This window comes from Symphalangus syndactylus, chromosome 17 (genome assembly GCF_028878055.3).
Source record: "Symphalangus syndactylus isolate Jambi chromosome 17, NHGRI_mSymSyn1-v2.1_pri, whole genome shotgun sequence".
NCBI lineage: Eukaryota > Metazoa > Chordata > Mammalia > Primates > Hylobatidae > Symphalangus > Symphalangus syndactylus.
In genome coordinates this window covers 82,460,329-82,604,507 of record NC_072439.2, presented here as the reverse complement: position 1 = coordinate 82,604,507, position 144,179 = coordinate 82,460,329, and the positions used below count along the sequence as shown (strand labels likewise).

General features: G+C 38.0%; 3 pseudogenes; 2 read left to right on the top strand and 1 right to left on the bottom strand.

The window, feature by feature from the left end:
* Window positions 1-38,666: 38,666 nt before the first annotated feature.
* On the top strand, window positions 38,667-120,688 carry LOC129469553 (FLYWCH-type zinc finger-containing protein 1-like; annotated as a pseudogene).
* Window positions 47,212-48,314, bottom strand: LOC134733275 (actin, cytoplasmic 1-like; annotated as a pseudogene).
* Window positions 97,282-98,591, top strand: LOC134732845 (E3 ubiquitin-protein ligase RNF13-like; annotated as a pseudogene).
* Window positions 120,689-144,179: the final 23,491 nt, after the last annotated feature.

Sequence of the window (144,179 nt, the reverse complement as noted above, 5' to 3'; positions counted from 1 at the left end):
CTTAGAGGTACTTGAAGCTTTTTTTCTTTTCTAAGCGAGAGGATTCTTTCCTACCTCAGCAGTTTGCTTATGATAGGGAGGCAACAGAGGAGCAACCCCTCCTGGCTGATAACGGCAAATTTGGCAAAGTCCATCTGGGACTTAAATCTAAATGAATCCATGCAGCCTCTGAAATACCTTCTTTTTTGGTCTCACACTTGATTCTAAACTTCAGGTTGAGGCCCTAGAAAGGAAAACCAGATCTGAGGGAACCGAAGCCACGCAACAGTCCCAGTGTAAATAGGCAGAACCGATTCCTGCCAATTAACCCCCCGCTTCATGCAAGGAAGCCATGCTCCATGGCATAAACGAGGCCCAGGGAACTCAAAGGTTGTCGACAGTAGGGGAGGTAGAGGCACAGCTGAGTGTGCGTAATTCCTATTTTCTAGGCCCTCCCTGCTTCCTGGGTGCAAGCCGCATTGGCACCCATGGGTGGCACCTGCCAAGGTTGCCGAGACTCAGACAAAAAGAAGAGAAAGGGAAAATGCCCGTTTTCTTTCTCCCTCACACCTCAAAATTTCACTGAAAGAAGAAAGGGAATGAGAGACGCCAAATTCCCTGTCTTTCAGAATGGGCAACCAACAAACTTGACCACCTCCAGTTTATACTTAGAAATGCACCCTGGGACCATATGGTACTTTAGGGGACCTCCTGAAGTGGCCACCTTGGCCATTTAGACACAAGAAAGAGGCAGAAGCTTTAATGACCACCATGCAAGCCCACAGACCCCAGAATTCCTAAGGTTCACCTGTTAACTGCCACAGATGTGACAAGAGCAGTTATCTCTCTCATGAAGTTTAACTGCTCCCATACGAGGTTTAATTTCTTTCACCAGGGTGAGACAGCTTGGGGTACAATGTTACTAGTATATTTCACTTTTTATTTCTGTAATATTTCACACTAGATTCTTTCCTTGTGTAATACATGTTTGATCCATGCATATTTGGCCTTGTAAAGCTTGTTTTTTCTCTCACCTCGAGGCCATCAAAGCTCCAAACAGGCAGGCAGCCAGAGCCTCGGACTATGGCTCCCTTTCGCTGGGGATCCTTGGGTAGACTTCTGGGAGGAATCCAACTGCCGCTTTCGTTAAACAACGGAAAGACTGGTCGTTGTCCATGTCCTAATGGCAGTTAGATGTGCCTCTTCAGAGGGGGGAAATGATACAGAACGGCTTGGCTCCTGGCTAAACTCCACCCTTAAGCCTGGAACCACAGCCCTGTGTGAAAACAGCTGACCCCATTTTTGTCCTCAAATGTTGCTTTTTGGCCTGCCATGCCCCTATCCTGTGCCCATATAAAAAAGACTTCAGCTGGCAGAGCAACACAAGCGGCTGAGCGTCGGGTATATGCGCAGCAAGCAGAGAAGCAGCAACTGAGTGTCAGAGACTACAGAGAGACGCAGCTAACTTCATACACATACATATAATAGCACAAGATATAAGCATAAATATAAAACGTATGTATATGTATACATATATATAGTACAATCCTAGTGGTTTGAAATACCTAATTGTGGTTTTGATTTACATTTCTCTGATGGCTAATGATGTTGAGCACCTTTTCATGTGCTTCTTGGCCATTTATACTTCTTTGTGGAAATGTCTATTCACTTTGCCCACTTTTAATTTGTTATTTATCTTTTTATCATTGAGTTGTAACAGTTCCTTATACATTCTGGATACTAGACCCTTACCTGACATACGATTTGCAAGTATTTTCTCCAATTCTGTGGGCTGTCTATTCATTTTCTTGGAAGTATCCTTTGATGAACACAAGTTTTTTATTTTGATGGTATGATTTGTTTAATTTCTCTTTGGTTGCTTATGCTTTTGGTGATGCATCCAAGAAACCATCATTTGAACCAAGGTAAAAATATTTACTCATGTTTTCTTCTAACATTTTTTATAGCTTTAGCTTTTATATTTATGCTTATGATATATCTTGTGCTATTTTTTGTGAGGAAGGGTCTAACTTCCTACATTCTTTTGCATGTAGCTATATAGTTGTCTCAGCACCGTTTGTGAATATTCTATCCTTTTATTCATTGTATGGTCTTGGCAACTTCATTAAAAATCAACCGACTGGGCCAGGTGTGGTGGCTCACACCTGTAAACCCAGCACTTTGAGAAGGCGAGGCAGGAGAATAGCTTGAGCCCAGGAGTTTGAGACCAGCCTGGGCAACATAGCAAGACTCTGTCTCTACAAAAAATAAAAAACAACAACAACAAAATAGCGAGGCATGGTGTCGTGTGCCTGTGGTACCACCTGTGGTACTTGGGAGGCTGAGGTGGGAGAATTGCTTAAGCCTGGGAGGTCGAAGCTGCAGCCATGATTGTGCCACTGCACTCCAGGCTGGGCAACACAGTGAGACCCTGTCTTAAAAAGAAAAAAAAAAACAAATAAAAAATTGGCCAGGTGTGGTGACACACACCAGGAGTCCCCGCTACTCAGGAGGTTGAGGCAGGAGGATTGCTTGAGCCTAGGAGATTAAGGCTGCAGTGAGCCATGATTATGCCACTGCACTGTAGCCTGGGCAACAGAGTGAGACCCTGTCTCAAAAAAAAAAAAGAAAAGAAAACCTCACTGTAAACTGAGTGGGATGGCATGTGCCCATAGTCCCAGCTGCTCGGGAGGCTGAGGTGGGAGGATTTCTTGAGCCCAAAAGTGTGGTGTTGCAGTGAACTATGACAGTGCCTCTGCACTCCAGCCTGAGTAACAAGGCAAGACACTGTCTTAACAAAAATATCAACAGACTGTAAATGTAAGGGGTTATTTCTACACTGTTAATTCTATTCCACTGATGTATAGTCTGTTCTGTTTCATGACCATACTGTCTTTATTACAGTAGCTTTGTAGTAAGTTTCAAATCAGGAAGGGTGAGTCCTCCAATTTAGTTCTTTTTTCCTGATTGCTTTGGTTATTCTGAGTTACTTGAATTTCCATATTAATTCTAAGATCAGCTTGTCTATTTCTGCAAAAGCTTCAGTGATGTTTTGATAAGGATTGCGTTGACTCTGTAGATCAGTTAGGGGAATATTATCATCTTAATAATAGTAAGTCTTCTAATCTTTTATGAAGTGTATCTTTGTTTTTTTAGATCTTCTCTAATTTCTTTCAATAATGTTTTGTAATTTCCTGTGTATGTATCTCAGATGTTTTTTGTTGCTGTTGTTAAATTTGATGCTCAGTATTTTATTCTTTTTGGTGTCATTATCAAAAAATTATTGATTTTCTTTCAGATTGTTCATTACTAATGTGTAGATATATAATTGATTTCTGTGTATTGGTCTTGTATCTTGCAAACTTGCTGAAATTGTTTATAGTTCTTGTAGTTTTTTTAAGTAGATTCCTTAAGGTTTTCTTTATACAGGATTATCATCTTCAAATAGAGATAGTTTTGCTTCTTCCTTTCCAATCTGGATGACTTTTATTTGTTTTTCTTACGTAATTTCCCTGGCTAGAACCTCCAGTACAATGTTGAATAAAAGTAATAAAAGCAGACACATTCTCTGTTCTGGATTTTAGGGGAAAGCATCCAGTATTTTCCCATTAAATTGATGTTAGCTGTGGAGTTTTTGCAGATGCCCTTAATCTGGTTGAGGAATTTTCCTTCTGTACCTGATTCGTTGAGTGTTTTTATCATGAAAAGGCATTTGATTTTGTCAAATGCTCTTTCTGCATCTAATGAAACGAACATGTGGGTTTTATCCTTTATTCGGCATATATATATATATATATATATATTTTAAACTTTAACAGATAATGCAAAATTGCTCTCAAAAGCTATAGCAATTTATATTTCCAAAAGAAATCATGAAATTTCCCATTTCCTCATTTTCAGCAATGGTTATTATTATTTTTACCTATCAGTCTAATAGATGAAAAATGCTATCTCATTGTTTTGTTTCTGATAACTAATGAAGTTGAAGATGTTTTAATATTTTTGTTACTTTTTCTTGAAAATTGCTTGTCAATATCCTTTGATCATTTTTTCTACAGCCTCTTTTGTCTTTATTGTAAATTTGTGGAAACTTCTTATATATTATAGTGATTTATTCCATGCCAGTTATGAATATTATAGACAGTTTCTCCAAGGTCATAAAAAGAGACTTCTGGAGAATAGAAGAAATCACTTTGCCTCAAACACATTAAAATTACTTTTTACCTAAGATCTTAGGTTAAAAATATATAAAACTCAGTGACTTCTTTTTTTAGGCCTTAAAAAAAGTCAAGGGTTTTTCATCACATCTTTGACACATTTAAAATTATATTCTCAGATTCTACTGATGCCTTTTTGCTAAAAAAAAAAAAAAAAAAAAGAAAAAAGAAAACTGATCATAAAGAAACTAAAAGTTTCTGGGTGTTAACAACTATCATTATAACTGTGTCTCATAATTTTCCATGCTTCCTTCTGGTCTCTTTCAATTATATACTAACCTGCTCTTGCCTGCTGAGATGAATTGTCATTCCCAAAGAAAATGGTAGTTTGTGTCTTTCAAATAATTTTAACAGTTCATCCAAGTTGCTGAATTTAAAGGCATAACTTTGCTTATAATTATGTTCTTATTATACATTTAATATCTGTAGAATCTTTTTTTTTCTTTTTTTTGAGGTGGAGTCTTGCTCTGTTGCCCAGGCTGGAGTGGTGCGATTTCGGCTCACCGCAACCTCCACCTCCCGAGTTCAAGCCATTTTCCTGTCTCAGCCTCCTGATTAGCTGGGTTTGGAAGCACACGCTACCATGCCCGGCTAATTTTTGTATTTTTAGTAGAGATGAGAGTTCATTATGTTGGCCAGGCTGGTCTCGAACTCCTGACCTCAAGTGATCCACCTGCCTCGGCCTCCCAAAATGCTGGGGTTACAGGTGTGAGCCATGGCGCCCAGCCTGTAGAATCTTTAAGTTAATTTACCTCTCTCATTCCTGATCTTGGTCATTATATCTTTGCTTATTTTTTTCTGATCAGGCTGGCTATAGGTTTGTCAATGTTACTGATCTTCTCAATAACCAGCTTTGTTTTTATGTATTGTTCTCTAATGTTTTTCTGTTTCCTATTTTATTGACTTCAGATGTGGTCCTATTATTTACTTTATTCTGCTTAGTTTGGATTTTATTTTATTTTCTTTCCCAGTTTTTTAAGATAGAAGCTAAGCTCATTGCTTAACAACCTTTCTTTTTTTCTAATATAGGTGTGTAATTCTCTAAATTCCCCTCTAATACTTATGGTATATTCCACATATTTTAACACGTTATATTTATATTACCTCAGTTTCAAAACTCAAATTTCCTTATTGATTAATTTGACCTATTACTTAGAAGTATATTTTTTAAATTTTCAAGTTTTGAGGGATTTTTCAGATATTTTTGTCATGGATACCTGATATATTATATTCAAGAACGTACTTTGTATGATTTCAATTCTTTCAAATGTTTAAGTTTTGTTTTATAACCCAAGACGTATGGCCTCACTTTATCAATGTTCCAGGTGCATTAAAGAGAATGTTTCACTTTTCTTTTGTTTTGGATATTTTAGGTTTTTGTTTTAGCAACGGGGGTCTTGCCCTCTCACCCAGGCTGAAGTACAGTGGCATGATATAGCTCACTGCAGCCCCGAACTCCAGGGCTCAAGCGATGCTCCCACTTCATCCTCCTGAGTAGCTGGAACTAAAGATAGTGTATATGTTTTTTGGAGGGTGGATTGTTTTATAAATGTCAACTAGGTTGAGTTGGTTAATAGTGTTGTTCAAGTCTTTTATACCCTTACGGATTTTCTGTCTACTTGTTCTATCAGTTGTTGAGTCAAGGGAATTGAAATCTCTGACTCTAGCGGTAGGCTTCGCTATTTCTCCTTGAAGTTCATAGACTTTTTTGCTTCATTTACTTTATTTTTAAATTTTTTTCTTCATCTGCTGGTAAGAACAAAGATTCTTCCTGTATTTCAAAGCTTTGTTATTAGGTGTTTAAATATTTGGAATTATTTGGGAGACTGAGTTCAATTTCTTGATGGGTAGCCAAAATAAATCCATAAATGTTTAGGGTTGTTATGTCCTCTGGACAAATTGACTCATTTATTATAAAGTTACCCTCTTTATTCTTGAAAACATTTTTTGCTCTGGAATATACTTTGATATTAATAAAGTCTCTACCATTTTATTTTGATTAGTGTTAACATGGTGTGTTTTTTCTGTTAACATTTAACTTGTTTGTGACTTTGTGTTTAAAATGGATTTGTTGTAAGTAGGATATTGTTGAGTCTTATTTACCTTATCCAATTTGACAATATCTGCCTTAAAATAACTTCTTAAATTTTTATAGATTTAGCAGGTACACATGCAGTTTTGTTAAGTGGATATATTGCATAGTGATAAAGTCTGGGCTTTTAGTGCACCTATTGCCCAAATAGTGAACATTGTACCTAATAGGTAATTTTTCAACCCTCACACCTTCCCACCTTTTGGAGTCTCCAATATTGATTACTCTACTCTTTATGTCCCTGTGTACCCATTATTTAGCTTCCACTTATATGTAAGAACATGCATGTATTTCAGTTAGGGTCTTGGCCTCCAGTTGTTCCATACACATTGTTGTAAAATACATGATTTCATTCTTTTTTTTATCGCTGAGTAGTATTCCATGGTGTATATACCCTACATTTTCTTTTTTTTTTTTTTTTTGAGACGGAGTCTTGCTCTGTCACCCAGGCTGGAGTGCAGTGGCGCGATCTCGGCTCACTGCAAGCTCCGCCTCCCGGGTTCACGCCATTCTCCTGCCTCAGCCTCTCCGAGTAGCTGGGACTACAGGCGCCCGCCACCACGCCCGGCTAATTTTTTGTATTTTTGGTAGAGACGGGGTTTCACCGTGGTCTCGATCTCCTGACCTCGTGATCCGCCCGCCTCGGCCTCCCAAAGTGCTGTATACCCTACATTTTCTTTATTCAATCATCCACTGATGGACATTTAGATTGATTCCATGACTTTGCTATTGTGAATAGTGCTGTGATAAACATTCAAGTGCAGGTGTCTTTTACATAAAGATTTCTTTTTCTTTGGGTAGATACTAGTAGGATTGCTGGATTATAGGATAGTTCTACTTTTAGCTATTTGAGAACTCTCCATACTGTTTTTCTTAGAGGCTGTACTAATTTACATTCTCACCAACAGTGTATAAGCATTTTCTTTTCTCCACCTTCTCACCAACATATATTGTTTTTGACTTTTAGTAATAGCCATTCTGAATGGTATAAGATGGTATCTCATTGTGGTTTAAATTTGCATTTCTATGATGATTAGTAATGGTCAGCATTATTTTGTATGTTTGTTGGCTGCTTGTATGTCTTCTTTTGAGAACTGTCTGTCCACATCCTTTGCTCACTTTTTAATAGGGTTATTTGTTTTTTTCTTGTTGACCTGTTTGAGTTCCTTGTAGATTCTGGATATTAGCCCTTTGTTGGATGCATAGTTTATGAATATTTTTTCCCATTTTGTAGGTTGTCTGTTGACTCTGTTGATTGTTTCTTTTGCTGTGCAGAAGCTTTTTAGTTCGATTAAGTCCCATTTGTCTATTTTTGTTGCATTTGCTTTTGAGAACATAGTCATAAATTATTTGCCTAGGTCAATGTCCAGAAGAGTTTTTCCCAGGTTGTTTTTTTCTAGGATTTTCATAGTTTCAAGTCTTATGTTTAAGCCTATAGTCCATCTTGAGTTAATTTTTGTATATGGTAAGATAAACGGGTTCAATTTTATTCTTCTGTATATGGCTATCCAGTTTCCCAACACCATTTATTAAATAGAGTGTCCTTTCCTCCCGGTGTATGCTTTTGTCAACTTTGTCTAAGATCGGTTGGTTGTAGATATTTGGCTTTATTTCTGGGTTCTCTATTCTGTTCAATTGATCTATGTGTCTATTTTTATACCAGTACAATGCTGTTTTGGTTACTATAGCCTTGTAGTATAATTTGAAGTCAAGTAATGTGATGTTTCCAACTTTGTTCTTTTTACTTAGGATAGCTTTGGCTACTCAGGCTTTTTTTGGGTTGCATGTAAATTTTGGAATTGTTTTTTCTAATTCTGTGAAAAATGACATTGGTAAGTTGATAGAAATTGCATTGAATCTGTAGATTGCTTTGGGCAGTATGGTCATTTTAATGATACTGCTTTTTTCAATCCATGAGCATAAGATATTTTTCCATTTGTTTCTGTCCTCTATGATTTCTTTCATCAATGTTTTGTAGTTCTTCTTGTAGAGATCTTTCATTTCCTTGGTTAAATGTATTCCTAGGGGGGTGTGTGTGTGTGTGTTTTGTAGCTATTGTAAATAGAATTGCCTTCTTGACTTGATTTTCAACTTGATTATTATTGATGTATAAAAATGCTACTCATTTTTGTTCATTGAGTTTTGTATCTTACAACTTTACTAAAGTAATTTATCAAATCTAAGGATTTAAAGACTATAGGAGTCTTTAGGGTTTTCTAGGTATAAGGTCATATCTGCATCAAACAGATAATTTGACTTCCTCTTTTCCAACTTGGGTGTCTTTTCTTTCTTTCTCTTGCCTGATAGCTCTAGCTGAGACTTCCAGTACTATGTTGAATAAAAATAATAAAAATGGGCTTCCTTTTTCTGTTTCAGTTCTTACACGGAATGCTTTAAACTTTTCCTCATTTAGTGTGACGTTGGCTGTTGGTCTGTCATAGATGGCTTTTATTATTTTAAGGTATGTTCTTTCAATGCTTAGTTTGTTGAATTTTTTTTAAACTATGAATAGATGCTAAATGTGTATCCTCTCCTTCCTTCCTCCTCTCCTTCCTTCCTGCCTCCTCTCCTTCCTTCCTTTCTCCTCTCCTTCCCTCCCTCCCTCTCTCCCTCCCTCTTCTTTCCGTTCTGTTCTTTCTTTCCGTTCTATTCTTTCTTTCCGTTCTATTCTTTCTTTCCGTTCTATTCTTTCTTTCCGTTCTATTCTTTCCGTTCTGTTCTTTTTCCTTTCCTGGCTTTGGTATCAGGGCAATCAATATTGGATTCATAGAATGAGCTAGGGAGTATTCTCTCCTCAGTTTTTTGGAACAATTTCAGTAAGACCAGATAATTATTGTATTTTTAATATAGGCGGTATTTCAACATGTTGGTCACGCTGGTCTCTAACTCCTGACCTCAAGCTATCCACCTGCCTTGGCTTCCCAAAATGCTGGGATTACAGGTGTGAGCCACTGCACCTGGCCTTTCTGCTTAATGTAGGCATTTAACCCCATAAACTTCCCTTTCAGCACTGCTTTTGCTGTATCCCACAGGTTCTGGTATGTTGTGTCTCTATTTTCACTCATTAAAAATTTTAAAATATTTTCTGCCTTAATTTAATCATTTAAATATTATTCAGGAATAGGTTGTTTAATTGTTTAGTTTTGAGAGTTCATCTTCATACTGATTTCTATTCTTGCTTCCACTGTTGTCCAAGAAGATACTTGTTATGATTTCAATTTTTAAAAAATTTATTGAGACTTTGTGGGCTAGAATATGGTATATTTTGGAGACTGTTCCATGCACAGATAATATTCTGTGGTTGTTAGGATAGACTGTTCTAGGAATGTCTGTTCAGTGTATTTGATCTCGCTCTGTCCACCAGGCTGGAGTGCAGTGGTGTGATCTCGGCTCACTGCAACCTCCACCTCCTGAGTTCAAGCGATTCTCCTGCTTCAGCCTCTCAAGTAGCTGGGATTACTGGTAGGCGTCACCATGTCTGGCTAATTTTTGTATTTTTAGTAGAGATGGGGTTTTGCCATGTTGGCCAGGCTGGTCTCGAACTCCTGACCTCAGGTGATCCACCCACCTCAACCTCCCAAAGTGCTAGGATTGCAGGCATGAGCCACCATGCCCGACCAGTCTATTTGATCTTGAGTCCAGTTTAAGTCTAGTGTTACTTTATTGAATTTCTGCCTCAGTGATCTGTCTAGTGCTGTCAGTGGGGTGTCGACATCCCCCACTGTTATTGTATTGCTGTCTATTTTCTTACATCTAGTAGTATTTGTTTTATGAACTTGGGTGCTCTGGTGTTGGGTGCATATATATTTGGGATTGTTACATCTTGTTTAATCGGTCCCTTTATCATATAATGACTTTTTTGGTCTTTTTCAATGTTATTGACTGTTTTACCTGTTATAAAGTCTGTTTTATCTGATGTAAGTACAGTTACTCCTGCTTGCTTTTGATTTATGTTTGCATAGAATATATTTCCCACCCCTTTACTTTGAGTCTGTAAATGTTTTTACCCATTAGGTAAGTTTCTTATAAACTGCATAAGCTTGGATTTTTTTAAAAAAAATTCATTCCCCCAGACTTCTATCTCTTAAGAGGAGAATTTAGTCCATTTAAGTTCAAGGTTAGTATTGATATGTAAGGTTTTGTTCCTGTTATATCGTTGTCCTGTAGTCTCAATTGTGTAATTGCTTTATAAGATCTGTAAGTTTTAAACTTTCATGTGCTTTTATGATGGTGAATGTTACCGTTTCATTTCCATCTTTAGGATTCCTTTGAACATTTCTTGTAGAACCAGTCTGGTGGTGATGAATTCTTTTTTTTTTTTTTTTTTTTGAGACGGAGTCTCGCTCTGTCGCCCAGGCCGGAGTGCAGTGGCGCAATCTCGGCTCACTGCAAGCTCCGCCTCCTGGGTTCACGCCATTCTCCTGCCTCAGCCTCTCCGAGTAGCTGGGACTACAGGTGCCCGCCACCACACCCGGCTAATTTTTTGTATTTTTAGTAGAGACAGGGTTTCACCGTGGTCTCGATCTCCTGACCTCGTGATCCGCCCGCCTCGGCCTCCCAAAGTGCTGGGATTACAAGCGTGAGCCACCGTGCCCGGCCGATGAATTCTTTTAGGGTTTGCTTGTCTGGGAAATACTTTATTTCTCCTTCATTTATGAAGCTTAGTTTAGCAGGACATGAAATTATTGGCTGGCAGTGTTTTTCTTAAGAAGACAGAAAATAGGGCTCCTATCTCTTCTGGCTTGTAAGGTTTCTTCTGAGAAGTCCACTGTAAATCGGATGGGATTGTGTGTATGTGTATATATGTTATTAGATGCTTCTGTCTTGTTGCTTTTAGGATTTCTGCTTTTATGAAGAGTTTGGAAAGCCTGATGATTATATGCCTTGATGAAGTTCATCTTGCAAAGTATCTCTCAGGTGTTCTTTCAGTTTCTTTTATCTGGATGTCTGAATCTCTAGCAAGACCAGTGAAGGTTTCCTGAATTACTTTCTCAAATAGATTTTCCAAGCTTTTTACTTTTTCTTCTTCTCCCTCAAGAATACCTATTACTTTTAGATTTGGTCGATTTACATACTCCCATATTTCTTCAAGTCATTTTACATTTTAAAAGTCCTTTGTTCTGGCCGGGCGCGGTGGCTCACGCTTGTAATCCCAGCACTTTGGGAGGCCGAGGCGGGCGGATCACGAGGTCAGGAGATCGAGACCACGGTGAAAACCCGTCTCTACTAAAAATACAAAAAATTAGCCGGGCGTGGTGGCGGGCACCTGTAGTCCCAGCTACTCGGAGAGGCTGAGGCAGGAGAATGGCGTGAACCCGGGAGGCGGAGCTTGCAGTGAGCCGAGATTGCGCCACTGCACTCCAGCCTGGGCGACAGAGCGAGACTCCGTCTCAAAAAAAAAAAAAAAAAAAAAAAAAAAAAAAAAAAAAAAAGTCCTTTGTTCTTTATTTTTGTCTGACAAGGTTAATTTGAAAGAACTATCTTCAAACTCTGAAATTCTGCTTGGTCTAGTCTATTGTTAAAGCTTTTCAACTGTATTTTGTAATTCCTCCAATGAACTTTTCATTTCCAGAAGTTTTGTTTTGTGTTTTTAAAAAAATCTCTTTAGTAAATTTCTCATTTATATCCTGAATTGTTTTTTTGATTTATTTGTATTGCTTTTCACCTTTCTCTTAGATCTCCTTTTCTTTTCTGTCTTTCTTTTTTTTTTTAGACGGAGTCTTGCTCCGTCACCCAGGCTGGAGTGCAGTGGTGCAATCTTGGCTCACTGCAAGCTCTGCCTCCTGGGTTCACGCCATTCTCCTGCCTCAGCCTCCCAAGTAGCTGGGACTACAGGCGCCCGCCACCATGCCCAGCTAATTTTTTGTATTTTTAGTAAAAACTGTTTCACAGTGTTAGCTACGATGGTCCCAATCTCCTGACCTTATGATCTGCCCTCCTTGGTCTCCCAAAGTGCTGGGATTACAGGCATGAGCCACCGCACCTGGCCCTCTCTTGGATCTCATTGAGCTTCCTTACAATCCATATTTTGAATTCTTTATCTGTCATTTCAGAATTTTCATTTTGGTTAGGATTCATTGCTAGAAAGCTAGTGCGATCCTTTGGGTGGTATTGAAGCACTCTGCTTTTTAATATTGCCAGAATACTTATGCTGGTTCCTTCTTATCTGGAGAAGCTGTCACTTCTTATTTTTTAATTTACTTTTGCTTGAATGGGACTTTAAAAAAGCATTTCCCCCACTTGAGGGTGTGACTGTAATGTATATTGTGTGGTTGTTTGGCTTTGATTCTGTATGCTTTCAGGGGCCCAAGTCTTATGAGTTTCTTGGTTATAAACAGCCTTTGTGCAGTGGCTTTCTCAAATCCTGGTTGTAGTAGTGATATACTGAGCATATGAACATGCTTACTGCACATGGTGGGACTAGAATTGCAGAGGTCTCAAGAAGCTTATTTTATTCGCCAGTACTGTACACTTCTGTCAGCACATTTTATTTTTATTTTTTATTCATCTATTCATTTTTTTTGAGACAGGGTCTCCCTCTGTCACTCAGGCTGGAGTGCAGTGGCATTATCTTGGCTCACTCCAGCCTCAACCTCTTGGGCTCAAGCAATCCTCCCACCTCAGCCTCCTAAGTAGCTTGGACTAGAGGTGCATGCCACTACATCTGGCTACTTTTTGTATTTTTAGCAGAGACGGAGGTTTTGCCATGTTGCCTAGGCTGGTCTTGAACTCCTGGGCCCAAGCAGTGCCCCCACCTTAGCCTTCCAAAGTGCTGGGATTACAGGCATGTGCCACAATGCCTGGCCTCTATCAGCACATTTTAAATTAGATTATGCAGTTCAACCTCCATATCAGTAAGTGGCACTTATGGGTAAGAGCCAGTTGTGGCAGAAGCTGATTGGTATGCTCTTGATCTTTGTTTACCAGGAAGGGCACTCTGTTGTCTCAGTGGGTGGGCTGGTCTGTGGAACGCTAGGTGCTCTGAGTTCCCTGCTCAACCCTGAGGTGGGGACAAAGCTGGGCAGCACTGGACTGCTAAATTCACCCACAGATACCTCAATGATCCATTCAAGTACCAGACCTGATGGGATTGATGACAGAAGCTGTGGAGGGGAGGGATTCTGCACCAACTCCACATCCTGAGCAGTCAGGAAAACAAACCACATCCCTATCATACTCCTGTCCAGAGGCCCCTGACTTTCAGTTCAGATAGAATCTGTCATTTATCTCCAGTCTGCAATGTAGCTGAAGGCTGGGGAAGACACCAGTACAAAACCTGTCTGTGTAAATGGCTTCAAGGTGGAACCTCTTCCCTCAGCCCCAAGCTGACAGTTGTGCAGCTTGCCTAATCTCCACTTCAGGAATGCTGATACTCCCTATAGAGAGGAGGAGGGGCCAGCCATTCATGCAAGCCAGGCCTGGTGGGTACATCCCCAGTGGAGGTACAGCTGCTCCTAAGAGCATTGGAATGGTCATCTATAGGCATACCCATGCCAATCTCTTGCCAGAAGAGCTGTGTTTGCATCCAGAGCAACGGGTAAGGGGGAAGAAGTCTCCCTCTACATGTCTGTTTGCAAGCACTGGTACCATCTGGCTGCAACCATGTCTCCAATGGGAGAAGTGCAGTCACCTTCAGCTCACAAGTGAGGAGCTCTTAGGCACAGGAAAACACATGCTTTGGTGTCCTTAGTCCCAAGGGGTGCTTTGGCACACTTCACTCTTTCTTCCTACTGTAGGAAGTTTGCACTGAAGGTTAGACCTCTGGGAATCCTGCAGCTCCTTGGGTCCTGCCAGTCCTTTGTGGTTGCCACAGTCCAAGGTGCTGGGGAATGTTTTGCAGGGGGTCCAGTGATGCAGAGACACAAGGACTCAGATGTCCAGGGCGGGACAGAGGCCCACAATGGGTGCACAACCAGTATGGTGCCCACCATCTCAGCTAAGGTCTGGACTGAGGGCGGTGACCCTGCACGAGCTGGTAGCCTGGTGCTCAGCCCTCAAGAAGTTCCCAAATCACTGCCTACACCAGTGCTAGAGCTTGCAAGTGCAGAGTGGCTGACCAACAATTCAGAAAAGAGTAGTTTGCTGCAGGAGTGAGGGGAGCAAACAACACCCCCACCTACCTTTTCCACAGGACTCCAAGTTCCTCAGGGTTCAATCTCTGCCATAACCTTGCTTCATTCTTTTTCTTTTCTTTCATTTTTTTTCTTTTCTTTTTTGTTTTCGAGACAGGGTCTTCCTTTGTCACCCAGGCTGGAGTGCCATGGAGCAATCACTGCTCACTGCAACCTTGACCTCCTGGGCTCAAGCAATCCTCCCACTTCAGCCTCCTAAGTAGCTGGCATGCACAACCACAGCCAGGTAACTTTTTGACTTTTAGAAGAGATGAGGTCCCTGTATGTTGTCCAGGCTGGTCTCAAACTCCTGAGCTCAAGCACTCTCCTGCCTTCGCCTTCCAAAGGATTGGGATTACAGACATGATCCGCTGCGCCCAGCCTTATTTTTTTTCTGCATCTCAACTTTTTCTTGTGATTTCTCTAATATGCCCTTGCACTCTTCTCTCAGTATTTTACTGGGGCCATGATTATTCCCCTGTAACCTTGGTTTGTTTTTTCTGAGAACTGGCATGCAGTGTCTCTAGTGAGCCATCTTGAAAAACCTCTGCCTTTTAATTGAGGTGTTTAGATCATATACATTTATATGATAGTATGAGTATTGAAATGTTTGGGTTTAAATCTATCATCTTGCAATTTGTTTTGTTCGTACTACTGTTCTTTGTTCACTTTTTTTTTCTTTTTCTGCCTCATTTTAGATTAACTGAATATTTTATTCTATTTCATCTCTGTTACTAGCTGATCAGCTATAATTCTGTGGTTTTTTAGTGGTTGCTTTATGGTTTACAGTATACATCTTTAACTTATCACAGTATATCTTAAAGTGATATTAAATCACTTTTCATATAGTATAACACCTTAAACATTATATTTGCATTTGTTTCCTCCCAGGCTTTGTGTTATTATTGTTACATATTTTACTCTTTCATACGTTATAGACCCCAGAATATATTGTTATTTTTACTTTAAGCAGTCAATTATCTTTTTAAGAGATTTAAACAATAAGAGATAATATCTTTATAATTATTCACATAGTTGCCATTTCTGGTGCTCTTGATTCCTTTGTGTAGATGCAGATTTCCATCTGGTATCATTTTTCTTCTGATTGAAGAACTTCCTTTAACTTTTTTTTTTTTTTTTTTTGAGATGGAGTTTCACTCTTGTTGCCCAGGCTGTCGTGCAATGGCGTGATCTCAGGTCACTGCAACCTCCGCCTCCCAGGTTCAAGTGATTCTCCTGCCTCAGCCTCCTGAGTAGCTAGGATTACAGGCATGAGCCACCAAGCCTGGCTAATTTTGTATTTTTAGTAGACACGGGGTTTCTCTATGTTGGTCAGGCTGGTCTCGAACTCCCGACCTCAGGTGATCCACCCGCCTCAACCCAAAGTGCTGGGATTACAGGTGTGAGAAACCATGCCTGGCCCTTTAACATTTTTTATAGTGAAGTTCTGCTTGCTGGTGATGAATTCTTTTAGGTATGAAAGAGTTTTTGTTTGCCTGCATTTTTAACAGACATTTTTTCTGAGTATAGAATTCTAGGTTAATAGTTTATTTCTTTTAGTATTTTAGATATGTTACTCCACTGTCTTCCAGTTTGGATTGTTTACAATGAGAAGTCTGTGCTCTTTGTTGTCCTATTTCCTATGTACATAGTGTGTTTTTCCCTACTCTGGCTGCTTTTAAGATTTTTCTCTTTATCAATAATTTTAAGCAATTTGTTAATGATGTGACTTGCTATATTTTTCTTCATGTTTTTGGGCTTATGGTTCATTCATATTTTTAAATATATGGGATTATAGCATTTATAAAATTTGGAAAATTCTTAGATGTTATTTCTTCTAATGTTCTTTTTTGCCTTCCCATCTCTCCTCTCCTTTGGAGACCTCAATTATACTTGTATTAGACTACTTGAAGCTCTTCTGCAGCTTAAAAATGTTCTGTTATTTTTTTTCATCTTGTTTCCCCCTCTAGACTTTTCATTTTGTATAATTTCTATTTCTACATTTTTCATTTTCTTCTGCAATATCTTCCTGTAGTTAATTTCGTTCCACGTATTTTTCACCTCAGACATTGTAGTTTTCATGCATGTTCAATCATTTCTTTAACTTATTGAACATATGGAATATAGTTATAATGCTTAAAATTTGTGTTTTAATGTCCTCTATTAATTTTATAATCAGTGTCATTTCTGTATTAGTTTGTATTGCTTCACTTTTATTCTCATTAAGGGTCATTATTCCTCTGCTTATCTGCATGCCTGGTAATTTTTGACTATATGTAAGAGATTATAATTTTACATCATTGGGTAAAATAAATTTTTTTTAAAATTTTATTATCATTATACTTTTAAGTTTTAGGGTACATGTGCACAACGTGCAGGTTTGTTACATATGTATACATGTGCCATGTTGGTGTGAATAAATTACTTTTCAATACCTATGAATATTACTGAATTTTTCCTGGGATATGGTTAAGTTACATGGAAATGATTTGATCTTTCTGGATCACATTTTGTTAGTACCAGAGTAGCATTTACTCTCAGACTTATTTTGTTCTACTTCTGAGGCAAAATGCTTTTATGTAATCTACCTTGTATTGCACAAATTATGAGATTTTTCCGATCTGAGTGAGAACAGGAATGATTTTCAGTCTTGTGTGAGGATTGTACCTCTGAACCATTGAATATTTTTTTCCCTGGTGTCTTGTATTTTCCTTACATGTATACATTGATTAGTACTTGGTTGAATATGCTAAAAGCATCCTCTGCAGACATCTGGAGTTCTCACTCAGTGCAGATTTCTCTCTCTAGCACTCTGCTTTGTGAATTCTACTTGCCTTGGCTGGTCTTGAACTCCTGGCCTCATGTGATCTGCCTGCCTCGGCCTCCTAAAATGCTGGAATTACAGGCGTGAGCCACCACACCCGGCCACTTTATCTGTTTTGTATTTAATTGTAAAGCTCACCTGGTTTGTTTCCTTTCTCTCAGATATGAGTATCCTTTTTTGTCTAACGTCCAGTGTATTTTAAGCTGTCGCATCAAACTAAAAAGTTTCTACACAGTACAGGAAACAATCAACAGAATGAAGAGACCACCTATGAAATAGGATAAAAAAGTTGTAATCCACATATCTTATAAGGGGCTAATATCTTATAAAACATATAAGAAACTCAAAAAAGTCAATAGGAAGAAACCAAATAACCTGATTAAAAAATGGGCAAAGGATCTGAATAGAACTTTGTGGGAAAAAAAAAAAAAAAAAAAAAAAAAAAGACATACAAATGGCCAACAGGTGTGTGAAAAAATGCCCAATATCTCTAATCATCAGGGAAATGCAAATCAAAACTACAGAGATATTCATATCTATTAGAATGACTATTTATCAAAAAGATAAAAGACAACAAGTGTTGGCAAGGATATGGAGAAAAGGAAACACTGTGCACTGTTGGTGGGAATGTAAATTTGTAGAGCCATTTTAGAAAACAGCATGGGGGTTCCTCAAAAAACTAAAAATAAAATTACTATGTGATCCAACAGTACTACTACTGAGTATCTATCTAAAGGAATTGAGGCTGGGCGCAGTGGCTCATGCCTGTAATCCTGGCATTTAGGGAGGCTGAGGCAGGTGGATCACTTGAGCTCAAAACTTTGAGACCACCTTGACCAATATGGTGAAATCCCATCTCTACTAAAAATACAAAAATTAGCCAGGTGTGGTGGTGGGCACCTGTAATCACAGCTACTTGGGAGGCTGAGGCAGGAGAATCTCTTGAGCCCAGGAGGCAGAGGTTGCAGTGAGCCGAGATGTGACATTACACTGTAGCCTGGGTGACAGAGCAAAATGAGACTCTGTCTCAAAAAAAAGAATTGAAATCAATATGTCATCAGAACTTGGCTGGGCTTGGTGGCTCATGCCTGTAATTCCAGCACTTTGGGCGGCTGAGGCAGGTAGATCACAATGTCAGGAGATCGAGACCATCCTGGCTAACATGGTGAAACTCTGTCCCTACTAACAATGCAAAAAATTAACTGGGCGTGGTGGTGGGCGCCTGTAGTCCCCACTACTCAGGAGGCTGAGGCAGGAGAATGGCATGAACCCGGGAGGCAGAGGTTGCAGTGAGTCGAGATCGTGCCATTGCACTCCAGCCTGGGCGACAGAGTGAGACTCCGTCTCAAAAAAAAAAAAAAAAAAAAAAAAAATTGAACTCATGGAAGCAGAAAGTAGGATGGTGATTGCCTGGTCTGGGAGTCAGGGATGGGGGCAGCAGAAATGAGATGTTGATCAAAGGGTACAAAGTTTCAGTTAGACAGGATGAATAAGTTCTGGGAATTTATTGTGCAGCAATTAGTTATAATAATTGCTATAATTAATAATAACTATAATTAATAATAATGTAGGATATGATTGAAAATTGCTAAAAGAGTAGGTTTTAAGTGTTATCACCACAAAAATGGTAAGTATGTCAGGTGATGAATATGTTAATTAACTTGATTTAATTCACAATGTATACATATATCAAAATGTTGTACATTGTAGATATACATAATTTGCCAATTATACCTTAATAAAGCTGGAAGGAAATGAAATCATATTTTAAAACACCATTATTTGATATATTTTGTCTGATTTTTGGTTATTTCAGATGGGGCAGTATATCTGGTCCCTGGTACTTCACATTGGCCAGAAATAGACATCCCTCATACCATTTATTTAACTGCCTATTTGCCCAACTAAGTGTAAAGCCTCAGCTTCCGGAACCTTTGTAAATCAGACTACTCAAAATAACTTCAACTCCAAGAATTTCTGGCATCTTCCTCCCATCACCTTATTCCTGCTTATTATTTCTTTGTGTCATGTATTAATTGACTTGTTAATAAGCCAGGGTTAATGAATGAATGTTTTCTATCCTATGCATTGATTTTTAAAGAAAATTTTTAAAAAATCATTCTTCTGCTTATAATAGTAAAAATCCTCGGTCTAAGGACACTGTGTCAAGAATAATTTAAAAATCACCTGTAATTACACCACTCAGAGATAAATGCTGTAAATATTCTGTTGTTAGTTTACCTCAGGATTGTTTCTATATACAGATGCTCCCGGACTTTTGATGGGGATATGTCCCAGTAAACCCATTGTAAGTTGAAGATATTGTAAGACAAAAATGCACTAGTACACCTAACCTCTTGAACATCACAGCTTATCCTGGCCTACCTTAAATGTGCTCAGAACACTTACACTAGCCTACAGTTGGAGAAAATTAACAAAAAGCTTATTTTATAATAAGCTATTGAATATTTCATGTAATTTATTGAATACTGCATTGAAAGTGAAAAACAGTATGTTGTATCAGTACTTGAAGTATGGTTTCTACTGCATGCATATCGCTTTCACACCATTGTAAAGTCAAAAATTGTAAAGTTGAACCATGGTAAGTCAGAGACCATCTGTATCTATTTTTTAATGGAATCATATAAATATGCAATTCTGCATTCTGCTTTTTTCTCAATATTTTAATAAACTTCTGCTCTATGATTGAAACTTTTTGAGAATTGATTTAAATGGTTACCGAGTATTTCATTTCACTATAATCATATTCAAATAATTTCTAATACTCACTATTATATATAACACTATACAAAAGTATTTTTTGTACCTCTGATTATTTTTAGAATAGAGTCTTAAAATGGAACTACTAGACCAAACAGCATAAGCTTGTGTAAGGCTCTTAGTGAATATCATCACTTTCTTTTTCTCCCGTGATTTCATACCAATTTTTACTCCTGTTAGTTGTATGTGAAAATGTCTATCTCATTATCTTACTTTAATTGAATATCAAAAGATCAGGGGCTTCCTAGAGAGAGGGAAAATGTTTATTCACAAGACATTATTTAAATGATGGAAATCTTAGATGCCATTGTTGATAGTAGCTTCCAATGCTTCTGAAAGTAGTTGTGCAGTTTGTCCACTGAACAGAAGCACCTAACTAAGGTGGCTAGGGGAGGTTAAAATCCAGCTCATGTTCTGCTTTCCAAATTTAGACTATAGTCTAAGTTTAAATTAGATTTGTCTGATTCTAAACCAACTATGTTATATTGCCAATGATAGATTTTTAGTTAAGTGTGCCTCAAGTTTCCCCATTAGGTTTTATAGCCAGGTAAAATAATCATGATTTATCAGTCACTAAGAAAAAATACAAAATATAATTGTTTGAAAACCTTTGTACTCTGACTTGGAATGAAAATCTCTACTTTGATTACCCAATGAAAACTTGTTTGTGTAATAGGAAGAGAAACAAATTTATAAAAAATTTATAAAATTAGATAATCTTGGAAAAGAATATTGCTGTTTTCTGCCTATTGTATTTCATGATGAAACCACCTACAGAATAGTACTTGTTCATACTCCTCACAGAATATTATAACTATATTAATTTTAGTAAAGAGGTATGGGAGAGAGGATTGTGGACAACATAGTGACAAGGTAGGAAAATTATTTAATGTCTTGCTAACCCTTTTTCAAGGATATCTGTACTGGATTATTGCGATAATAATTTTTTTTTTTGACAGAGTATCACTCTATCACCCAGGCTGGAGCACAGTGGTGCAACCTCGGCTCACTGCAAGCTCTGCCTCCTGGGTTCGCGTGATTCGTGTGCCTCAGCCTCCCAAGTAGCTGGAATTACAGGTATGCGCCCCAACGCCTGGCTAATTTTTGTACTTTTAGAAGAGACGAGGGTTTACCATGTTGGTCAGGCTGGTCTTGAGCTCCTAACCTGAAGTGATCTGCCTGCCTCAGCCTCCCAAAGTGCTAGGATTACAGGCGTGAGCCACCACGCCCGGCCTATTGCTATAATCATTAAGAAAACTAGTGACAACAAGAGTTATTCATTACAAGGAGATAATTTGGCAGGGTCTACCACGCCTATCTTGTAATTTCCATTAAATCTTGGTTCTGGCTTTTGTTCCATTCAAGAGGGAATGCCTTCCCTACTTAGAGGGAAGCAAGACCCACAGCAGAATATCATGTTTCCTCATTTGTTATTTCACTTTCATTTGCTCCATTCTACTCAGTGAAGTGTAACTCAGGAGGTCAGGTTGCTTCTGGCTAAATACTATATTCATTGATATTTGACCCTTGGGAAAGAGGGAGGTTATCCATAGAAGTTCCTCCACATCTAACAAGATCTGGTTATATATATTTTTTCTGCTCCCCTCAGCAATAATAATGTCCACCTTTTGGAGTCTCCAAATAATTCTGAAGTAATTATTTTGTGAAAGGTAGAAATCATTGAAATTTTACTTACTAATAGAAAATTAAATATAGAGGAAATACTAGTTATGGTTTGAAAGAAAAAAGCATGGTTATTTTATTTGCTTTAATTAGTTCAGGGAAGATGTTTGTGAATGTGTTGAATTCTGTGTTCGGACTTCTCATGAGTACTATGCTTTGGATAAACATGTTAATCAAAAATGCAGTCAAAAAAAGACAAAAAAAAAGTCCAATTAAGAGTGATATCACCAAGATAGGGGAGTAGAAGATACCAGCTTTAATCCACCAACTCCTCCTAACAAAAACAAATATGGACAGTTATTCCCAAACCAAAAGAGCCCAGGGAGGGCTTGAGAGGCCATTAAATAATCTGCAGCAAAATGGTGGGACCAAAAAACCCCTAGAAAATATCCACATAGGAAGGATCAGTGGTGATTCTGGCATACTGAGATGCCAGAAGATGGCTAGGATCAAAGAACAAAGGTGGAGGCTATCAGCCACGCAGTGGGAGTCACTATGGTCCCTGGGGGCCTGTTCCACAGAAAACATCAGGATCTTTTGCTACTTTGGTAACCAACAGCTATTCCCACTGAGGGTCCCCAAAGAGGGCAATGTGGCTGCACACCTCTCCCTTACCCAAGAAGTTGCTACTGTTGAGGTACTTTGAAAAAAAACCACTACTTCTTCCAATCCTGTGTGTCCCCCAACTGTGGAGCAGTGGCTGCTCTATGAGTGCCCACGCTCTGGATCCAGGCTGTATGGTTTCATTGGGACTATCCATATCTCAGACCCTGAAGCCATCACCAGAGTAAGCGAGTTCACATTCTGGGCCCTGAAGCCAAACCCTCACTGGGCATGCCCATGTTTCAGGTACTAGCTGAGCAGCTACAGAAAGGTAAACTCAACCCTAACCCCAAAGCTGCTTTAACTCTGGGCACACCTATCTTCCCATTCCCAACTTCTCTGACTGCTTCACAAATCTTCATGCCTCACATTCTGTTACCAACATAACAGAAGAGGTGTCTGTGCTTCAGGCACCAGTGCTATTACCACTCCAGATCCTAAAGCTGTAGTCCCTCCATGCGTGCTCATGTTTCTGGGTTCAGCTCTGTGGCCACTCCATGGGCACCACTCATCTGATGCTGGCGCCACTGTCACTCCAAGTAAGCCCATGAGCCAGACCCGGTGCCAAGAATGTCTTCAGACACAGTTTCCCCAGTGGTAAAAAAGAGTGGGAGGATCTTAGTAGCCATTGCCACTGAAGACTTCAATAACCCTCACTACCACTGTGGAAATCCACAGCCTTGACCACTGAGGATACCTGCAATCTTCATCAACACTCTCCCTAGCTGATAGAGCTGCACAGAGACTACACAGCTGGCATGTTCATTGGTACACCCCAGTGAGCAAGTGCCCTCATACCCTTCAAAAATATTTCCAAAGTGAAACTAGCCTGTAATGTCTGCAATAGGTGACTGTTCCACCAAATGCATGGACATCAATGTAAGACAACGAGAAACGTGACAAACCAAGGAGACATAAAACCACCAAAAGAACACAATAATCTCACAGTAGCTGGCCCCAAAGAAACAGAGATATATAAACTGCTTGACAAAGTTGTTTTTGTTTTTGTTTTTTCCCAGATGGAGTTTCATTCTTGTTGCCCAAGCTGGAGTACAATGTCACGATTTTGGCTCATTGCAACCTCCGCCTCCTGGATTCAAGCTATTCTTCTGCCTCAGCCATCCAAGTAGCTGGGATTACAGGTGCCTGCCACTATGCCCGGTTAATTGTTTTTTGTATTTTTAGTAGAGATGGCATTTCATCATGTTGGCCAGGCTGGTCTCAAACTCCTGACCTCAGGTGATCCACCCGCCTCAGCCTCCCAAAGTGCTGGGATTACAGGTGTGAGCCACTGTGCCTGGCCAATAATTTAAAATAAATGTCTTAAGGAAGCTTAATTAACTTCAAGAAAATATAGAAGAACAATGGAATGATATCAGGAAAATAAAAAATGACAAAAGAAGAAATTTAACAGAGATTATAGTTACTTTAAAAAAATACAGAAATTCTGGAGCCTGAAATATACAATAAACGAAGTTTAAAATGCAATAGAGAGCATCAACAGGAAAATTGAACAAGCTGAAGAAATCTGTGAACTCAGAAACATGTTATTTAAAAATTATCAGAGGACAAAAAGAATGAAAAGAAATAAAGCTTACAGGATGTATATAGTACAGCATCAAAAGAGCAAATATTTAGTTAAAGATATTAAAGAAGTCAAAGAGAAAGACAAAGGGGGTAGAAGGCTTATCTAAAAATATAATAGCTGAAAACTTTCAAAATCTGGGGAAAGATAATATCCATGTACCAGAAGATCACAGATTTCCAATCATATTCAATCCAAACAAAATGACACCAAGACACATTATAATCAAACTGTCAAAAATCAAAGATAGAAGATAAGCTAGTCACATATAACAGAATTTCACCAACGCTAGCAGCATATTTCTCAGAAGAAACCTTATAGATCTGGATAAAGTGAAATGATATAGTCAAAGCACTGAAGGATATATTCAAAAACTGCAAACCAAGAACACTGTACCTAGCAAAACTGTCCTTCAAAAATGAAGGAATGACAAAGACTTTCCCAAACAAAAGCTGAAGAAGTTTATCACTGTCAGACCTACCTTAAAACAAATGCTAAAGGGACCTCTTTAAACTGAAAGAAAAAGATGCTAATTAGTAACACAAACACATATGAAGCTATAAAACTTATTGCACAACCTAAGTACACAGAATGTTTACTACTGAAATGATGGTGTGTAAATCAATGATATATTCAGTATGAAGGTTAAAAGACAAAGCTATTAAAAAATAGCTACAATAGGTTGCAGGATATACAATACAAAAAATAAATTGGGACATCAAAAACAAAATATGTGAGATGGAGTAAAAGTATAGGGTTATTTTATGTGATCAAGGTTAAATTGTTATCAGTGCTGAATATCCCAGTATAACTTTAAACTGTTTTATGTAAGCCTCATGGTAACCACAAAAAAATCGATAGCACATATACAAAAGATAAAAAGTAAGGAATCAGGCTGGGCACAGTGGCTCACACTTGTAATCCCAGCACTTTGGAAGGCCTAGGAGGGTAGATCACAAGGTCAGGAGTTCGAGACCAGCCTGTCCAATATGGTGAAACCCTGTCTCTACTTAAAAGTACAGAAGTTAGCTGGACACGGTGGCACACACCTGTAGTCCCAGCTACTCGGAGGCTGAGGCAGGAGAATCACTTGAACCCAGGAGGTGGAGGTTGCAGTGAGCCAAGATCGCATCACTGCACTCCAGCCTGGGCAACAGAGTGAGACTCCGTCTCAAAAAAAAAAAAAAAATAAGGAATCAGCCAGGTGGCCAGGCATGATGGCTCATGCCTGTAATCCCAGCAGCACTTTGGGAGGCCAAGGTGGGTGGATCACCTGAGGTCAGGAGTTTGAGACTAGCCTGTCCAACATGGTGAAATCCCATCTCTACTAAAAAAAAAATACAAAAATTAGCTGGGCATGGTGGTGCATACCTGTAATTCCAGCTACATGGGAGGCTGAGGCAGGAGAATCACTTGAATCTGGGAGGCGGAGTTTGCAGTGAGCCAAAATTGTGCCATTGCACTCCAGCCTGGGTAACAAAAGTGAAACTCCCTCTTAAAGGAATCAAAGCATACCAATAAAGAAAATTAATCCCAAAAGAAGGCAGCAAGAGAGAATGAAAGAAATGATCTACAGAACAACCACAAAATAGTTAACAAAATATCAGTAGTAAGTCCTTACTTATCAATAATTATCTTGAATGTAAATGGATTTTGTTATCCAATCAAAAGACACAGTGGCTGAATGAATAAAAATCAAGACCCAACTGTATCCTGCCTATGAAAGTTTCAGGTCACCTTTAAAACACAGATAAATTGAAAGTGAATGGATAAAAATATTCCATGCAAATGGAAAACAAAGGAAAGCAGAGATAGTGATAGTTATATTAGATAGAGTGTAAGTCAAAACTATAAAATGATAGAAGAAGGGTCATATAATGATAAAGGAGTCAACTTATCAAGATACAATTGTAAATATACATACACCCAACTTCAGAGCACCTAAATATATAAAGCAAATATTAATAGATCTGAAGAGAATAAAAGACTGACACGGTAATGATAGAGGATTTAAATACTCCACTTTCAACAATGAACAGATCGTCCAGATTGAAAATTAATAGGGAAACATTAGACTTGAACTACACTATAGACCAAATGAATGTAACAGACATATGAAGAACATTTCACCCAATAGCAACAGAATACACATTCTTAAGCACATGTGGAACATCGTCCAGGATAAATCACATGTTAAGACATAAAACAAGTCTTAATAAAATTAAGAAGATTGAAATCATATCAAGTATGTTTTCTAGGCACAATGGTATAAAACTAGAAATCCGTATGAGAAAGAATTTTGGAAAATTCACACGTGGAAATTAAACAGCATGTTCCTAAGCAACTAATGGGACAAAGATGAAGTTAAAAGAAAAACTGAAAGATATCTTAAGACAAACAAAAGTTAAAACACAACATATACAAACTTATGGGATGTAGCAAAAGTAGTTCTAAGACGGAAGTTTGTAGTAATAAATGCCTACATCAAAAAAGAAGAAAGATTACAGATAAATAACATAATGTCATACCTCAAGGAATTAGAAAAAGAAGATGGAGTAAGCCCAAAGTTAGTAACAGTAAGGAAATAATAAAGATTAGAGCAGCAGTAAATGTAATGGAGACTAGAAAAATAATAGGAAAGGTCAATGAAACTAATAGTTTTGTAAAAAGACAAATTTGAAAAACCTTTAAACAGTCTAGGAAAAAGGAGAGAAGACTCAAATTGGAAATTAGAGAGAGGACGTGACAACTGATAACATGGAAATACAAAGGATCATAAGAAACTACTATATAATTTTATATCAACACATTGGATAACCGAGAAGATACATTCCTAGACACTTACCACCTACCAAGATTAAATCTGAAGATACAGAAAATGTGAACAGACTGATAACTTATAAAAGACTGAATCAGTAATAAAAGGTCCCCCTTCAAAGAAAAGCCCAGGACCCGATGGTTTTACAGCTGAATTCTAGCAAACATTTAAAGATAATTAATATAAATCTTTCTCACACTTTTCTAGAAAATTGAAGAGGAGGGAATACGTCCAAACTCATTTTGCAAGGATTACACTAGTACCAATGCCAGACAAGGACACTTAAGAAAATAAAATTATAGGCCAGTATCCTTGAAGAACATAGATGCAAAAATCCTTAACCAAATATTAGTAAACTGAATTCAGCAGTGCATTAAAATGATCGTTCACTGTGATCGAATGTGATTTATCCCATGGGATGCAAGGGTAGTTCAACATATGCCAATCTATATATGTGATACACCCCATTAACAGAATGAAGGACAAAAACCACATGATGATCTCAATTGATGCAGAAAAGGCATTTGAAAAAATTTAACATTCTTTTGTGATAAAAACTCTCAAAAAACTAGGTATAGAAGAAATACATCTTAACATAAAGACCATATATGACATACCCATCACTAAGCCTTTGTTACTCCTTTATTTCTGAAGGACAGTTTTGCTGGGTATAGTGTTCTTGGTTTATACTTTCTGAAGATATCCTTCAGTGCTTTGAATATATCATCCCTCTTTATTCTGTAAAGTTTCTTCTGAAAAATATGGTGCCAGCCTTATTGAAGTTCTGTTATATGTGATTTGCTTATCTTGCTGCTCTCAGAATCCTCTCTGTCTTTGATTATAAAGATAAAGAAAAGACAAGGATGTCCCACTTTCTACTTTTATTCAACATACTACTAGAAGTCCTAGCCAGAGCAATTAGGCAAGAGAAAGAAATAAAAGCCTTCAAAATTGGAAAGGAAGATTAGTTAAACTGTCTCAGTTTTCAGACAACATGTTCTTAGAGAGAACCCTAAAGACTCCACGAAAAATGTTGAACTAATAAATAAATTTAATAAAGTTGCAGGCTACAAAATCAACACAAAACTAAAAACTTAAGGTAACAATCCAATTTACAATAGCTACAAAAGTATAATACTGAGGAATAAATGTAAGCAAGGAAGTGAAACATTTGCTTCACTTTCACTTACATTTGAAACAAATATAAGAAAGAGAGTCCAGAAATAAATCCCTGTATTTATGGTCAATTGATTTTTGACAAGGGTGCCAAGAATACACAATGGGGAAAGAACAGTCTCTTCAATAAATAGTATTGGCAAAACTGGATATCCACATGCAGAAGAATGAAACTAGACTCTTATCTCAAACCATATACAAAAATCAACTCAAAATGGATTATAAAGACTTCAGTGTGAGACCAGAAATGGTAAAGCTACTAACAACAACAACAAAAAACATAGGGGAAATGCTCCATGACATTGGTCTGGGCAACGATTTTTTAAATATGATGCCAAAACACAGGCAACAAAACCAAAAATAGACAATTAGGATTACATCAAACTAAAAAGCTTCTGCAAAGTAAAGGAAACAATCAGAGTGAAGAAACAACCTAGAGAATGGAAGAATATATTTGTAAACAGTAATCTCAGAAGCGTTTAATAGCCAAAACATGTAAGGAACTGAAACAACCCAATAGTGAGAAAACAACCCAATTAAAACATGGGCAAAGGGGACCTAAATAGAAATTTCTCAAAAGAAGATACACAAATGGCCAACAGGTCTATGAAAAAGATCCCAACATCTCTAATAATCAGGGAAACACAAATCAAAAGCACAATGAGATATTACTCCACACCTGTCAGAATGGCTATTCAAAAAGACAAAAGATAAATACTGGCAAGAATATGGAGAAAAGGGAACCATTGTATACTGTTGGTGGGAATGTGAATTTGTAGAGCTATTTTGGAAAACAATGTGGAGGTTCCTCACAAAAGTAAAAATAGATAACTATATGATCCCACCATACCACTACTGGGTATGTATCCAAAGGAATTGAAATCACTGTCAATCAGATATCTGCATTCTCATGTTTGCTACAACATTATACACAATAGCAAGATATGGAACCAACTTTAGTGTTCATTGACAGATGAACAAATACAGATAATGTGTTATATATACACAATTAAGTACTATTCAGCTTTTAAAAAAGGAGAAATCCTGTCATTTACAGCAACATGGGTAAACCAAGTGGACATTATGCTAAGTGAAATAAGCCAGGTGCAGAAAGACAAATATTACATGGTCTCACTTATATGTAGAGTGTAAAGGATTGAATTTACAGAAAGAGAGTACAATGGTGGTTACAAGAGGCTGGAGGTTGGGGGACTGGGAAGATGTTAGTGAAAGGACACAAAATTTCAGTTAGGAATAATTTAAACAGATCTATTGTACATTACAGTGACTAGAGTTAGTAATAATATATTGTATATTGAAAATTGCTAAAAGATTTTGTGTTCTCACCACAAAAAAATGTGAAACAATGCATGTTTTCATAGCTTGAATTTATCCATTCCACAGTTGTATACACATATAAAAACATTGTGTTGTACACCATAAATATACATAACTTGTTAACTTAAAAAATCCATTGAACATTTTGTGTGGATCCCTGGTGGAAAGTAGAACTTGGATGCAATATAAACTCAGCAACTTTTTAGTATGTGATATATGTCTTGAGACACTAGATTGATATATTTAAGAATTTGGAGCTTCCAGTTTAGAGTAAATGAAAGTTGGCTTGAAGTACTATACACACACACACACACACACACACACACACATATGCATGCACACACATTAAAAAATTTTCTTAAGACAGAATCTCACTCTGTCACACAGGCAAACACAGCTCACTGCAGCCTCAATCTCTTAAGCTCAAGTTATCCTCCTGCCTCAGCCTCTCAAGTAGCTGGGACTATAGGCATGTGCCAACACGCCTAGCTAGTTTTAAAATTTTTTGTAGTGACAGTCTCGTTATGTTATTCAGGCTGATCTTGAACTCCTGGGCTCATGTGATTCTCCTGCCTTGACCTTTATGGACATGAGCCACCGCACCCATCTCGGCTCACTGCGACCTCCGCCTCCCGAGTTCAAGTGATTCTCCTACCTCAGCCTCTTGAGTAGCTGGGATTACAGGTACCCGCCAACACGCCTGGCTAATTTTTGTATTTTTAGTAGAGGTGAGGATTTACCACGTTGGCCAGGCTGGCCTCGAACGCCTGATCTTAGGTGATCCACTCACCTTGGCCTCCCAAAGTGCTAGGATTACAGGCATGAGCCACCATGCCCAGCCGTAGTGCAATACTTTTAAAGGACATTCATTATTTGGATCTCATGTAACCAGGGCTTATGATTTCATTGATTTATACATAAGTTTTAGACAATTTATAAAACTAAGCAAATTTGGAAATCTTAGTGATTACTCTTTTTTTTAATTTCCATTTTTATTTTAGATTCTGGGCTTACATGGGTAGGTTACGAGGGTATATTGTGTGATGCTGAGGTTTTGGGCTTCTATTCATCCTGTCACCTACATAGTGAACATAGTACCCAATAGGAAGTTTTATATCCCTTGTCTTCCTCCCTCCTTCCTTTCTTCCAGAGTCCCCAGTGTCTATTGTTCCCTTCTGTGTCCATGTGCACTCAATGATTAGCTCCCACTTATAAGTGAGAACATAGGGTATTTGGTTTTTGTTCCTGTGTTAATTTGCTTAAGATAATGGCCACCAGCTGCATTCATGTTCCTGCAAAGGACATGATGTCTTTCTTTTCTATGGCTGCATAATATTCCATGGTGTATATGTACCACATTTTATCTCACCCACTGTTGACGGGTACCTAGGCTGATTACATGCCTTTGTTATTGTGAATAGTGCTGCAATGAACATACAAGTGCATGTGTCTTTTTGGTAGAACAATTTATTTTTTGGGGGGTATATACCTAGTAATGGGATTGCTAGGTGGAATGGTAGTTCTGTTTTTAGTTCTTTGCGAAATCTCCAAACTGCTTTTCACAGTAGCTCAACTATTTTGCCACTTTTAATAGCAAAAACCACAATTACTTTTGCACCAACATAATAGTTTACATTCCTGCCAGTAGTGTATAAGCATTCCCCTTTCTCCATAGCCTTGCCAACATCCGTTATTTTTTGACTTTTTAATAATAGCCATTCTAACTGGTATGAGATGGTATCTTGCTGTGGTTTTGATTTGTCTTTCTTTATTAGTGATGTTGTGCATTTTTTGATATGTTTGTTGGCTGCTTGTATGGTTTTGAGAAGTGCCTGTCCATGTTCTTTGTCTACTTTTTAATGTGGTTGTTTGTTTTTTGCTTGTTGATTTAAGTTTTTTATAGAGTCTGGATATTAGTCCTTTATTGGATGCAGAGTTTGCCAATATTTTCTCCCATTCTTTAGGTTGTCTGTTTACTCTGTTGATAGTTTCCTTTGCTGTGCAGAAGCTCTTTAGTTTAATTAGGCCCCATTTGCCAATTTTTGTTTTTGTTGCAATTGCTTTTGAGGACTTAGTCATAAATTATTTGCCAAGGCCGATGCCCAGAAGGATATTTTTAGATTTTATGCTAAGATTTTTAAGGTTTCAGTCTTACATTTAAGTCTTTTATCTTTTTGTATATGGTAAAAGAAAAGAGTCCAGTTTTATTCTTCTGCATATAGTTAACCAGATTTTTCAGTACCATTTATTGAATAGGGAGTCTTTTCCCCATTGCTTGATATTGTCAACTTTGTCAAAGATCAGTTGGTTGCAGGCATGTGGTTTTATTTCTGGGGTTTCTGTTCTGTTCCGTTGGTCTATGTGTCTATTTTTGTACTAGTACTATGTTGTTTTTGGTTACTATCATCTTCAAACTGTAGTATGAAGTCAGGTAATGTGATGCCTCCGGCTTTGTTATTTTTGCTTAGGATTACTGTGGTTGTTTGGCCTCCTTTTTTTGGTTTCATATGAATTTTAGAATAGTTTTTCAGAATTCTGTGAAAACTGATGTTGATCATTTGATAGGAATAGTGTTGAATTTGTAGATTGCTTTTGACCCTATGGGCATTTTAACAATGTTGATTCTTCCAATCCACAAGTACGGAATATTTTTCTATTTGTGTCATCTATGATTTATTTCATTAGTATTTTGTAGTTCTCCATGTAGAGATCTTTCATCTCCATGGTTAGGTGTGTTCCTAGGTGCTTTTTTGTGGCTACAATAAGTGGGATTACATTCTTGATTTGGTCCTCAGCTTGAATATTATTGGTGTATAGAAGTGCTACTGGGTTTTGAATGTTGATTTTAATATCCTGAAACTTTACTGAAGTTGTTAATCAGTTCTAGGAGTCTTTTGGTGGAGTCTTTAGGATTTTCTATGTATAGAATTATATTGTCAGTGAAGAGAGATAATTTGATTTCCTCTTTTCCTATTTTAATGCCTTTTTTTTTTCTTTCTCTTGCTTGATTGCTCTGGCTAGAACTTCCAGTACTATGTTGAATATGAGCAGTGAGAGTGGGAATCCTTGTTTTATTCCAGTTTTCAAGGGGAATGCTTCCAGCTTTTGCCCATTCAGTATGATGTTGGCTATAGATTTGTCACAGATGCCTTTATTATTTTGAGGTATTGTCCCATGATATCTAGTTTCTTGAGGTTTGTTTTTTTAAACTCATGAAAGGATTTGATTTTATTGAAATATTTCTGCATCTATTGAGATGATCATATGAGTTTGTTTTAATTTTGTTTATGTGGTGAATCACGTTTGTTGATTTGTGTATTGTGAACCAATCTTACATCCCAAGAATAAAGCCCACTTGATCATGGTGAATTAACTTCAATGCACTGCCAGATTTGGTTTGCTAGTATTTTATTGAGGATTTTTGCATCTATGTTCATCTGGCCTTTGGTTTTCTTTTTTTCTTGTGTCCTTGCCAGATTTTGGTATTAAGATGATACTGGTTTTGTAAAATGAGTTAGGGAAGAGTTCCTTCTCCTCAGTTTTGAAATAGTTTCAGTAGGATTGGTACTAGCTCTTTTTACGTCTGCTAGAATTCAGCTGTGAATCCATCTGGTCCACAGCTTTTTTTGGTTTGTGGATTTTTTTTTTTTTTTTTTTTTTTCAAATTACTGATTCAATTTTGGAACTTGTTATTTGACTGTTCAGTATTTCAATTTCTTCCTGTCAATCTTGGGAAGTTATGTGTTTCCAGGAATTTATCCATTTCCTCTAGATTTTCTAATTTGTGTGCATAGACGTGTTTATAGTAGTATCTGAGGATCTTTTGTATTTCTGTTGAATCGGTTATAATGCCACCTTTGTCATTTCTGTGTTTATTTGAATCTTCTCACTTTTTTCTTTGTTAATCTAGTTTGCAGTCTATTGGTCTTGTTTATGCTATCAAAGAATCCACTTCTTGTTTTGTTGATTCTTTCTGTGTTTTTTGGGTCTCAATTCTGTTTAGTTCTACTCTGATTTTAATTATTTCTTTTCTTCTGCTTACTTTGGAATTAGTTTGTTCTTGTTTTTCTAGTCCCTTTAAGTGGTAGAGTGTTAATCTGAGATCTTTCTAACCTTTTGATGTAAGTATTTAGTACAATAAACTTGCTTCTTAACACTGCTTTGTTGCATCCCAGAGATTTTGTCATGCTGTGTCTCCATTATCATTTGTTTCAAATAATGTTTTGATTTCTGCATTAATTTTACTGTTTACCCAAAAGCCTTCAGGAGCAAGTTATTTAGTTTCCATGTCACTGTGTGGTTTTGAGAGTTCCTCTTGGTGTTATTTCTATTTCCATTCCACTGAGGTCTGAGAATATGCTTGGTATGATTTCAATTTTTTTGAATTTGTTGAGACTTGCCTAATGGCTGAGAATGTGATAGATTTTAGAGTATGTACCATGTGCAGATGAGAAGATACATATCCTGTGGTTATTAGGTGGAGTATTCTGTAGATGTCTATTAGAACCAATTGGTCAAGGGCCAAATTTAAGTCCAGAATTTTTTTGTTAGTTTTCTGCCTTGATAATCTAATACCATCAATGGGGTGTTGAAGTCTTCCAGTATTATTGTGTAGCTATGTCAAAAATGGATTATTCTTATCAGTTGACATATCCCGACAATGTTTCTAGCACTTTAAGATTATTATTTATTGACATTATGATATCTTCCAGGGGTTTATTTTAATATTTAGTTTAACGAATAAGATAAAGTGGCTGTGATGAAGCATCTGCCTAAAAGGCAAATATAGTGATTACTCTTTACATATAACCTGAAATCCAGAACAATATAGCATCTGAGGATAAAATAATTTAAATTGTAGGTGCATAATGTTTGCATCCTGATGTATCTGAAACGTGTTTCATATTACCTTGGCTTTCAATTTCTCTAATTTTTCTATTTAATTAGAAGTTATTCATTTTGGGGGCAATGATGAAATTCCAATTTGAACTGCCTCATATCTTTTAATCAGAGTTTTCCCAAAGCACAAAAGTGAAAATGTAGAAGTTGCTGTGTTTCATTAGTTTCATTCTTTTGAATGTTGCTACACTGAAAGCGCTGTGTGAAATTATTAGAAGACAAGTTTTCAAATGGTTGTAAAAGAAGATGCATATATGGGGACTCACTCAAAGGGCATTATTTAAAAAAGAAATTTCCAGCCACCCAGATCTCAGGGTAGCTATGTCCATTCAAGGATAGAGAATCCACCATCTGTATGATTATTTTTATGTCTGAACTTTTTTATACAACAGAGAGACTCAAAACTTTCAGGGTCATTTGCTCAGCATGTAGTGGAATGTCCTGCGCAATAGATTCCAATTAATATGACCATGTTCAATGGCTCTTTACCACCAATGATATATAACTGCTTTCCACTTGGCTTTATATGGCACTTCTTTGTTACTGCTGCAACCAGGTCTATCGCCCCTTTGATAAAAATTTCAGTTACCCCAGGGAGAAGCTTTCAACTTTATTAAGTATTGAAGTCTGTGCATTTGTTCTTCTTTGGAAGAGCAGATCAAAAGCACGCTTTCTAAGTAAGCAATCTGATAAATTAGGATAGCATTTGCAGACTTGGGCAATATGTTTTTCCGTAATTGAAACCTGAGAACCTGTGTCAACTGACTATACTATTATAAACTTCTTAGCATTTAACAAGAGTTTCTTTTATTTTTTGAAAGTAAATAGAATTCCTTGATTCGATTTAACCAATTCTTTAGTATGCTGTTTCCTTTTTGTTGTAGTTAGGAAAACCTCAGTGTAGGTTTAGAGATAGAAAACTGACAATCAAGAAAAAAAAAAAGCAATTAGATGATCAAGTTGTGGTATAGACAAAAGCCCATGTTGTCGTCTTATCTCTGGCATTAATTTACTGTAAAAACTTGAGCAAGCCACTTAATTTTTCTGGGCCACAGTTTCCTCATCTTTGAAAAGGGATGATTGGCTAAATTATGTGTAAGACTTCTGCTGATTCTGAAATTCTCTGATTCTAAGTCTTAGGCAGAATGAGGCTAGACACAGAATACCTTATATTTGCATGTGGCCATTTTTACTTTGCATCTCCTGCCTGCTTCAATTCCAGGTTTGGTTTGGCAATGGAATAATATGGTGCTATTTTATCTTTGGGCAGGAATGAGATATATCTGGATCACTGGTTAAAACCAGAGTAGTAATACCTTCACAAAGGAGACTGTGTATTTCTCCCACAGTCCCAAGCTACTAGAATGTTGAAAAGGCACCAGATTTATCTTGAGAAAATTGGCCCTTTTTCGCATACATTTACAATAAAAATACAAATAAATTCAGATTTCTCCATAGCTGATGGGACAAATTTTGCCTTCTGTGTTAGTCTGAATCTGAGAGTTACCTCTGTTATTAGCATTTTCAAAGATTTAGATTGAGACCTTTGAATTCCAATTCGTGGGATTTGAATACTTAAAAAGGATAACTTGGGCCGGGCATGGTGGCTCACTCTAATACCAGCACTTTGGGAGGCCGAGGCAGGCGGATCTTTTAGGTCAGGAGTTCTTGACCAGCCTGGCCAACGCGGTGAAATCTCGTCTCTACTAAAAATATAAAAACGATCCAGATGTGGTGGCAGGCGCCTGTAATCCCAGCTACTAGGGGAGGCTGATGCAGGAGAATGGCTTGAACTTGGGAGGCAGAGGTTGCAGTGAGCCAAGATCGCGCCACTGTACTCCAGCCTAGGTGACAGAGTGACTCCATCTCAAACAAAAAAAAGAAAGGATAACCTGAATCAAAATGTACATCACATGTTGCCAAAGACTAAATATAATTTCTTACAGTATTTTGTCAATGGATGCTTACAACATAAACACTCCACGTAGACATCCTCAAAGTGTTTTAGCATTAAAAAGTTGGAAACTATTTTGTAGACCAATTCTTTCTAAATTTTAAGTTCTGATGATTGGGGATCAAGTTGGGGCTATGTTCTTCAGGATCTTAAAAGCCTAAATATTAATAATACAGTTGTGATATTAGTAGAAACTTTTCCTGGGAGGTAGGGATTTAAGAGCCAAGTTTCTCATCTCAGATCCTCAGCAATTTATTTCTGATACTGGGCTATTCACTTGTTCTGTCTGTTACTGTTTTCTCATTTTTAACACTATATCAAACCTCTGTAAGAGGTTTGTTTCCTTTCCTGTCCTGTCCTGTCCTGTCCTGTCCTGTCCTGTCTCGTTCTGTCGTCCAGACTGGAATGCAATGGAGCGATCTTGGCTCAGTGCAACCTCTGCCTCCCGGGTTCAAGCGATTCTCCTGCCTCAGCCTACTGAGTAGCTGGGATTACAGGCACCCGCCACCACGCCTGGCTAATTTTTGTATTTTTAGTAGAGACAGGGTTTCACCATGTTGGCCAGGCTGGTCTCGAACTCCTGACCTCGTGATCTGCCTGCCTCAGCCTCCCAAAGTGCTGGGATTATAGGTGAGAGCCACTGCGCCCACCCAAGAGCTAGTTTCTTAAAGGTTAATTGCACTGTAGAACCTGAAACTATATAAATTTTATGTATGTGGTTGTGTTTAAAATCCTCTTGTTTTGAACTTAGAATGGGTTTTTTACTCATGCATGATTTTGTGACATCATTCAATGATAAAAATATTAGTTCACTGACTTATTCAGATTTTCTGAATCTTGACCCATTTCCTTATACAATATCAACAATTATTTTGTTAATATCACCACTAATCTCATCAGAAAAGCTTGTAAGTGTTGAAAAACTATCAAGGTCATAGCAGTAGATTAAATATTTCTAAAATTTTAATTTTCTCTTGAAAGCTCACATTTTGATCATAGGCAATAAATACCATCTGTTGTTTTTCTTGAACAGGCTTACTTTGTCCATTAAAATTAAAGTCTGCCAAATAATCTGAAAATTCATCATTTGTCTGTCAGTCTTTTTTTTCAAGTAAAAATGATGTTTTATGAAAATGTATGCTGGTTCCATTTGTAACTCAGTTGCATGAGTTTCTTTTCCTAGAGACAACTATCATATTTCAATATGTGGCAGAAACGCTTCATATGCATTTCCCGTTTTGTAATATGGAATATTAATAAGATGTATACTCAAGGGTCTAGATTTAATAAAGTTAATCATTTTTATTGCTTTATAAAGGATATGATTAAGTGAAACTGACATTTTATTTTTATTGTGAGTGCGTGATGGTGAAGAATGTGATAACTGCCAGTGTAATTTGGTATCACAGCCTTGATTCTTTCTAAGGAACCTACAGTTTTACCTACCATTGCCTTAGCAACACTGGCAATTATCAGCATAAAGAAGAAAAATCACATCTTAGTTTTAAAAACGATCATAAAAACAGCTTTGGCTTTGCAGACTTCTTGAAATTGTCTTGGAGATCTCAGGAGTATGTGAATTGCATTTTGAAAATCTCTGGACTAAGCCTGGCCAACATGGCATAACGCTGTCTCTACTGAAAATACAAAAATTAGCTGGGTGTGGTGGCGGGTGCCTGTAATCCCAGCTACTCAGGAGGCTGAGGCAGGAGCATTGCTTGAACCTGGGAGGTGGAGGTTGCAGTGAGCCAAGATTGTGCCACTAGACTCCAGCCTGGGAGTCCAGCCTGGGCACAGAGCAAGACTCTGTCAAAAAAAAAAAAAAGAAGCTGACTAGGGTTCAATATTGTTACAGTGTTGAATTTCCCCTTCTGTTTCCAGAAAAATGGGCCAGCTTCTTACTGCTACATTTCCCATGAAGTTAAAACATCAAAAGTAAGAAACTATTAACACTGAGGCCCACTCATTAAAAGCAGGGACCCGCTTCTTAATGACTAGATTGCCTAGTCTTGCTGACTGAGACAAAATTTAATAGCAGTAGGTGGGAACTTGAGCTAATATAGTCAATACCTGGTAAGCAGTACATAGTTGCTTTCTTCTCACTATACTTGCCTCATTTTCCAAAGTGAAATAATAATAAACAGACCTTTAAGAAATTTTTGGATGGGGCTCACTCCCGAGGGGCAGGTCGGGGATGGGGAGTAGGTGCCGGGGTCGGGGTGGCCTGGGCCTCGAGGTCGATGCCTGCTGCTGCAGCAGCAGAGGCTGAGGGACCCGCTGCAGCGCTGTTGCCCGAGAGGGAGGGCGCCACTGCCGTGGTGAAACCAGCCCAGAGAAGTTACAGGATTTTCCCCTGGGTCTCCTGCCTAGCAAGCCAGCGCCATGACCAGGGTGGGGGATGATGGCGGCGGCTCTCACTCACTTGTGAAGGCTGGAACCCAGGGAACCTTCGGTGACCTAGGGATTCTCCAGATACCACCGCAGCCTCACCACGACCAGCCGAGGCAGCAACAGCAACAGCTCGGGCACATGAACAGAACCGCTGGACTCCAGGTTCCTTGCGGGGGCGCTGAGCGTGGCCTGAGGGACAGGCCATGGGTCCCAGAATGCCCCTGCGCAAGCTGAGTGAGGCAGAGGGCGAGAGTGGGAAGGCCGGGCAGGAGCCGTCCCCCGAGCCAGGCACGGACGCCATCCTGGCAGCCTCAGGAAGCCCAGGAAGTTCTCCAAACTGGTCCTGCTCACGGCCTCCAACCAAGATGAGGAGGGGGTGGGCTTCAAGCCCCAGGAAGTGCACTGTGTCTTGTCCCTGGAGATGGCCGGCCCCGCCACCCTCGCCAGCACCTTGCAGATCCTGCTAGCTGAGGAGCAGGGAGGGGCGGTCCAGCCAGCCCCCCAGATGCCTGAACAGAAGAGCAGCAAGCTGGACACAGCCCCCCCATTCCCTGGAGTTCCTGAGGACACCATTTGGGGGTCGCCGCCTGGTGCTGGAGTCCTTCCTGTACAAGCAGGAGAAGGCTGTGGGGGACAAGGTGTACTAGAAGTGCCGCCAGCATGCTGAGCTGGGCTGCCGGGGCCAGGCCATCACCCGAGGTCTGCGGGCCACAGTGATGCGGGGCCGCTGCCAAGCGCCGGATGAGCAAGGCCTGGAGCCCTGGCGCCAGAGGGAGAAGCTGCCCAGCCTGGCCCTGCCAGAGGTCTTGGGACATCCCCAGGGTCCTGAGGGCCCTGGAGCCGAGTGGAGGAGCCGCTGGAGGGGGTGGGCCTGTGGCAGTGCCCCAAGGAGCCGGAGCCAGAGCCCACCCCTGGGATGGTGCTGAGCAAGCCGGCCTGGAGGACGATGACGGACCCCGAAGCCTGTCGCTGCTGAGCCTGACGCCCAAGAAGTGCTCGATCCTGGGTCTGGGACAGGCCCGGCCCCTCGAGTTCCTGAGGGTGTGCTACGGGGACAGCTTCCTGGTGCACGAGTCGTTCCTCTACAAGCAGGAGAAGGCCGTGGTGGAGACGGTGTATTGGACCTGCCGGGACCACGAGCTGCACAGCTGCCGGAGCCGGGCCATTTCCCAGGAACAGTGAGTGACCATGATGCGTGGCCACTGCCACCCGCCTGACGTGGAGGGCCTGGAGGCCCGGCGGCAGCAGGAGAAGGCCATGGAGATGCTGCAGGCTGTGCAGGACGGCCCTGGGAGCCGAGTGGACACTCTCCTCCAAGGCGTGAAGTCTTCTCTGCCTCAGGGGCCCCGGCCCCCTGACTCTTACCAGGCCCCGGCCCAGAAAGGGAGCAAAGGTCGAAGACCAGGAGCTTCCAACCCATCCCCAAGCCCTGGAAGGATTCCTGGACGAGGACCAGGACATGGATGCAGACCCTGGAAGCCCTGAGTTCCTGCGGAACCCTCTGGAGGGCAGCTTCCTGGTGTACGAGCCCTTCCTCTACAGGCGGTGTATTGGACCTGCCGGGACCAGGCCCGCATGGGCTGCCGCAGCCGCGCCATCACTCAGGGCCGGCGGGTCATGGTCATGCGCAGGCACTGCCGTCCACCGGACCTGGGTGGCCTGGAGGCCCTCTGGCAGCGGGAGCACTTCTCCACCCTGGCGCAGTGGGACTGCCCAGAGCCCCTCCGGCCCCTGGAATTCTGAGGACTTCCCTGGGGGGCAAATTCCTGATGCCCGAGTCCTTCCTCTACAGGAAGGAGAAGGCGGCTGGGGAGAAGGTGTACTGGATGTGCCGGGATCAGGCTTGGCTGGGCTGCCGCAGCCGCGCCATCACCCAGGGCCAGCGGGTTATGGTCATGCGCAGCCACTGCCACCAGCCCAACCTGGAGGGCCTAGAGGCCTTGAGGCAGCGGGAGCGGCTCCCCAGCATGGCCCAGCAGGAGGACCCAGAAAAGATTCAAGTTCAGCTGTGCTTCAAGACGTGTTCTCCTGAAAGCCAGCCGATTTATGGGTAATTGTGTTAGTTATCTAATGGTGTGTCACCAATTACAACAAAATGTAATGGGCTGAAAACAACAACAACAAAAACAAAAAGAAATTTTTGGTACAGGGATAAGGCCAGGTTTGCATCTGGCCTGACGCCAAAGTCCATGTACTTGGCCACTACTTTATACTGATCTCTGGGCTGCTACCTAGCTCTGAAAGTCAGTGATTCTGGAAGACAAATATCTTCCTAAAGTGGCAAATAAGGCTGTTGGTGGGATTTGTGGTGGAACTGCAAGGATTTCAGCAAATACAACATATAGTTTTTAACCATATAGAGTGTATACTGTGGCCTGGTAGTTAAAAGAGCAGGCTTTGAACATAAGCTGTTCAAAGCCCAAAACTATCATTTACCAGCTTTGTGGTTTGGGGGAAGTTGCTTAACCTCTTTTGCTTCAGAGTACTCATTTGTAAGATGAAATGATGAGGGATAATGATAATAATGCTACGTATCGAGGCTTCAATTAGTAATGGTTTGGTAGGTGATAGAGCACATGGTAAGCATTGGTAAATCTCGGCTTTTATAATTATCTGCTGTGCTGAACACATGATAGCCATGCAGTACAAATTGGCTATTATTATTTAACACACTTCCTCCTTCTTCTCATTACTGGTGCAAACACAAGCGTCATTTGTTATTCATTTATTTGTTCCTTTGTTCTACAGTGATCTACTGAACCTAGTATATAACAGTCACTGTGCCAGGCGATGACCCTGATCTAGTCCTATAGTTGGCAGCTCCAACATAGCTATTATTTCCATTTTACTCTAGTTACTAGGGAAGAAAATTAGTATATTGGTTTTTCATAGGTTTCCTCAGATCATGTAGTTCGTGTCGAGCATCCCACCATTTTCCTCCATTTATTTCCGATTAAAGACAGGTGCTAATAATTGCATCTAAATCAAACAAACATAGATAGGAAAGTGTCTCCCATTTTCTAATATTGTCATAAAGATTGTAAAAATTCCAGCCAAAAAACACTTCATATGGTATATATAATTTTTTTATAAAAGTTAAAACATAAGCTAATATTACATTGATAATTACAAATATATCCTTTGAGAGGAATATCTCTAATCCATTTTTCACTATGTGTGATGCACTTGGTGCTTGAAGATTTTTTTAAGAACTGCATATATGCAGATGAAAATGAAGTTCTTTACTATTATCCTTAGCACAAATAAATTTCTTGAGAATGTAAAGATTCCCTGTGAGAACCCAAGAACATAAATGCTAAAAATTTATTCACTAAAACCGAAAGTAAGATTTGAAAATTTAAGGAAGATAATCTTTGAGTGGTATGAAAAGCTAATCATTTTCCTTTATTAGCTCTTAAGCTTCATTCTTCCTGAAAATTTAAATTCTTCCTAATCTTAGCAAATACTACAACATGTAAAAATCATGCAGGTGTACACCAAATGTGTCTTTAAAATTTTATGTCCTATAGATTTGAAAATTAAATCGTATTTTAAATGTATTAAGAGAAATGCCCATATAAAAGAATGCTAGGATGAATCATTTCAGTAAGGAATTCTATTGTTAGCCACAGGAAAATTCTCTCTAAATTATATTTTGAATGTCTGGATTTGTGTATTTCATGTATTTTAAGGCAAGATATGTTTATAGTAGAAGCTATTACAAAAGCATTTATTTCTATTTATCAAGTTAGAATCATACCATAAGTCATTCTAGTAAAGTATCCTGAAGGAAAAAAACAAACAAAAAACAAACAAACAAAAAAACTATGAGTCATGAGCTAAGTTTGCTACCAGTCATAGAATTAATTTTAGTATGCATTTTCCTTGACCTCACACCATTCAATACCATTGGTCACTCCCTCTTTCTTGAATGTGCTCTTCTTTTGGCTTATGTTGACATGTGTTTTAACTGTTTCTCTCTTACCTCTGGCTGCTGCTTCTTCAGAGCCCTTTTCTCTCTTCTCCTTTTCTACCATTAGCTATCTCTACCTCTAGATATTAGAGCTATTTAGGTAACAGTCCTGGGCTGTTCTGTTTTTACACAGCTAGACTTCATGGATCCAAATCCTGGTTACAGGGCTTGAACTCACTACAGGCAAGCCTTAAACTCTGTGTGTCTCAGCTTCCTAAAATATAAAAGAGAATAATAATAGTCCCTACTTCATGGGGTTATTGTGAGGATTAAGTAAATACATTTAAAGAATTTAGGCTGGGTGCAATAGCTAACGCCTATAATCCCAGCACTTTGGGAGGCCTAGATGAGTGGATCACTTGAGGTCAGTAGTTCAAGACCAGCCTGGTCAACATGGCGAAACCTGTCTCTACTAAAAATATACAAAAATTAGCTGGGTGTGTGGTGCACGCCTGTAATTTCAGCTACTCGGGAGGCTGAGGCAGGAGAGAATCACTTGAACCTGGGATGCGGAGGTTGCAGTGAGCTGAGATCACGCCACTGCACTCCACCCTGGGCAACAGAACGAGACTCCATTTCAAAAAAAAAAAGGACTTTAAAACACTGCATTTGGGTTGTTTGTTTGTATTTTGAGATGGAGTCTCACTCTGTCGCCCAGGCTGGAGTGCAGTGGCTCGACCTTGGCTTACTACAATCTCTGCCTCCTGGGTTCAAGCGTTTCTCCTGCCTCAGCCCCTTAAGTAGCTGGGATTACAGGTGCCTGCCACCATGCCTGGCTAATTTTTGTATTTTTAGTGGAGACAGGGTTTCACCATGTTGGCCAGGCTGGTCTTGAACTTCTGATCTCAAATGATCCACCCACCCAGGCCTCCCAGAGTGCTGGGATTACAGATGTGAGCCACTGCGCCCGGCTGGTATTTTTAATTGTTTTTATTCTGTAGCATATTCGTTCTCTATGTAATGCATCAATTCCCATCCACATGCTGACAAATCCTAAATTTATATCTCTAGTCCAGGTCTCTCTGCTGAGGCTCAGACTGTGCATATCTGACTACTAGTATCTTCACTTGGATGTCTTTCAGATACATCAAATTATGTTCAGAACTGAAAGTTAAATTATTAATCTTCCTCTTTCTAGATCTCTTCCCCACCTGCAAATTGGTCCTTCTCAAAAGATTACAGAGTTAGTAAATGGCATCTCTATCCCCACAGTTCAAACAGAAACAGGACAGGCATTTAAACTTTTAAAAAAAATTTTTTAATATAAAGAATTTGTAATATATATAAAAATAGAGAGAATGCCTAGCTTCAACAATTAGCATGGCTAATCTTGTTTCATTTATGTTGCCACCCACTCCACCATGCCCCAAACTAGATTATTTGGAAGTGAATTCTAAACACCATACTATTTTATGCATATTTATTTGTGCATGTATCTCTAAAACAATAAAGGCTCTTAAAATATTTATGAAATTATTATAAATTGTCATATAATTTTTTCTTTTTTTCACTGTCAGTTTAAATCAGAATCTACACAAAGTCTGTAAATGGCAAATGTTGATATATGTCTTAAAATTCTTTAATCATTCTCGTTCTTATTCCCCTTATTCCAAATATATTTGTTGAAGAAACATTTGCCTTGTAGTTTTCTTTTGTCCCCCTAATTTCCTGTAAATTGGTAGTTTGAGCTGAAGGCTTAACTTGGTTTTGTTCAGGTTTGCTTTTTAATAGGAATAGTTTATGGGAAGTGTTGGGTACTTTCATCAGGAAGCACAGAAAGTCAGATTGTCTCTCCTTTTGTGATGTGAACCACTGTTGATGGTCATTGTTTAGAATAGATCCATTATATCATTAGTGGTTACAAAATGTTAATATTCCATTTTTTAATCAGTGTTTCATTTATTGGTTGAAATTCTTCTGTAAAGATAAACTTCCCCTTACAACTTTTGGTTATCCAGCAGTACATTTCATATAGGAAAGACAAAATATTCTTTTCCTTTATTCATCAGCTTTCAGTGTGATTAGTTCATTCTGTATCATCTTCCATGAGTGATCAATGAACTTTTTTTTTTTTTTTTTTTTGAGACGGAGTCTTGCTCTGTTGCCCAGGTTGGAGTGCAGTGGCGTGATCTCGGCTCACTGCACTCTCTACCTCCCGGGTTCAAGCAATTCTCCCACCTCAATCCCCTGAGTAGTTGGGACTACAGGCGCACACCACCACACCTGGCTAATTTTTTGTATTTTTAAAGTAGAGACAGGGTTTCACCATGTTGGCCAGGCTGGTCTGAAACTCCTGGTTCAAGTGATCTGCCCTCCTCAGCCTCCCAAAGTGCTGGTATTACAAGAGGCTTCTTCAGTTTGGCTCCTGAGTCCTTTTAACAAATTTCAATTGTACTTAATATCTTAATTTTTTCAATATTATAAATATATCAAGATTATCATAGACATCTCCTGCTCTAGTAGAGAAATCATCCATTTCTCTAAGGTATTTAGTATTGGGAAATGATATTTAGAGACCATGGTCTGGGTTTTAGGAGTGCTCATTGTTGCTTCATTGGTCATTGATTCTACACTTGTCCAGTGAACATAGCTAAGGAATACATAATTTTTGTTTGTTTGTTTGTTTGTTTTGAGACGGAGTCTCGCTCTGTCACCCAGGCTGGAGTAGTGCAGTGGCATGATCTTGGCTCACTGCAAGCTCCGCCTCCTGGGTTCATGCCATTCTCCTGCCTCAGCCTCCAGAGTAGCTGGGACTACAGGTGCCCGCCACCATGCCAGGCTAATTTTTTGTATTTTTAGTAGAGACGGGGTTTCACCGTGTTAGCCAAAATGGTCTTGATCTCCTGACCTCGTGATCTGCCTGCCTCAGCCTCCCAAAGTGCTGGGATTACAGGCTGAGCCACTACACCCAGCTGGATTACATACATTTTTTAAAAGAGAAAATCTGATTTCATAATATTTTAATTTAGTTTAATTGTTATTTAAATTTTTTTCCTACCAATTTTCATTTTAGGTTAAGAGGGTACATATGCAGGTTTGTTATATGGATAAATTGCATGTCATCAGGGTTTTGTGTACAGATTATTTCATCATCTAGGTAATAAGTCATCATTCAGGTAATAACTACTCAATAGGTAGATGAATTATTTCATCATCCAGGTAATAACTATTCAATAGGTAGTTTTTCTGTTCTCACCCCCCTCCCACCCTCCACCTTCAAGGAGGCCCTGGTGTCTATTGTTTACTTTTTTGTGTCCATATGTACTCAGTTGTTAGCTCCCACTTATTTTTTTTTTTTTTTTTTTTTGAGATGGAGTCTCGCTCTGTCACCCAGGCTGGAGTGCAGTGGCGCGATCTCGGCTCACTGCAAGCTCCGCCTCCCGGGTTCACGCCATTCTCCTGCCTCAGCCTCTCCGAGTAGCTGGGACTACAGGCGCCCGCCACCACGCCCGGCTAATTTTTTGTATTTTTAGTAGAGACGGGGTTTCACCGTGGTCTCGATCTCCTGACCTCGCGATCCACCCGCGTCGGCCTCCCAAAGTGCTGGGATTACAAGCGTGAGCCACCGCGCCTGGCCAGCTCCCACTTATAAGTAAGAACATGTGATATTTGGATTTTCTATTTCTGCATTGCTTCAATTAGGATAATGGCCTCATGCTCCATCCGTGTTGCTATAGAGAACGACTTCATTCTTTTTTTATAGCTGTGTAGTATTTCATGGTATATACGTACCACATTTCTTCACCAGTTCACTGTTGATGGGCATCTAGGTTGATTTTATGTCTTTGCTATTGTGACTATTGCTTCGATAAACATACATGTGCCTGCCTTTTGATAGAATGATTTACATTCCCTTGGGTCTCTATCCAGTAATGGGATTGCTGGGACAAATGGTAATTCTGTTTTATGTTCTTTGAGAAATCTCCAAACTGCTTTCCACAGTGGTTGAACTTGTTCACATTCCCATCAGTGGTATATGTGTTCCCTTTTCTCCACAACTTTGCCAGCATCTGTTGTTCTTGACTTCTTAATAATATCCATTCTGACTGGTGTGAGATGGTATCTTATTGTGTTTTTTTTTTCATTTCTCTAGTGATTAGTGGTGTTGAACATTTTTTTCATATGCCTATTATTGACATTGTGTATGTCTTCTTTTGAGAAATGTCTGTTCATATCCTTTGTCCATTTTTTTAATGGGACCTTTTTTTGTAAGGTATGTACTTTTATTGCACTGGTCTCAAGTTAGTGTACAGGGAAGCCCAGGCTGCCTCCACCCTCCACCAACTCCCAGGGAGACCAAAAGCCTTCATACAGCTCAAGTTGGGAGACAGAAAAGGGGGGTCACAATGCCAATCATTCAAAATAAAACAAAATTTAAAAAGTACTAGGGCAAAGATTTAAGAAATTATGCATTACATAATACACATGAAAGCAATGCTGTCACCTCCCTGGACTTGGGAGAGGATTGAGCCATTCTCCCTAGAGAGAAGTGTGGTGGCTTTTTGGAGGGCAAGGGACTTCCTGTAACAATGCATCTCATGATATTTGGAATGACTATTAAAAAAAATAACAATATACAATCAAAGTCCTCGGCCACACTGTAGAACTTTGAGCGATGCTGGCTCCAACCCATTGCTGACACTGTCATGGTCCAGTTTTTAAATCCTGAGTCAAGCTGAAAACAAAAAACAAATTAAGGCATGCCAATGTCATCTCGTTTTCTGTGCCAGTTTGGTTTTTGTCAAGAAAGAGTGTAACAAAACTAAGGAAACTAAGCGACAGTCCTCCTAGAGGCATCTGTGGTGGACAGTGGGTGGGAGGGACTCGTGGTACTCCTGCTTGCTGATCCACATCTGCTGGAAGGCTGGCAGCCAGGCCAGGATGGAGCCACTGGACCCACACAGAGTATTTGCGCTCAGGAGGAGCAATGATCTTTATCTGCATTGTGCTGGGAGCCAGGGTGGTGATCTCCTTCTGCATCCTGTGGGGGATGCCAGGGTACACAGTGGTGCCACTGGACAGTACTGCATTGGCGTACAGGTCTTTGCAAATGTCCACGTCACACTTCATGATGGAGTTGAAGGTAGTTTCGTGGATGCCACAAGATTTCATGCCCAGGAAAGAAGGCTGGAAGAGAGCCTTGAGGCAGAGGACCCACTCGTTGTTGATGGTGCTGAGCTGGCCTTCAGGCAGCTCACAGCTCTTCTCCAGGGAGGAGCTGGAGGCCACAGTGACCATCTCTCACTGGAAGTCCAGGGTGAGGTAGTACAACTTTGCCTTGACGTCTCACGCTGTCTTCAGCGGCAGTGGTGAAGCTGTAGCCGCACTCCCTGGGGCTCTTGATGAGGTAGTCAGCCAGGTCCAGATGCAGGATGGCACCAGGGAGGGCGTGCCCCTTGTAGATGGGCACAGTGTGGGTGACCCCACCAGAGTCCATCACGATGCCAGTGGTATAGCCAGAGGCTTACAGGGAAAGCATGGCCTGAATGGCCACGTACATGGCTGGGGTGTAGAAGGTCTCAAACATGATCTAGGTCATCTTACGGTTGGCTTTGGGGTTTAGGGGGACCCCAGTCAGCAGCACAGGATGCTCCTGAGGAGCAACATGCAGCTCGTTGAAGAAGGTGTGGTGCCAGATCTTCTCCATTGGTGACAATGCCATGCTCGATGGGGTATTTCAAGGTCAGGATGCTTCTCTTGCTCTGGGCCTCATTGCCCACATAAGACTTCTTCTGACCCACACCCATCATCACACCCTGGTGCCATGGGTGCCTCATAATGGAGGGGCATCGTCACCTGCTAAGCTGGCCTTGCACATGCGAGAGCCATTGTCCATGACGAGTGTGGTGATATCATTATCCATGGTGAGCTGGCAGTGGGTGTGGACCTGTGGCAGAGCAGCGAGGGCAAGACTGTGCTTATGGGGGAGATGCGGTTTCAGAGGTTAATGCAATCGTTCTTGGCTTGTTGATTTTTCTAAGTTCCTTATAGATTCTGAATATTAGACCTTTGTCAGAGGCATAGTTTGCAAATATTCTCTCCTATAAGTTGTTTGTTTACTTTATTGATAGTTTTATTTGCTGTGCAGAAGCTCTTTAGGTCCCATTTCTCAATTTTTGTTTTCGTTGCAATTGCTTTTGGAGTCTTCATCATGAAATCTTTGCTAGGGTCTATGACCAGAATGGTATTTCCTACATTTCTCCTAGAGTTTTTATAGCTTTAGGTTTTACATTTAATTCTTTAATCCATCTTCAGTTGATTTTTGTATATGGTGAAAGGAAGGCCAGGTGTGGTGGCTGAGGCAGGGCACAGTGGCTCACGCCTGTAATCCCAGCACTTTGGGAGGCTGAGGTGGGGAGATCATGAGGTCAGGAGATTGAGACCATCCTGGCTAACATGGTGAAACCCCATCTCTACTAAAAATACAAAAACAAAAAAATTAGCTGGGTGTGGTGGTGGGCACCTGTAGTCCCAGCTACTCAGGAGGCTGAGGTGGGAGAATGGCGTGAACCAGGGAGGAGGAGCTTGCAGTGAGCTGAGATTGTGCCATTGCACTCTAGCCTAGCCTTGGCAACAGAGTGAGACTCTGTCTCATAAAAAAAAAAAAAAAAAAAAAGGAAATTTCATTCTTCTGCATATGGCTAGCCAGTTATTCCAGCACCATTGTCATCTTTGTTGCAGATCAGTTAGTTGCAGTGTATGACTTTATTTCTAGGTTCTGTAACCTCTTCTATTGGTCTGTGTCTCTGTTTTTGTACCTGTGTCATGCTGTTTTGGTTACTGTAGCTTTGTCATATAGTTTGAAGTCAAGTAGTATGATGCCTCCAGCTTTAATGTTTTTGCATAGAATTGCCTTGGCTATTTAAGTTCTTTTTTGATTCCATATGAATTTTAGAATAGTTTTTTCTAATTCTGTGAAATACGTCATTGGTAATTTGATAGGAATAGCATTGAGTCTGTACATTGCTTTGGGCGATATGGCCATTTTAACAATATTGATTCTTCCTACCCACGAGCCTGGAATGTTTTTCCATTTGTTTGTGTCATCTCCGATTTCTTTCAGCAGTGTTTTATAATTCTCATTGTTGAGATCTTTCACCTTCCTGGTTAGCTGTATTCCTAGGTATTTTACTCTTTTTGTAGTATTGTGAATGGGATTGCTTCCTTGATTTGGCTCACAGCTTGGATGTTGTTGGTGTATAGAAATCATGATATTTTAATTTTAAATTTAAGATTACAATAGTTTTACTTGACTTCTTTGATTTTAAATTTATATTCTGTCTACTATTATAAAAAAGTTGATTCCTAAATGTGTAAATATAATTACTTATTTTCTTTATCCTTTATCTATTTTTCTTTATCCTACATTGTATTATAATAGTTTCAGAAAATCATAACCGATGTTGTCACTAACAATATGATTGCTGAAAATTATTCAAGATCTTTTTTAAACAACATTTTATTTATTTATTTTGAGCTTCAGGGTATATCCAAATAGACAAATGAAATTATTGTGTTTTCAATTTGTTTGAAATACTTCTTCTATGTATAATTATGCCATCCACTCATTGCTTAGATTGGTTTCATTTTGCTTAGATTTTTAGGGATTTAAAAAATTTAACTTTAATTTAAATTTTAATTATGTAAAATGGTTACAGGACTTAAAGAAATGTACCAAACAAGATCCATTGCAAAAACTCCATCATTTATTTCTGTCTTCCTTATAGTTTCTTTCCTCTCCCTGTAAGTAGCCATTTAAAAACCTTTTTGCTGGCCGGGCGCGGTGGCTCACGCTTGTAATCCCAGCACTTTGGGAGGCCGAGGCGGGCGGATCACGAGGTCAGGAGATCGAGACCATGGTGAAACCCTGTCTCTACTAAATGTATAAAAAAAAAAATAAGCCGGGCGCGGTGGCGGGCGCCTGTAGTCCCAGCTACTCGGAGAGGCTGAGGCAGGAGAATGGCGTGAACCCGGGAGGCGGAGCTTGCAGTGAGCCGAGACTGCGCCACTGCACTCCAGCCTGGGCGACAGAGCAAGACTCCGTCTCAAAAAAAAAAAAAAAAAAACAAAAAAACCTTTTTGCTTTAGCCTTACATTAAAAAAAGTGAAAACATATGTCTTTGTATCCTCCCTCCTTTCATATTCTTCCTTTATATCTCTCCTTTCTACCAATAAATGGTAACATATTATACACACTTTTCTTCAGCTTACTTTTTTCACTTTCCTAGAGATCAGTTTTATATAAAGTATATAAAATAGCTCTGTTTCCCTTCATAGTTACATATTTCTCAATTGAGTGGGTATATCATGGTTTAATCAACCATGGTGGATTGGTGGATATTTGCATTATTTGCAGTTGTATGCTGGTAAACATTCAACAACTAGATCTCTATAGGGAAAAAAGTCCTGATTTGGAGTTTGCAAATTTCTGTAGTGTCAATACTCCTGCCATGGCTGATTTTAAGCTACTAACATAATGTCACTGAATGTGAAGTGGGGAAGTGATGTACAATAGCACATCAATATATTGTATTCCCAGCATTTGGATACAGCACATGTAAATAATCTCAAGAGCATAGTTTTGTTTTGTTTTTGTTTTTTGTTTTTTAAATTTTGAGACAGGGTCATGCTCTGTTCCCTAGGCTGGATGGTAGTGATATAATCATGGCTTGCTGCAGCCTAGACTTCCCCAGCCCAAACGATCCTCCCACCTCAGCCCCCCAAGGAGCCGGGACCACAGGTGTGTGCCACCATGTCTGGCCAGTTTTGTTTATTTTTTTGTAGAGACAAAGTCTCACTATGTTACCTGGGCTAGTTTTGAACTCCTGGGCCCAAGTAACCCTCCCATCTAGGGCTCCCCAAATGCTGAGATTACAGGCATGAGCCACTATGCATGGCTTACCTTTGTTTTTAATATAATTTATTTAATTGTAAGCCTATATAATATCATTTCAGCAGTGGCTATGTTTAAAAACTAGCTTGCAAAATTCTTGGAAATATAACAATCAATTTTTGCAAGTGGATACAAGCAAGTTCTAGTATATTCATTGGTTGCTATTACAAATTTTTCTGTGGTGAATAGCATTGTACATGTGTCAATTTTGTATATTTGCTAGTGTAATTTTGGAACAGATTTTTAGAAGTGAGGTTATTGAGTCAAAGGATACATGTTTGTGTTGCTCAGTTGTCTTTGAAAGAGGCTATACCATTTGGTATTTCTACCAGCATTAAATGAGAGTGTTTCTTTCCCTGAGTCTCATCAACAGAGAATGTTGTCAAGATTTTGGATTTTTTTTTTTCAAAAATAAAGGTGAAAAATGTATCTCACTGTAGATCTCATTTGCATTTATCTTATTATGGGTGAGGTTGACCATCTTTTTGTATCTGTTAGTCATTACTGACAGTTCCTTCCTTCCTTATTCTTCATATCTAACCAATTACCAAGTATGTTTTTCTTTCACAGTGTTCATTGCAACTGTACCAGATAAAACTGCAATCTCTTTATCTGGATTAATTTTTGAGCTTCCTGTCTTGTCTTCCTGCATACATTTTGCCTTCTCTAATTAATTCTCTACAAATCAGCCAGAAGAATCTTTCCAAGAAAAATGGAATTGTATAACTCATCTTCTCCTGATACTTCAGTGGCTTCCCACTATACTTTAGAAACCAAATTGCTTAGTCATACCTATAAGACATTGGAGACAACTTTATCACAAAAGCACACATAGTTATAAAAAAGGCTGGAATTATAGTATGAAAATGAAAGAAGAAAAGATTTTTTTTCTTATATTAGCACAAATTAAATATGTAATTAATTAGATAGTGATTAAGTAAGGTTGGAGTTGATTTGAGAAGCTATCTTAGAGCAAGTGATGAAAATAATCAGGGAAAGAAAGTAGAAGAAGAATGTGTACAGGCTGGGTGTGGTGGCTCATGCCTGTAATCCCAGCACTTTGGGAGGCCGAGGTGTGAGGATTGCTTGAGGCCAGGAGTTCAAGACTACCCTGTCCAACATAGCAAGACCCCCTCTCTATTAAAAAAAAAAAAAAAAAAAGAATGTATGCAAAGGTCATTAGGCAAAAATTAGCAAGAATTTCCTGGTAGTTGGAGGCAAATGGCAGAGGTAAGTAGAGAAGTAACAGCTAAGTAGAGTCTCTGAGAAGTTGAGAAAGACCTAAGCTATTTCCAGTTTTTGAGGCTTCTGACATATTAAAATAGAAATAAATTCTAAAGCAGGCCTGCAAAATTTATGGTACATTTCAAATACATCTATCTGATATTTGAAACACTAGAAAGTATAATGCAATATAATGGTAGCATTCACAAGATGATGACAGGATTTACAAAAAGATTTTAATTCATAATACACAACAGATGATGTTGAATTTTGTGTCTCCTGGGTCTCTCCCACCCCTGTGTTAGGGTTCTCCAGAGAAATGGAACCAGTGGGGGTGGGGAGAGAGAGAGAGAGAGAAATTTATTTATTTATTTAGAGATGGAGTTTCACTCTTGTTGCCCAGGATGGTGTGCAATGGTGCAATCTCAGCTCACTGCAACCTCTGCCTCCCGTTTCAAGCCATTCTCCTGCCTCAGTCTCCCAAGTAGCTGGGATTACATGCCTGGCTAATTTTTTATATTTAGTAGAGACTGGGTTTCACCATGTTAGTCAGGCTGGTCTCAAATTCCTGACTTCAGGTGATCCACCCACCTCAGCCTCCCAAAGTGCTGGGATTACAGGTGTGCCCCACCACAGCAGGCCTGAGAGAAATTTATTATTAGGAATTGGCTCATGCAGTTATGGAGGCTGGCAAGCACAAATTTGCAGTGTGGGGCCAACAGGCTGGAGACCCAGGAGATCTGATGGTGCAAATGAAGTATGAAGACAGTTTGCTGATGAATTCCCTTTTGCTAGGGAAGGCTAGTCTTACTGTTCTATTCAGACCTTCAACTAATTTGGTGAGGCCAACCCTCATAATGGAGGGCAATAAGATTTACACAAAATTTACTGATTTAGATGTTAATCTCATCCAAAACACCCTTCAAGATATACACAACATTAGCCTTCAGATACCCAGAGAGATATGTTGAAGTCCTAGGCCTCAATATCTCAGAATGTAAAGCAACATTGCTGACACTTCAATTTTAGACTTCTAACCTCCCAAACTGTGAAACGATAAGTTTGTATGGCTTAAGCCATGCAGTCTGTGGTACTTTGTGACAGCAGTGCCAGGAAACAAATACAGACTGTATGTATGACCTCAGTTGGAGATAACATCAAAAATCTAAATTTGAAGCCCTTCATTATAAAGTTGACAATTAGATTAAATGTCTTTAAGTCAATTCTAATTCACGATAAGTTCGTTTTCTAAAACCCATCAGGAACAGTTTAATGATAACCATTTCAGCACAGTATCAGGGGAAAGACTAAGTTTTGGAAAAGAGTTTAATAGTTCACCAAACTGGCCTATGTTCACCACTTCAGTCCAACCATCAGTAGATTCTCGGAGCTGCACATGTTAAGGCTCATATCTCACAAAGCAAGTGTGGCCATTTATGGGAGTGGCTGGTATAAGGTAGCTTTGCTCCACACTAGTGAACAGGCCCCCAACCAGCACTACAGTGATTATTGGGTTCAAGAGACCCATCAAATAGTTGAAACAAAGTTTTGGGAAGAAAGATTCTGCTTGATTTAACAAATTAAATATTCCCCTTAAAATGAAGTCATTCTGCTAACAGTATAGTCCTAGTACTTTCTTCAGACCTAGATTCCCATGGTTGGTTTAAGTTGTAAAATTCTGTGTCTTTTCTTCTGTTTCTTGGCTGAAGACATTGTGGCATAGCAGATGTGCTTACCAGAGAGCCTGACACCAAGTTGGTGCTCACTAGATTTGTTGAGAGAACAGTCCGCAAGTCTTGGGGTCAGACTAGTCTCCAATTCTAGCTCTGCCACTTTCTAGCTGATTGACCCAGAGTCAGCCATGGAATCTCTCTGACCTCAAATTTCTTCTTCAGTAAAACCATAGGGAAAATCTCTCAACTTTCTCTCCTGTTATTTTCCACAATACATTTGAAGAAATTTATCTTACTTTGGGAACTAGATAAAAATGGACGTGATTTTTTAAAAAAGTAATAATTATTGCTTTGTTTGCTTCACAGAATTCGTATGAAGATTGAAGTGATAGTAAATATAATAGCACTTGACAAAACATAAAGTAATATATAGATGTAATAGATTATTATCTTGCTAATAACATCACCATTCTCAAATTTCTGATTCAATATTGTCAATGCATATGCTCTTTTGCAAACTTTAGATAAGAAAATTACTTTAATACTAATTGTAGTTTGTACAAGTATATGCATGTGTATATTTTTGTATGTTTAAGATTATTAATTTATTTAAAAATATAACCTATATGCAGTATAAACAAATAAAGCTCCTTTCTGGCATAGTATTACAGGTCCACAAACTGGTACACTGTATCTATAATTTCTACATCCAAAAATATCCTAAAAACAAAAGTTTTTTTGTAAATAATTTGTAGAAAAATTGGACTTGAACTGATTATTTATAGTCTATTTCAATTAATGTGACTCTTCATACATTTTATTGCAGAAGTACATGAATCTTCCCTCTTATAAAAAGCTTAAGAAAGCCAGACCAACAAAGATGGAGTAATTAAAGAATAGTACAAATGAGATGTTCAAGCTGCATATATTCAAGAGCTGAAGAGTATGGTGCAAATAATAAGTCTTGTGTATTGTCAAAAAGGGAATAAAATAATTGTAGACTCTAGATCTACCTTCCAGAGAAGCAAAAACAATTTTATTGAATGATTCCTGGTATATTCATTTAACATAATCTCTTTAAACAGAAAAAGTAGAGTTTCTGAAATAAACCCTAATTTTTCTTGAACAAAGAAAAGTAGCCCGGATTCTTCAGAACTTTTCTTTCATCAGAGTTGAACCATCGAATAATAAAGGCTGTGTGTCCTGGATGCTTACAACACCTTATCACTCCATGAATTGGCCCCAAGAAGTGTAGGATCATTGTAAATCTTAAGAAATAGATAATTCGATTTCCAGGAGTTGGATTGAACTTAGAATAAGACTCATATAGGGTTCTTGACCTCAATATTTGCTCAGCTATCTTCCAAGGCCCTGGCTTGTTCCATCTCATTTTTACAAGGCGAAGCCTTTCCAGCCCTTGGTTTCTACCCTGCCTGGTCAGTTTCACAGCAAGGTCAGAGTGCCCTGCATTAATTCTGGAAGCACAGTCCTTGCTGCCAATCTCCTCCATAATGTTTTGCTTTTCTCTCTCTCTCTCTCTCTGTCTCTCTCTCTCAGCTGTATTTAAGCCTTAGACTACAGATATAAGCTCTTGGGTACTTATTTAATAATCTAAAATACCTTGAATTTTCAATTCATCTGTCCTCCTTCACAAGGTCTGTTTACAATGTGCAATTTATAAAATGAAATAATATTTTTTTCAGTAAATGTTATATAACTACCAGAAGATATGATCAAAAGCATTTCCACTGAGCAAATGATTATTGTAGGATAGTGGTTAGAAGAAGGAAATTTAGAATGCAAGAAGCTGGATTCAAATTTCAGTTCTACCACACTTACTAGCTTTGTGACTTTGGGCTAGTAACTCAATCTCTTTGCCTCAACTTTCCCAACTGTAAAATGGAGGCAATAATACAGCAACAGACTATTCTGAGTAATAAATATAAAACACTTAGCCAAATTCTTGACACTTCAAAAACTCAAGAAATACTAACTTTTTGCCATTATCAGCAGTGAATAACCCTCCATCATTCCAAAGATTTTAGCTTGCAAAATGCTCCTAAAGGGTGTGACCCCATTTCACTATTGTCTGCTTCAGTGGCTGCCACACACCTCATGTTCTAATCCTAATACAGTCACATACCTATGGAATCATGACATTCAAAGTCTGCCAGAACTGTGGGGAAATCTCACGTTTCATTTATTCAAATGCCACTGGCAAGTATGACTGTGACCCAGAGTGTTAGCATGACTCTTTAGCTTATTTTACTTTATTTTTGCAGCTCTCAATTTTAACATTTCTGTTAACTACATTCATGCTGTGTCATTTTACTTGAAAATTTCCTTTTCCACCCCCAAATTAGAGAGCAGAGACAGTCCTGGTACGTTTGGACAGTTTGGACAGACCTGGCAGGTGGCCTAACTAGCCACAACCCTTTATAAACCCTATTTCTATATCTTATTAGTGGACAGTGACAGAAACAAGGCTTATAAGCATCTAAATACTTGTGAGACAGCACATCAGCTTTCAAATAGGAGCATGAATTTAGACACACCCAACTGTACGCACTGGTTCTCACATTCATTCCATTTTTGAGAATATAACACATCATCTAAAGTGAAAACTGATTTTTGAATTTCTCTTGTTGACTACCTTCTGTGTGTGAGGCATTTAAAATATTTTTTATTAAGGTATAATTTATGAACAGTAATATTCACTCTGCAAGTTTTAACAAATGTATATAAATGCACCACAGCTAAATCATGGAACAGTTCCAACACTCCAGAAAAATTTTCCTGGGCCCTTAAAGTCAACTCCTTCCCCCACCTCCAGCCCCTGGCAAACACTAGTCTGCTTTTTCCCTCTATGGTGTAGTAATTTTTCACATGCATTATCTCAGTTAATATTACTTACGATCTTCTGAGATAACAATATTACTCCTGTGGCAGCAACAGAGTTGAATGAATATTTTTATTTGTTGCGTTAAGTGATAAATATTCTACATCTTTTAGCTTTTTTATTAACATAGAGTCTTACAATAAAGTGTTAGAAAAAAATAGCCACTCTCAAGTCAAATGTTTGTTTCCTTTTAATTAAACATGATTACTTTTTTAAAGGGAGGAGAATTTTTTTTATTATATTGCTTTTTTTCTCTCCAAATGTGTGCTTTATTGCTCAGTTTCTGCAAGATGAAATCCTTAACTGTTTACCTATCCTTGGCCCACTGAACTTCAACCAAGGATAGGGAACAGGAAGCAGTAAAACATGAATTTTGTGAAAATGCTTTTTGTGCTCATGCCAGACTCCTGCCTGAAGGAATTGACTGGGGACTCACTCCGTCATGCAAATGAGTTCAGGATTGTGTGTATAGTGATTTGTCCAACTCGGTTTCTTGAAAGCTAAAGTCCTGACCTTTTATTTCCCACCATGAAGAGCTACAATAATGTAGGAAAAAAGAGAACATGGAACTTTCCAAAGTTAGAAAGTTCCTTTGATTCCTTTGCTTTGCCTGGAACTTATCCATGTGGTGTTCCAAGCTAAGGAAGGGCAGGTTTATGTGTGGAAATGGTTGAGCTATGTGCCTATGACTTTAGCAGTCACATTTAAACCAGAGTCACAGATTTAGGAAAAGTCTGTTAATAATCTATACAGCTATTTTATCATTGAAATAATATTTCTCATTTCCAATTATAAAAGTAACTTTTATTATAGAAAGTTTGTTTGGAAATTTTGATTATTTTAACACAACTGCATACTACTCTAAAGAATAAAAAGGGCTATTATACAACTAAAGATATGGCCCTAGTTCCTTTTTATTAAAACTCATTCAGTCTTAAAGGGGCCCTTATTCAGAATCAATTTACTCTTAAATACCAAAATGGTAACCCTAAATCCAAATATGTATCTACGATGATAGTAAGTGTAAATTATCTAAACATACCAGTTAAAAAACAGAGATTGTCAGAATGAGGAAAACCATAATATGCTGTCTATGAGAAACCCACTCTAAATATAACAATACGATGGGTGAAAAATGAAAGAATGGAAAAGAATATACAATGCAGACACTATTTGACAGAAAGCTGAGTAGCTACATTAATATAAGGCAAAGTAGACTTGGGAGAGAGGAAAATTACTAGGGATAATGAAGGACAACACATAATTATAAAATGGTTAATTTACTAAGTAGATTTAGGAAAGATTTATTAAGTAGATAACAATGCTAAATATATATGTGACTTACAACAGAGCTCTAGCAAATACTGATAAAACTGGACAAATAAAAATTATTGTTGGAAACTTCAGCTCGATTTTTCTTCTGTCAACTCAGTAATTGACAAGGCAAGTAGAGAGAATTAGCAAAGATGAACTAAAAAACACCATTAACCAACTGAATTTATTTGACATTCACAGACTGTACCCAACAATAGCAGAATACACATTTTCTTCAGGTTGACCAAGAGCATTAACCAAGGTAGACAATATTAAGTATCATAAAACAAAACTCAGCAAATTAAAACAATGAAAATCATACAAATTATGTTTTCTGAATATAATGGAATTAAGCTAAACAAACTCGGAAATTCTAAATTTTAGCTGGTAAATGGTAGAGTTTAGTAGATAAGAACTTGGGCTCTTGATTCAAATAGAAATGGATTTGATTGTCCTACTTACATATTTTGGAAACGTTGACAATTTAACTCCGGGTTGCTTTATTTTCTCAGTTATAAAATGAGCTTAGTAATTGTATACAGTTTCATCAAGACTAAAGTGATAATACATTTACGTTAAGTGCTTAGGACAGTTTCATCACCTGAATGTATTTAATATGCATTAGCTCTTATGAGGAGGAAGGAGCGTTTGCTTGAGGCTCTTTATTTTAAAATAATGAAAAGTTTGAAAAATGCCTTGCCATTGATCCAACATAACTTATTTTAACATTTTACTTATCTTCACTTATCATTGTAAAAACACATAGATGATACTGGGGACTGATTCACATTCCAGAGGCCAAATTTGGACTAACTGGTAGACTATATTTTTTTGCAATTTATTCACATAGCCACCCCCTTGACAAGCCCCCTTGACTGATGACTATTTTTATAAAGAGTTAGGGTCTTGCTCTGTCACCCAGGCTGGAATGCAGTGGTGCGATCATGGCTCACTGTAGCCTCAAACTCCTGGGCTCAAGGGATCCTCCTACCTCAGCCTCCCAGGTGTTGGGATTATAGGCATTTGCCAACTTGCCTGGCTCTAATTCTGTTAATAAAAATGGAAACCAGGATTGAGAGAGATGATTCACTCATTTAATAAGTTACTATTCAGTACCTAATTTGTAGCAGGCCCTATGTTAGATAATGGGGAGATAGCAGCAAAACTTAGGATCTAAAGGGGAAGCAAATATAGTAAATTATAATTAATCGAGCAATTACAATAAAAGGTACTGAATGCTGTCACTGTTGAAGTATAGTTTAATAGACAAAGAAGAATACTTTCAGTTCAGCTTCCTTTTGCAGTTGCTAATCCATTATCCACCCTGGTAAGCATAAAGGGTAGAGAATAGGAGTCCACCAAAACAGTTGGCTGAACTGGTGGATGACGGGCAGGGTGGGGAAGGGAAACACCCCTCAGATGTGTCCTAGTGTGTTCATAATGGTGTCATAGACCCAAAGAAGATTAGAACACGTAATTGTAGGCTCACTACCCAGGTCATCTTTCAAGTTTAGAGATGCCAGAAGATTTTAAGATTCCCAAATTAGAATCTTCTTGGTTTCTCCAAGTGAATATGCTTACCAGCATTGCCAGTGTGATTTTATGAGTATTTATCAAAAGCTGACCTAAGGGAAGGACTATGCTTGTGAAAAGTAGAAAAGAAAAATTATTGTAAAGAAGAGGTTTTCAATGACTAAAGACTCTAATGTCGTATTACATTATGGTTTTTCAATAATATACAGGAAACAGGTGTCTTAAGCCATAAAAAAAACAGAGCTAGAACTCAACAGGTGAAATGAGGTGAAATCAGATCTCTTAGTCAGCATGTTTAAAAGTGGTTTCTCCAGATTAGGGAGGGCGTGAGGAGCTAGACTGAGAAAAGAATTCCAATGACTGAAATAACTGGCTTTTTGACTATACCAGGGAAAAGAGTGACTTTAGTTTTGGATCTTTGGGCAAATGGCTACAGAAAAACCGAGGAGTTAAAATTAGCATGAGCATTTTCATCGGCTATTATGTTGGGCTTAGGACTATTATAGGGACAATTAAATGCACTAAGAAGCTCGAATCAATTTCACAAAAGGTTTCAAGTAGCAACATGAAATTCTTTCTTTATGGTAGATTGCCAAAGCTGCAAGAGCAGTGGCCAAACCCATTAATAGAAACAGTGCAATTTTCCTGGGTTGGCAGTGTCTCCTGGATTGTGACAGAATAATAAAGAATGACTTTGTCATCTATAAAGCTGTTGGACATTCTTAAAAATTAGAAGATCCCCAGAAGGAGAACTTAAGACCTAATATCTGATCTTAGTTAAAATTGCACTGACCATTCGTATAAAGTTTATAAAGCATGCACAGGTATATTCGTTCAATCCTTATAAGAACTGCTAAGATAGGTTTTTGTTCCTTTTTTATAGATAATCACCCTGAAGCTCAGAGAGGTTAAGTGACTCACCAAAGCTCAAATTACTGATAAGTGGCAGATTGGGAGCTTCTTCCTTTTTAGATTCTTCACCTTTATTGGAAGAGGACATAATTTGGATATGTGAGTAATCTCTATGAAATATTGTTCAAAGATGCAAAAACTTAAAATTTTCAGAGATGCCACTCCTATATAAGTACCAAGTAATTTTATGTTGAGTGTAGCTCATACCTTAAGATCTTGTTTCTTGGCTTGGCAAATGTAAACAAATGATTAAATTATAAATTCTTGCCAATAAGTGGCATTGTAAGATCTCATTTTTGTTTATTTGCTTAAGTAATATGATCTTATTGTAGAAAAATTTGAAAATAGAGATAAACCAAAAGATTATCTAATCCCCAAATTTTTGGCCAAATAAATTACTGATTAGTGTATCTCCTTCCAGTGCTTCATATAAATATATATATATATACATATATAAACTAAACATATATGCAATAAAACACATATCTATAAAGACAGTTACACATTTAAAATATATGTGCACATTTTAAATTTATATACATCTATTTGTATATATACAGTTATAAAGTAAAGTGAGACCATTTTATATATTCTGTTTATATATTGAATATTAACTTGTTATGAACATCTTTATACTAAATAAATATGCTTCTATACCATCTTTTTGTGATATTGTTGGACAATTTCAATTTAGATTGTTATAAAAAATACTGTGATGTGGTAAAAGGAATTTGAGGAGATATGGAAAAAAAGAAAAAATTAAAAAATAAAAATACTGTGATGAACATACTTGTAGTTATAACCTTGCCTAAATTCTCAATTATCTCCTTAAGGCAAATTTCTAGAAGTAAGTTGTGATGCACATTGACACATTGTCCTCAAGGAAGTTATATTTCCATCAGCAGTAGATAAAAGCTCTTGTTTTCATACACATTAACATAGAATATTTTCAGTTAATTTGTTGGCATTTATTAAAGTCCCTATGTGCTGGTAGTTCTGTTCTAAATGGTTGGCTGGTCCTGAGATACATATGGGCAATGGTGTGACAAGCAGACCAGTTGGGCTGTAAGGTTTAAACGAGATAATCCATGTACAGCATATGTCAGAGTGTCTCTATATGCAGTAAATATTAAGGATATGGTAGCTATTTTTTATTGTTGTATTTTAGCTGGGAAACTTCCTCTTCATCTCCATCAAGAAAAGTATTTTTTCAGCATCCAAATAGAATATAATCACCTTTTTGATGCCTTAATTTCTCAAAGGGATGATTTAGATCCTTTTTCTCTGCACTCAGCACACTCTATATATACTTCTGTTGTATGTCATATCACATTGTAACATAATTATTCTTTTATCTCTTTGACTCTCTCAGTACATTGTGAATGCCTGTGAATAAGGACCATGTCTTATCTCTGCCCACAGCACTAAGTACAGGTCCTGACAATTGATAGAAATGCAATAAATGTTTGTTACATGAGTGAACGGATGAAAAAGCAAAAGAATAAAGATTTTGCTCTTCTGATGGGTGACCCGAAACTTCCTCATGACTCCTTATCATAGGATGTAAAGTATGGAGAAAGTGGATAAGGACTATGGTCCCAGTTCTCATGGAAGCTGGCAATAGAATTAAGAAATTATGAGGCAGGTGTGCTGAAAACTATGGTTGAGGGTATCATTGGAGGTATCATCACAATACTTCTGATGTGCAGGTAAAAGTTCCTTCTTTTCTGCCTATGTAGTCAGAGTATGTCATTGAAGAGGAGAAGCTTGTCCAGTTCTCTGTGAAGGAGGTAAAGCTAGCAAGCAGATTTTCATGAGGCTATCTACCCAGACTACATTCTTGTTTCCTAATTCACATGGGTGGGCCATTTCAGTACTGTTATTCCACCACTCCCTGGCCATAATTGATTGAGTTAGGGTGGACACCTAATCCAGGAGGAACTAATCCATTCATTGTACTGAATCAACTAGATTGTATCTCTTAGAAATTAAGACTCAGAGCCTGGCTGGACTCCATGTACTAAATGTTGGGAGATACCCTTAGATTAATTGCAAATTTTTCATTTTTACTTGTTATTTGAGCATGTTTGTTACTTCTAATTCAAGGAATGTTAACCAAGGCAGTAGGATCATTGTATTACATGTATAGTAGTGCTTTGGAAAATATTCTCTCTCATAGTAGTGCCAGGGCTCTGTCTCAAAAAACATGTCAGAAGATGTCCTGCTGGTAGGGTGCACAAGGGGTCAAGATGGGCCTCAAAAATATTCTGTCTTGACTGTGATTTGGATGGGTCTTGGGGTATACCCTGGCCCATGCTGACCCTGGTGCAGCCATGAGAGTCTCAGGATTTCTGGACTAGCCTTGCGTCTTAGCATATTAGTAGAGAGAAGGATTAAGATATTTTGGATTGGAAGCAACCTGCTGATATAAGGACAAAAGTGGCACAACTTGCTAGGGGTAAAAATTTAAAAATATACATGTAGGGTGACTTATTCAGAGTTTTGGAATGAAAGTGGCATTATTCAGTTGTATCAGAACAACAGTTACAAAGTAAAATTGTCTTTGGCAAACAGGGCTATATTGTCACCATATCTCTGGGTGATCTGTAGCAATTTACATATATTTAATTAATAAGGATCATAAGAACTGGTACTTATTTGGGAGTACTCATTTATTTTTCTTATTTTAAAATCAAATTTTTATTCATTGTACACAAAAATTATAAAATGTAGATATATAGGAAGAAGGTAATAAACCTGTCATCCAGCTTTCAAGGATAATGACTATTAATACTTTGGTATATCTCTTTCCAGATTTTTCTACTTATTCATGTAGTACATTTAAATAAAAAAAAATTAGACCATATTGTATGTATTATTGTATGAATTGCTTTTTAATGTCCTTTCCATGTCAACATTATTTTTAATGGTTATTTTCTAATTTGTTTATTATGTGCCATCATTTCTTTAACAATCCCTGTTCTGGGCCATTCAGGCAGTCTCCAGTTTTACTAATTGTACTTTAAAAGGCCACTCATTCTCCTGCAATATTTTTTCTTGTGAAATAAATGTGGGGAAGTAGGAGTGGTTTGTACACAGGATCATGCCCTCAGAGATCTCTTGGTTTAGAAACACGCTGTGAACTGTATACATAAGCCTGTTAAAACATTTTAATTGGTCACCAAATCAAATGTCAGGTTTTTTTTTTCCCTCTTCTTTCCAAGACAAAGGGAAACATTTGGAAGCAAGGCCTGTGCACCCCCTTGTGTCACCAGGGTGGAATTTGCTGCTAGCATTCACATTCCTTCCCTGCATAAGAACAGACAGGCCTTCCGAATGCTAGAGAGGAAGTGAGCTTTGCAAAGGACACTGTGATGGAAATCAAAATACAAAAAAAGACAACGTAATATGTCTTTATATCTGAAGGGATTTCCTGTACCGTGAGGTGATCTTGACTTTTAAGTACATTATTAGATAATTTTGTTTTCTTTTGTAGCCTACCTTTGGTATAATGCCATTTTGTATAATTAAAAAAAATTTTTTAACAGTAACATTCTCATTGTAGAAAATATTGAAAAGTATATAAAATTTTTATAACAAAAGACCTAACAATTATTAATATTTTGATTTATTTTCTTGTATTTTTTATGCATATACACACATATACATATATCCATATATAAACCGTATAGTGGATAGTATGGTGTTATAAGTGCTTGCCTCCTGCTTACTTTAAGTTGATGTTAAATTATCATAGAAGAGTCAGATTCCATGTCTATCTTGTTCAGTGCGGAATCTCTAGTGCATAGCAGAATACATGGGATGTTGTAAACCTTTGATAAATGTTCATTTGATTACTGAATCTTACTGTATTTTGTAATTCACTTAACCATTTCCCTGTTGTACCTCATTTTCAGTTTGTTCACTATTATAAATCACACAGTGATTAATTTCTTTGTGCATAAAGCTTTTTCCACCTTCCTGATTTTTCCCTCAGGTTTAATTTCTTGAATGCAATGGTTAGATAAAGAAAATAAAAAAATTAATGTTCCAATCACATAATGCCAAGCTGCTTTCCAATTCACATAAACATAAGTGGGGCCTATGAGTAAATGGCAGAACTAGAAATCCAACTAAGATCTCCACCCAAAGCCTGCCTCCTTGACACTGTTCTATGCTGCCTTTCCATCTATCTAGTTAAATAATTGATTGGACAATGATAATCTGAAGGCTCTGATTAATAAATTCTTATTAAGCCAATAATTCTAGCACGAGAAGGGAAGTTTTACTTTGGCAGGGCTTTAATTTAGTGAAGCCATTCTGATTCGTGATAACAGTGCCACCATTAGTCCAAATGGCACCTTTGTGTAATTTGGAAAAAGATAACTCTTCTCCAAGATATTTTGATGCACTCTGCAGGAAAATTGTCTTAATAAATACATAAATCTATGAATATAGAGGCATGAATATAGAGCTATAAGGCACAAAACCTGGACAATTCTATTTTCTAAGCTCTTGGGAATTCTGTTTAATCTAGACGAGAGTTTTGTGAGGATATAATGTCAAGCAAAATAAATTATATTTTCTGGAAGTGCCTTTTTGAAAATTATGATAACTTGCATCCTTCTTTTAATCTCTTGGTTCCTCTCTAGGTCTCTTTGTTTTTATAATGTTTCCAGTGTTTCTGCAATCTCATCTGCAAATTCTCTTGGATCATAAATCCTCACAGTTTAAAGTGTGACGGTGGAAAATGTTGTTTTATAATAAAATTATTTCTTTTTAAATGCTTACAAGCTATAATTTTAATATATTTAAAGCCAGTTTCATGTGTATATTTTTATTTGAAATAACTTTAAAAACATGGTTATTAGAGAAATATTAAAGTTTTATTTCTGTAATATATTCACCCAGAGAATTTCTGTTATCCCTTCGATTATTTATCACTTATGTTTCCATCAATTTAAAAAGTGTATTTGATATTCAAACATGAAACCTTAGCCTCCAAGTGTAAATCTGTTAATATAAGCAGTGAGTGAGTCTTTGCGGAAATATTATCATAAAAAATTTCTATAAATATCTTATTAGTGTCCTGACAAGTTGAACAATTATGAAGACGTCTGTACATTGATTTTTAATAATTGAAATACTGTTAAAGTATTTCTATAATGAAAGAAAATTTTTAAGTGGTATATTTTGTTTCAAATAACATTGAGATTTTTTTTTTTTTACATAGTAGACGGGTAATACATCTCATTGAGAGCAGATTTTTCTCCTCTATTTTGTTCTGCTGCTGCCATCTAGAGTAAAAGTGAAGCAAAGGAAGCAGACCTCCACCAAATGGTGCAGATTCTAGATTCAATCAGGAATAGGGAAGAGCTTAAACTATTTTTCTTAATTTTTAATTGAAAAATAATAATTGTATATATTTATGGGGTACAATGTGATGTTTTAATGCATCTATACATTGTGGAGTAAGCAAATTAGGGCAATTAGCATATCCGTCACCTCACATACTTATCACTTTTTTGTGGTGAGAACATTTAAAATCCACCGTTTTAGAAATTTTTGAAATATATAATACGTTATTACTAACTAAAGTCACCCTGCTGTGCAAAACATCACCAGAACTTATTCCTCTTGTCTAACTGGAACTTAATACCCTCTCACCAACATTTCCCCTTTCCCCCTCCACCCTTTTCACCCCGCCCAACTTCCAATAACCACCATTCTACTCTGTGATTTTTTTAGATATCAAATGTAAGTGAGACTACATGATATTTGTCTTTCTGTGCCTGGCTTATTTCACTTAACACAGTGTCCTCTAGATTCACTCATGTTGTTGCAAATTTTTCTGCCTTTTTATGGCTGAGTAGTATTTCACTGTGTGTGTGTGTGTGTGTGTGTGTGTGTGTGTGTGTAAACCTTTAAAAAAATTCATTTAGCCAGGCACGGTGGCTCACATCTGTAATCCCTGCAATTTGGGAGGCCGAGGCGGGCGGATCACAAGGTCAGAAGTTCGAGACCAGCCTGGCGAACATGGTGAAACCCCGTCTCTACTAAAAATACACAAAAATTAACCAGGCATAGTGGTGTGCACCTGTAATCCCAGCTACTTGGTAGGCTGAGGCAGAAGAATCACTTGAAACCGGGAGGCAGAGGTTGCAGTGAGCTGAGATCGTGCCATTGCACTCCAGTCTGGGTGACAGGGCAAGACTCTGTCTCAAAATAAAAAATGTATTCATCTGTTGCTGGACACTTAGATTGGTTTCATATCTTGGCTATTGTGAATAGTGTGGCAATAAACACAGGGGTACAGGTATTTTATTTACATATTAATTTCACTTCCTTTAGATATATACCCAGTAGTAGTAATGCGGAATAATATAGTAATTCTATTGTGAGTTTTTGGAGGAACCTCCATACTGTTTCCAAAATGGCTCCACAAATTAACATTCCCACAAAATGTACAAGGGCTCCCTTTCATCCACATCTGCAGCAACACTTACCTTTTTGATAATGTTTGATAATTTTTGATTTGATAATGTTTGATAATTACTCCTATCGTCTTTTTGATAATGTCCACTCTAACAGGTACGAGGTGCTATCTCATTGTGATTTTGATTTGTATTTCCCTGGTGATTCGAGATGTTAAGCATTTAAAAATTTTTTTTTTTATTTCAATAGGTTTTTGGGGAACAGGTGGTGTTTGATTACATGAATAACTTCTTTAGTGGAGATTTCTGAGATTTTTGTGCACCCATCACCCGAGCAGTGTACACTGTACCCAGTGTGTAATCTTTTATCCCTTACCCCCTTCCTACCCTTTCCCCCAAGGCCCCAAACTCCATTGTATCATTCTTATGGCTCTGCACCCTCATAGCTTAGCTCCCACTTATGAGTGAGAACACACAATGTTTGGTTTTCCATTCCTGAGTCACTTCACTTAGAATAATGGTCTCCTATTACGTCCAGGTTACTGTGAATGCCACTATTTTGTTCCTTTTATGGCAGGGCAGTATTCCATGGTACATATATACCACAATTTCTTTACCCAATCGTTGATTGATGGGCATTTGGGCTGGTTCCATATTTTTGCAATTGCGAATTGTGCTGCTATAAACATGTGTGTGCAAGTATATTTTTTGTATAATGACTTCTTTTCCTCTGGGTAAATATCCAAAATGGGATTGCTGAATCAAATGATAGTTCTACTTTTATTTCTTTAAGGAATCTCCGCACTATTTTCCTTAGTGGTTGTACTAGTTTACATTCCCAGCAGCAGTGTAGAAGTGTTCCCTTTTTACCACATCCACGCCAACATCTATTATATTTTAATTTTTTGAGCATGGCTATTCTTGCAGGAGTAAGGTAGTATTGCATTGTGGTTTTGATTTGCTTTTCCCTGATCATTACCGATGTTGAACATTTTTTCATATGTTTGTTGCTGATTTGTATATTTTCTTTTGAGAATTGTCTATTCATGTCCTTAGCCCACTTTTTGATGGGATTGTTTTTTTTTTTTTTTACTGCTGATTTGTTTGAGTTTTGTAGATTCTGGATATTAGTCCTTTGTCAGATGTATAGATTGTGAAGATTTTCTCCCACTCTGTGGGTTTTTTACTCTCCTGACTGTTCCCTTTGCTGTACAGAAGCTTTTTAATTAAGTCCCATCTATTTAATTTTGTTTTTATTGCATTTGCTTTTGGGTTCTTGGTCATGAAGTCTTTGCCTAAGCCAATGTCTAAAAGGGTTTTTCCAAAGTTATCTTCTAAAATTTTTATGGTTTTAGGTCTTAAATTTAAGTCTTTGATCCATCTTGAGTTGATTTTTGTATAAGGTAAGAGATGAGGATCCGGTTTCATCCTTCTACATGTGGCTTGCCAATTATCCCGGCACCACTGGTTGAATAGGGTGTTCTTTCCCTACTTTATGTTTTTGTTTGCTTTGTTGAAGATCAGTTGGCTGTAAGTATTTGGCTTTATTTCTGGATTATCTATTCTGTTCCATTGGTCTGTGTGCCTATTTTTATACCAGTATCATACTGTTTTGGTGACTGTGGCCTTATAGTATAAAGTCAGGTAATGTGATGCCTCCAGATTTGTTCTTTTTGCTTCTTCTTGCTTTCACTATGCAGGCTCTTTTTTGGTTCCAAATGAATTTTAGGATGTTTTTGCTAGTTCTGTGAAGAATGATGGTGGTATTTTGATGGGCATTGCATTGACTTTGTAGATTGCTTTGGGCAGTGTGGTCATTTTCACAATATAGATTCTACCCATCCATGAGCATGAGATGTGTTTCCATTTGTTTGTGTCATCTGTGATTTCTTTCAGCAGTGTTTTGTAGTTTTCCTTGTAGAGGTCTTTCACCTCTTTGGTTAGGTATTTAATATATTCCTAAGTATTTTAGTTTTTTTTTTTTTTTGGCAGCTATTGTAAAAGGGATTGAGTTCTTGATTCTCAGCTTGTCACTGTTGGTGTATAGCAGAGCTTCTGATTTGTGTGTATTGATTTTGTGTCCTGAAACTTTGCTGAATTCATTTATCAGTTCTAGGAGCTTTTTGCAGAAGTCTTTAGGATTTTCTAGGTATACAGTCATATCATCAGCAAACAGCGACAGTTTGACTTCCTCTTTATCAATTTGGATGCCCTTTCTTTCTTTCTCTTGTCTGTTTGCTCTGGCTAGGAGTTCCAGTACTATGTTAAATATGGTGAGAGTGGGCATCCTTGTCTTGCTCCAGTTCTTAGGGGGAATGCTTTGAACTTTTTTGGTTCCAAATGGATTTTAGGATTTTTTTCTAGCTCTGTGAATAATGATGGTGGTATTTTGATGGAAATTGCATTGAATTTATAGATTGCTTTTGGCAGTATGGTCATTTTCACAATATTGGTTTTACTCATCCATGAGCATGTATGGATGAGTAGAATCAATATTCTGTATTGATTCAGGTGCAGAATCATTCAGTATTAGGTTGACTGTGGGTTTGTCATAGATGGCTTTTATTACATTAAGGTATGTCCTTCTGTGCTGCGTTTGCTGAGGATTTTAATCCTAAAGAGATGCTAGATTTTGTCAAATGCTTTTTCTGTGTCTGTTGAGATGATCATGTAATGTTTGTTTTTAATTCTATTTATGTAGTGTATCATATTTATTGACTTGTGTATGTTAAAACATCCCTGCATCCCTGGTATGAAACCCACTTGATCATGGTGGATTATCTTTTTGATATGCTGTTTGATTCAGTTAGTATGTTGTTAAGTATTTCTGCATCTATATTCATCAGGAATGTTGGTCTGTAGTTTTAGGTGAGGTGGCATTAGGGTGAGACTGACTTCATAGAATCTCTGTCTTGTGGAATAGTGCCAATAAGATTGTTACTAATTCTTCTATGAATATCCGATAGAATTCAGCTGCGAATCCATCTGGTCCCAAACTTTTTTTTCTTGATAATTTTTAAATTACCATTTCAATCTCACTGCTTGTTATTGGTCTGTTCAGAGTTTCTATTTCTTCCTAGTTTAATCTAGGAGGATTGTATATTTCCAGGAACATATATATGTCTTCTAGGTTTTCTAGTTTATGCTCGTTCATAGTAGCCTTGAATGATCTTTTGTATTTTTGTGGCATTGGTTGTAATATCTCCTGTTTTGTTTCTAATTGAGCTCATTTGGATCTTCCCTCTTCCTTGTTAATCTTGCTAATGGTCTATCAATTTTATTTATCTATTCAAAGAAGCAGCTTTTCATTTAATTTATCTTTTGTATTTATCTTTTTTTTAGTTTCAATTTTGTTTAGTTCTGCTCTGATCTTGGTTATTTCTTTTCTACTGCTGGGTTTGGGTTTGGTTTGTTTTTGTTTCTCTAGTTTCTTGAGGTGTATCCTTAGATTGTCTATTTGTGCTCTTTCAGACTTTTTGATGTATGGCTATGAACTTTCCTCTTAGTCCTGCCTTTGTTGTATCCCAGGGGTTTTGATAGGTTGTGTAACTATTATTGTTCAGTTGAAATAATTTTTTTATATTTCCATCTTGATTTCATGTTTGACTCAGTGATTGTTCAGGAGCAGGTTATTTAATTTCCATGTATTTGCATGGTTTTGAGGATTCCTTCTGTAGTTAATTTCCAATTTTATTCCACTGTGGTCTGAGAGAATACTTGATATAATTTTAATTTTCTTAAATTTGTTGAGACTTGTTTTGTGGCCTATCATATGGTCCATCTTGAAGAATGTCCCATGTGCTGATTAATAGAATGTATATTCTGCAGTTGTTGAGTAGAAATGTTCTGAAATACCTGTTAAGTCCATTTGTTCTAGAGTATAGTTTAAATCCATTATTTCTTTGTTGACAGTCTTAATGACCTGTCTAGTGCTGTCAGTGGAGTATTGAAGTCCCCCACTTTATTGTGTTCCTATCTCATTTCTTAGGTCTAGTAGTAATTGTTTTATAAATTTTGGGAGCTCTAGTGTTAGGTGCATGTATATATAGAACTGTGATATTTTCCTGTTGGACTAGTCCTTTTATCATTATATAATGTCCCTCTTTGTCTTTTTTAACTGCTCTTGCTTTAAAGTTAGTTTTGTCTGATGGAAGAATAGCTACTCCTGCTCATTTTTGGTGTCCATTTGCATAGAATATCTTTTCCACCCCTTTACCTTAAGTTTATGTGAGTCATTATATGTTAGGTGAGTCTCTTGAAGGCAGCATATACTTGGTTGGTGAATTCTTATCCATTCTGCCATTCTGCATTTTTTAAGTGGGACACTTAGGCCATTTACATTCAATGTTAGGATTGAGATGTGAGGTACTATTCTATTCTTCACGATATTTCTTGCTTGAATACCTTTTTTTTAAATTGTGGTTTTGTTGTATATGTCCTGTGAGATTTATGCTTTCAGGAGGTTCTATTTTGGCGTAGTTTGAGGATTTGTTTCAAGATTTAGAGCTCCTTTTAACAGTTCTTATAATGCTGACTTGGTAGTGGTGAATTCTCTCAGCATTTGTTTGTCTGAAAAAAACTGTATCTTTCCTTCATTTATGAAGCTTAATTTCACTGGATACAAAATTCTTGGCTGATAATTATTTTGTTTAAGGAGGCTAAAGACAGGGCCCCAATCCTTTCTAGCTTACAGGGTTTCTGCTGAGAAATCTGCTGTTAATGTGATAGGCTTTCCTCTGTGGGTTACCTGGTGCTTTTGCCTCACAGCTCGTAAGATTCTTTCTTTCCTTCATCTTGACTTTAGATAACCTGATGACTATGTGCTTAGGTGACGATCTTTGTGGGATAAATTTCCCAGGTGTTCTTTGAGCTTCTTGTATTTGAATGTCTAGATCTCTAGCAAGGCCAGGGATGTTTTCCTCAATTATTCTCTCAAGTAAGTTTTCCAAACTTTTAGATTTCTCTTCTTCCTCAGGAACACCAATTTTTCTTAGGTTTGGTAATTTGACATAATCCCAGACTCTTGGAGGCTTTGTTCATTTTTTTAAATTCTTTTTTGTCTTTGTTGAATTGGGTTAATTTGAAAACCTTGTCTTTGAGCTCTGAAGTTCTTTGTTTGATTCTATTATGGAGACTTAATAGTGTATTTTGCATTTCTCTAAGTGTGTCTTTCATTTCCAGAAACTGTGATTGTTTTTTATTGATGCCATCTAATTTCACTGAAGGACTTTACCTTCATATCTTGTATCATTTTCTTTTTTTTTATTTCATTAAGTTGGACTTCACCTTTCTCTGGTGCCTCCTTGATTAGCCTAATAATCGACCTTCTGAATTCTTTTTCTGGCAATTCAGGGATTTCTTCTTGGTTTGGATCCATTGCTCATGAGCTAGTGCGATCTTTTGGGGGTGGTAAAGAGTCTTCTTTTGTCATATTACCAGAATTGTTTTTCTAATTCCTTCTCATTTGGGTGGACAATGTCAGAGGGAAGATCTGGGACTCAAGCGCTGCTCTTCAGATTCTTTTGTCCCACGAGTGCTTCTTTGATGTATTGCTTCTCCTCTTCCCCTAGAGATGTGGCTTCCTGAGAGCCAAACTGCAGTGATTGTTCACACAGCAGAGCTACCAAGCTCCAGGCTGGTACAGGGGAGTGTCTGCACAGAGTACTGTGATGAAAGTCCCATCTTCAAATCTATGAAAAATAATGATAGCTATAGCAACCTGTTAAGAAATAGGTAATATAAAAATAATATAAATTGAGGCAACTAAAAGCCAAAATGTAGGGGGATAGAGTTAAAGTATAGAATTTTTTCTTTTTTAAAAATTTGTTTCTATACCTTTTTTTTGATCTAAGATAAGTTGTCATCTCTTTAAAATAACTTGTTATATACATAAGATGTTTTATGTAAGCCTCATGGTAGCCACAATATAAAAACCTATAATAGATTCACTAAAAATAAAAAGCAACAAATTAAAACATACTACTAGAGAAAAATCACTTAACCACAAAAGAAGACAGTTAAAATGGAAAAGAGGAGTTAAAAAATAACCAAAAACCAAGCAAGAAAATAGCAGTAGTAGGTCCTTACTTATCAAGAATAACGTTAAATGTAAATGAATTCAGTTTTCGAATTAAAAGGCATACTATGGTTGAAAAATAAACAAGTTTCAACTATATGCTGCCTACAGAAAACCCACTTCAACTATAAAGACATGAATAGTCTGAAAGCAAAAGGGTGGGAAAAGATATTCTATGCAACTGGAAACCAAAAAGGAGCAGAAGTAGATAGACTAAAAATCAAAGACTATTAAAAGAAACAAGGTCACTATAAGATGATCAAGGGGTAAACTCAGCAAAGGATGTAACAATTACAAGTATCTATCCATCTAACACTGGAGCTGCAACTATATAAAGTGAACATTAATAGATAGATTGCACAATGCTAATTTTAGATTTCAACATCCCACTTTCAGCAATGGACAGATCATCCAGACAGAAAATCAGCAAAGAAACATTGGAGTGAAACCCCACACTAGACCTAATAGGCCTAACTGACATATACAGAACAATTAACCCAACTGCTGTAGAATACACATTTTTCTCATCAATTCATGGAACATTCTGCAGAATAGATCATATATTAGGCTACAAAACATTTCTCAAGGAATTCAAAAAAGTAGAACTCATATTAAATATTTTTTCTCAACAATAATGGAATTAAACTAGAAATCAATAACAAGAGAAATGTTGGAAACGACACAAATTAGGCAAAATGCTCCTGAGCAACCAATGGGACAATGAAGAAATTAAGAAGGAAATTTAAAAATTTATTGAAACAAACTGGAAATACAACATACCGAAATCTATGGGATATGACAAAAGTAGTTCTAAGAGGGAAATCTATAACAATAAATGCTTAAATTTAAAAACTAGGAAGATTTCAAATAAATAACCTAACAATGTACCACAAGGAACCAGAGAAGCAAGAACCAGCCAAACCCAAAATTAGTAGAAGGAATGAAATAATAAAGATCAGAGCAGAAATAAATAAAATTGAGACTAAAAAAAAATACAGATGATCAACAAAATGAAAAGTTGGGCCTTTTTTTTTTTTTAAAAAAAAAGATACACAAAATTAACAGACTTTTAGCTAAACTAGGAAAAAGAGAAGACCCAAATAAATAAAACAGAAAACAACTGAGACCACAGAAATACAAAGAATGTAGTGGGCACGGTCACTCATGCCTATGACAGTACTTTGGGAAGCCAAGGCAGGTGGATCATTTGAGGTCAGGAGTTGAAGACCAGCATGCCCAACGTGGTGAAACCCAGTCTCTACTAAAAGTACAAAACTTAGCCGGGTGTGGTGGCATATGCCTGTAGTCCCAGCTACTTGGGAGGCTGAGGCACGACAATCACTCAAACCCGGGAGATGGAGGTTGCAATGAGCCAAGATTGTGCCACTGCACTCCAGCCTACACAACAGAGCTAGACACTTTCTCCTGTTTCAACAACAACAACAACAAAAAACAACAAAAACAAAGAATGATGAGAGACTATTATTGTATTAGTTTGTTTCCATGATGCTGATAAAGGCATACCCAAGGCCCAGCATGGTGGCTCACACCTGTAATCCCAGCACTTTGGGAGGCCGAGGTGGGCAGATCACCTGAGGTCAGGAGTTCGAGACCAACCTGGTTAACATGGTGAAACCCTGTCTCTCTCTACTGAAACAAAACAAAACAAAACAAAAAAACCATACCCAAGACTGGATAATTTACAAAAGAAAGAGGTTTATTGGACTTACAGCTCCACGTGGCTTGGGAAGCCTCACAATCATGGCAGAAGGTAAAAGGTACGTCTCATATGGTGGCAGACAAGACGAGAGCTTGTGCAGGGAAACTCCCGTTTTTTAAAACCATCAGATCTCATGAGGCTTATTCACTCTCACAAGAACAGCACAAGAAATACCCACCACCATAATTCAATTACCTCCCACCAAGTTCCTCCCATGACATGTGGGAATTGTGGGTGTTACAATTCAAGATGATATTGGGTGGGGAAGCCAAACCAAATCAATTATGAACAACAATACACAAAAAAATTGGAAAATCTAGAAGAAATGAATACAGTTTTGGACACATACCAACTATCACCATTGAACCGTAAATAAATAGAAAACCTCAACAAACCAATAATGAATAATGACATTGAAACCGTAACAAAAAGTCACCCACTAGTGAAAAGCCCATGATCTGATGGCTACACTGCTGAGTTTTATCAAACATTTAAAGAACTAATAACAATCCTTCTCAAAATCTTCCAAAAAATTGAAAAGAACACTTCCAAACTCATTCTATGAGGCCAGCATTATTCAGATTTCAAAACCCAGCACACAACAAAAGAAAACTGTAGGACAGGACAACATCACTGATGCACACAGATGAAAAAATAATCAGCAAAACACTAACAAAGTGAATTCAACAATACATTAAAAAGATCATTCACCATGATAAAGTGGGATTCATCCAAGGGATGTGAGGATGGTTTAAAACATATGCAAATCAATAAATGTGATACATCACATTAACAGAAACAAGAACAAAAAACCATATGATTACTTCAGTAGATGACAGAAAAGCATTTAATAAAATTCAACATCCTGGTATGATACAAACCCTCAACAAACCGTGTGTAGAAGGAACATACCTCAAAATAAGGAAGACCATATTTGATAAACTCATAGCTAACATCATACTAAATAGGGAAAAATGGAAGGCCTTTCCTCTAAGATCTGGAAGAAGACAAGGATGCCCACTTTCATCACTTTTATTTGCCACAATACTGGAAGCCCTGGCTAGAGTAATTAAGGAAGAGAAAGAAAAAAAAATGACATTCCGATTGGAAAGGTAGAGTCAAATTAGCCTTGTTCACAGAAAACATGATCTTATACTTAGAAAAACCTAAAGACTCCACCAAAAAAATGGTTAAAATTTATAAATGAATTCAATAAAGTTGTAGGATACAAAATCAACATACAAAAATCAGTAGCATTTATATATGTCAACAGCAAACAATCTGAAAGAGAAAGCAATCTCATTTACAATAGCTACAAAGAATATTAAAAAACTAGGATTCAATTTAACCAAAATGAAAGATCTATACAAGGAAAACTATTAGTCCATTCTCATATTACCATAATGAACTACCTAGGCCGGGCACAGTGGCTTATGCCTGTAATCCCAGCACTTTGGGAGGCTGACGTGGGTGGATGATGAGGTCAGGAGTTCAAGACCAGCCTGGTCAGTATGGTGAAACCCTGTCTCTACTAAAAATACAAAAAAAATTAGCCAAGCATGGTGGCACATGCCTGTAATAACAGCTACTTGGGAGGCTGAGGCAGGAGAATTGCTTAAACCTGGGAGGCAGAGGTTTCAGTGAGCCGAGATTGTGCCACTGCTCTCCAGGCTGGGTGACAGAGCAAGATTCCATCTCAAAAAACAAACAAACTACCTGAGACCGTGTAATTTATAAAGAAAAGAAGTTTAATTGACTCACACTTCCACAGGCTGTACAAGAAGCATGGCTAGGGAGGCTTCAGGAAATTTACAATCATGGTGGAAGGCAAAGAGGAAGGAGTCATGTCCTACATGGCTGGAGAAGGAGGAAGAGAGAGTGGAGGGGAAAGTGCTAAACACTTTTAAACAACCAGATCTCATGAGAACTCACTCACTATCACAAGAACAGCAAAGGGGAAGTCCACCCCTATGATTAAATCACCTCCCACCAGGCCCCTCCTCCAACACTAGGAATAACAATTCGACGAGATTTAGGTGGGGATACAGAGCCAAACCATATCAACAACTATAAAACAATGATGGAAGAAATTGCAGAGGACATAAAAAATAGATATTCCATGCTCATGGATTGGAAAAATTAATATTATTAAAATGACACTACTGAAATCAATTTATAGATTCAATGCAATCTCTGTCAAACTACCAATGAAATTCTTCAAAGAAATAGAAAATAAATTCCAAAATTTATATGAAACTACAAGAGACCCTGGATTGCCAAAGCAATCCTGAGCAAAAAGAGCAAAGCTGGAGGCATTACACTACCTGACTTCAAAACCTACTACTATAGTAACCAAATCAGCATGGTACTGGCATTAAAACAGACATGTAGACTAGTGGACCAGATATAAATCCATGTATTTACAGCCAATTCATCTTTGACAGAGGTGCCAAAAATATACAATGGGAAAAGGACAGTGTCTCCAATAAACAGGATTTTATAATTTTCTTTCTTTTTTTTTTTTTGAGACGGAGTCTCGCTCTGTCGCCCAGCCTGGAGTGCAGTGGCGCGATCTCGGCTCACTGCAAGCTCCACCTCCCGGGTTCACGCCATTCTCCTGCCTCAGCCTCCCGAGTAGCTGGGACGACAGGTGCCTGCTACCACACCTGGCTAGTTTTTTTGTTTTTTTAGTAGAGATGGGGTTTCACCATGTTAGCCAGGATGGTCTCAATCTCCTGACCTCGTGATTCACCCGCCTCGGCCTCCCAAAGTGCTGGGATTACAGGTGTGAGCCACCGTGCGTGGACCCGAATTTTATAATTTTCAAATAGACTATATATACACATATAAATTTAGTCTGTATGCTGTCTACTTTTCAAATGTTTTGAGATTTTCTAACTGGCCTATATGTGATCACGTATTTTCATTTTTGGCAGTGAAAAGTTTTATATGAAATCATTAGTGCAAACCACTAGTGACATAACCCAAATTTTTAAATATCTTTATTTATTTTCCATCAACTTGATCTGTAGACTTTAAGAGAATCATATTAAGTGCCTCCTTGCATCTCCTTTCTCTTTTTATTACTGAATATTTCAAATATATACGATAGCACAGAGAAAGTATAATGGACACCTGAGTACCCATCATCCTTCCTTTTCATATCTTATCATTTGTCACATATACTCCTGAAAGTATTGTTTTTATTTTAGCTGTTTATTATGAGTTACACTTACCAAGAGAGCAGGTAGTATGAATGTACAGTTTAAATGGTATTAGCTATTGAATAAATATGTATGTAACTACCACTTTGCTGGAGAAATAGAAAATTACCAACAACTATGAAGCCATTTGGGTATCCCTCCTCGATTGTGCCCTCTCTTTTTTCCCTGAGGTACAACTACCCTGGGTTTTGTCTTCATCATTACCTAACATTTTTGAAGGTTTATTGCACATGTATGAATAATAAACATTGTATTGTTAAGTTTTGCCTGTTTTTCCACTTTATATAAATGGAGGGTACTTTTTGCACTCTTCTGACTTGGTTTTTTTTTTTTTTTTGAGACAGAGTCTTGCTCTGTCACCCAGGCTGGAATGCAGTGGTGCAATCTTGGCTCACTACATTCTGGGTTCAAGCGATTCTCCTGCCTTAGCCTCCTGAGTAGCTGGGATTGAAGGTGTGTGTCACTACACCCGGCTAATTTTTGTATTTTTAGTAGAGACAGGGTTTCACCATGTTGGCCAGGCTGGTATCGAACTGCTGACCTCAAGTGATCCACCTGCCTTGGCCTCCCAAAGTGCTGGGGATTACAGGCGTGAGCCACTGCACCTGGCCCTGACTTGCCTTTTTCCTCATATGTTTTTGAGATTCTTCCACATCAGTGTGTGTAGCTGTAATTAATTCATCTTCATTGCTGTATAATATTACAAATATTAACTTACCATGATTTATTTTCCACATAATTGTTGATAAACATTGGAGTTGTTTTCTGATTTTCTTCTTTCAGTTGGAGAATTTAGTCCTTTTAGATTTATTGGAATTATTGATATATTTGATTTTTTTTTAATGGACCAAAGTGTGAGTTGGTAAATATTGGCAGTTTGCACTCCAGAATTTCTCTGCCAGTATACTTTCACCATCAGTGCATGTGGATCGCCATTTTTCCACATCTTTAACAACATTTGATCTTACCTGAATTTCTAATATTTGCCATTATTTTGGGTATAAAGTCATATGTTGTTTTAATTTGCATTTCTAAGATAACTGGGATGATTGCACCAATATTGTGCTTATTTTAAGAAATACAGCTGATATTGTGTGGATGTGTATATGTAATTATTTTCTGAACTACCTGAGAGTAGGGTGCATATATCATACCTCTTTACCATCTTAAACTGTCTGTGATTTTACTGTGAATGACAATATCTATTTATATGACAGCAATATAGCTATCAAATTATGGGAATTTAACATTGACATAATACTTTAATCTACTGTTATATTACAGTTTTGTCAATTCTCAATGTTGTCTTTTATAACATTTTTTTTCCAGGAAAGCATTCAGTCCGGGATTACATATTGCATTTGGTTATCACATCTCCTTGAATTTGAAATAGTTCAGCAGCCTTTCTTTGTCTTTGCTGACATTAATATTTTTGAAGAATATGGGCTAGTTATTTATGATAGAATGCCTCAATTTGAATTTGTGTGAGGCATCCCTTTTTAACTGAGTTTCCTCAGGAGAACTAAGCCCTGAAGCATACATTGTATAGAATGAATTAACCTCTCTCCTATGCATCTAGGATGGAAAATTGAGAAAATAGTCACTCAGGTCATTTTCTGTAAGGCTTACATTTGTCATGAAACACTGGGTGAGAAAGTTTCATTGTTTCTTCATGATTTAGTTCAGGTTATACATCACAGACCAGACTACTAAATAAGTGGCATTGTATCCTTCTCAAAATATCACATCTGGGCCAGGCATGGTGGCTCATGCTTGTAATCCCAGCACTTTGGGAGGCTGAGGCAGGAGAATCACTTGAGCCCAAGAGTTCGAGACAAGCCTGGGCAAGTGAGACCTCATCTCTATGAAAAAGTTAAAAAATAAAGTGGGACGATTGCTTGAGCCTGGGAGGTCAAGGCTGCAATGAGCCGTGGTTACTCCACTGCACTTCTGCCTGGGGGATGGGAGTGAGACCCTGTCTCAAAAAAATCACATCTGGTGGCACATAACGTCGTTTGTTCCTCATTGATGTTAATTTTGATCATGCAATCAAGGTGTTTTCTAGTTTCTCCGCAATATAGTTACTGCTTTCCTCTTTGCGACTAATACGTAGCCTTGAGAGAAACTTTTTGAGATCATGCAATTATTCAGTTTCGCCTCAAACCTTCCTCTTTTCTAGGTATTCATGAAGGATCCACATTCATTGATGATAATTGCTCAAACCAGTGATTACCACGATGGTTGCAAAATGGCAAAATATGAAGAAATTACATGGAATACAGCACAGAAAGACAATGATGTAGAAAATAGAAAATATCTGGAAGGTAGCATGTGATCGATCATGCATCCAGTCAGAATTCCTGAAGGAGAGAATAGGGAGGAGGAAGGAAAAGTAATACTAGGAGAGATAATGGCTAAGAATATTTCTAAATGCATGAAAGACAGTTGTCTCAGATATAGGAAGTCTAAGAATATCAAGCAAGACAAATAAAGAGATATCCACACCCAGACACATCATAGTTAAATTACAAACTTCAAACAAAAAGAGAGCATCTTAACAATAGCCAGATAGGAAAGATACGTGCCAGCACCAATTCCTGGCCTCTGGAGGCTCTAGAGGTAAACGCTATTCTGCTTTTTGAGATAATAAATTCTTTGCTTTCAAAAATTTATTTATAATTTTGTTATATGCATTAGTTTCCCAGGATTGCCTTAACCAATATCAGAAACAAAATAATTTTATTTTCTCATAGTTTTGGGTCTGAAATTTAGGTGTTGGCAGAACCATGATATCTCTGAAGCATCTATGGAAGGACCCTTCTTTGCCTTTTCCACCTTCTGGTAGCCCCAGGCATTTCTTGACTTGTGGCAGCATAACTCCAATCCCTGCTTTCATCATAACCTGGTCGTCTTTCTTATGTGTTTTTCTTTTCCTTTTCTAACAAAGACATCAGTCGTATTGGATTATAGTCCACCCTAATGACCTCGTCTTAACTTGATTACATCTGCAAATGTCCCATTTCCAAATAATGTTGCATTCACAGATGCTGGGAGTGAGGACTTCAACAGATATGTTAGGGGAGCAAAATTCAACTCATAACATCATCCTAAGCACTATAGTCTGGTTTTGCCTATTTTTGAACTTTTGATTTCACATAAATAGAATCATATTTTGGACTTGTTTTATGTCAATATTAGGTTTTGTGATCTATTCACATGGTAGTGTGTGGAGTTTCAGTTGTATTCATTTTCATTGTGTTGTAGTATTCAGTTGTATCACTATGCCACAACTTATTCATCAATATTTGATAAGATTTGGGTGGTTTTACAGTTTTTTACTCTTACAGACACTGTTGCTAAGAATATTCTGTACCACTATGTTGGTGCACATATATAAGAATTTCTTTAAAAGATGTATGTAGAAGAAAAACTGCTAGGGCATAGAGTTTGCACATCTTTGACTTTACTAAAATGCTAAATTAATTTTCAAACTTTTGTAGACAATTCACAGACCATCAGCGATGTATAGAATTTCCTTTGTTTCACATCCTTGCCAACCTTTGATATTGTCAGAATTTTTATTTTTGTCAATTTGATGGGTACCCAAAGCTACTTCATACTGGTTTTAATTTGCATATCCTTGATTAACTACTGACACTTAATATTTTGTCATATGTTTATTGATAATTTGGAGTTTCCATTTTGTGAAGTTCTAGACTTTTTCCCATTTTAAAAATTTGTATTTCATTTTTTTCTTACTAATTTTTAGGAGTTCCTTATATTTTCTGAATAGAAGTACTTTTTAGTTATATGTGTTGCAAATATCTTATCCTACTCTGTAGCTTGTATTTTCACTCTTTTATAGTGGCATATGATGAACTGAAGTTTTTAATTTTAATGTGGTCTCACTTCTTAACACTCAAAAAATACTTGGTTCTCTTTGTGTCTTGGTTATGAAAATTTCCCCATTCCAAAATCATGAAGGCATTCTCCTCACTTCTTAGAGCTTTTTAGTTTGTCATTTATGATTGAGTCTTTATTACTCCTGCAGTTGGTGTTTGTGTTTGGTGTGAGATAGAGATACAATTTTACTTTTTTCCATGTGGCTACTCAGTGGGCTCACCACCAAATATCTGTAGTGTGTCTTCAAATATCTGTAGAGTGTGTTTGGGCTCTATTCTGTTCATCAATCTACTTATCCGTTCCTATGCCAATACTTAACATAGCTTTCATTACAGTCATTTTGTAATAAATAAGTCCTGCTATTGGGTAAAGCAAATCTTTCGTCTTCTTTTATAAAGTGTTTGGCTATTCTTGATCCTATATATTTTTTCATTAATTTTAGAATTAGCTTGTCAAGATTCACAAAAAATAAGTTGGGATCTCATATATATATATATGAGCATATATATATATGGACATATATATATGAACATATATATGGACATATATATATATGGACATATATATATGGACATATATATATATGGACATATATGGACATATATATGGACATATATATGGACATATATATATATGGACATATATATGGACATATATATATGGACATATATATACACGCACATATGTATGTACACACATATATATGTGCGTACATATATGTGTGCGTGTATATATATATATATATATATATATATTTTTTTTTTTTTTTTTTTTTGAGACAGAGTCTCACTCTGTTGCCCAGGCTGGAGTGCAGTGGCATGATCTTGGCTCACTGCAACTCTGCCTCCCAGGTTCAAGCAATTCTCCTGCCTCAGCCTCCCGAGTAGCTGGGATTACAGGCGTGTGCCACCACGCCTGGCTAATTTTTGTATTTTTAGTAGAGATGGGGTCTTGCCATGTTGGCCAGGCTGGTCTTGAACTCCTGACCTCAGGTGATCTGCCCACCTTGGCCTCCCAAAGTGCTGGGATTACAGGTGTGAGCCATTGTGCCCAGCAGAGATTCTATATATTTTTACATTAATCTTAAAATTAACTTGTCAAGATTCACAAAAACAAGTTGAGATTATTGGCTTTTAATTGAATCTAAGTTAAATTAATTGGAGAACATTTACATATTTAAATATTGAGTGTTCTGCTTAATGAGATGATATATCTTTTCATTTATTTAGGACTTATAACCATTAGTAAAATAAATTATATATAATAAATTATTATATCCATTAATAAAATTATATAGTTTTCTCCATTGATGTCTCCAAAATTCTTTGTAAGATTTGTTTTTAGGTATTCTGTGTGCTTAATGTTATTAAAAATAACTATTTGTTAAAGGCATAGAGAAATATAGCAATTTATTTCTGTAAACTGATTTTATTTCCAGCAATTCTACTAAATTCTCCTACTTATTTTAAAATTATCTGTAGATAGTTTTAGAATTTTTATATCACAATTATATCACGTGTGTATCAAGTTTAGTTTCTTCCTTCCAGAACATTAACACTTTTTTGTGCTTTATTATGCTAGCTAAAATCCTCATACAATGTGGAATTGTAGTGGTGACAGTAGGTATCTTAGTCCATTTGTGTTGCTATACAGGAATATCTGAAGCTGGATAATTTATAAATAAGAGAGGTTTATTTGGCTTATGGTTTTTCAGACTGTACAAGAAGCATGGTGTCAGCATTTGTTTCTGGTGAGGGTCTCAGGAAGCTTCCACTCGTGGAAGGCAAAGGGGAGTGGGGATCTCATGGTGAGAGAGGAATAAAGAGAGAGGGAAGGGAGATGCTTGGCTCTTTTTAACAATCAGTTATGGTGGTAATGAATAGTGAAAACTTCCCACTTTGAGAATGACACCAAGCCATTAATAAGGAATCTGCTCCCGGAATCCAAATACCCCCTACAAGGCCTCACCTCTAACACTGGAGGTCAAATTTCAACGTGAGGTCTGATGAGATGTCAAACATCCAAACTACATTAGTAGTCATATTTGTTTTGTTCTTGATTTCAAAGAGAAAGCTTTCAAGAGTTTTATTATGCATAATTTTGCAGCAGCTTTTTGTTTATTTATTTGTAAACATCCATTACTACGTGTATTAGTCAGGGTTCTCTAGAGGGACAGGACTAATAGGATAAGTTCATATATGAAAGGGAGTTAGCCGGGCACGGTGGTGCACGCCTGTAATCGCAGCACTTTGGGAGGCCAAGGTGGGCAGATCACGAGGTCAGAAGATTGAGAGCATCCTGGCTAAAACGGTGAAACCCCATCTCTAACTAAAAATACAAAAAAATTAGCTGGGCTTGGTGGCGGGCACCTATAGTCCCAGTTACTCTGGAGGTTGAGGCAGGAGAATGGCGTGAACCCGGAAGGCAGGGCTTGCAGTGAGCCGAGATCACGCCACTGCATTCCAGCCTGGGCGACAGAGCGAGACTCCGTCTCAAAAAAAAAAAAAAAAAAAGAAAAGAAAGAAAAGGAGTTTATTAAGGAGTATTGACTCACATGATCACAAGGTGAAATACCACAATAGGCTGTCTGCAAGCTGAGAAGCAGTCTTGAGTCCAAAAAACTCAAATGTAGGGAAGCTGACAGTGCAGCCTTCAGTCTGTGACCAAAGGCCTGAGGGCTCCTGGCAAACAACTGGTGTAGGTTCAAGAGTCCAAAAGCTGAAGAACTTAGAGTCCAATGTTTGAGGGCAGAAAGCATCCAGCATGGGAGAAAGATGGAGGCCAGGAGACTTAGCCAGTCTAGTCCTTCCACGTTCCTCTGCCTGCTTTTAGCCTAGCCGTGCTGGCAACTGATTAAATCATGCCCACCCAGATTGAGGGTGGGTCTGCCTCTCCCAGACCACTGATTCAAATGTTAATCTCCTTTGGCAACACCCTCACAGACACTCCCAGAAACAATGCTTTGCATCCTTCAATCCAATCAAGCTGACAGTATTAACTATCACACTAGGTTAAAGAGATTCTCTTTAATTCTTAGTCAGCCATGAATATATATTATCATGCCTAAATGTTAGATTTTCTGAAGAGCCTTTTTTCTTCACTTAGGTAGAAGATCAAATGCTGTTTCTTTTTTAATCTGCTAATATGGTGAATTACATTAATTGATTTCTTAAGTTAAAACAATCTTGCGTTTTTGGAATTAAACCCAACTTAGATATAATATATTTTTCATATATTAATGGATCTAGTTTGCTAATATTTAATTTATGGCTTTTATATCTATTTTATGTTATATAAGATGCCATTATTTCATATGTCACTATGAAAGAAAAAAAATACTATCAATGAAACTATGACACAATACTTTTTCACCTTGATTTTTAATTTTATGGAAATAATTTTTGGCTTATTTCAACATAGGTTTTCTTATATATCACTCTTATACACAGAAAAATATGTAAGTAAGGAAAATTGGTTGAGATATTCCTAAAACATCTTCACAGCACCCATCATAACTATATTACATTAAATTTAAAATTACACCTTAGTCAATGTCAACTACTGTATTTCAACAAATTGAAGACTCTACCGATTGCCTTAGGTGAAGACATACTCCTCTAATGTGAATTTGCTGTAGCATCTGTCATTGTGAAGACTAGAGTTGTTTTCTCAAATTCTTATTTTATTTTGTTTATTTGAGACAGAGTCTTGCCCTGTCTCCCAGGCTGGAGTGCAGTGGTGCAATCTCGGCTCACTGCAACCTCCACCTCCTGAGTTCAAGTGATTCTCCTGCCTCAGCCTCCCGAGTAGCTGGGATTACAGGTGCGCACCACCACGCCCAGCTAATTTTTTGTATCTTTAGTAGAGAGGGAGTTTCATCACGTTGGCAAGGCTGGTCTCAAACTCCTGACCTCGTGATCTGCCTGCCTAAGCCTCCCAAAGTGCTGAGATTACAGGTGTGAGCCAACGTGCCTGGCCCTCAAATTCTTAATGTACATATATTTTAGAATCTTATTTTAGATTCTCTCTTGTTCTATGTATGAATGCTGTGTATTTCTTTTTCAAACTTTAACCTACCTCTAACAATTGTTGGGGAGAGGTGGTATGGGCTGTAGAGTGAGTGAGATATTCTAGGTATGGGGGCTCTTCATACCTTCAGAGAGTTTCCATCTATACTGGGCACTAACCTGCCTCTCAGGACTAAAGATGCTTCACACTCATTGCTTTTGTTTGGGACCTGAGTTCTCTGCTGCTCAGCATTAGATAAATGGGCAGGATAGGAAAAGTTAGACCTAACTGTCTGCACTTTCCATGGATTCCCCAAAATCACCTTGCTGTTTTCTACGGACCTCCTCCAGCTCCCCATGTATGCTACCTTTGACTTGAAGTACCCTTCAAGCTACTTCTGCACATCTATTAATTTGGAGCTCTGATTTCCTCCTTCAGTAACCTCCCTTGCCTCCTATATTTCAGAGATTTTTTTTATATGCTTTTGAGACTGACACAACAATCCCCTATTGTTATTCTAGGCTGTTGTGGATTTATTAATAGTATTTTTCTATTTCTAGGAATCTGGGTGGGATGTGGGGTTAGAATGTACATTCATTTTGTATTTCTAACAGCATTCAACAATGTTTATGTCAGGGTAATTTTAAATTTATATTTGGTGTATTTTTAAACTTTTCTATGACATGTACATTGATTAATTATATTTTTAACTATAAAAGTATTCTTGTATAAAATCAAAAGTGAACCTTTCTCTTTTCACCCTCACCTGCAATCCTACTTCTCAGAGTTAACCACTGTCTAGATGATAATTTCACCATCATGGTACTATTGACATATAAGCCAGATGATTCTTTGTTATGGGGAGCTGTCCTATCCGTTGTGAGATGTTTAGCATCATCCTGGACCCCATACCAACTAGATATTATTAGCAACTGCCAAGTTGTGACAACCAAACATATCTTCAGACATCATCAAGTGTCCCTGGGGGGCAAGATGATCTGTGGTTGGAAACTACTGGTCTGGATTTATTTCCATGAATTTGCAAACAAACATGGATATAGAATAACAGTTAAATGGGAAAATAACTCATTATACTGAAATAGTACCTGATAAAACCTGCTGCCTTATGAGCCTTTAAAGTCAGCATTTCCAAAAGTATAGTCTTTGAACACTAGCTTGATGCTAAAATGTTGTATGAAAAAACAATGTGGTCAAGTAAACTTGGGTAACACCGAGTTAACAAAATTAAACTGTTTTCTTTCTTATATGACTACTCTGAAACTTTAAGACTATGTACAGCAGATTTTAAAACAAGTATAAAGCTGAAACAATAAAAAACAACACAGAACGATTTTATGTTCCCAGTATTCTTCTATCTCCCTACTCTGTCCTAACCCACGCTAAGGAAAATCAAACCATGTGGTTTAGCAGATGAATGAGACAGAAGCAAACAGACTGGCAGGCCCACTTGTCATATAGAAGGTATATGACTCTTTCACTGGTGGGCCAGTTATAATTTAAGGAATGCCACAGGCTGTTGCCAAAGGAATAAAGGATACTAACACCATTTTAGAAGAGGCTTATCTCATGAGAGGCCATAGTAGTTCATATTTCCCCCTCCTCAAGATTCCAGGCCACTATCTTTTTCTCTGTCCTTCTTTGGAAGAGGTGGATAAAGTTACTATTAATATTTTCATCAAAATTATAATGGCACAAATGGCAATTTTATAACCTTCATTGTCTTTCCAGTCATTCAATGGAATTTTTTAAATATTAAAACAAGAATCTTTATTAGAGAAAGACAAATAAATAAAAATCTTTTATAATGTTTCCATCAGATTGGTAGTCACTGTTCATTTGTGGTAGCTCTGAGGCGTTTGTTGTTGCTAGACAAGACTCAGACTGGACTATAGGGAGTGGGGGAGAGGTGCATTGCAAATAGACGCTATGTATTCATATGAGGGTAGCCTGAGGTCAGTGGGTGTTCTGCAGTATGAAAGAAAGTAGGGATATAAATAAGCACATTTATGTCCTCCTGTCCTTTCCTTTCCTCGTGAAGGAAATAAAAAGATGAAAATAGGCTGAAAAAAACCACAAAAGCTGAAGATATAAGATGTACAAGGGAATATTCTTGGTATCACTGCATAATTTCCAAGCTGATTATTCAATGTTTATAATTATGAGAAATAGAAACCAATGGAAAAGAGGAAAATATATAAATTCACATGTTTCATTCAGTGGAAAGAGGCCAGGAAGAGTGAAGTCAGTTTCATTCTTATCTAAATAATCTCAATCTCCATTTTCTAAAGAAAAGCAGCGTTATGAGAAGAGGAGCCTGTGTTACACATATTTATTCTTATGTATATTGTCACCAGAGGGCACTAGTAAATGTTTATGAAAAGCTAAAACTCCAAAATTTATAGGAGATGGAGTACAAAGCTGTAAGTATAAATCCTAGTTGTCTATTAGCCACTCTATACTTTTTATTTTTTTATCTATAAATTGAAATATTTATAACTATCCCTAAATGGAGGTCTATAAACTGAACATTTTGTAACTACTCTAAATGAAGGATTCAATTTTCTAATCAAAACTATGTTTTAAAATCAGAGTAATCAAAAAGAGGAGCCGACTAGACACAGTCAGGAAGAGCTTCTCCCACCGGGAGACCAGACCAGCAAGAAAACTGGCACCCTCCAAGCAGGTTGTTGAAAGGAAGGCATTGAATGTGGACAGAGGGTGATGGAGACAATAGGCTGAAGGGTGAAGAAGCTTGGAACCCTGCATTGGGTTACTGAGCACTAGATCTCGTTTCTGATCCCGAGTAGCTCCTGGGGAAAATGTGAGTTAAATAGGTATGGAGTGGCCCATTCTCACCGAAGACGTCTGGAATCCTAGCTGCAGGAGACTTTATGGCCCCGTGAACATTTATGCTGGCAGGGAGAGCTGCTTGGAGAGTTGGCAGGAACAGGAGTCCAGCCTGCATGGAGCTCATAGTTTGGCTCAGGAATAGCTGCAGTAGAGCATGGACAGGGACACCCATCCCCCAAGGCTTCCCATGGTCCTTCAGGTAGCGTTGGCCTTTGTTGACTGTTCGACCTGGACAGAACACGTCTATCTTGCCACATGGGACAGGGCCAGTCTGATTTGAGTGTCTCTTGTCTGCTAGCCTCTTCCAGGGTTCACATGTGGCTGCACCAATTTGCAACACAGCCTCAGATGCCTAACTGGGGTGCTTCTCAGTGGCTACCACCATAGCTCTTTTGCTGGTAGACACTGCCTAGCCATCAGAGAGCTTTTGCAGATGGACCCCAGCCAGTGCGCATCTGCTTGCAGCCTTCCCCCAGCACTTTGCTGGTGTATGCACATGCGTGTGTGAACTGCACTGCTGCTGTCCTACCACTAGCGCATGCATGTGCACAGTTGACCACCCCGCTGCTGCCCTGCTGTTGTCTGCATGTGTTTTGACCCTATTGCCACCCACCCAGTGAAGTGCTTTTGCAGGCACCTCCTGCATCAGAGTGGTGTTGCCAGCAGGGACATCTCAGATCCTTTAGCACAGCAGGTACTTAACCTCAAGGAGCCAGAGAACAAAGCTGTGGGCCTGGTCTCAGCCCCCAGGGTTAGAGCACACAGCCCACGAATGCTGAGCTGAGCCTTTGCCCACTGAAATTATTAAGAAATAAAGCCAGTGAACTAAACCCAACTTATACCACAATCAAACCCTCAAGGGCATCAAAGAATATAAAAGCAAAAAGCCTCATTGGAAGAATGGCACCTTCAAAGATTAAGGAAACATCAGCTCACACAGATGAGAAGGAACCAGCACAAGATCTCTGGCAACTCAAAAAGCCAGTGTCTTCTTACCTCCAAATGACTGCACTAGCTTCCCAGCAATGGTTCTTAACCAGAATTAAATGGCTGAAATGACAGACATAGAATTCAAAATCTGGATGGCGATGAAGATCATCGAAATTGAGGAGAAAGTTGAAACCCAATCTAAGGAGTCTAAGAAATCTAGTAAAAGGATTCAAGAGCTGAAAGACAAAATAGCCATTTTAGGAAAGAATCAAATTGATTTGATAGAGCTGAAAAGCTCACTACAAGAATTTCTTGGGCCGGGCGCGGTGGCTCACGCTTGTAATCCCAGCACTTTGGGAGGCCGAGGTGGGCGGATCACGAGGTCAAGAGATCGAGACCATGGTGAAACCCCGTCTCTACTACAAATACAAAAAAATTAGCCGGGCGTGGTGGCGAGCGCCTGTAGTCCCAGCTACTCGGAGAGGCTGAGGCAGGAGAATGGCATGAGCCCGGGAGGCGGAGCTTGCAGTGAGCCGAGACTGCGCCACTGCACTCCAGCCTGGGCGACAGAGCGAGACTCCATCTCAAAAAAAAAAAAAAAAAAAGAATTTCTTAATACAATTAGAAGTATTGGTTGGTGCAAAAGTAATTGCAGTTTTTGTCATTACTTTTAAATAGCAAAAACCACAATTACTTTTGCACCAGCCTAATACTAACATCAGAATAGACTAAGCTGAGGAAAGAATCTCAGAGCCTGAATACCAATTCTTTGAATCAACTCAGTCATTTAAACACACAGAAAAAAGAATTTTAAAAAAATGAACAGAATCTCTGAGAAATATGAGATTTTGTGAAGAGACCAAACCTATGACTTATTGGCATCCCTGAAAGAGAAGGAGAGAGAGCAAGCAATTTGGAAAACATACTTAAGAATATTAACCATGAAAATTACCCCAACCTTGCTAGACATGTTGACATTCAAATTCAGGAAATTCAGAGAACCTATCAAGATACTATCCAAGATGACCATCCCCAAGGAAATGGTCATCAGATTCTTCAAGGTCAAAGTAAAAGGAAAAATATTAAGGGCAGCTAGAGAGAGGGGGCAGGTCACCTTCAAAGAGAACCCTATCAGACTAACAGCAGACTTTTAGCAGAAACTCTGTAAGCCAGAAGAGATTAGGGACCTGTATTTAGCATCCTTAAAGACAGTCAATTCCAACCAAGAATTTCCTATCAAGCCAAACTAAGCTTCATAAGTGAAGGAGAAATAAAATCATTTTCAGACAAATGCTAAGGGAATTCATTACCACTAAACTTGCCTTATAAGAGATTCTTAAAGGAATGCTAAACATGGAAACAAAAAGACATTACTGGCCAGCACAAAAACACACTTAAGTACATAGACCATTGATACTATAAAACAACTATAATCAAGTCTACATAGAAACCAAAAACCAATATAATAGGATCAAATCCACATCATATCAATATTAACCTTAATTGTAAACAGGATAAATGTCCCACTTAAAAGGCACAGAGTGGCAAGTTGGATGAAGATGCAAGGACCAACTGTATGCTGTCTTCAAGAGACCCATCTCACATGCAATGACACCCATAAGCTCAAAGTAAAGAGATGGAGAAAGATCTATCAAGCACATGAAAACAGAAAAGATCAGGAGTTGCTATTTTTATTTCAGATGAAATAGACTTTAAACCAATAATAATCAAAAAGGACAAAGAAGGGCATTGCATAATGATAAAGGGCTCAACACAACAAGAAGACTTAACTATCTTAAGTATATATGCACCCAACACTGGAGCATCCAGATTCATAAATCAAGTTCTTAGAGACCTATGAAGAGATTTAGATAACCACACAATAACAGGAGACTTGAATACCCCAGTGACAGTATTAGATCAGTGAGGCAGAAAATTATCAAAGATATGTGAGATCTAAAACAGATATTTGGGACCTAAACTCACCTGTTGTAAACAGGGATAAGAGGAAAGTTTATAGCACTAATCATCCACATCAAAAAAGGAAGATCTTAAATTAACAACCTAGCATCACTTAGAGGAACTAGAAAAACAAGAGCAAATCACTCCCAAAGCTAGTAGGAGAAAAGAAATAACCAAAATCAGAGGTGAACCGAATGAAATGGAGACATAAAAATCCATACAAAAGACCAATGAAACCAGCGGTTGGTTCTTGAAAGAATAAATAAGATTGATAGACTACTAGCTAGATTAATGAAAAAAAGGGAAGACCCAAACAAATGCAATCAGAAATGACAAAGGGGACATTACCACTGACCCTATAGAAGTAAAAAAACCCTCAGAAACTATTAGGAACACCTCTATGCACACAAACTAGAAAACCTAGAAGAAATGAATAAATTCCTGGAAATGTACAGCCTCCTAAGACTGAACCAAGAAGAAATTGAAACCCTGAACAGATCAATAAGGAGTTATGAAATTGAATCAGTAATAAAAATCCTACCAACAAGAAAAGGTCCTAGACTAGATGGATTCACAGCTGAATTCTACCAGACATAAAAAGAAGAGCTGGTACCAATTCAACAGAAACTATTCCAAATAATTGAGAAGGAGGGTCTCCTCCCTAATGCTTTCTATGAGGCCAACATCATGCTGATACCAAAGCCTGGTAGAGACACAGCAAAAAAGAAAACTTTAGGCCAATATTCCTGATAAACATAGATGCAAACATTCTCAACAAAATACTAGCAAACCAAGTCCAGCAGCATGTCAAAAAACTAGTCCACCATGATCAAGCAGGCTTTATTCCTGGAATGCAAGGTTGGTTTAACATACACAAATCAATAAATGTGATTAATCAGATAAACAGAACTAAAACCAAAAACCATATGATCATCTTAGTAAGTGCAGAAAAGGCTTTTGATAAAATTCAACATTCTTTCATGTTAAAAATCCTCAATAAACTAGGCATACCTCAAAATGAGCCATCTATGACCAACCGACAACTGACATAGTACTGAATAGGTGAAATCTAGAAGCATTCCCCTTGAGAACTGGAACAAGACAAAGATGTCCATTTTCATTACTCCTATTCAACATAGTACCAGATTCCTAGCCAGAGCAATCAGGAAAGAGAACGAAATAAAAGGCATCCAAACAGGAAGAGAGAAAGCCAAACTATTTTTGTTTACAGATGATATGATTCTATACCTAGAAAACACCATAGCCTTTGCTCTAAGGCTCCTAGATCTGACAAACAACTTCAGCAAAGTTTCAAGATACAAAGTCACTGTACAAAAATCTGCAGCATTTCTGTACAAGAATAACATCCAAGCTGAGTGCCAAGTGAAGAACACAGTCATATTCACAATAGCCACAAAAAGAATAAAATGCTTAGAAATATAGCTAGCCAGAGAAGTGAAATATCTCTACAATGAGAATTACAAAACACTGCTGAAAGAAATCAGAGACAACACAAATAAAAAAAATTCCATGCTCATGTACAGGAAGATTCAATATTGTTAAAATGTTTATACTGCCTGATATAGTTTGGCTGTGTCCCCACCCAAGTCTCATCTTGAATTGTAGCTTTCTTAATTCCCATGTGTTGTGGGAGGAACCTGGTGGGAGATAATTAAATCATGGGGCCAGTTTCTGTCAGACTGTTCTCATGGTAGTGGATAAGTCTCATGAGGTCTGATGGTTTTATAAGGGATTTCCCCTTTCACATGGCTCTCATTCACTCTTGCCTGCCCCCATGTAAGATGTACCTTTTGCCTTCCACTGTGATTATAAGTCCTTCCCAGCCATGTGGAACTGTGGGTCCACTGAACCTCTTTTTCTTTATAAATTACCCAGTCTCAGGTATGTCTTTATCAGCAGCATGAAAATGAACGAATACAGTAAATTGGTACCAGGAGTGGGGCACTGCTGTAAAGATACCTGAAAATGTGAGAGCAACTTTGGAACTGGGTAACAGGCAGAGGTTGGAACAGTGTGGGGGGCTCAGAAGAAGACAGGAAAATGTGGGAAAGTTTGGAACTCCCTACAGACTTGTTGAATGGCTTTGACCAAAATGCTGATAATGACATGGACAATGAAATCCAGGCTGAGGTAGTCTCAGATGGTGATGAGGAACTTGTTGGGAACTGGAGTAAAGGTGACTCTTGCTATGTTTTAGCAAAGAGACTAGTGACGTTTTGCACCTGCCCTAGAGATTTGTGAAACTTTGAACTTGAGGGAGATGATTTAGGGTATCTGGTGGAAGACATTTCTAAGCAGCAAAGCATTCAAGAGGTGATTTGAGTGCTGTTAAAAGCATTCAGTTTTAAAAGGGAAACAGATCATACAAGTTTGGAAAATTTCTATCCTGATGATGTGGAGGAAAAGAAAAACCCATTTTCTGAGGATAAATTCAAGCCAGCTATAGATATTTGCATAAGTAATAAGGAGCCAAATGTTAATCACCAAGACAATGGGGAAAATGTCTCCAGGGCATGTCATAGGGCATTCATGGTCTACCCTATCATCACAGGCCTGGAGGCCTAGGAGGATAAAATGGTTTCCTTTGCCAAGCCCAGGGCCCCCCCTGGTGTGTGCAGCCTAGGGACTTTGTGCCCTGCATCCCAGCCACTCTAGCCATGGCTAAAAGGGGCCAAGGTACAGCTCGACCTGTGGCTTCAGAGGATGCAAGCCCCAAGTCTTGGCAGCTTCCATGTGGTGTTGAGCCTATGGGTGCACAGAGGTCAAAAATTGAGGTTTAGGAACCTCTGCCTAGATTTCAGAGGATGTGTAGAAATGCTTGGATGTCTAGGCAGAAGTCTGCTGCAGGAGCAGGGCCCTCATGGAGAACTCCAGCTAGGGCAATGCAGAAGGGAAATGTGAGCTTGAAGCCCCCACACAGAGTCCCCACTTGGGCACTGGCTAGCAGAGCTGTGAGAAGAGGGCCACCACCCTCCAGACCCTAGAATGGTAGATCCACTGACAGCTTGCATCATGCACCTGGAAAAGCCACTGACACTCAACATCAGCTCATGAAAGCAGCTGGGAGGGAGACTGTGCCCTGCAAAGCCACAGGGGCGGAGCTGCCCAAGACCATGGGAACCCACCTCTTGCATTAGCATGACCCAGATGTGAGACATGGAGTCAAAGGAGATCATTTTGGACTTTAAGATTTGATTGCCCTACTGGATTTCAGACTGCATGGGTACTTTAGCCCATTTGTTTTGGCCAATTTCTCCCATTTGGAATGAGTGTATTTATTCAATGCCTGTACCCTCATTGTATCTAGGAAGTAACTAAACTTGCTTTTGATTTTATAGGCTTATAGGTGGAAGGGACTTGCCTTGTCTCAGATAAGACTTTGGGCTGTGGACTTTTGAGTTAATGCTGAAATGAGTTAAGGCTTTGGGGGACTGTTTGGAAGGCATGATTGGCTTTGAAATGTGAGGGCATGAGATTTAGGAGGGGCCAGTCTTAGCTGTGTCCCCACCCAAATCTCATCTTGAATTGGAGCTCCCATAATTCCCATGTGTTGTTGGAGGGACTCAGTGGTAGATAATTGAATCATGGGGGCAGTTTTCTCCATACTGTTCTCATGGTAGTGAATAAGTCTCATAAGATCTCACAGTTTTATAACTGGTTTCCCCCTTTGCTTGGCTCTCATTTTCTCTTGCTGCTGCCATGTAAGATTTGCCTTTTGCCTTCTCCCATAATTGTGAGGCCTCTCCAGCCATGTAGAACTCTGAGTCCATTAAACTTCTTTTTCTTTATAAATTACCCAGTCTCAGATATGTCTTTATCAGTAGCATGAAAATGGACTAATACACTGCCCAAAGCTATGTACAGTTCAATGCTATTCCTATTAAACAACCAATGACATTTTTTACAGAATTAGAAAAAACTATTCCAAAATACACATAGAACCAAAAAAGAGCCTGAATAGCCAAAGCAATCCTAAGCAAAAAAAAAAAAAAAAAAAAAAAACCCACCCAAAACCAAAGGCATCACACTACCTGATATCAAAGTATACTATAAAACTATAGTAATCAAAACACATGGTAATGGTACAAAAACAGATGCATAGACCAAAGAAACAAGTGCGAGAACCCAGAAATAAAGCTGTATCCCTACAATGATCTGATCTTTGACAAAGGTGACAACAATAATCAATGGGGAAAGGAATTCCTACTCAGTAAATGCTGGGATAACTGGCTAGCCATATGCAGAAGATTAAAACTGGAACCCTTCCTTATGTTATATATAAAAATTAACTCAAGATGGATTACAAACTTAAATGTAAAACATAAAGCCATAAAAACTCTAGAAGAAAACCTAGGAAATACCATTCTGGACATAGGCCATTGCAAAGATTTCGTGATAAAGACTCCAAAAGCAATTGCAACAAAAACAAAAATTGACAATGGGACCTAATTAAACTAAAGAGCTTCTTCACAACAAAAGAAACTATCAATAAAGTAGACAGACATCCTACAGAATGGGAGAAAATATTTGCAGACTATTCCTCTGACAAAGGTATAATATTCAGAATCCATAAGGAACTTAAATCAACAAGCAAAAAAACAGTCTTATTAAAAAATGGGCAAAGGACATGGACAGACACTTCTCAAAAGAAGACATACATGTGGCCAACCATATGAAAAAATGCTCAACATCACTAATCATCAGAGAAATGAAACTCAAAACCACAATGAGATACCATCTCACACCAGTCAGAATGGCTATTACTAAAAAGTCAAAAAATTAGAGATGTTGGTGAGTTTGCAGTGAAATGGGAAAGTTTATACACTACTAGTGAGAATTAGTTCCTAGCCACTTTGGAAAGCAGTTTGGTGAATTTTCAAAAAGCTCAAAGCAGAATTACCATTTGACCCAACAATCCAATTTTTGGGTATATACCCAAAGGAATATAAACTGTTCTACCAAAAAGACACAGGCACGTGCGTATTGCAGCACTATTCACAAAAGCACAGACATGGAATCCACCCAGATGCCCATCAGTGGGGGACTGGATAAAGAAAATGTGGTACATATGCACCATGGATTTCTACACAGCCATTAAAAAGAACAAAATCATGTCATTTGCAAGATGCAGCTAGAGGCCATCATCCTAACAAATTAACACAAGAGGTGTTGTCATCCCTGTTACTACTCCAGGCTGTGGGGTCAGTGCAGATATTCAATCATGAAGTCAGGGTAGGGACTTCTCCTGTGATGTGGCCAGCAAGACTGTTTGTGTTCCGGGGGCTGGACTTCCAGGTGATTTTACAACAAGATGCTGCTCTCCATAGGAATGCTTATGCTGTCAGCCACACAAGTCTACAGCATCTTGGCTGTCCAGCTCTTTGCATTCTTAAACCTACTGCCTGTAGAAGCAGACATTTTAGCATATAACTTTGAAAATACATCTCAGACATTTGATGACCTCCCTGCAAGGTTTGGTTATAGACTTCCAGCTGAAGGTTTAAAGGGTTTTTTGATTAACTCAAAACCAGAGAATGCCTGTGAACCCATAGTGCCTCCACCAGTAAAAAACAATTCGTCTGGCACTTTCATTGTGTTAATTAGATGACTTGATTGTAATTTTGATATAAAGGTTTTAAATGCACAGAGAGCAGAATACAAAGCAGCCATAGTTCACAATGTTGATTCTGATGACCTCATTAGCATTGGATCCAACGACATTGAGGTACTAAAGAAAACTGACGTTCTATCTGTCTTTATTGGTGAATCATCAGCTAATTCTCTGAAAGATGAATTCACATATGAAAAAGGGGGCCACCTTATTTTAGTTCCAGAATTTAGTCTTCCTTTGGAACGCTGCCTAATTTCCTTCCTTATTATAGTGGGCATCTGTCTCATCTTGATAGTCATTTTCATGTTTTTGGCTATTACAAATAAAGCTGATTTGGACATCTGTTGTATGGAAATATGCTTTCATTTTTATTGGATCAAAAAATTTTTCCAGGATAGACATAGAGCTAGAAGAAACAGACTTTGTAAAGATCAACTTAAGAAACTCCCTATACGTAAATTCAAGAAAGGAGATGAGTGTGATGTATGTGCCATTTGTTCAGATGAGTAGGAAGATGGAGACAAGCTCAGAATCCTTCCCTGTTCCCATCTTATCAATGCAAGTGTGTAGACCCTTGGCTAACTAAAACCAAAAAAAACCAGTCCAGTGTGCAAGCAAAAATTTCCTTCTTAAGGCCATCCAGACTCTGACACAGATGGTAGTCAAGAATAAAATGAAGTGACTCTTTACTTAGACCTTTAGCTTCTGTCAGTGCCCAGTCATTTGGGGCTTTGTCAGAATCCCACTCACATCAGAACATGACCAAATCTTCAGACTATGAGGAAGATGACAATGAAGATACCAACAGTAGTGATGAAGAAAATGAAACTAATGAACATAATGTTGCAGTCCAGTTGCAGCCTAATTGTGAATGGGATTATAACATAGCTGTTGCAGGAAGTCAGGGACCCCGAACGAAGGGACTGGCTGTAGCCACGGCAGAGAAACATAAATTGTGAAGATTTCATTTTAATATGGATATTTATCAGTTCCCAAATAATACTTTTATAATTTATTATGCATGTCTTTATTTTAATCTCTTAATCCTGTTGTCTTCATAAGCTGAGGATGTACATCACCTTAGGACCACCGTGATAATTGTGTTAATGGTACAAATTGATTGTAAAACGTGTGTTTGAACAATATGAAATCAGTGCACCTTGAAAAAGAACAGAAAAACAGTGATTTTGGGGGAACAAGGAAAGACAACCATAAGGTCTGATTGCCTGTGGGGTCAGGCAAAAAGAGCCATATTTTTCTTCTTGCAAAGAGCCTATAAACGGACGTGCAAGTAGGGAAAATATCACTAAATTCTTTTCCTAGCAAGGAATGTTAATATTAATACCCTGGGAAAGGAATACATTCCTAGGGGGAGGTCTATAAACGGCCCCTCTGGGAATGTCTGTTTTATGCAGTTGAGGTAAGGACTGAGATACGCCCTGGTCTCCTGCAGTACCCTCAGGCTTACTAGGGTGAGGAAAAACTCTGCCCTGGTAAATTTGTGGTCAGACTGGTTCTCTGCTCTCAAACCCTGTTTTCTGTTGTTTAAGATGTTTATCAAGACAATATGTGCACCGCTGAACATAGACCCTTATCAGTAGTTCTGCTTTTTGCCCTTTGAAGCATGTGATCTTTGTACCTACTCCCTGTGCTTACACCCACGCCCTTTTTCAAACCCTTAATAAAAACTTGCTGGTTTTGAGGCTCGGGTGGGCATCATGGTCCTACCAATACGTGATGTCAACCCCGGCGGCGCAGCTGTAATTCCTGTCTTTATACTGTCTCTCTTTATTTCTCAGCCGGTCAACACTTATGGAAAATAGAACCTACATTGTAATATTGGGGGTGGGTTCCCCTGATACATAGCCAATACCATTTGACTTTCAGAAGATGATTGATTTCCCTTTAAATTGTTTAAGTATATACTGTAATTTGATTTTTTTTTGCTCCCTTCAAAGATTTCTGTAGAAATAAGTTATTTTTTAGTATTCTAAAATTTAATCAAATTGCTGAAAAAGGAATTTTGATATGGTATTTATCTGCAAGAGTGTACTTCTTCACTAATAATAATAGACTGGTGCTATAACTCAAGCATCAATTCAGCTCTTCTTTTGGAATGAAAGTATAGCCAAAACAACAACAACAAAAAGTCCTCCGTATAGCTTGCAATTAAGACCTAGATCACAGTATTTAAGTGTTTTGCATTTTATGCATGAGGTTAGTGCTACAGCTGCCTAGCATGAAATAACCCAGCTTCCACCTCCACAAAGTTACCTAGAGTTGTTGAGTTGGAATATGTTCTGGCATTTACCCGACCTTCCATCATTGGTGAGAGGCAACAAGGTAATTAATTGCCTTTCCTCCTATCAGCACAAAGAAACTCAAAGCTGTCTTTTCTCTTTCGGTTCCAAAGAGTCTTATCCTGACAGGAGCAGTCTATACTAGTGCAGATTTCAACACTTCTTTTTTTTTTTTAACGTTTTAATTACTATAGTGTTATGTAGAGATTTGACTCAACAGCTAAAGTAATGTCTCTGAACTTTACTTACTAAATTTCAGTATCCTTAAGAGTTTTGTGGTATTGTTATCAAAGCAAAAAGAAAATGCTGCATAAAAATACCAAACCTCAGCAACTGTTAATACTCAGATCATATACCTCTTAATAAATGGCATCTTATGCTAATTAGCCCTGCTAAACTGTGTACAGAGGAAATTATTCAAGTATTGGATTTGAAAGTAAGTGACTTATGTTTAACAGAACTAATGATGTCTTGAAATAATGTATTATGAAGAGCTAAATTATATTATACATCATTGTAACTATGTAGAAAATGTAGACTAATATATAATCAAAATACTAAGAATTTTTATATTGCCTTGTATGAGGGGAGTTTGAATGTTAATAAACATGTTTTCCACTTTAAGATCCAGTTAAAAAAATTAACACAACAACAGAAAACCAAATACTGCATGTTAGCACTTATTAGTGGGAGCTAAACATTGAGTGCACATGGACACAAAGAAAGGAACAATAGACACCAGAGCCTACCTGAGGGTGGAGGGTAGGAGGTAGATGAGAATTGAAAAGCTGCCTATTTGGTACTATGCTCACTACCTGGGTGACAAAGTAATTTGTACACCAGACCAGAGACATACAACTTACTCATATAACAAACCTGCACTTGTACCCTAGAACCTAAAAGTTGGAAAGAAAAAAAAAAATCATGTCATTTAATAATAAGTACACTTAACAAAAATATAAAATAATTTGTTCATGAAGACTGCAATACAGTGGTCAAAGATTTTTCTATCACATGACCAATGGCCCCTGAAATTCAAGAAGGTACATTCAACAAAATGAACTAATAAAAATTCCATGCGAAAACTTTGCTTGAAGAAACTATAAGCCTCAGATTGTTTTTGGTGAAATGTGCTATCTCTTCAATTGCAAATTCCTAGTATCAGCATTCTAAAGTAATTGAGTTATGAAATTAAATTGGATTAAGAAAGAAATAAGTAAAATAATAAATTCAGATGGCTTTTGATATAATTATTTATAACATGTTGTAATTGTTATGGAAATCTTAATTAAAAAAATAAGTCTTATTTTTGAGGGTCAGTGGTGGTACCTGTGTTAATCTTACAGTGCCATGTTTCTGGAACCTCTCATTTATGTTTCTCATCTATCAGCCTTATGCTATATCTAGACTTCTTTGATGTATCCAAAGACAATGTGGCTATTTGGAAAGAAAAAGGTAGAGTGGGGTGAGGCTCAGAGGGTTGAGAATGTAAAGCAATATAATATCCTTTGGAAAATAAATATAAAAAAAAGATTTTCCCTCCATCAAAATAAAAAAGAAAAAGGGTAGATATAGTTGAAATTATATAACACATGTTTCAAAAGAATATATACCTGTGTGTTTTGTAATATACTAGATATATATCTAGTATGTATCTATTATATATATATTATCTAATATATATCTTTGTAATCATTTTGTACAAAATTAGAGTTAATAAAAATGTTTATTTTGAAATATTAAAAGTATAGTTTGCCTAAACAGTAATGCAAATTTACTAAAGTTACTGATATGGTTTGGCTGTGTCCCCACCCAAATCTCATCTTGAATTCCCATCGTGGGAGGGACCTGGTGGGAGGTAATTGAATCATGAGGGCAGGTTTTTCCCATGCTGTTCTCATGATAGTAAGTCTCTCAAGATCTGATGGTTATTATAAGCGGGAGTTTTCCTGCACAAGCTCTCTCTTTGCCCGCTGTCATCCATGTAAGACGTGACTTGCTTCTCCTTGCCTTCTGCCATGATTGTGAAGCTTCCCTAGCCATGTGGAACTGTAAGTCAAATTAAACCTCTTTCTTTTGTAAATTGCCCAGTCTCGGGCGTGTCTTTATCAGCAGCATGAAAACGGACAAATACAGTTACATATAACTTTATGTATTTATTTATGTTTACAAATGAAGCAAGAAGAAAACGTTAGCATTAAAGGTACTAACATTATTTTAATAAAACAGAAGAAAGTAATTCTGTGTTCGAGACTTGCTGTCAAGCAGATTTGGAGAGGACTTGCTTTCCAGAAATGAAGTGAATGTGAGGGGGAAGAAATAAAAATAACTAAAATTGAAAACAAAATCTGTTGCATGCAAACTTTGTCTCAACAGTCTTCGCTGTAGTTAACGCTCTTAGCAATTTCTCCTACCTCTAATTTTTCATTTTTATCATCACAGTAGACATTAGAATACTGTTAAGGCATTCCCTGAAATGAGTAAAACCTCTCCACTTTTATTTCTCTGATAAAATAAACCTGATATAAAAGAGGATAAAAGATTATAGCTTTTCAAAATGGTCATTCTCTTTAGAATTATGCATGCCAAAAATTCCAGGCCAGTTTCAGCAACCTTAGACTTAAAGATCTTTTCGATCTGAGACATTGAAACAAAAGCAGGATGTTGACTAGCCATGTTCGTGTGCATAAACTAACTCTGTTTTAGTCAGGAGCTAACCTTAATGCATCCACAAGAAATCCAATAGAGCCAATGCGAATGAGACGTTTGCTTTTATTCCTGAAGATATTTGGGGACACAAAATAAAGTTTTACCCACAAAAACTCAGAATTTCTCCAGAAAAAGCCTTATGAACTATCTCTTCTCCCAGGAACTTCCTCTCAGCCTCTAGTCATCAGGTATGTCTTCTTTTCCATCCGACCTCCTGCCCTGATCTGCCTCTAAGAAACAATTTGTCTTTTTCTCTCCCCACCTCTGTTTTATTTTTCAAATTTATTCCAACATTACAAAGGTTATTCTAGCCTTTTTCTTTTTAAAAATTTTAACAGATTTTTATCGTTAAAAATTTCCTCATGCCTCTTTGCACAATCCCCTCTCTTTACCCCCAGCTTCCATGGATCTGATTTCTCTCTATATGCTGTTGTCTTTCCAGAATGTCATATAATTGGCCATAAAGTATGTAGTCTTTTGTGTCTGGCTTCTTTCAGTTAACACAATGCTTTGAAATTCATACATGCTACATGTACTCGTGGTTTGTTCCTTTTTACTGGTGAGTAGTGTTTCATTGCATGGTTGTACTACAGTTTGTTTCTCCATTTACCAGTATGTTTATATGTTGCTGTTTTTAGTTTTTGGCTATTATGAATAAAGTTGTCATAAATATTTCCACATAGGTTTTTGTGTGGTCACATATTGTTATTTATTTTGGATAGTTACAAATGAGATTGCTGGTTCGTATAATATATTTAACTTTATAGGTACTGTTAAACTATTTTTCACATGAACTGTATTATTTTGCATTCTCACCAATAATGTTTGAGATATCCAGTTGCTCTACATCCCTGTCTTGACTTGATAATGTCATTCTTTTGAATTGTAGCAATTCTAGTAAATGTGTCGTATGTCTTTGTGGTTTTAATTTACATTTTCTCAATGATTAATGATGTCTAACATCTTGTCATGTACTTATTTGCCCTCTGTATATCTTCTTTATTTTTCGTTTTTAAATTTGCAAATTTAGCACCAAGCCTGGCCAATTTTTGTATTTTTTTGTAGAGACAGAGTTTTGCCGTGTTGCCCAGATTGGTTTTGAACTTCTGGGCTCAAATGATCCACCCGTGTTGGCCTCCCAAAATGCTGGGATTACAGGTGTGAGCTACTGTGCCTGGGCTATATATCTTCTTTAATGAACTGTTATTCAAATGGCTTTTAAAATTAGGTTGTTTGTGTTTTTATTGTTGAGTCGTAAGAGTTCTTATATTCTAAATATTTTTCTAAATTTTTTAAAGTTTTTTTTTTTATTTCTTAGGAATATCTCTATTGCAGTAATGTTGCAAATATTTTTTCCTAGTTTGTCAGTTGTCTTTTTTAAATTAAATTAAATTTTTTTTTTCTGGGAAGAGAAAGTCTCCAGTGTAGACAGAAGGTGCTCTTTCTTCCCCTAGTTTATTGTCTTTTGATGTTACTAATGGTATTTCTTGCAATAAAAAGGTATCTATCTATCTATCTATCTATCTATCTATCTATCTATCTACTTATTTAGAGATGGAGCCTTGCTCTGTCACCCAGGCTGGAGTGCAGTGACATAATCTTAGCTCACTGCAACCTCCACCTCCCAGGCTCAAGCAATTCTCCTTCCTCAGCCTCCTGAGTATTTGGGATTACAGGCACCCACCACCATGCCCAGCTAATTTTTGTATTTTTAGTAGAGATGGGGTTTTACCATGTTGGACCAGGCTGGTCTCAAACTCCTGACCTAAAGTGATCTGGCTGCCTTTGCTGAGACCAGCTCGGTGGAGACCTTAACCCAGCAGCGCTAGAGGAATTAAAGACACACACACAGAAATACAGAGTGTGAAGTTGGAATCGGGGCTGACAGCCTTCAGAGCTGAGAGCCACGAGCAGAGTTTTACCCACATATTATTGATAGCAAGCCAGTGATAAGCATTGTTTCTCTAGATTATAGATTAACTAAAATGAGAAACAAAGGGATGGGTTCTGACTAGTTATCTGCAGCAGGAACATGTCCTTAAGGCACAGATCACTCATGCTATTGTTTGTGGTTCAGGAACGCCTTAAGTGGTTTTCTGTCCTGGGTGGGCCAGGTGTTCCTTGCCCTCATTCCAGTAAACCAACAACCTTCAGCGTGGGCATCATAGCCATCATGAGCATGTCACAGTGCTGCAGAGATTCTGCTTATGGCTAGTTTTGGGGCCTGTTTATGGCCAGATTTGGGGGCCTGTCCCTAATATGCCTTGGCCTGCCAAAGTGCTGGGATTATAGGTGTGAGCCACTGTGCCTGGCAAAAAATGTTTATTTTTAAAACTCTACTCACATTTCTCAATTTAAAAAATTGCCACCGGATTTTGAGTCATAGGAAGCCTCTCTTAACAATGAGGTTTAAAGAGGAATTCACTCATGCTTTCTTCTAGTGAATTGCATTTCTTCTGTCTAATTACATTTTAAAATATTTATATTTGATAATTTGTGAATTTTATTCTTGTATTTGATGTGAAGTCTGCATCTAATTTTATTTTTTTCCATATGATTCATCAATTGACCCAGTAGGAGACAGGACTAGCTGGATTTCCTAGGCCAACTAAGAATTCCTAAGCCTAGCTGGGGAAGGTGACCACACCCACCTTTAAACACAGGGCTTGTAACTCAGCTCACACCTGACCAATCAGGTAGTAAAGAGGGCCCACTAAAATATAAATTAGGCTAAAAGCAGGAGGTAAAGAAATAGTTATATCATATATCGCCTGAGAGCACACAGGGAGGGACAATGATTGGGATATAAACTCCAGGAATTTGAGCCGGGAGTGGGCAACCCCCTTTAGGTCCCCTCCCATTGTAGGGGAGCTCTGTTTTCACTCTGTTAAATCTTGCAACTACACACTCTTCTGTTCCGTGTTTGTTCTGGCTTGAGCTGAAGTTTTGCTCTCTGTCCACCACTGCTGATCGCCACCTTCACAGACCCACCATTGACTTTCACCCCTCTGGATCCGGCAGGGTATCTGCTGCACTTCTGATCCAGCAAGGCGCCCATTGCCATTCCCGTTTGGGCTAGAGGCTCGTCATTCTTCCTGCACAGCTAAGTGCCGGGGTTTGTCCTAATCAAGCTGAACACTAGCTGCTGGGTTCCATGGTTCTCCTCCATGACCTACGGCTTCTAATAGAGCTATAACACTCACTGCATGGCCCAAGGTTCCATTTCTTGGAATCCGTGAGGCCAAGAACCCCAGGTCAGAGAACAAAAGGCTTTCTGCCATCTTGGGAGCGGCTGCCACCATCTTGAGAGCAGCCCATCACCATCTTGGGAGCTCTAAGAACAAAGACCTGCCCGATAACACCAGCACTATTTATTAAACCTTTGTTCCAGTGATTTGAGATGATATTTTTATCATATATTTAATTTCTACATATATTTGTGTCTACTTCTGGGCTTTCTATTTAATTTCTGTTATGCAACAGTACCACATTACTTTAGCTATATATGGTCTATAGTATGTTTTAATGTAGGATTAAATCTAGACAGGATTAGTATCCCTCATAGATTTAGTGTTTTCCTGACAATTTTTGCATATTTGTTTTTTCATATGAACTTTTTAAAGATAAACTTTTTATTTTAGAATAGTTTTAGATATATAAAAAGTAGCAAAAATAGTGCAGAAAATTCCCGATATACTCCACACAGTTTCCCTTTATTATTAACATCTCAAAATAGTATAGTACATTTGTCATGATAATTGAACCAGTAACTACCAATAACAATAATGCCTTGTTATTAACTGAAGTTCATACTTTATTCATATTTCTTTGGTTTTGACCTAATGTTCGTTTTCTGTGCTAGGATTCCATCCTGGATACCACATTATATTTATCTGTCATATCTTCTTAGGCTCCACTTGGCTGTGGTAGTTTTTCAGGGTTTTCTTGTTTTTTTGATGACCTTGATGGTTTTTAAGAATTCTTGGTCAGGCATTTTATAGAAGATCTCACAATTGGGATTTCTTTGATGTTTTCCTCATGATTATATTGGGTTTTGGGTTTGAGAGAGGAAAACCAAAGATGGAAAGTGACATACTTATCATATATTGTCAACGTGACATCGCTGTTGATGTGAACCTTGAACACTTGGCAGAGAGAGTTTTTATCGTTTCTCCACTGTGAAGTTACCCTTTTCATACTACTCTTGATAAGGAAGTCACTATATATAGACCACACTTAAAGATTGGGGAGTTATGCTTCTCTTCCGTGAGGATCGAGTATCTACATAAATTATTTGAAATTCCATCCTAAAGATTTATCTATTCTTCCCCATATATTTATTCAATTATTTATTTATGTCAGGATAGACTCATGCATATTTATTCTATATTTTGGGCTATAATCTGATATTTCTTTATTTTGTTGCTGAAATTGTTTCAACTTTGGCCCCTGAGGACTCTTTCAGTTGGCTCCTGTGTCCAGTTGACATACCCCCATCATTATGATTTTGTTTGAGAATTTCCTTTTATTCCTATACTACATGTATTTTACACCTTTTTAAACTGCCTCACAGTTCTTGAATGTTCTGTTTTTATACTTTTCCTTTCCTCTTTTCTCTTTGCGTTTAAATCTGGGAAGTTTCTATTGACCTATCTGCAAGCTCACTGAGACTTGGTTGTGTCCAGTCTCCTGATGAGCCCATCCAAGATGCTCTTCACTTCTGTTACAGTGCTTTTTCTTTTTTTTTTCTTTTTTTTGAGACAGAGTCTTGCTCTGTTGCCCAGGCTGGAGTACAGTGGCACGATCTTGGCTCACTGCAAGCTCTGCCTCCCAGGTTCACACCATTCTCCTGCCTCAGCCTCCCGAATAGCTGGGATGACAGGCACCCGCCACCATGCCCGGCTAATTTTTTGTATTTTTAGTAAAGATGGGGTTTCACCGTGTTAGCCAGGATGGTCTTGATCTCCTGACCTCGTGATCTGCCCGCCTCAGCCTCCCAAAGTCCTGGGATTACAGGCATGAGCCACCACGCCCGGCCAGTGCTTTTTACTTTTAACGTTTCCCTTTGAGTCTGAGAGTTTCCATCTCTCTGCTTAAATAACCCATCTTTTCTTGAATGTTGTCTCCCTACAGTGCATATTAATCATAATTATTTTAGATTCCCTGTCTGATAATTTCAACATCTGTGTTATATCTGAGTCTGGTTCTTATGCTTGCTTTGTCTCTTCACTGATTATTTTCTTGCCTTTTGCCTTTCTTTGCCTTGTCATACCTTAAAAACTGGACATGTTGTATCAGATAATATGAACTGAGGTAAATGGGCCTTTAATGTGAGGATTTATGTTAACTTGCCTAGGAGTGGGGCTATGTTTAATGTTTCCTATAGCTATAGTTATCAGAGGCTTCAAATATGTCCCTCGTTTTTTTTCTCCCTTCTTGATTTTGGGACTTCCTAAGTACATTTCAGAGTCTGTATCTTGCTGCTCCTTTAGCTGTAATCCAATTGTAATTATACTGTAATCTTGTTTGTGTGGTGGTATGGTGGTAAGGTGTGGAGGGATGGAAGCATTCTATAATATTCCAATTAAATCTCAGTGTTTAGTGGTCTTCTCTTTTGGGGCTATGACCTTCACCTGTGTTTCTCTCCTTTCATCCCTGCTCCCTTCTTTAGCTATGACATTCCCAATTTATTGCTTCTAATTCCTGACACCTTTTAACATTATTTTAAACCCCTTTAGGTGAGACAGAAAAGCTAGAGGCTACTGGAGTGGGAGGAATGATTTACTGATAGGAACCCCACAGGTTATCACAGATTAGATCAAGAAAGATTTCATCATGACTCTGGCAATGTTTTTTCCCTTCAAGTAAACCTTTGTTACAAAGAAAGCTCTGGGCATATTTCTGTATTTCACAATGATTACTCTTCCCTCCCCCTGTCAGAGGCATGAGGGTGTCTTTCTCAGTCTTCTCTTTGAGAACCTGATAAAGTTCCTGAAAGGAAAGCTCACAGAATTATAGACCCTAAGGCTACTGTCCCCAGGAGTTTCTCATTCCAATTCGAGTTCAAACTTACTCTCCTTCAGTTCATCAAAACTACCATTTGAAAGTTCCTACTAGTTTATGGCCCCAGAGACTTCTGTTCCAGGTGAGCGGATCTCAGCTGTGTCTCTCCAGATGAGCTTGCTTCTCCAGATTTGGGGGTAGCAATCTGCCTTATAACCTCAGTTTTCTAATGGGTTAAAGAAAAATAATTGATTTTTCAATTTGTACCGCTTTTTCTTGTAAACACAGTGTGACAACCTCCAAGCTCTTTACAAGTCAGATTTGAAACTGAAAGTATCCCTATGAACCTTTTTGTCAACTTATCTAGCTTCATAAATAAGCTGTTACTATATTTAATGGGATTTCATCAAATTAATAAATTCACTTTGGAAGAACTGACAGCTTTATGCTGCTGCATTGTAGTATCCAACAAGAGGAAATGCCTTTTTGTTCATTTACATCTATTTTTGTGACTTTCAGGATTGATTTAAAGCTTTCTTCACAAGTCTTGCACATTTCTTAAGTTTATTTCTAAATATTTAATTTTCTCCATTGATGTCATTATTGGGATTTTGTCTACTATTATTTTCTCTAACTGGTTATTATTTGTGTAGATGAAGACTACTGATTATTGAATGTTAGTTTTATGTCCTGACTTATTCATTCTTTTATTGTTGGGGCCAGCTGCACCTTTAAATTTCTGGGGGTTTTTATGTGCACTAGCATATCATCTACTTAATAGAGGTAGTTTTACTTGTCTTTAACAATTCTCATTCCTTCAGTTGATTCCTCTTGTTTATGTGCATTGACTAATACCTCTACTACAAAGTTGAATAGTAATGGAGATATTTGGCCTTCTTGCCTGTTCCTGAATCTTAGTGAAAAATGCCTCAGGTGTTTCCTCATTAAGATTTTTTCAGGCTAAGGTGTATGTGTTTTAGGTGGTTAAGAAAATATCCACCAATTTTTATTCTCTGGAGTAACTTTCTTATCAGAAATGAGTGTTGAATTTGTCAAAGTTTTTCTTCAGCATTTATAAAAATAAACACATTTTCCCCTCAGATCTATTAAGATAGTTTATTATATTAGAGGATTTAATAATGTGGAATATACATTGCATTTCTGGGGTAAATCTTACTTGATCATGGTGTGTTGTTTTCTTCCTTAGGTTTGGACACTGCTGGCCAACATTTTACTTAGCACTTTTGCATGGATATTCGCTGGTCTTTAGTTTTCATTTGTTTGTACTTTTAGATATAATTGTCTATGTTTTACTTCCTTCTTTAAAAGAAGTAAGTAGGTTTGCTCATTTTCAATGCTCTGGAATGGTAGTCCCCAACCGTTTTGGCACCAGGGACCAATTTCGTGGAAGACAATTTTTCCACACAAGGGATTGGGGGTTGGGGAGATGGTTTCCGGATGAACCTGTTCCACCTCAGATCATCAGGCATTAGATTCTCATGAGGAAAACAACCTAGATCCCTCACATGTGGAGTTCACAATAGGGTTTGCACTCTTATGAGAAGCGAATGCTGCTGATGATCTGACAGAAGGCGAAGCTCAGGCAGTAATGCTCATTCACTTTCTGCTGTGTGGCCCAGTTCCTAACAGGCCATGGGTCAGACTGGTCCATTGCCTGAAGGCTGGGGACCCCTACTCTGGAACAATATATGGAACACTAGTAGTCTCTGTTCTTTAAAGGTTTGGTAAAAATTCCCTGTGAAACTGTCTTAGCCCAGTGCTTTTGGCGGGATAATTCCTTGATAACATTATTTTGTTTAAAGAAATCATTCTATTCAAGCTTTTACTCTCTCTAATGGGATCAGTTTTGGTTATATTGCTCTAGAAATTATCATTCCTTTCTAGGTTTTAAAATTTATTTGCATAGAGGGCTGCAAATTAACATCTTATGAGTTAATTTTTTTTATTTGAATGGTTATTTCCTCCTTGTAATTTTTTTTTTTGAGATGGAGTCTCACTCTGTCACCTAGGCTGAAGTGCAGTGGCATGATCCCAGCTCACTGCAACCTCTACTTCCCAGGTTCAAGCAATTCTCCTGTCTCAGTCTCCTGAGTAGCTGGGATTACAGACACCCATCACCATGCTTGACTAATTTGTGTATTTTTAGTAGAGACAGGGTTTCACCATGTTGGCCAGGCTGGTCTCGAACTCCTGACCTCAAGTGATCCACCTGCCTCGGCCTCCCAAAGTGCTGGGATTACAGGCATGCGCCACTGTGCCTGGACACTCATTGTAATTTCTTATTCTGTATACTTATATGTGATTTTTCTCTACCAATGGAACTAGCCATTTGTTTTGTTCATTTTTTCTCAAGAGGCAGGATTTGGATATATTAATTAGTTCTACTGTTTTTCTATTCTCCACCTACGAATTTTTGCATACTTTCCTGATTTTCCTGTTTATAAATTCTTTTGGTTTATTTTATTGCTTTTTCTACCTCATTTGTGAGTTGGAAATACAACTTACTTATTTTCATTCTTCTATTTTTATTGATAAGTGTTTAGTGCTATGAATTCCTCTGGTTACTACTGTAAATGTGTTCAAACAAATCATGCTATGAAGTGTTTCCATTTTTATTATTTTTTAAACATTCTGTAATTTTGGATTATATTTTCTCTTTTACCCAAGAGTTGCTAAATAGGTGTTTCTTTTTTTTTTTTTTTTTGAGACGGAGTCTCGCTCTGTCGCCCAGGCTGGAGTGCAGTGGTGCAATCTCGGCTCACTGCAAGCTCCGCCTTCCGGGTTCACTCCATTCTCCTGCCTCAGCCTCTCCGAGTAGCTGGGACTACAGGCACCCGCCACCACACCCAGCTAATTTTTTGTATTTTTAGTAGAGACGGGGTTTCATCGTGGTCTCGATCTCCTGGCCTCGTGATCCGCCCGCCTGGGCCTCCCAAAGTGCTGGGATTACAAGCGTGAGCCACTGCTCCCAGCCAATAGGTGTTTCTTTTTAAAGTTCCAGGTGGAAGGATCTTCCTTTTTTTACCTTATAAGTAATTTCTAATTTGATTTTATGATCATAGATTATTGCTTTAATATCTCTACTTTATGGAAGCTACTGATGTTTTCTTTGAAGCTTAATATTTAATTAATTTTATAGTGTTTAGTAAGCACTTGAAAAAAAGTGCTATTCTCTCTAATCAGTGTACAAATTTTGATTTATAGCTATCAGATCAAACTTACTGACTGTGTTGTTTAGGTCTTCTATATCCATACTGATAGGACAGTACTTGATGTGCTTTATGTTGATAATAGTGTGTTAGTCTTCCATTATTAGTGTTTTAATCTCTGTCTCATTGAATCTCTATAGCTTTTGCTTTATAAAGGTGATTGCTATACTATTTGGTTATAAGAAATACAAATTATAAGAAATTTATAACATATATTCTTGTGAATGTTGGTTTTTAGCATGTGCATGTAAACATTCTCTTCTTTGTTATGTATCCTGCTTTCTTGGCTTGAGTTCTGATATCAGAGTTGCTACTATAGCTTTCTTATTGTTTCCATTTGCCTGGTTCATTTATCCATCCTTTTATTAGTTCCGAATCACTTTGTCTTAATGTGACTTTTATATACAGCACATTGCTGGGTATTGCTTTGTGAGCCAAATTGAAAATGTTTTTCTTTTAGTAGGGGAGTTCAGCCTATTTACATTTATTGATGTGACTGATATGTTTTCTCTCAATTTTGATATAGTATATACATAATTATTTGTGTTGTATAATGTTTGTTTCTCTATGAGGTATGTGTTCTTTGCTCTTTTATATTTACTTTCAGTATTTACAAAGATATTTATTTTTGTTCTGGTGATTACCTTTGTACTTTGTACTATCTTTTATAATACCTATTCATCTCTATTTCCTCATGTAATCTTTTACTATCTGATTTATTAGGTTTTAATAGTCTCCTTTAACTCTTCTACCTATTACCTATACAACAGTGATTCTCAACTGGGGTGATTTTGCCCCATAGGAAGCATTTGGCAATGGAGACATTTTTGGTAGTCACACTAAGGGGTATTACTGGCACCTAGTGGGTAGAGGTTGGAGATGCTCCTAAATATCTTATAATAAACAGGACAGCTCTCAAAACAAAGAATTATCTGACACAAAATGTTAAAACTGCTGAGATCAAAAGACCCTGCTGCATAGAAATTTTTTCTCTTTCTCTTTCTTTTTCTCCCATTTTTGTAATAATTATTTTCACAATATATAGTATTTGTACATTATTCCTCCTTTTTTGTTTGTAATACTCCATAATTATGCATATATGTATACACACACACACACATATACACTCATTTTTTGCTGATATTTTCTCAGTTATCTCTTGGTTGTATGAAACTCATCCTTTAGTACTATGTTGTCTAGTAAGTTAGTCACTAGCTACATGTGACATTGAGAACTGGAAATATGGCTAGAACAAATTAGATGTGGTATGAGTATAAAATACACTGAATTCAAAAATTTAGTACAAGGAAAAAATGTAAAATATCTCATTTTTTATATTGATCTATCTATATATATATATGAACATATATCAAAACTGCAATATTTTATGTATATTGGGTTAAATGATATATATTATTAAAATTAATTTTACCTCGTTTTACTTTTTAACAAATGGTTAAGACAAGACATCAAATATTTTTTGGAAACTATCCGATTGTTTCATTGTGTGTTAAATACAGGAAAGACTGTAGAAAGCTAGGGAAAGATTTCTCCATTGTTGGACTCTTAAGACAAAAAGGGTGACATAGTTGGGTTTTTGAATCATTTTCAAGTTGCCTGTTTTATATAACATGTTGTGTGTGCTGATTATTAAGCTGTTGTCATTCAGCTCCAAACCCTCCCTTTGCTTTGTGATACTAGGGCTGAAGACTCTGCAGTTACATTTCTGCTTGAACAAATGCTTTCCTGTTAGGCTCTCCCAGTAGGCAGTGCTAGTGGGAGATAGGAAAACTGGAAGAGGAAGATGGGACTTGACCTTTCTTGGATTGCTTCCTATTCTGCCTTTGCTTCCTATTCCTGTCAGTTGGTTTCAGCAGCAGTTTAAAAAAAAAAAAAGGCTGTTGGCTCTAGTTCGTTCCTTCCTTCCTTCCTTCCTTCCTTCCTTCTCTCTCTTTCTTTCTTTCTCTTCCTTTCCTTTTCTTCTTTCTTTCCTTCCCCTTCCCTTTCTCTCTCCTTCCTTCCTTCCTTCCTTCCTTCCTTCCTTCCTTCCTCTTTCTTTCTTTTCTTTCTTCCTCTCACTCTGTCACCCAGGCTGGAGTGCAGTGGCATGATCTCGGCTTACTGTAACCTCTGCCTCCCAGATTCAAGCAATTCTCCTGCCTCAGCCTCCTGAGTAGCTGGGTTTACAGGTACTCACCACCACACCCGGCTAATTTTTTGTATTTTTGGAAGAGACAGGGTTTCACCATGTTGGCAAGGCTGGTCTCGAACTTCCTGAGCTCAAGTGATTCACCCGCCTTGGCCTCCCAAAGTGCTGGGATTGCAAGCGTGAGCCACTGCACCAAGCCCTAGTTTGCAGCTTTTCTGGAATCAGCCCTAATGCAGACTCCCAGAGATAACAGCATCTACTGCCCTCTGCGTTCTCCTCACAGGTACAAGACCCAGTTCTCCTGGTCCCTCCTCTAGGCTCTCAAGTTTTAGGAATTGCATCCAATTTTCCATTTACAGTTTTCTGGAAGAGATTCTAAACAGTGTTCGTTCTTTTAGAGGGCAAATTACTGCACAGTGCACTAAATAAAGTTACTTCTTTATTTAAATTACTTTTTTTTTTTTTTTTTTTTTGAGATGGAGTCTCGCTCTGTCGCCCAGGCTGGAGTGCAGTGGCGCAATCTTGGCTCACTGCAAGCTCCATCTCCCGGGTTCATGCCATTCTCCTGCCTCAGCATCCCGAGTAGCTGGGACTACAGGCACCCGCCACGATGCCTGGCTAATTTTGTTTTGTATTTTTAGTAGAGACGGGTAGGTGGGATTATATGCCTGCGCCACCAAGCCTGGCTAATTTTTTTTTTTTTTTTGTATTTTTAGTAGAGATGGGGTTTTGCCATATTGGCTAGGCTAGTCTTGAACTCGTGGCCTCAAGTGATCTGCCCACCTCAGCCTCCCAAAGTGCTAGGATTATAGGCTTGAGCCACCAAGCCTGGCCTAGATAAGGTTACGTCTCTGCTGAACACTTCCTGGTAAATTTTTAAAAATGAAATTTATTTTATATTATGTTTTCTATTTATGAAAGGAATTCACTTTCATGTCAGATGTCTTCAGAAAGTGTTCTGCCAATTTCTAGTCCCATTTGTAATGTATAAGAGTGTCTATCTCAAACTGGTAGAATTTTAAAAGAATAATGCTCAGATTATATTTATATGAGGAGTACACATTTGTAAGAAAGAATTTGGAAAACACATAAGATTGAAGACAAATATTAAAATTACTCCAAATCTTATTCCTTACATATAAGCACTATTAAGTTTTGGTTTTTTTTTTTTTATATTCTTAAGGCTGTTTTTAATCTCACTTTTTAAAAAATTGTCAAAATAATGCACGTTGTTTGTAACAAAAAGTCCTAACAGTTTAAAACTTAAAAGTAAAAGGCGATTTGCCTCCTTTTCTCCTCTCCCTAATTCCTATTCGTGACCACTATCTTTGCTTTTAAAATTAGCATTACAATGTGTTTTTTGTGCTATTATAAATTTTAGTATAAATACCTAATACTACATTATATGAATATACACTAATTTATTTACACACTCTCAGAGGTTTAGGTTCCCTATTAAAAGTTTACAGGCCGGGCGCGGTGGCTCACGCCTGTAATCCCAGCACTTTGGGAGGCTGAGGTGGGCGGATCACGAGGTCAGGAGATTAAGACCATCCTGGCTAACACAGTGAAACCCCGTCTCTACTAAAAATACAAAAAATTAGCTGGGCGTGGTGGCGGGCACCTGTAGTCCCAGCTACTCGGGAGACTGAGGCAGGAGAATGGTGTGAACCCAGGAGGCGAAGCTTGCAGTGAGCTGAGATCACGCCACTGCACTCCAGCCTGGGCGACAGAGCGAGACTCTGTCTCAAAAAAAAAAAAAAAAAAAAAGGTTACAGTTAACTTATTTGTATGAAAAGTTTTTTTCTGAATTTAAGTGTTTTTTCCCAGAAGTAGAATCACTAAGTTAAAGCCATTTTATATTTTCGAGTCTCTTGACATCTAATGTAAAATAGCTTTTGAGAAAAGTTATTTCAATTTATACTTCCAAGAACAATGGAATTTCTGATATTGAAATTCTGACTGCCATGACTGATGACAAGAGATTTTTCAACCAGAGCCCTTTCTGTGTTTCTGTAAAGTCACTTTGCAGAGCACCTTTTGCGTTACACTTACTTGACTATATGTCCTCTACAGAATGATTCCTAGTAAAAGATATTTTTATCTTTAAAAAACGTGTCCATTCTATCCCAGAAAACAGCACCCACCAATTTTACAACCTTGGGATATCCTATTGGATAACAGGTCAGTGGCTGCCATGCTTCATGTCCATAATAATCCCAGGGATGGGGAGAGTGTCAATATGCAGAATGGGCTCTTACTCCTCAGGCTGTGAGTGAGTCTGGGGTTGGGGTCCTGGAATTTGTATTGTTAACAGGGGATTCTGATGCAGTGAATGATCTCTCAGCAGTCAAAGAGAATCTCTACTCTGTAGATTAAATTACTGATTCTTGATGTTTGCTGATTAACAGTGGTTGATTGCAAAAAAAAAAGCCATATAGTAAAAATGAATGTGGGAAATACTGACTTAAACATATTAAACAGGTTTAAATGTATTTCTCAGGATTTTTAATATGCCGATGCTCTCTAACTTTTCAATATGCTGTTGCTCTCTGGCTTTGCAAGGAGGGCTTATTTTTTTGCAGCCAAATTTATATAACGAACGGAATTCATTTTATTGTTTATTGTTTATTCATTTATTTATTTTTTTGAGGTAGGGTCTCACTCTGTCACCCAGGCTTGAGTGCAGTGGTATGATCTCGGCTCATTGCCATCTCTGCCTCCTGGGTTCAGGTGATTCTCCTGCCTCAGCCTCCTGAGTAGCTAGGCTTACAGGTGCATGCCATCCTGGCTGGCCAATTTTTGTTATTTTCAGTAGAGACACAGTTTCGCCATGTTGGCCAGGCTGGTCTCGAACTCCTGACCTCAAGTGATCTGCCCACTTGGCCTTCCAAAGTGCTGGGATTATAGGCGTGAACCGCTGCACCTGGCCTGTTTATTTTCTTTATTTTGTTTTGTTTGGGTGTGGGCCAACTGTTAACATCTGATGTTCCTAGGAACAAAGTTTGAAAATCCTGGATTAAGTGATCTTTTCTATTACAGTATTTCCCATCATTCCCTTAGTACCTTAAAAAATTTAATGAACTTCCCTAGGCACATGGCTTTTATTATATAGTTTAGGCAAAGTAAAAATTTCACATTTTGTAAATCTAAATTTTCAAGGCTAGATTGACTTCCTAGCAGACATGCTTAACTTTTTTTCTTTATATTCAAATGCCTTTTTTGTTCATTCCCTTAATAAAAAGTGTACCAAAGAAACCTGTTTTGAAGCCCTCCATTTCCTATTAGTGCCTATTAACTAAAGTAAGATGTGATCTAGAAGAACTTCATATAATAGAAATAAAACCCACGTGACCAAAAATTTAACCCTCATCCAACAACAACTGCTTTAGAAGTGGCAGGGTCTTTATTGTTTAGAATTTCTAATGTTGGGGTTTATTCAAAGGATTATAAAAAGGTCTTTTGAAACACTTCTGTAGCAAATTATTTTGGCTGAATTACAAATCCTCAAAAGTGGGGCTTTATTATAATGGAAACAGAGTTAGAATAAACTCTAACAACATTTGTAGGCAGCACTGTGTAATGAGGGTTGAGTGCATTGCTATATTATGACTAGAGGCATATCTTTTCACCATCTCAGTAAAGCACTCCTAGTTTTATACACAGTGTTATTGGTCAAGTGTTCTGTAAGCTTCCCTGTTTCTTTTTATCCAATTGTTTCACTCATCTTCTGCATATGAAGCACCGCAATCTCAGGTGACCCTGTCAGGTTTAAATTATTAGCCCTAGATCATTCTCCTGTTAGAAATGTTCTACATATTCATCTATAGAAGTAAATAACAGCTTCAACTTAACATGTCAACAACTCTATAGAACATTCTAGCTAACTTCAATGAGCTTTAATCTTGTTAATAGCACCCTCTGAAGTTTGGTTGGTCAATAATTAGGAAGGAAAATAAAGGTTAACTCACTAATTTTGTACTGGTGTTTTGTAATTTGCAAAGCAAGTAATATACCTGAACAAATGAGAGAAACCTTGAAACGCTCCTGTGAGGCAGATATTGTTATAACCTCTTCCCCACAAAGGTGGGGAAGCTCAGACTCAACTAAATTAAGTAACTCACCCAAAATTTCTTCCTCAGGAAATGATGCAGCTAGGACTCACAGCCAGGTAGTTTGATGTGTAAATCTGTATTTTTTTCTATCACATAAGTTTCATTTCTCCAAGTCTCCTTCCACTTAGACTATATAAACTACAAGATAATTTGATTGTTTACATTCACCCTTTAATGATCTCCAAGGAACCAACCAACTTTCCAGTTACAAATATTTTCCATGTAACTTTGATGAAAGCAGTACAGTGTTGAGAACTGAGTGAATTACAAAGAATTGAGTTTGAGTAAATTCTGTGTTCACTTACTAGTCTTGTGACATTGAGAATGTTACCTCCTTGAGCTAGTTTCTATTTATGAAAATGAGGACTGACTATAGCATGTACTTTATGGGATTGTTATAAAATATTTATGGAATATGCACAACACAATACTGAGGGTACCCAGTAACTAACTTTAACCTTATTTGCAAAATTTCACAATGTTTAATTTCACCTGAGGGTAAGAAATCCCCCCACTCTGTGTTCTGGAAAACGACTTAATAAGACTTACAGAGGCCAGGCATGGTGGCTCACGCCTGTAATCCCAGCACTTTGGGAGGCTGAGGTGGGTGGATCATTTGAGGTCAGGAGTTTGAGACCAGCCTGGCCAACATGGTGAAACCTGGTCTCTACTAAAAATACAAAAGTGAGCTGGGCGTGGTGGTGTGTGCCTGTAATCCCAGCTACATGGGAGGCTGAGGCACGAGAATTGCTTGAACCAGGGAGGTGGAGGATGCAGTAAGCTGAGACTGTGCCACGGCACTCCAGCCTGAGCGACAGAGCAAGACTCTGTTTAAAAGAAAAATAATAATAGGCTGGGCACGGTGGCTCACTCCTGTAATCCCAGCACTTTGAGAGGCCGAGGAGGGCAGATCATGAGGTCAGGAGATGGAGACCATCCTGGTTAACTTGGTGAAACCCCGTCTACTAAAAATAGAAAAAATTAGCTGGGCGTGGTGGCAGGTGCCTGTAGTCCCAGCTACTCCAGAGGCTGAGGCAGGAGAATGGCGTGAACCCGGGAGGTGGAGCTTGCAGTGAGCCAAGATCGTGCCACTGCACTCTAGCCTGGGCAATGGAGTGAGACTCTGTCTCAAAAATAATAATAATAATAATAATATAAAAAGACTTACAGATGCCTCCTTTGTTTACCTATAACAAGGCCCGACATAGATCTCAAAATTTCTTTTTTTAGCCTCATAAATGATTAGCTAAACTGCTTGTCCCATTGATCAACTGGAACAAAAGTCTTGGTATTCAAACTTCGGTTAAGCTTCTTTCCTTCCCCCAGGACGCTGAACTTTGACCCACCCTCAGCCTGGGCTAGCATACAATGCCCCTTTAGAATAAGCTTGTCTCGAGGTCAGACATTCTCTCATATACTATCTGATTGCACCATCTTTTATTCTACTTTCTCACACCTGGCTCTTCCTAGCTTTGTTTATTCCTCTCTGAAAAAGAAAAAAATCTTTTTCTTTTTCTTTTTTTTTTTTTGCCTAACTTTTGAGATGCTTGCAGATCTCATGGTCAGAGCATTCTTCCCGTTACAATAGTCCTCCTCCCCCTATTGCAATAGTTTCCTTACAAAAATCTCCCCTTACAATAATCTTTTTGAATAAAGTCTCTTCTTACTAAGTCCGGATTTGTTTTTATTTGACAAATATGTAGAAGGATATTCTATGAAAGAGATCTGCAACCACTAGCATATTATCAAGAAGATTCATAGAGTTAATGATTTTCTTTTGGTGGCTGCTTATGACATTGTCCTATAGCTCATCACTGGTCACTTGGAGGGAGGGAGATCAGGGTAAGGTCTAGAAAAGTTGCAGGAGGGTGGGAAATAGAACTCTCGTGACCAGCAAATTAATAGTCTCTTCTTTCTATTTAAAATAAGCTATAGTATATCCATCTGTCTTAGTCCATTTTGTGTTGCTATAACAGAATACCTGAGACTGGGTAATCCATAATGAACAGAAATTTAGTGGCTTATGTATTTTTTTCTATCACATAAGTTTCTGGGAGGTCCATGATTGAAGGGCCTGCATTTAGCAAGGGCCTTCTTGCTGCATCATCCCGTGGTGGAAGGGCGAAAAGAGGATGAGAAAGGGCAAGAGACTGAACCCGCAGCCTCAAGCTATTTTATAATTGGCATTAATCCATTCATGAGTGTGGAGCTCTCATGACCTAAATAGTTTCCATTAGGCCTCACCTCTCAATGGCGTTGCACTTGGGGATTAAATTTCCAACACATACTGTTTTGGGGACACATTCAAGCCAAAGCACCATTCTATATGCTTCTCTGTATATAGAACATACAAAAATAATGTTAGACAAGAATATTAAAAGAATGGAAAGTTGTGATAATTTTTTTTTCTTACAGCAAAAGTTAAAATGGTATGAACTGTATGGTCTCATGGTGGTAAAATATATATATATATATATATGTTTGTATGCACAGAGGAAAGACTAGAAGGTTCTGTACCTGTTAACAGTGGCTGATCCTAGAAGAGTGAAATTTAGGGTAAGATTTTTCATTTTTTTCCCCAAAATGTCTACAATGTACAAGGATTGTTTTTAAAAACTAGTTGTTCTTTATTTCTGTATTTCAAAGGAAATATATTGTCTTAGTCTGTTTGAGCTGTTTAACAGAATTATGCAGACTGGGTGGCTTAAACAACAGAAATTGATTTTCTCACAGGTCTGGAAGCTAGACAGTCCAAGATCAAGGTTCTGGCAGGGTTCGATTTCTGATGAGGGCTTTCTTCCTAACTTGTCAACAGCTGCCTTTTCTGTATGTTTTCACAGAACACTTCCTTGGTGTATGCACAAGGAGAGAGGGAGAGGGTGAGTTCTCTGGTCTCTCCTCTTATGAGGTCACTAATCCTATCAAATCAGGACCCCACACTTATGATGTCATTTGAACGTAATTATTTTCTTACTCCAGATATGACCACACTGGGGTTACGGTCTCAACAAATGAATTGTATGGTGGGCACATACATTCAGTTCACAGCACATATACTTACTATAACAGAGACAACCACTGTTCTAGTCTTTTTTTCTATGACCACACAAACTTACATGGGGAGAGGATAATACATGTACACACATACATGCGTGCACATAGCCACATAGTTTCTTTTTGCTTTGTTGGGATCATACACTCCATATTGTTCAGTATTTTGCTTTTTCCACTTCGCTACATATCCTAGACAACTTTACAAGTCACTTCATACAGATTTGTTTTATTATTTTTAATAGCTACTTAGATTCCTTATGAGTACCGTCATTTGTTGAAAGACATTTAGTTTTTCACTGTTTTTGCCTGTATTATCTTTAAAATTTTTAAAGCAAACACAAAAATCAGTTAGTATAGTAAGAGCCTAATTGCAAACAAAGAAAACATTCACATTTTAAAAAGCTGGAAGGAAATAAAATGTAAAGAGTACTTATTTCTGAATGTGTGGATATAGATAATTTTGTGGGTTTTTTTAAACAAAATAATTTGCTTTATTTTCTACCTTACAGTTGGTAAGGTTGCTGAACATTACTTTTCCCCAGTCTCCATGCAGAGTCTGGCTTGAGTTCTGCTCTGTCTCTCTGCCACAGAGGACAAAACTTCAGCTACTCTGGAAGTTACTCTGTTTAGCGATAAATAATAGCCAAAATTGGCCGGGCACGGTGGCTCACGCTTGTAATCCCAGCACTTTGGCAGGCCGAGGCGGGCGGATCACGAGGTCAGGAGATCGAGACCGCGGTGAAACCTCGTCTCTACTAAAAAATACAAAAAATTAGCCGGGCGTGGTGGCGGGCGCCTGTAGTCCCAGCTACTCAGAGAGGCTGAGGCAGGAGAATGCTGTGAACCCGGGAGGCGGAGCTTGCAGTGAGCCGAGATTGCGCCACTGCACTCCAGCCTGGGCGACAGAGCGAGACTCCGTCTCAAGAAAAAAAAAAAAAAAAAAGCCAAAATTACATTTAATTGCATCATCATCATAATTTTCACTTTATTTACATAAATCAGTAGCTTCCTTTTGGAGAAATTGTGTGTGGAGGAGAATGTGTATGGGATTTGTGTTTGACAGACTTTTGTTTTAAACTAGTTGAACTGTATGTGACTTGAAAAAGTTGCTTTTATTTTCTCTTAACAGCTCTCTTAGCTGCTAAACAGAGTTGTGAGAATTAGAGATCAAAGGATTGAAACAAAAATGCTGACACAACTATTTATTTCTCACTTATAAATACCAATGACAAGTGGAACTTATAATCTGTGTAGTGTCCTTTCAGCCCTCCTTTTAATGTGTGTGAAATATATAAGAAATACATTGGAGTTCTCTTCCTGCAACCAGTGCACACAATGTTTAAGCCAGTGCTATGTAATTTCTCCCTTAGCTGGTTTTTATTCTGTGCACACTTGCCTTCTTTCTGTTATGCAAGCATTTTAAAAGTTGTTTTGAAGACAGCGATATTGCTCACTCCAGGCTGTTTGTTAAGAGAAGGTCAGGGCAGCTTTTGGCGGGTTAGGTCAATTCCTCTGGCATCACTGAGTGTCCCTGCAGTGCCTTTTTTGTTCTGCACAGCGGAAGCAGTGGGGTCCCTGTTCCAGGCTCCAGCCAGGTCTGTCCCCAGATTCTAACTCTGGGTTAGGCCTACAGAAGCAGGGAAAGAGGTGGTATCATACCACTTTGGACCAAAAAAATATTAACTGTATACATATAACCAGATAGAGTTAAGGATGTGCGTGCGTACATATAATATAGTTATATATAGAAATATGTGTAGATTTGTGTGTGTATGCATGTGTAAAACCCTATATATAGGATTAAAGATATAGATATAAATATAGATATACCATACAGATCTAGATGTGCACATTGACCTAGTGATGGGGAGAGGAGCAAATATAGAAGACTTCCTAGGGTTTTTATTTTAACATTTTAGCTTGTATTATTAGCCTACAATGTCTATGCTTTACATGTATAAGATAGTGTAGCTGATGCAAGGGTGGCTGAAGCACTTTTGGCTTCCATTCCTTTAACAGTAATTCCACACACCTAAACCTCCTTCCCTCTCCCTGCCCAGTAGGTACCCTAGCAGGTTAGTCTTGGAAAGCCACATTGATATCTTTTCCTTGAGACTTGCCAATAGTTGCATTGGTGACAAAGTTTTGCCTAGAGTATAGTTAGTACAGGAAAACTCTCATACTTGCCTGGATATTATCTTTGTCATTTCCTTTCCTTACTTCCTCCACTCCTTGAGAGACTAGTAAATAAAAGGGAAATTAAAAAAATAAAAGAAATAATTTGTTCAGAAAGTTTTTCATCCTAGCCTGTTGGCTTTGTATCTAATCAAACAATCTGGGGTTCAAGTTGAGAGATGCAGTCCTTGTCACAGTGTTTACTGAGTTCAACCCCTCCCCACAGTCCACTGTAGCCAGGCATCGTAATAATTACATTTTAAAAATATTTCTAAAACAAGTTACTTATGCCACAATTTAATGCTTATGTCTTTTTGTTCTCTGAGGATACACAGAGCAGTTATTTGTGCTCACAGTTCTTCTGATTAAGCTAATAACTGGAAAATAATCACATCCAAATGGGCTTCAGGATCTTAAGTGGTACTTGTGCTTGGGAACTAACAGATATTTCTCCTTTGGAAGCAAGCAGTTGGAAAGAACACAGCACAGAAAGCTTTAGGATGAATTTTCCTAGCAGCCATTCTGTATCGTCAAAGATGAGTTGCAGAGGAGGACTGGCAGGGAGTGCTTTAGTCCCACAGCCTGGAACAAACATAGAAACACAGAAGGGATTCTGGAACTCTGCCAAATTGTTTGACCTCAGGGAAACTTGCCGGGCCTTATAAAAAATACATAGTTCAGTTCTAACTTTTGCCTAGTTCCCATTTGACCCTTTACCCAGATCTGTCTTTCCCAACCAGCCTTCAATCCCTGAGGAGAGAGTTAATGGCACACAGGAGTGGGCTGATTTGGGCAATGAGTGCTTCTTCCTTTCAACCTGTTGCTACCTAACACAAGGACAATTGGTCTTCCACCCTCTTCACAGTTCATTCGGTCATTGTCCCTGTCTCCCAGGTGAGTTGAGGTGAGCAGCAGTGATGAAAGCAAAGCCACACTTTGTAATGATTTTTGCATCTAAATTGGACTTCTTCATAAAGAAGTGACAATGGGTGTGGCATGCTCAATAAGCCACATAATGTTCCTCCGTATATTGTGTTTTAAAGGCCTCTTAATCCTTCTTTAAAACAGTGTTAAAGTTATTATTGCTACTTGTTTCTATGTTTTATAGGCTCAATGAGGGAAGAACTTTGTTTTATTCACTGCTATACCCCCAGCACCTAGAAAAGTTCCTGGCACCCAGTAGACCCTCAATAAATATTTGTAGAATGTTTGTAGAATGACAATAGTTATTGTTACTTCACAGCTTTCAAAGGCCTCAATCATAAGAAAGAGACTTTAATATTATGTGTAGTAAGTGGTAGGTTCTTTTTGAGACAGACTCTTGCTCTGTCACCAGGCTGGAGTGCAGTGGTGTGATCTTAGCTCACTGCAACCTCTGCCTCCTGCGTTCAAGTGATTCTCCTGCCTCAGCTGGGACTACAGGCATGTGCCACCACACCCAGCTAATTTTTGTATTTTTAGTAGAAACAAGGTTTCGCCAAGTTGGCAGGATGGTCTCAATCTCTTGACCTCGTGATCCGCCCGCCTTGGCCTCCCAAAGTGCTGGGCTTATAGGAGTGAGCCACAGCACTCGACCAGTAGGTTCTTTTTAAAATCACCAACAGAGATCCTTAGTTCAGATTTTTTAAAAGTAAGAAACATGTCTCTTGTGTTATTTATGCACTACCCCGAAGTGCCCAGAAAAGGAGCACTCCATAGGTCCAGTGAAGGCTACTGACTACAAATGCCTTTCTAATGACACTTGGCTGAGAAACCATTCAAACTCAGAACCCTCTCCTGAGATGGCTAATAAGAGCAACAACGGTTCATGTGGAACCAGGGAACACAAACTTTGGTTTAACCATTTTCTTGTATTGTTATCAAATGAAATGATCTCTAGTTACCTGCAGTGCAGTCAAAGAACCACACACATGAACAACCAGTATAGAAACATCCCATTGTGACTACCACTATTTGTTGCTCTGTACATCTCCTGCTTTGTACCAGAAAAGGCTTTGAATGCCTGTCTGTGCCATTGTGGCACTTCTGACAAGATGCAGAAGATTAGGAACGAGGAACTGAAATAGGAAAAAAGATGCCAAACAGGAACTGGGATAGGAATTATTATCGTCTTAGGAAAAGTCATGTATAAAGTGTTGGTTGTGTGGAAACTGTAGCATGAAAAGTTTAAGAATGGAATTAAGCTAATAAAATTCATCTAAAAATGGAATGAACGAAAAAGTGGGTAAAGGGACAAATAAATGGTTAATCTAAAACCCATGTGTTTGGTACAGTTTCTAGATCTCAGGAATCATGTTCCTGTTCTTATTTCGGTTTTGGCATCACATGTAAACCACTTGTTTTAAAATGCTGTATACTATGATTTTCTTCCTATATTAATATGCATCTTATAATATTACCGTAGGAAGAACAGCCCATGTTTCATAAATTTCACTGAAAAAGTACTAAGGAAAATGTGATTTGTAAAAATTGCTTTCTCCAATCATTCATTTATTTATCTTTTGTGTTCAATCATTCATTTATCTTATTTCCATAAAGGATGTGAGGCTCTGGAAATACACTGAGGAAGAAAGTGCAATCTTTGAAGATGCAATAGAAAATTTTCCACTAAGAGTATTGTTAAAATAATGCCTTCGTCATGACAGATTTGGGAATTTTGTTTTGTTTTGTTTTAAGACGTAGTCTTGCTCTGTCGCCCAGGCTGGAGTGCAGCGGCACGATCTCAGGATTTGGGAATTCTGATGTCAAAGTCCAGTTAATTTCTTGAAAGGCACAACTGTGTTGTCTACTTTACCAAGGTCACTAAAGCTGGTGTATTCAAATACCATGTCCCGGAAGCCAAATGGATTCTTGTCCTTCTGAGGTGTTTCTGATAAGGCAATATGTCCAGGAGCAGCTAGTTCAGAGTAAATGCCTGTCTACTCCTCTTTTTCCTTCAATAACTTATCTAAATATGATCTGTAGTTTTCTTCAGAAATTACCATTTCCCACCATCAAAAACTGAAAACAGACTTCTGAGAGCAAATTTAATCTACTTTTGAGAAATATGAGAAGGATTCCTTAAAGAGTCCCAGATTTTGTTTCTTTTTCTTAGTGCAATGCTTTTAATTTCTAATGTGTTTTTGTTGTTGTTGTTGTTGTTGTTGTTTGTTTGTTTTGAGACAGAACTCACTCTGTCACCAAGGCTGGAGTGGCAGTGGCTTGATCTTGGCTCACTATAACCTTTGCCACCCTGGTTCAAGCAATTCTCCTGCCTCAGCCTCCCTAGTAGCTGGGATTACAGGCTCATGCCACCATGCCCGGCTAATTTTTGTATTTTTAGTAGAGATGGGGGTTTCACCATCTTGGCCAGGTTGGTCTTGAACTCCTGACCTTGTGATCCACCCCCCTCGGCCTCCCAAAGTGCTGGGATTATAGGTGTGAGCCACCGTGCCCGGCCTAATGTGTGTTTTTAATAAAAAGAAAAGTCGAACCTAGAAGGGAATCCATCATAACATGCCTTAGTCATAGGAAAAGGTAAAAACATCCTGAAGATAAGAGGAAAAATTATATCACAAAGCAAGGAAAAAAAAACCAACACCCAATGCACACTGAATTTAGAACACTTCAACACTCTGTTGCATGCAAATACCTTACTCTTATTCCACATTACTAAAAATACTTGTAGTTGCCCAACTGAGAAGGATTTGTTTAGCACAAATTTCTGGAGATGGCTAATTTCAATAACATTTAAAATATACATTCTTACATATATACATGTATACATATTCATTTAAGATTACTCTTTTTCCTCTAGGAATGACTTATATTGTAAACTACATTGCTGAGTAGCTTGTGTTTCTATATAATGAAGTACCACTGGAGAGAACAGTCACTTGTGGCAGGTAGCAAAGAAATTTCAATAAAGTAAACTCTTAGGATTATTAAAATTATACATTTGGGGCTGTTAGCATGGCCTAGAAAAAGATGAGGACAGGCTCATCTCATTAAAAGAGAAGAAATAGTGGAATTAGCTTGAATCTAATTACAAGCCACACTATCTAATGTAAAAACATGACTGTTTTTTCACTCCCATTCATTTTGACTAGTAATTAGTTTTGGCCTCTAAAATGCCACCCTTTAATCATCCAAACACAGATGTGATTTGCCGTGCAATTTAATCTTGCTTTAATGAAGAACTAATGGACGCATCGCAAATTACTTTCCCTGTTGGAGAAAAATTCTATTTCCTGCTTTTCAAAAGATCAAGAGTATCTTGTGATAATAGCCCAAGCGGCCCTGGCAGCCTCACCGCACAGAGCAAACAAGCTCTTTTACTCAACTCCCAATTCAATGGAGAAAAAGAGGCTACAATTAGCAACAAAGCAGGGGAAACGCAGCATTACAGCCGAATCACTTTCTGTAGCTCAACCCCCAGTAACCACTGGCTTGTTAGAGCCAGGTCTAAAGTGTCAGGCACGAACAATGCGCTGTGATAAATTACTCTCTTCAAACAGCTGCACTGCTAATTTTCAATTATACACACAAATGGCTCTCAGATTGGAAGAAAATGGAGTGCATGGGGAGAACAGTAGTAGATTTCTATGTTTGTTTGGTAGTGAGTGTGGAGGCGGTAGAATGACATCCTGAAAAGAAAGCCGTAGTGAGGAGTCAGTGTTTGAACTTCAGAAGATGAGCCATCCCGAATCTTTAGGAGACCTGTGGTTTCCTCGCTTAGCTCTGGGTTCTAAAAGGACTGAAATTACGAGTTACTTTCCTTCCTGGGTTTGTTTTTTTGGTTTGTTTGTTTTGACCTGTCACCCACTTTATACTGAAAATCCCCGACTGATCTCACTGCTCTGTCTTGGTAAGCCCATTGGGATTCACGAAGGCTCTGTTGCCCTAGGTACCCTCGCCATCTTTGTACCAAATCCCTCCAACCCTTCCACCTCCTTCCTTCCTTCGTTCCTCACCAACCTAACTGTGCTTGAACCTTCTACTCTTTCACTCTCCTTCACCCCATCAACTGCTAGTCCCCATCGCCAGAGTTCAATGCTTTCTGCGTAGACTCTGAAGAGACACCTCCTCCAGCCAAATACAAAACATTCACCCTTATAGACTGAGAGAAAAATTTTAGAAATCTCAGTTGTTTTTTCTGAACTAGATTTTGCCTAAAGGGATATTAAAATTTGGTCGGTCTTTTCTCTCAAATAAGAACGGGTGTCATGAAAAATTCCTTAATGCTTAATGCAGAGATAAACAATAAATCAACACACATTATTATTCTTGTTTCTTTACCTATGTGTTATCCATGTATCCTAAGTGGCAGCTTATTTGGGGGTTGATTTTTAAATTAGAGTTTGGGGAGGTACATCCTGCTGGACCATCTCTGATTCTTTCAGGACGGATTCATGGTGGACTTGAGCTCAAACCCACTCCACCCCAGACTGTTAGCACCTTTGTGGAACATATGTTTCCCCACTTCCTTATTTTTCAATTGTGGCTATTTCCCCCAAAACCAAAGGGAAGAGTTTGCTTTTTCATAAAAAGACACTTGCTAAAGATCTGAAGGGCGGCATGAATTGATTTTCTTGTAGAAAACACGAAGGCAATTCTTGTTGAATCTATTTCTGTCCTGTTCCAAGCAGGAGATTACAGCCACAAGTGTGTGACACAGAATTGTTCCTTTAGCTCACTCTCTTGGAAATCAGTTTGTGACCAGAGTAGCTGCTCTTTTGTCTCTCAGCAGGGGTGGTGTTGATGTTACTGCATTTTTCATCTTGAAGACGCCACAAATCTTTTGCCTCCATCAGTGTTTGTTCATTGTGTTCACTGACAAGGAGGCACTCATCTTTTGGGGAGCAGTCTTGGTAGACGGTCCTTCCCCCCCTTTTTTTAACCATACTAGTTCAAGCAGGGAGCCTTTTTTGACTTCAACAGCGGGGAAGAAGACAATAAGTGGGCCTCATCTGCTTAAGGGCCACACATTAAGTACGACACAATCATTTGGCCAGATGAGGATAATGGCCATTAAAATGTTCTGATTTCTAACCATTTTCTAGACGAGTGAATGTAATGTAAATTAATGTTCAAAAAAGGGGCTTCTAGAAGGGAATTTGTTTTAAAAAGAGCAATCATTTTAGAAGGATGGGGTGGGGAAACCTCTTTTAGAGCAGTTCTCCTTACCAAGGAAAAACTGTGAGCATTATATATTTGAATTAGAAATACTACCATTTAGAAAAGACTATGTAGAAAATTTAAAATGCCAGTCCATTAAAAGTTACTTTTTTTCATGCAGCGGGGGAAGGCTACTGGGAGGTGGGGGAGGGTTGTGATACCGAGAGGAAATGCAGTACTTTTTTTTTTTTTTTTTTTTTTTGCTGAAGTGGGATTTTACTCCTTCTACTTTATAATCGTTACAGAAATTTAAACCTCAAACCATTTCAGCCCAAGCTTATACTAAGCTTGTTAGTGGTTTCTGATGCTGTGGACGATAATGCTGCAGCATTACCATAAATCAGCAGAATTAACTATGATCTTCAGAAGCATGCTTGAAAGTGGGTGACAGAAGTCTGCAATTTGGCGCTCTGAATATTATGATAACATTCTATATTAAATGTTCATAATCTACTTAAAGCTGAGCTTCAAGTACATTTTGTATTTGTGCTTTGCCCAATATTAAAAGCCAGTAACAATTATTATAACCCATGTCAGCTTTCATTATTTGCAAATGCAAAATATAAAAATATATGGTCATGCATGTACCAAGTGACCTTTTTATTAATTTTATAAAAAGTGTTCTTTTTTTATTTAAATATGGTTATTGCTTTGTCCACTTAAGAATTGGCTTTAAATTGTATTTTTATTACATTGTCATCCACAAAACAAATGATCGCAGATGATCTATAGATTCAAATGCAATTCCAATACTATATTGCAAACTTCTGAAATACATATTATTCGCTCTGCCTTTTCCATCTGATGTCAGCTTTCATATAATCTTATGACTCAAAAGACAAGGATCCTTATTGGACATTAAGTCCCAGAAAGTAATACTCTACTTTTAAATACACAATAATTAAGGCACATAGCATGTTTTTTGCACCTCCCTCCCCAAAAGACATATTCTCTGACTGGGTCTCAGAATAACCTAATTATGAGCAAATCAAGGTTTATTATTTTTATTGCCTTTGTTATTCTATGCTAACTTGCATACATACCAGAGCACATTGATCAATGCTCTAGAGGTACAAAGAAAAGATCTAGGCAAGTCATTCTTAGCAAATAGATAGGAAATGAATTTTTTTTACAATGTTAAAAAAAATACAGTTGTTCACTGCTTGAACTGAAAGCATCAGCTGGCCATTTAATCTTACTCCTAAGTGGCACCTACAAAAAAGTTTGCATATCGCAAGCAATTGTCTAATTTAGCAGGTAAGCGAATTAGACACACTGAGGATTTTTTAATCTATAACTTATTGGGCTAAAACGAAGATCAAATAAATGATGCAAAATGTAAATGCATCTTTATTTCCCACTGATTTTGTGCTAATGTAAGGGGGAAGATAGAATTTTGATAGTACTTTTCATTCACAATGGTTATATAGAAAAGCTCATCTAAACCAGATCCTAAATGGGATTAAATATGACCTATTTTAAGTGGATAATCTTATAAAAACTTCATAAATTTCTAGCACTCAAATGCTCTCAAAGAAGCTCTGCCTCTCAGATCTTGACTAGGGGTGCAGAAGGAAGCTGAGTCCTTGAGATTCCTCAGTGTACAGTGCTTTCTCAGGCTCACCCTCTCTTCCTTCAATAGCAATGAACAATTGCCAGCAGCCCTCCCTTTTAGTGTCCCTCTGCCCATATTTCACCTGTAAAAGGAACATGAAGAGAAAAGATCTATGAAAGCACTTTGAAAAAACTGCTATATGCATGCAAGATATACAACAGAGAAACCTATTAGCAATAACAATCACAATTTATTAGGTACCTCCTAAGTGATGCAATATGTAAATGATTTGTACATAATATTTTTAATCCATACAAATGATAAAGTAGGCAATTTAACCTTAGGTAGATGAGGAAATCAAGTCTCTAGAGAAGTTAAATATCACTATTTAGGATTTGAATTCAATTGTCTGATTCTAAAGCCCATAATTTAAATCACTGGACTACTCTGGCTCTAATTACTTAAATATGTCTATTATATATCATTATTTTTAAATAATGTTCCAAATTATATGGCCAGTGTGTTATATTATCTTGTATGAAAAATCAGGATTTTTAATCAGTTTTCTTCCTCTCCAAAGGAACAAGATTTGAGAAACATCTATCTCTTATCATATGATTGGGAAAAGGGGGAAAGATGTAGAGGACTGGAGTTCTCTGGATCACTCAATCAGGGATATAAATGACTTTACCATGATGATGTAATGCTTGAATTTGCTACTTTAGGTAGCTTCAAAAAGAGTCGTGGTTTTTTTTTCTTTTTTCATTTTTGGCATGATACGCATTAATGATGTTCTCATCAAAAGCAGCACAATTTTAAAAATGAATTTGGCAAAGCTCCAAAACTAAATGGGCATGTAGGATGTATATGGGCACCTTGGCATTATTACTTAAAATAGCTAAGAAAATTTAGGAAGAGAACATGTTTAGAGATTTGCCTTACCAGGAGCAAAGAGTATTATGAAGATGTGCTAGTGAAGATATGCTAAAATGCAAAGGGGTATTCATGCAGGAATAAACAAAACAATCAATGGAGCAGAATACAAAGTCTAGAACAAGTTCAATATACAGATCGGAATGTAGTTATGATAAAAACACATTTTAAATCAGTGTAATAGATGTGCTATTGATTGCCCATTTGGGAAAAAAAATGCAATTACGTCTTTACTGTTCACAAAAAAGTCCAGAAGGATTAATGATTTAATGTAACAAATAAACAAACAAAAAACAGTGCTACCAAGTTAATACCAGAAAAATCCTAGAAGAAAATATAAGAGAATTTTTTTTTGTGGTCTATGACTAGGGAAGATGTTTCTAAGCAAAACAAAAAACTGCCAAGTCATAAATGAAAAAGAATTGACAAGTTTACTTGCAAATAAAAATCTTTTCTCTAAAGATCCATTTCTAAAAAGTTAAAATACAGAAAAGAGGCTGGAAGAACGTATCTGCAATTCATACAATATTCAAAGGAGTAATAGCCACAATATGTAAGTTCTCCTACAAATCCAACAATAAAAAGAAAAAATATTTCAATAGAAAATTGAGCAAAGGATATGGAGAGGCAATTCATTCTTGGAAGATGAAATCAAACTAGGCAGTAAACATAAATGCATAATCTCACTAGCACTCAGGGAAACGCAAGTAAGAGCAAGTTACCATTTTCTATCCATCAAACTAGCAGAAATTTAAAAGCCTGCTCATGTCTAGTATCCATGAAGATGTGGAGAAAAGGATACGCCCCTACACTGTGGTGAAATATAGATTGATATGATACCCATCAAAAAATGTTTATGATACTATTATTTATTTATTTAACTTTTTAACCTTTATTTTAGGTTTGGGGGTACATGTGAAGGTTTGTTACATAGGTAAACATGTGTCATGGGGGCTTGTTTTACATTTTATTTAATCACCCAGGTATTAAACCCAGTACCCAATAGTTGTCTTTTCTGCTTCTCTCCCTCCTCTCACTCTCCCCACTCAAGTAGACCCCAGTGTCTGTGTTTCCTTCTTTGTGCTCATAAGTTCTCATCATTTAGCTTCCATTCATAAGTAAGAACATGCAGTACCCATCAAAATTAAAAATGTACAAACCACCTGGCCCAGTAATTCATTTCTAAAAACAATTCTATAGAAATACTTTGCATGTGAACCCAAAGATACAGTCATGCATGACTTAAGGATGCAGATACATTCTGAGAAATGCATTGCTAGGTGATTTGGCATCATGCAAACATCACAGAATACACGTACACAAACCCAGATATATAGCCTACCACATATCTAGGCCATATGTGGTAAATATGACTATTGCTCCTAGGCTACAAACTGATACAGCATGTTACCGTACTGAGTACTGTAGGCATTTCTAACATGATGGTAAGTATTTGTGTATCTAAACATGGAAAAGGAATGGTAAACATATAGTACTATACTCATAATTGCATATGTGGTCTGTTCACTGAAATGTTATGCAGTGCATGACTGTATACGTATGATGGTGCTCATTATAACATCTCTTATAATAACAGTTGGAAACATACTAAGAGTTCCTCAATATTGGGATGATAAATATGATACATCACACTATGCAGCCATTAATATGAATGAGATAGATCTATAAATGGAAAGAGGGCCACTGATGAGTGAAAAACAGGCAAATCTCAGAATAATACATGTAGTGTAATTGTATTTGTGAAAGCCACGCTTTATATGTATATGTGTAGTATGTGGAAAAGCAAAATTGAGATTAGCAGGTTGCAGTGTGTGAGTGTGTTTGTGTGGTGTGTGTGTGTGTGTGTGTGTGTGAGAGAGAGAGAGTTTTTTCTGTTTCTCTCAGATTAAGGTATAATTGACAAACTAAAATCATATATATTTACAATGTACAACAACATGCTTTGATATATGTAGTATACATTGTGAAATAAAACTAACATGTTCATCACCTCACATACTTTTTTTTTGTGATGAGAACATTTAAAATCTATTCTCTGAGAAATTTTCAAGTCTACAATATGTTATTATTAACTGTAGTCACCATATTATATAATAGATCCTCAAAGTTTATTCATCCTGTCTAACTGAAACTTTGTATCCTTTGACCAGCATGTACCCATCTCCCTTCTCTCCTCCTCCCCGGCCCCTGGAAACCACCATTCTACTCTCTGCTTCTACGCATTCAATGAAGTTTTTACTCTTTATGCTTTTGTATTGTTTAATTTTTTTTAACAGTTGTCTTGTTTTTTTCTTCTGCAGTGAAAATAACGGTGACAAGAAGCCCACTGCCTGATTCACATAAGCAAGGCATGCTGCAGGGAAGACAGGGTTCTTATCAATATTTCCTTTCATGTGCTTACACATGAGTTATAGTTGCTAATCCTTTCCCACAGTTTAGCACCTAGTTAAAAGAAAGGGCTTTGCAATCAGGTAAGTGTAGATTAAAGTTATAACGGCAAATTGCTGAACCTTTGGAAGCCTCAGTTTTTCCATCTGGAAAATGGATTTTTATCTTATAGGACTGTCGTGAGGATTGATGAGCTAACATTCCTAAATCAGGGAGTTTGAAGTCTGGCCCAGGGTAAGAATTTGATGAATGATGGCTTTTATTTTGTAGCTTTACGAGAACTCTCCAGTGCAGTAAGACATATTTTAGCACTAATTTTTTTTATAGATGGAGAAGTTCAGGCTCAGAGAGGTTAAATGGCTCCTATGAGATCAGACAGGAATTGGACTAGAGTTTGGATCTAACCACCATTATTCTGACTTCTGGTTCTTTTTCTTAGAAACCGAAGAAATTGAAGGTCACATAATTTTTTCTTCAAACATTGCCAGTTTTTATCTACATTTTGGAGACTATATACTTTCGCCTGTGAAATGAAAAAAAAAAAAAAAAACACCTAATTTGCAGTGGAAATTGGCATTGAGGGAACAAATACAACAATAAAACCTCCATTAGTTCTACATAACCTCCTATCAAGTGCCTGGCCTGTAATGTAGAAATGTCTGTCATTACCAGGACTCTAAGGCAATGAAAGAGACAGATTCCTACTCCATTCTGATTCAAAACATCTCTCCTCCTAACCTCCCTTCTCACCCCAAGAAGCCTGCCCCATTCTGGAATCTCAGCTTTTCCTTTCAGTTAACAGAATCCTCTGGCCTCCCGCTTGTTCCTCTGTCACCCTGGTGCAGCTCCTTTTCCTCAGCACCTCTCTCACAGCTTTTCTGTCCTCACTCACCCTTGTTGCTTTTCCCATATTTGGGGCTCTCCTAATAACTCAGCCCCAAGAACAGAAAACTTGTGGCAATTTATAAAATAAGGACAGGTAGAGCTTTGAGATACTGCTAGAGATATACAAAAAAAAATTTAAAATATGCCAGGTGTTATGGTGCGTGCCTGTAGTCCCAGCTACTCGGGAGGCTGAAGAGGGAGGATTTCTTGAGCCCAAGAGTTCTGAGCTGCAGTGTGCTGTGCTGATCCTGTGCTATGCACTAAGTTAGGCATCAATATGGTGACCTACCAGGAGGCGGGACCATCAGGTTGCATAAGGAGGGGTGAAATGGCTCAGGTCAGAAGGAGAGTAGGTCAAAACTTTCATACTGATCAGCAGTGGGATTGCATCTGTGAATAGCCACTGTACTTTAGTGGCAAGACCCCATCCCTAGAAAATAAATAAACAAACAAATATTAAAATATAAAACTTAAGAAATCAGTACTAGGACTGGAGGTTGGTGGATAGCTTAGAGTTTGGCCAGGCGGGGCAGAGAGGACCTGGAAAGCCTATATGCCCTTGGAATGATTCAGGCACTCGGAAAAAGTCTAGCTGGATGCGCCACAATGTTCAGAGAGAATGGAGACTTAAAACAGGTGATAGTCTGACTAGACAGCAACATTAGGTGGTACAGCAAGAGGTAGGTTCTCAAAGACGAACAGGGGTTCCCAGACTAGGAACTACGTGGAGATTCAGGTGCAAGCTTAAGGCAAAAGAGGAAGCAGGTGGCTGGCCCCGATCTCCAGGCTGACATTCAGGAACAAGCTTCCAGGGCCTCAGATAATTGGGGAGAACCAAGCAGGGTGTGGAGTCAAGAATACAGCACAACGCATGGAGTCAGGGCCCAGCTCAGGGGTTCTAAGGAAAGGCCTAGTCCTAGAAACAAGATAGAAGGGCAGTTGCTACACAGTGAGCCCAAGGTCAGAGAATTAAGTACTTAAGATAATGAACTAAGACTTTCAAGTTGCTCTTACCTAGACCAACCTTAGGATGAGTTCTAAAACAGGCTTAGCCCTGATTTTTGCCAGGAAGCGTTTAAGGAATCCTGTTTCTATAGTTGATAGGCAGGTGGGGCATTATATTGAGTGATAAGATCATATAGAAAACATTTTTTAAAGTAATTGAAAGACACACATCTAACTTATGAAAAATGTTTGCTGTTTTTTCTCCCAAATTTGTTAGGGTTTTTGTTGGTGAAATTTAATTTAATTTTACATTCAGAACATTTAGAGAAGCAGTAACATTCCTTCTGTTTTTTGGTTTGCTTTGTTTTTCAGTAATTATTTTCCAACTATCCCTTTACTATGAAACTATTTTTTCTGCTAAGATTATTTGCTTAAAAGTTATGCTTATGCAGATAGAGGGAAAAATTGCACATTGGTTAATAATAGTTACAAATTATCATTAGCACTATGCAGTTTTAATGAATCATTATCTATTTTAAGTTTATATTTATGCGATGTGGATCTGACAATCCTATTTTTACAAAATAATCTGACTAATCAGGATGTTCTAGTCAGGGCAGAAAATAAAATGCAGAAACTTGGGGTCTTCAGGCCTTCCCTTGGCCATGGGACTAAAACCGTGTCCCTAATAAAACCATTCTGAAAGACCCAGAGATGGTATGAGGTTTCTTTTGGCTGGCTACCAAAAGACCTGAAGGAAGACTTGCTTCCCTTCTGGAGACAGTTTTCTTCAAGACCGTGGTCCAGGGAGCCAGCAGGGCAACACACACGTTTTACAAGGGCTTTTGATTTCCATTAAGTCTCCTGCACACTTCTGAGCAAAGGACAGGATGGGGCATTTTCCATGAGGAGATCTGTTGAGTTTTTGTGCCAACTGAAGACTATGAATTAATACTTTTCTGATATTCCTAAAATTAAAACCCCATGAACTAACCATTTTAGGGTATTAAGCTTTGCCTCAAAATGCATTCTCCACAGATGAATCAAAGGGCCTAATGTGTTTGCTATTTGGGAATAATAAAGCGTGAAATGGGGTGTGGGACTTATATATTTACATAAGAAGAAAGCTGGAAAACTTAAGGGAAAACAACAACAGAGGAAGGTGCTACTGTGAGACTTGCTCTGAAAACACAGACATGCCAACTGCTTCTCTTCAAACCACTTCAATTGCCTAGTCTATGGCAATTGACGAGCACATTTGAAAACCTCAATCCTTTTTTTCCCTTGGGTTTCCTAGAACTTCTAGATTTTGGCATTCTCCTTGTCTTTGCTGTGTACCCCTGGGAGAAACAAAGGGTGAGAAGAAACAAGGGAAAGGAGAAACATTTGTGTTTTCCAAGTTTTCAGTGTTGATCAGGTATGACCATTGCTATAAGGAAATAGACATTGGGGATTACTATAGCATGAGGGAGCGGGGAAAGGGTTGAAAAACTAACTGTTGGGTACTATGATCACTACCTGCATATGGGATCATTTGTACCCCAAACCTTAGCATCAAGCAATATACTCGTGTAACAAACCTGCACATGTACTCCCTGAATCTAAAATAAAACTTGAATTTAAAAAATAAATAAAATGAAAAAGAAAAAGTCAGGATATAGAAACTTTAGAAATAACAGTCATCTAGTTTTAACTTAAAATTGAGCAATTTAGACTTTGCTCTATTTGAGAAAAAGTCGCGTAAGTCACATATAAATGTGCACGGTTTCTTGCAATCTCCTGTACCACTCGTGGCCCTCATGTAATTTCACTGAAGAATCATGGAATCACACAGCTTTGTAGCTGTGAGTTGAACATCTTAAGATAACTAGGATTTAAAATATTTGAACAAAAACTTCATTATTAATAGAATCACTTTGATTTTATTTACATCAAAACAAATTCAGGATTAGAGTCATGCTGTCTGCAGTCCTCGAGTGAACAGAGGTTGTGTCAGTATAGGGTCAGCTGCATATGATGGCACGCCCAAGTTATACAGACGTAAACAAGATTAAAAGTTTATTTCTTTTTCAAGTAAAATTATTCTGGAGATAATGAGTCCAGGGTTGATCTGGTGGCTCCACGGTCATTGGGGACCCCAACTCCTTTGTTCTTGCTTCTTCGCCATTCTGAGCTTACCTCATTTCTGAAAATGGCAGTTCTCGCACCAGTCATGTTTGCATTCCAGCCAGCGGGAATAAAGAGAAGATGTGTAAGGTGGAGGGCAAAAGAGATTCCCGGAAGCTGCTGCAGATCTCTTCCAGTTGCATTTCGAAAGCCATTACTTAAGTGTATATTCACACCTAGCTGCAAGAAAGGCTGGGATTGTATTCTGTATTCTGGGCAGTAATGTGTCCAGCTGAGCACTGGAGGTTTATTAATATGGAAGAAGGTGAGAATGAATGTCAGAGTAGACAGTTATCAGTCTCTGTCTACATGTCAACTATTCTAATATCCCTTCTTTACCTTGGTTACTTATTTCTTCACTTTTAACCTTACTAATTTTCTCATAAATGCAAGTACAGAGCTGTGATATATCCGTTGCATTACGTGAAGTCTATAACAATAATAATTAATTGGAAACACAAGATAAAAACAGATGGTTTCTAAGGAACAAAAAACAAAAGGGAAAAAGGCCTTTCCATTTTCTCTCTCCCTCTTCTTCACTCTCTAATTCCCCACCACACACACACACTTTTATATAAATTCTGGATGTTTTTCACTATTTCTTGTCTAGGGAACTTCACTGTACAGCAGAAAATATTTCACACAATCCAGAGAAGAAAAGAAAGACAGTTACTTGGCTTTTTTGCTCTTTATGAGATGCCATTTTACAGGAAGTACAACTGGTTTGTTTAGGGAATTAGTGAAGAGGAAGATAGTAACATATAAAAGGCATCAGCTGAAAGGAAGAAGCAAAATCTTTTTATCATTCTTAGAGGAGGAAAGTCAAAAGCCTTCTGAGTTTTTTTTATTAATTTCAAACCCTGCCTTTCATTGGATATTTTTTGCTCTCAATTTTTTGCCATCTGAGACATGTTATTTTACTGAGATAACCTCTAGAAGTGGTGGGTTTCACCTGTAACACCAACAAAAACAATGCATAAGAAGATTCATTTGTTGTCTAATTCATTTTCAGGGTATAGTGAGTTGCCTTACTCAAGGGACTTATCTGGTAACATTTGAGGACAATGTAGGATGGAGACTTTATTGTGTTCAACTTGACAGTAGAGTAATATGAGTGAGGTACAACATTATAATATGTTAATTTATTAATTAGTAGGATGATGCTAGTACAACGTGGTAAAAAATAACATACACCAAGAACTGTGGTTCTTTGAGTATGTAATAATCAATTGAGGAGCTTGTTAAGCACATCTGTTCCTAATCCAATCCCTAAAACTCTGATATAGTACACCTAGGATAGATCCTGGAAATCTAAATTTTTGACAAGCATCCTAGGATGAGGCTTTGAGAGTTACTGACCTAGAAATTCAGGTAGCATGAAGACCTTGATATGATACTTAATGCTATAAGGGCTGGATTTGAGCCATCTTCACCACTTACTAACTCTGTGATCTTGGGCAAGCTATGTAACCTCTGAGCTCACTTTCCTCATTTTTAAAATGGGTAAAAATATAACTAAGATTGTTTTTCAGATTAAATGAAAGAACATATGTAAACACATATAGCACATTGCTTAACGCTTGATAAACATGTAAAAAATTCCTCCATCATGTTAGGATCTGAAGTGCTCTACAGAGACTATTTACCCAAAAGTTCCATCACAAGTAGGCATCTGAAATTTCTACTAAAGCAGCAGGACTTTTGGTTAAACTGTTGTCTTCAGAAAACATCTATTGCTACCCAAATAAGCCACTTTGAATTGCTAATCCTTACCTAGTGCTTTCTGTGGTGTGTTCTGTGGAACAGGGGTCCTGTATGACCTTAAGAGGTGATAGTTTAAAAAAAAGGTTCATGGTCAAATATTAAACAAAATCAACAAAGTTCCCTTAGTGCAAGACTTCTCTGAGCCTTTAATATGTTAATTCACATTTGAGGCTATAAGAGGGAGGTTTTGCATAAACATTTTCCAATTTTTTTGTTTTTTTTGAGACAGACTCTTGTTCTGTCACCCAGGCAGTGTGTGTAGTGGTGTGATCTTGGCTCACTGCAGCCTCTAGCTCCTGGGCTCATATGATTCTCCTGCCTCAGCCTCCCAAGTAGCTGGGGTTACAGGCGTGTGCCACTGCACCCAGCTAATTTTTGTATTTTTAGTAGAGACAGGATTTCACCATGTTGTCCAGGCTGATCTCTATAGGCATGATCCAGTGTACCAGCCACATTTTCCAAATTTAATTGAGAAATATCTTTTCATGTAGCATCTCAGGAGGTTTCAGTCTACAGAACACATTGGGAACACAATCACATATTTCTACATATGAAAGTTTTAGATTTGCTAGCAGACAGCAGTAAGCTAATGCAGAGAATAGAATGTGGGTTTGTAGGGAAGGAATAGAAAACTGTGTGGGACATTGGATTCAGCCTGGGGAGGAAAGTCCGGGTGAGAAACTCACATCCACCAAGGACGTCAGAAGGGTACCAGGGATCCTTGAGGCTGAAGCCCTAAAATGGAGTAAAGAAGACTTGAAAGTCAAAATGCTTTAGTTATAATTTAATATAGTAGTGCTTGTCTGGGAAAACAAGTTCTATGTTTCCTTTCTCTGTTCTTACATTTACCTTCACAGCTTCTGACCTGCCTGATTGAGGTTACCTAGGTACTTACAAGGAAAGTTCATTCTTCCCACCCCTCTTCCCTGAAAAATAAATTTAAATTGGATATTTAATATCTGTCACTCACTGGGCTTGGAGCTAAGAACTGAAAGACATGCATAAGATGTTGTTTATATCCTGGAAGATCAACAGTGCAGTCAGAAGGGAATACAGGTGGAAAGATGCATACAGCCATATGGTAATGTTAATTAAGTTATGCATACCACTTAATAGTGAATGAGGGATGGTGCTTCTAGGATTGGAGATGTCAGGAAGATTTCACATATAAAGTTATGGTTTGATATGGTTTGGCTGTGTTCCCACCCAAATCTCATCTTGAATTCCCACATGTTGTGGGAGGGACCTGGTGGGAGGTAATTGAATCATGAGGGCAGGTTTTTCCCATGCTATTCTCGTGGTGGTGAATAAGTCTCATGAGATCTGATGTTTTAAAAAAGAGAGTTTCCCTGAACAAGCTCTTTCTATGCCTGCTGCTATCCATGTAAGACGTGACTTGCTCCTCCTTGCTTTCCACCATGATTGTGAGGCCTCCCCAGCCATGTGGAACTGTAAGTGCATTAAACCCTTTTTCCTGTGCAAATTACCCAGTCTCGGGTATGTCTTTATCAGCAGTGTGAAAATGGACTAATACATGGTTTAACCAATGCTTGAGGAAGTAAGGCTTGACTGCAATGCAAAGACTTAGAAGCATGCAGCAGAATAGAGTCCTAGAGGACAGAACCTCAGCTAGAAGCAGGGAGCACATATATTATTTGATGGGAGTATGTTGTCATTTTATGAGGTGAAGCTCTAAGGGTAAATTCTCAAAACAGTGACTTTAAATTCTCCCTGTAATTGAGGAGCATTTTCCATCCATGACACAGTGACATTAATGAAGAAGTCAGCACTTAATATCGTATGCATAGGGGAATCTAATGTGCTTGTGGTCACCCTGATGGATTCTCCGTCACGTGAGTCTTCTGGGAACCTCACATAGTCACTGCTGAGTCTTGAGTTCATTGCCTGTGCCCCTTGCTTAGGCTGGTTCTTGAATCGGAATGCCCGTCTATTTTCATTTGAAACCAACCATCCTTCAAGGAGAAGTATGAATCTCACGGACACTCAGTGTGAAACTTTCCCTGTAGTCCAGTGTCATCTTTTCTCTGTTTATGGTCTAAAGACAACATAGACACACTATTCAATTCATTCACTAGAGTTGCATCTTATGTGGGAATTATCCCAGAACATTTCTTAAATTGTTATTTAAATGGATATGGTCAGATCATTCTGAAGTTCAAAAACCAAGAACTAGTTACTTTGTTTTTCTATTTTTTTTTCTGTCTCTCTTTCCTGAAGCAGCAGAGATGAAGGTTTCAATTTAGCTATAGATTGACAAACAGAGAAAATAGGAATTAAATGAAATATGAGGCCAAGGGACCTGTCTAACCTCTCTGATTTCTTCTCTTATTCCTGGTCCATTGGTTAGTTTAGGGAGAGAAGAATCTACATCAGATTAGAAGTATGAATCGACTTTCCTAGACAAAAATGGCTACTCAGTGTGAAGGCAGCCAGATAGGCCATCTCTCTGCTTCAGAACAAGCGTCCCGGGTAAACAACTACTTCTTAACTGAAAGGCTCTATATATTCGAATATATTTAAAAAGAAAGAAGTAGAATTAGATGAAATAAAGCTAAAGTTATTTTCCAAAAAATTCAAGAAATAGGAGTTTTAAAGTGTGTGTAGATAAAACAGAGATGAGTCTCCAGGCCTATTAATTATATTAAGTTCTGACAGGAAAAAAAAACCTATGCTGTTACAGAAATAATGTTAAGAGCTACTAATGTGTATGCCTCCAGTTACACAATATAAAAGAGACAAGCAGAGCACTTATTCCTTCCAACTGCTATGGCTTTAGGCAAAACTGTGGCCACAAGGTCTGCTGCCTTCTAACTGTTTTTCTTATTTCAACAATTGCGCTAAATTCTGGGTAAATTAATTTTCCCTCAAAGTGAAAAGTTCTTTTAATAAATTCCTTGAGTGTTCACATCGTTGTCATTAATGGGTTTTGTTCTGTTCACTGTAGGATAACTTCTTTATATACTTGTCTTTTCAAAAGCTTTCTTCCAATGAATAGACATCATAGTAAGTCACTTGAAAAATCTCCTGTAAATATGGATTTTTTTCAACATTATCAACCATTGTCTCATAATTTCTTTAAAAAAAATTCTGACTTGGAATTACAGAAACCCTAGTCATGAGTACCAGGTCAAATTCTATACTTGTAGCTTGCAAAAGCGGTTTGATAATAAATACAAAGCTTATTATAGTTAAAAACAAGTAAAGCATTAATACAGGTTAGCATTTTTTTTTTTTTTTTTTAGAATAATGAAAATATATTTTTCAATCTGTATGGCTCAAATGGATTGATCTGTAACTATACCGTTTCCATTCTCTCTCTTCCTTTCTTCTTTTTTTTTTTTTTTTTTTATTATACTTTAGGGTTTTAGGGTACATGTGCACAATGTGCAGGTTTGTTACATATGTATCCATGTGCCATGTTGATTTCCTGCACCCATTAACTCGTCATTTAGCATTAGGTGTATCTCCTAATGCTGTCCCTCCCCCCTCCCCCCACCCCACAACAGTCCCCGGAGCATGATGTTCCCCTTCCTGTGTCCATGAGTTCTCATTGTTCAATTCCCACCTATGAGTGAGAACATGCGGTGTTTGGTTTTTTGTCCTTGCGATAGTTTACTGAGAATGATGTTTTCCAGTTTCATCCATGTCCCTACAAAGGACACGAACTCATCATTTTTTATGGCTGCATAGTATTCCATGGTGTATATGTGCCACATTTTCTTAATCCAGTCTATCGTTGTTGGACATTTGGGTTGGTTCCAACTCTTTGCTATTGTGAATAGTGCCGCAATAAACATACGTGTGCATGTGTCTTTATAGCAGCATGATTTATAGTCCTTTGGGTATATACCCAGTAATGGGATGGCTGGGTCAAATGGTATTTCTAGTTCTAGATCCCTGAGGAATCGCCACACTGACTTCCACAATGGTTGAACTAGTTTACAGTCCCACCAACAGTGTAAAAGTGTTCCTATTTCT